Source organism: Vigna angularis, chromosome 1 (genome assembly GCF_016808095.1).
Source record: "Vigna angularis cultivar LongXiaoDou No.4 chromosome 1, ASM1680809v1, whole genome shotgun sequence".
Classification (NCBI taxonomy): domain Eukaryota; kingdom Viridiplantae; phylum Streptophyta; class Magnoliopsida; order Fabales; family Fabaceae; genus Vigna; species Vigna angularis.
In genome coordinates this window covers 33,376,286-33,520,464 of record NC_068970.1, presented here as the reverse complement: position 1 = coordinate 33,520,464, position 144,179 = coordinate 33,376,286, and the positions used below count along the sequence as shown (strand labels likewise).

Below are 144,179 nucleotides of genomic sequence, written 5' to 3'. Positions count from 1 at the left end.
AAGCCAACATATGTTTGATGGCTGATGATGACATCTTTGAAAATCAAATAAGTTCTAAATCCAGGAAGTCCATGTGGTACCTTGATAGTGGTTGTTCAAGGCACATGACATGAGATATAAAGAAATTTACAAACTTCTGAAAGAAAGAACTAGGCTATGTCACATATGGTAACAATAACAAGGGAAAGATCCTCGGAGTAAGAGACATAGGAAGTGCAAATAACTTGATGATTAAAGGTGTATTGTTGTTGAAGGTTTGAAGCACAACCTTCTTAGTATTAGTCAATTATGTGACAAGGGTTTCAAAATAACATTCGAACCCAATTATTGCACTATTCATGAAAAAAATTCTTCTTAAGTTGCTTTGAAAGGTATTAGACATGCAAATATTTATTTAATTGATTTGAAAAATGTTTCAAATAAAAATATTTCATATTTAGTTGTAAAAGAAGAAAATCCATGGTTGTGGCATAAGAGAGCTGCTCATATTCATATACAACAATTGAATAGACTCATATCTAAAGACTTAGTAATTGGTCTACCAAAACTCAATTTTATAAAAGACAAACCATCTGTTGCATGTCAAAAGGGTTAACAAGTTAAATCATCTTTTAATTTGAAAAATATTGTTTTGAGTGTAAAATCCTTAGAACTCTTGCACATGGATTTATTTGGTCCTTCAAGAATAAAAAAGTTTTGAGAAAAATTATTATGCTTTAGTTATTGTTGATGACTATGCAAGATATACATGAACATTCTTTATTACTCAAAAAGGTGAAACTTTCAAAGTTTTCAAAATGTTTGCGAAACAAGTTCAAAATGAAAAGGGTTTGAAAATTAAATTTATTCATAGTGATCATGGAGGAAAATTTCAAAATGAATCATTTGAAAAATTTTGTGAAGAACTTGAAATTTTTCATAACTTTTTTACAGTTCGAACTCCACAACAAAATGAGGTTCTAGAAAGGAAGAATAAATCTTTAGAAAACTTGCAAGAACTTTATTGAATGAATCAAAAATTTCAAAACATTTTTGGACTGACTGCATGTTACGTTTTAAATATAATGCTTATTCGTCCTATTTTAAAATGTATTTATTATGAATTATTTAAAGGAAGAAAGCTAAATATTTTTCATTTAAGAATTTTGGATGCAAATATTTTGTTTTAAATTATGGAAAACAAAAATTTGAAAAAATTTAATTCAAATCCGATGAATATATATTTTTATTGGTTATTCTCTAACTAGATACATGTTTCTTAAAACAATAAATGACACTCTAGAGTTCAGAATATTACAAAATAAAGAACAAAGAAATATTTAATAAACTTTAGTAAAGATATCTTATATTTTAATTGTAATGTTCACTCTAGCTGTATTATTAATATTGTGTTATGTAGAGTTTTGTTGTTATAATTTTATAAATAAAATTAAAAGTATAAACACTGAACCCCAAATTCTAAATTCATTAGTGATTTCCCAGTGAATATGTTTCTCCAATTTCAGCCCCATAGCTAAAGGCTATACACAACTAAACTTAGTTTGTCTACGCTGTTTGCTGTCTGCTGAGGTTCCAACTAAACCCTAATATCCACTGATTAAAGAAGCTACCTATGTTTCTTATAACCCTTTTCAAATGCCATGCCTATGGATGGCCTAATTATATTATTTCATCTCTCCATTTTAGGTCAATATTCTTATTTCGTACATGCCCAAAATAGTCACTTCTTGCCCTTTTAACACAAACCATAATTAAGCCATTTCAGAAGCAACAACTTACAACTACAATGTTTTCTCAATTACTCATTGTCTCACATAATATCCCACATTTGGATACAGGAATCATCCTTAGATATCACTAAATTATATATAGAGTTTATAGACTTAAAATAGAGTTTATAGACTTAAAATTTGTATAGATACATACAAAAGTATATTATATCAATTAATTTATCCATCTTCTTCTGATACCTGCGTTCAGATAGAGGCAAAGAATTTAACTTCCAACAATAGTGTTATTCTCCACTCAGGTGAAAAAAAATATATAAAAAATGACTTGGATATATAGCTTCCTTCATGATTTCCCATAAATTGTTTTCAGAAATTCTCTTTTCGTAATTTTTGTGAATAAATTTGTATTAGTGGCATTCTGGTGGCATGACTTTGAATCTGGGTCTGTCATTGCAGTAAGAGTAAAACATGAGTTTCCTCCTTGCCCAATCCATAGCTGCTACTTGCTGCTGTGATAGCTTAGTAAACTCTGGTCCATTGACTGGGTCTTGGGCAGAAGGGTTGACCTTAGAACATGCAGAAACTGGTGCTGTGGGATCAGATATGCAGCCACTCTGTTTTACTTGTGCAAATGAAGCAACAAATGGTGCATACTTGTAGTTAACTGGGTATTTGCCTCCATGAGTAGCCCATTCTGAACCATCCCATATTGTGGCATACACCGACATTGGTTTTGATGGATAAATAGAAGGATTTGTGTTGCTATGTATGAATTCCCTCACTGGAACATTGTCCACTAAGAACCTACAAAATCCGCAATTGGGTTATTGTGAGTATGTTGCTATTTAGGATACAATTTTTCATTATAGAAAAGGAAGATAAGAAATCAAAGACTAATCATGCAAAGTATTTCCATTGTGATATTCTTTCAATTCCAAGACTGAAACAAGACTTATCTAACTTACACTGTATGATAACTGTTCCACAAGATGCTGTAAAGATGATACTGCTGTGTTGGGTCGAACCAGAAATAGAATTTCTCTTCTCTCCCTGTGCTGACACTTCCATTGGCATAGACATTCGTTTGAATAACCCAGTCATTTCTTTTATCATGACCCAAAATTTCAATGTCTATTTCATCATGGTTGTGAGGGAATTTATCTGCATTAGACAGCTGATGTTTTCTCGAGTTAATTTCTTGACGACATTCATTACCTCAATGGTACATATCAGTAAGAAAAAATTCTCTCAATGAAGTAAGTGTCTGTGTTTGTACTGTGTGCTGTGCAACCATCCATGTATGATAACAGAAGAATCTTAAGCATAGAAGAAGTGAGCTTACATAAAAAGCAACAACAACTCCAGGTGACAAACCAGAGGGCAATTTGATTGCAGCACTGAAGAATCCATAGTAGTATCTTCTTTGTGACACCAAGCCGGAACCTATAGAATAATAGCCTTTGTTATGAAATGATTAAAACAAAACAAGGAACTTGTAAACTTTCAATAACTTGACTAAATGAAGAGGTTGTTCATATTAACCTGAGAGTTTGTCGAGAGCCAGTGTGGCCGTGGACCCATTGCTGAGAAACTGGACATTGGAGGCCCCAAAGGCCTTAGAAAAAGCTTGATCAATTGGGACAGTAGGAAAAGAATCCGTCAAGCGTGTGACAGTTGGAACTGTAAAAGGTCTGTTGTGTGAAGAAACCACAGTGGCTAAGCAAAGGATTAGTAGATATGAGAAGCCTAGCTTTTGTTGCCAAAGTGCCATGTTTTGTGGACATGTGAGGAGAAAACATGTCAGATTGATTGGGTATATATTGGGTGTGGTTTAATGAATGGGGCTCGTAGTTTTTGCTTAGTTGTTTTCTAGCTGGCCAGTGGCTAATTGCCTTTTTCCTTTAGTCATTTCACAGTATCTTTTCTGATAGGTGTCTTGGATCATAAAGGCAAAGATCCAAAGAGTCATGTGGGGGTGATTTGTTTAGGTTTGGCAGGGCTTGTGTTGTGGGGCTGGCCTAATATTGGCAGCATGAAATGGGAATGGAGTTTTAAGTTAATGTTTGATGGGGAACCTCACTCTTCCCTGCATGGCTGTAGCATCTGTTACATGTCTTATTCTTCTAAATTTGTATTTGTAGCTGTGATCCAATTGGGAGCAACTAATTCTCATAAAAACGCGTAAACTTTTATTGGATTTGTCTTCCAATTTGCACAATGATGAAGACCATACATCAACATCAGTACCTACACTTTTCCTTCACTCAAGTATTAGTATTCCATTTACCCTCTTAAATTCAAGCAGTTTATTTTAATCAGCACTAGATTTCTAAGTCCTATCATGTTATCTAATACTTATACTGTTTAACATTACATGATCTAATTTAGAGGCTTTAAATGATAATGCTATTGGAAGAAGAAATAAGATAAAGCGAGGAACGAAACTAGCATAGTTGAGTTGGGTTGAATTGGCATAGAAATTTAGTCTGAGTTCCCAGATCTAGCAATCTCTTAAATGCATGTCTGGTTTCTACTTAAATTGCTAAGCTGAAAATGGTGTGGTGGTAGGTAAAAATCACAGTAAAATGGACTAATCAGGAGAATCAATGAATGTACAAGATTGGATTAGCGTTTAATAAAGGTAATGAAGCTAACTAAAGTATGATATACCGATTGAGCAAATGTGACAGAGGTGACTTAGCTGGCATGCAGAGGAATCTGATGCGACAGAAAAATAACTTAGTACATCTCAGACTACGCACGTTCACGTTGGTTTTTGTAATTTTTCTTTTGTAGTGTAGTAGTAGAATGAAAAGGTTGCAGGGATCGCATTGAAAGAAAAAGGACGTGTGGGTGGTAGTTGTCACACTCAGAGTTATGGCACAGAATTACATTTTCCTGCAGCACTCAATTGCTTACTCAATCTTAAATAGGCGAATGAAAACAAGGTAGAGATTGTGATAGATAGCAATTAGCATGGACAAATATGCAGGTAGGACCAACTTCCGTCCATCTACCCAAAAGGGTTTCAAAATTTATTAATGGATAGAATTCACGCAAACTTTTTCTTCCACTAATTTCCTCATTAATTGACCTCATCTTTGAGATAACGAATCATTCACACAATACCAAACTTGAGTCTACCTCAAGTAAAGGTTTCAAAGTTTTTTTTTTTTAATCTTATTATGTTATTCATCTTTATTTTTTATCCAATGTAAATATTAAAATTTTCAAATAAATTTTATTTAAGTTTTATATAATATAAAGATCTACAAAATAGTATTTTAGAAGTGGTATTTTAGAAAATGGTATTTTAATATTAAAAGGTTTTAATATAAATAATTTCGTTATAGAGTTTCATTATTTTAAAACACATCATCTTTTTAGAAACCACTTTTCTAAAATTCTTTGATTTTTCTTTAGGAGTTCTTGTACTGTGTGAAGATCAAAGACTACCTGAGTGATCACAGCGATGAAAATTTCGAGTCTAACCGATTAGTTTCTTCAATAGAGTAAGTTGACTTTATGTTTCCTTCTTTGGTCGATTTTGTTTACCTTGCATGCTAGCTCTTTTTGTCTTGCATGTGAAGTTTGAGTCTTTTATAAGACTCTTTACTGATCAATGGTCTTAACGGTGTACCCTATTGTGTTTTTGTTATTCGTAGGAACACATAGGAATTTTTGTAAGTTAGAGTTGTTTTAGGCTTTCTAGAGCGATTTGGTCTTCTATCAGGTAAGGGAAGCTAATATTCGCTTTAATTTTCATATGAGAATTGTATGAAGTTTTATTTGATAGCTAGTGGAATTTATGCTTGGTTGAATATCATATTAATTGAAATGATTGTTAAGTGATGTTGTATATTGATGAGTGAATAATTTCCTATTAATGAATATTTCGGTGTATGCTTGGATTTGATAGTGGTGTGAACTTTGGATGCTACTGTTTTGAAGTTCTATAGATACAAATCTGATGTAGAGTTGAAAGTAGGAAATGGAGGGTGTTGTTAGACTGGTTTTTAGTCTAAATTGAGGTTTTGATAGGTGAATTTCTAAAGGAGGAGTTTTAGAGAGATAAATAATGTTTAAGGTATGTTTTTAGATCATTTTAAACTTGTCTAGAACAATAGTTGATCAATATGAAGTTGAAATGAAAAGTTGTAATTAAGTGGAGTTGTAGGCTAGATTTGGTTTAAAATAAGGAGTTTTGATATGTGAATTTTGAGATAAGGGTTAAATTGATAAATTTGAGGTTTATGGTCTGTTTTTAGGCCATTTGGAACTTGTTTGGACTTTTAGTTTACCAAAATATGATTAGAAAGGGATAGACTTGAGTGTTGAGCTTTTAAATGGTGATTTGGATATTGATGAGTCTAATTGATGGGAAAATAGTTTTAGTGATGCTTAAGTTTAATCATAAACATGTTAGTAAGTTATACTTAGGGTATAGATTAGTGGTTTGGTTCATATGTGTATTAGGAGGTACGTTTAAGGTAAGGAAGTTTAAGGTTGGTAGGTTCAAATTCTGGAGAATTATTATTCTGCAATCTCGTTGAGCGAGCATAGTCGCTGGATGAGCATAGTTGTTGGGCAATCAGAACTCATTGTTTCTATATTCGTAGAGCGAGTCAAGGGGGTTGGACGAGTTAGTTTGAGGGAGAAGCTTGTTGTAGCAGTGGATGGGCAAGAGTCCTCACTAAGCAAAAGAGTTCTTTTTTCGTTGGGATAAAACATGCATTGAAAAACCTGTTCAGATCATGTTTTGAGGTTTTCTTTCTTTTGTTTTCTTGTAACGTTGAACTATATTAATTATTTGATATTTGTTTAAAAGTAACTATTGAATTATATGATGGTTTATACATGAGGTTATATATGTATTTAAAGTATAGTTTGAAAAGAGTTTCTAAGGTGAAATTCTTGATGGATGTTTCAAGTAGTGTATGTTTTATTGTAGGAGCTCGGTCTTCGGGGTTATTCTAACTCTCTAATGGTCATCCATTCTCAAGTAGAGAAGGGTGAGTCATGTGGTGAGAGTATTAGGAGGTCCTAGTCTAGGGGCGACAAAGGGCGTTTGAACGAACCAATCTTGTGTGGTAGGTTGGGGTGGGCCAGCTGTTCCACTACTACAAATGTACAACCTAGATGTTATAATATGTTTAGGTATTGTGCTTAGGTTTGAAAGTGAAATATAATGCATGATAGTTTGTGAATTCCATGTTTTGTTCTTTTTATATTAGCTTACCCTTTTGTATTTGTCTATTTGTGTGTGCTTGTTTTCTCTTTTTCCATGATCACCTTATAAAGGGTGTAAGCTTATGGGAACGTCTTTTTAGTTGATCCAACGCGGGATAAAGGTGAAGTAACGACATAGTTAGGTTTTCGTTAACCAGGTGTTTGTTTTCTCGTTAATTATAATATTTGTAACATTTTATTAATAGTTTTATATTATTAAAATGAGATGTTACACCTAAGGTTAACTCAAAGATTTGAAAAACATAAAGCTAAATTAATAAAGAAATATTTTATTTAAAAATTATTTTTCAAGATTTTTTATATAATTATCTATTAAATTGTTGTAATTAATTTATTTAACTTTCTTATTGTTACACTATCCATAGTTTTGTTACATGAGAGATTTTATCTTCATTGCGTAAAAAAACTAAACTTTAACCTAATTAATTAATTTTGTAATTCAATCCAAACAAAAATTTCAACTGCCAAGTAAAAAAAACTTTCAAAATCCATAAATAAAAAATATCGAAAAATAAAATTGGACAGAAAAAATACATTTTTAATTACAAATTCAATAGGTTTAAGGTCTCAATAGGTTTCCATTTTGGTCAGGAATTTCAAATAGGTCCCCTTACTTTTTTTCGTCTCAATTGGGTCATTTTTTGTGTAAAATTTGAGCAATTAAAGACCTGTCAATTGGGTCATTTTTTGTGTAAAATTTGAGCAATTAAAGACCTGTCGTCAAATTGGGAAACGACCGTTTAAATGTTGGTTATGTGTCATGGTTAGAGTTCACGTTAATGAGATGTGGCATTATAAACGAATTTTGTATTAAAAATTATGAATGCATAGTGGTGTAATCAACTTTTTGGAAGGGTAAAGTGGGAATAATAAAAAAACTTTAAGTGCAGCCATCATTGCAACCTCCATGACCGCCACGCAAAGCCTCCCTTGTTCTCGACCTCCCTAATGTCGCAAGCCAAGTTCGCATCTTCGTCATCTCCACCAGAAACATAGATCTGCAGCGCCTCCACGGCAACCACCAGGGAGCGAAATCTTCTCCATCCACCATCACCGGAGCACCGTAAGCTTTCTCCTGTGCGTGCCATCATAAATCTCATCAACACCGAGTCGCGAGTCCTCCATGGCACCCAGCTGAATCGCAAATCGCGCCACTCCTCGCGAGTTCGTCATCTACATCACCGGACTGCAAAGCAAAATCCAGAGAAGAATAGAAATGTCAGTCTCTCGCCAAACCTCCGCAGTGGCGCAACCATTTCCCTCGCGTCTTCATCGTCAACCTGCAAGCAGAAAACCACAAGAGGCGCACCACCAGAAACCAACCCAGAATCTTCTCCACCATCACCAAGCATCATCGTCGTCGCTGTTGAAGCCTAAATCGCCTCGACCACCATTGCACCGCCACTTTCTCCTTCGTCTCCATTAACCTGTGAATAAAAAACACACAGAATCCAATTCATGGCGTAGGCAGGAAGGCCTTCTTCCAACTTCCAACGCTAATTTGTTCCTCACACGAACCCTACCCTCAATTTTTTTCCCAATCTCAATTACATTTGTCAATTAAAGGGGTCTACACTTAAAAGTTTTTATTATTCTCACTTTACCCTTCCAAAAAACTGATTACACCACTATGCATTCATAATTTTTAATACAAAATTCGTTTATAATGCCATGACTCATTAATGTGAACTTTGACCATGCTACATAACCAACATTTAAACGGCCGTTTGCCCAATTTGACAGCAGACCTTTAATTGCTCAAATTTTACACAAAAAAGTACTCAATTGAGACGAAAAAAATGGAAAAGGGACCTATTTGAAATTTCTGACCAAAATGAGGACCTACCGACACATTAAACCAATTCAATAACTAATCATCCTCTTTATCTTAAACAAAAATATAATTTATTGAAATTTTTTTTTATTAAATGTAATTTTTAATATCAATAAAAATTAACATATAATAGTTTTTTTACTGTTTTGTAGACGCGGAGTTGATTTTTATGAGATTTTGCGATACAGCTTTGCTTGGAGGGGAATTAAAAACAGAAAGCTGCTACTGTATTTAAGGTGCTTTATTTGTCAACATGTTGCCACTTTTTTCTCCATTCTCAGAATGGTAGAACAATGCTGCAAGCCACTTTCTATTGATTTTTTTTTATTATTTCACTACAAAAGTGAAGTTTACTCTATTTAGTATTTCACCTGGTAATGAAATGTGTGACATTAACATTTTTCATATGATAAATTATAGTATATATATACAGAAATATCAATGTCACTACTGTATTCATTATGAAGTTGGTTACGAATTTATGGCTAAAAAATTTATTAATCCTGTTACTAATTACTGTTTTTTTGTCAAAAGGTATGAGTTTCTCAGGAAATTTGTACTAATTTACACTTTATTACCATATTTTCCTAATTTGAATTACCTGTCACATTTACATACTGAAAATAAAAGTGGTGTAATGATATTTTGAAGGGGGAAATAGCAACCATTAGGAGAAGAATTTCATGTCTCGTAATTATATATTTGAATACGTTCATTAGATTATGTAGAAAAATAGGGCGTTACACGTCACAATCAAAACACTGTTCATCTACTAAATGGAAATATTAACCTCAGTTGGGAGTAAAAGTAAACAAAGATAATGAAAATATGTAAAAAATGAATTTGAGTACATTAAGTTAAGGAGAGCACAAAATAATTTCAAAGTGAGTAAATTTATTTATTCATTATAATTTTATTTTTTATTACTTTTTAATTGGTTAATGTTATTATAACATATAATATGTAAATATTTTATTAATATTTATCCTATAAACAATTATGTCTAAATTACATAACGCAAACGTACATAAATATTTATATTTATCATATAATACTAATAATAATAATAATAATAATAATAATAATAAAAATAATTCAAAGTAAAATTAACAAAACATTATTAATGTAGTTGCTATTTTTTTTTGTGAGTACAAATAAATGAATACTATTGAAAATTATTCTTACGAGATCATTTTTGTAAAATCACATGACTTTTTGCTGATTTGTGTTAGGATGTCATTGAAAGTCTTCGGTCTTTTATGATAATTCTTAGAAGTTATAGTAGTTCATATTTAAGGATATTTATCTAATTATATTCTTTTTAATAGGTTTTTTCCTTCATGGACCGTTGGAATCTTTAACTTGTTAGAAATAATTATCTTTAATTTTAGTTTGATCATTATTTAATCATAATATATTTTTTTATCAGTTAATCATTATACTTTATTTACACATGTGTTATCATTGGTGAATCTTGATAAATAATTTTGAGGAACCAAATTAATATATTCAAGATTTGTATATATTATCATTGACCAACAATTTTGAAAATCATAAAAGATTCTTTTGCACAGGAATCAATAAAAACTCCAGTATAAAAGATATTGTCATGTGAAACCAATATTTAAGTGAAAAATGAATCGAAACAATGAATATAATAAGCTTTACTTCATTTTTTTTTTCTCAAAAATAGATAAGAAATTAGTAAAAATAATAAATATGCATTACCGTCCCTATAATCATCCATCACTTTATTGTATTATTAATATTGTTGCATTGTTTATTAACGAATTTAATCTTTGATACTTTTAAGATTTTAACTGTGATGGTTAAGACCCTTTCGACATACAAAGTATGTTTTTTATGAATAACACAAATAATTATGTTAAGATTCATAAGATATTAATTCTTCAGGATGATAAAACACTTGAGCCAGAAAAAAGGAAAAGAAAGCTGAGAGGAAAATAGAAAAGAAAGAGAAAGACTAATAGAAAAGAAGACTATATATTACTATTGATATCTAAGTTGGCCAACGAAAAGAGAGAGAACAGAAGCTTCTATACAAAAGGAAAGAATAGAAAACTAATAGAAAAGAGAAAACAGAAACAACTATGCTACGCGACGCTAAGCTAAAGATGCATGCAACATCAAGTTAACCAAAGAGCCAAAAGCAATGAAGACTGAGTTTATCAACCCCCTCAAGCAGGGTGTAGAGATTACGGAGGCCTAGCTTGGAACATAGGTGGTGAAAAGGTTATTGTGACAAAGCTTTGGTGAAAATATCAGCAATATGTGAAGAACTGGATACGAGAAGCAATCTGAAGAGTCTAAAAGCAACTTTTTCATGAACAAGATGACAGTTGATCTTAATATGTTTTGTGTGCTAGTGGAAGACAAAGTTAGAAGAAATTTGGATATTGTTGAAGTATAGAAAGGCTGGTGAAGTGAAAGGAACCTAAAGATCATGGAGGAGAAATGTTAACCATTTCCCGATATTCTTCTTCAGATAAGCTACAAGAAACAGTTTGTTGTTTCTTTGATCTCCAAGAAATAAGTGAATGACTAATATATACACAAAAGCCAGTTATGGTTTACATTTAGCAGGATAAGTTGCCAAATTCGAGACACCAAAACTTTGAGTTGGATGGGTGAGTTGCTATGAAAGAAAAGGCTAAAACCAGGAGAACCTTTAAGGTAATGAAGAATATGGCTAGTAACCTATTGATGGATGTTGGTAGGAGAAGAGAGAAACTGACTAAGATGATGGAAAGTGATATAAGGCCAGGTTGTGGTTAAGTAGATCAGCTAGCCAGTAGTAGCGACTTCATCAAGAGGTTGAAGCGTAATACTGAAGGAGTACTTTGGAACCAAAGGTGTTGGAAATCTAGCATATACATGCTTCAATAGAGATGTATACCAGTTGAATTTCGAGCATCCTCGAGCCCAAGGAAATGCGTTAAATCTCCAAGCTTTTTAATTCAAAACATTGAATGGAGAAGGTCAATAATGCATTATATCTTTGCATCATGATTGCCAATTAGAACGATATAATTAACATAGATGAAAAGAATCGTGATTTTTGATCCATCATGATGCATAAAAAGGGAATGGTCAGCAGATGAACAAGTGTAATTATTGAAATTAAAAATATGTGTGACTTTGCGTACCATTGATGTCTAGAAGGATTTAAATCGTATAAGGAACGTTAGAGAACACGGTTTGAAGAAGTGGTACGTAGACTTGGTGGAAGTTTTATGTAAACTTAAATTTCATGTGGTGATATATTGTAGTGTGTAGTGTAATAAACAAACTGACTCATATGAGTGCATTTATTATGTAATGCAATGGATGACAACGTCTGTGCTCATATTACAACTCGTTAAAATACGGTAATAATTGCATTTAATCACATTTGTAACTTTGTCTTTTTAATAACTAATTGAAATTATTTTCTTTTGTGCAGAAATTCAGAATTCCTACACCAATTACCAAGCAGTCCATAAAGTATAGTAGGATCACTAGTGTAGAATTAGGCTTTAACATCACCCATAGACGTCTGACAACAAAATAATCAACGTAAATTATTAATCGGTGGCATTTTTGTAAATAAGTGGGCATATAGACGTCTGTTAGGAGGGGCCCCGACGTCTATAACATTATAGACGTCGGGGCCCCTCCTAACAGACGTCTATATGCCCACTTATTTACGAAAATGTCACTGATCAATAATTTACTAGTTTACGTCTTAATGTCTGACAGGTAGGTGAAAAGTCATTTTTTTCCGCCTTCAAGACGTCCGATCCCGCCACCCCGATGTCTATATTTAATTATAGACGTCGGTGCCCCTCCTAACGGACGTGTATATGTCTGACAAGTAGATGGAAGATTATTTTTTTCAGTCGTACAGACGTCCGATCACGCTAACAGACATCAAAATGGCATGTGAGAGTTGTTTTGGACGTCATATTAGTGAGGTCCCCGACGTCTAGTTTAGAATAGACGTCGGGGCACCTGGGGAGCCGACGTCTAGTTTGCTGTTAAATGAGACATGAAATCCGCTGTTTCGAGCACTTCATCGTCTTCCTTCTCTCGCCTTTTCTCTCCGCGGCATTGCTTTTCCAGGTGCGTTTTTGTCTCTTTTGAACTGTTTAAACGTACTTTTATTCCGATTATATTAGTCTTTGGTTGATTATCTTTCATTTGAACCGATTAAAATGAGTTTTTGTTGTGTTTTGGTGTAGTTTTTCTCGTGTCTTTGGGTAGCGTTGTACCACATTCTCCCTTTGCTAGTTTCCTCATAAGAAAAGCTTGCGTCTTTTGGATGTCTTATAGCATTTCAACCCAAAACCGAACTTCGGTCCTTGCCTAGTTCTATTGTCACCATTCGTTTTCATTGTCGGTTTTAATGGAACTAGGCAAGGACTCAGATTCGGTTTTCGGTTGAAATGTCATAAGAGATCCAAAAGACACAACCTTTTCTATGACGAAACTAGCAAAGGGAAGAAGGTGCTACACTAGTCTACCTAAAGACACGAGTTGCAGTAGACGTCGGTTAATGCAATGTCCGGCGTCCATGGAGCTCTTTAGACGTCGGGGTAATGCAGTAACTAACGTCTTTGGAGCTCTTTAGACGTCGGTTACTGCATGACCCGACGTCTATAAAGACTTCGGGCATGTTGGTGTCCGACGTTTGATTAATGTCACCCACAAAAACATCGGTTATGGAGCTGATGTTAAAAGGCCAGAATAACAGACGTTAAATGCCCTTTCTGCACTAGTGGATAGCTTGTGCAAAATATATAATACAAATATAAAATAGTATTTAACACATTTACTTGTTGTAATGATAACATATTGTTGTACAATAGTATTCTAGCTTATTCTGAGTGTGATAAATATAATGTATCGTTTATATGGTGATTTTATGGTATTTTGTACATATTTAAATGTAGGAAGAAACAAAAAAAATTATTTAAAAACAGCCAACATTAAGCTTCGATTATATCCAAAATCGAAGTATAAAGGAGGTGTTAGGCTTCGGTTCTAGTGATAATTGAATCCTAATACCCTTTCTGATTTAAAATATTATCTAATTTTAAGGGTATTAGATTTCGAATATGATAATAATCGAAATCTAATATCTTTTCTAATTTCAAATATTATTTAATTTTAAGGATATTAAGTTTTAGGGCAATAATTGAAACTAATACCCTTTTTGATTTAAGATATTATTTAATTGGGTGTTGCTCCCTCCACCACTCCAAGTGCTCCTGCACCTCCCTACTATTTTCTTTTATTCCAAAAATACTCTACACCTCTTCATTATTTTCTTTTATTCCAAAAATACCCTACACCTCCCTACTATCCTCAACAATCTTTCTCTTTTTCTCTCTGCATTAATGGAGCATTCACATGGATCAGATTTAAACTTGTGATATATTGCAAAATGTAAAATTCAGAGGAAACTTCAATATAAATCCTAAAACGAGAAGAAGAAGAAAAATTAAGAAACAGGAGGAAAGAATACGTTATCCTTAAGCTTACGAACGATCTTTAAACGAAGCCTGTCAAAGTCGCCATCGTCCTTCAGTTTTGTGATAACCTCTTCTTTACCGACCACTTCTCCGTCGTTTCCCATCTCACAATCCTCCTTCTGATGCTACCAACTATATTCAATCTTATTTTCGCTGTTCAATATATTTTTTTTCTTCAAATTACTTAATAAATGGTAAAATTTTGTTCTAAATTTCTAGAAAAATGTTTATATATATGTGTGTTTTCTTTTCTTTTTACATTTAATATCAATAATTTTTAACATTATATTATGTTTTAACTTGTCGACTCAAATAACTTGAATAAAGTATTTAATTTATTAGATAAATAATATAAAAATATTATTAAATACTTAAAATATAAAAGAAAAGTTATTTGTTAAAGATTTAGAATTTATTTAGTTCTTTCGTCATTATAAAGTTAGTATATAATAATAATAATAATATATTATTATTTACTATTAATATTATTATGTTTATTATTTTGTATTTGCATCTAACTTTTAAGTTTATAAAATGGAAGTGGTAGAAGCACTAATATTGAAGTTTCCTCTTAATTTTATATTTTGCAATATATCACAAGTTCAAATCTGAGCCATGTGAATGCACCATTAATGCAGAGAGAGAAAGAGAAAGATGGTTGAGGATAATGGGGAGGTGTAGGGTATTTTTGGAATAAAAGAAAATAGTGGGGAGGTGTAGGAGCACTTGGGGTGGTGGAGGGAGCAACACCGTATTTAATTTTAAGGTTATTAGGTTTCAATTTTAAAAATAATCGAAGTCTAATACCCTTAAAATTAAATAATTTTTTTAAATCAAAAGAGTTTAAACTTCGATTACTATGAGAATTGACACAAATCTATATTTTTTATTTTTTATTATTTATTTATGATTTCATGTTTCGATTATGTAACAACCAAAATATAATAGAGACCTTTATAATTCAATTTATGATCGAAATTAAAAATGTCACTTTTTATTTTTTATAAATATCTTTCGATTTAAAACACAATGTGCAAAATATAATCCATGTAAAACATTTTCATGCACAAAAGCACATGCTTACAAAAGGCAATGTAACTTGGACACATGTATTGGGTGGGTAGTTTAAGTCAAAATCTCTTTTAAAACAAATTATAGTTCCAAGAGCCTCCTAAACATAAATACGTCTTATTAAACCAAATCAAATTAATTACTTGTAAGAAAGAAATACTTATTCATATTTGGCTTAATCTCACCAGAAGTCTCTATTTTTGTCCAAAATCTTAAATAGGTCCCTTTTCTTTTTGGCGTATCTATTGGGTCCCTATTATTGTAAATTTGATTGAATTAGAGGTCTGCCGTCAAATTCACCAAACGACCGTTTAATATTTGGTAACGTGGCATGCTCAGTTGAATGAGTAATGACATGTGACACTAAAATTGAGTTTGGTTTAAAAAAATTTGGAGATAGGTGATACCAGATCTAGGGAAGGGCAAAGGTGGAAAAATTAAAAATTTTAAGGGTTGTCTTTCACCTTTAAATTGAGATATGCAACTAAAACGCAAAAAAAAAAATTGGGGGTTCTTTTGATTAGGGTTCGTTTGAAGGGGGAAAATCACACTCTTTGTTCGATTCGAAGAGATGGATAATGAATTGCAGAAGTCACATTCTTGTTCATCTTCGACATGCAATGGGTGGCGGAATGAGAAGTGTAATGTCATTTTTCGTGGTGGTGGAGTATTTACGATTGACGGTGTATCACCCCTTTGCTTGTGTGGAGAGAAAACGGTGGTAAGAACAGCTCGAACTGCTAAGAATAGAGGGAAGCAATTTTGGGGCTGCCCTAAGTACAAGGTAAAAGAACGTTGATGAGTAGTGTTTTGTTTGAGTAGAAAGTCGTTTAAATAGTTTTTTTTTTTACAGAATGGACATGAAGGTGGTTGTAATTTCTTCAAATGGTGTTGTGACGATGGTAGTGAGAAAAACTATACGAATGTGAAGTGGGAAGAAAAAAATGAGTGTCTGTCAAAGACATGAGAAATGGGAGGTGGGACGAAGATGATGAGCGATTTTAATAAATTTGTTAAGGTTGTGGAGAAATGGATGAAGGTGTTGATAGGGCTGGTTTTTTTATTTGTATACTTAATATTATTATTATTTCAATATGGATGTTAAATCCATAATGTAGTAGTGTTGGTCGTTTTGTTAGGATGAAATTAGCAGGGTTTTTCCTTTTGTTAGGATGATACTGATTATGTATTTGACTATGTGAAGGAATGAAGTTGTGTAATATTTGAGCGACAATTTTGTGTACTGTCTTGAACTTGAAGTTGGCACAGTTTCCTTGGTTTGTGGCTTGATAATTTTGTGATACAATTGGAAGTAAAACAATGTTAGAGTGGTTTATAAATTTGCGGTACAATTGTAAACTATTAAAAGAGTTCAAATAATTAATGTATTGAAAAGAGTGCATGTTAAAAGCCTGTTTTGTAGTTATATTTGGATTAAGAAATTGACAGCGAAGAAGATGACGGTGGCGGTGGAAGAAGGTCGCGAGAAGCGTAGTGTCGCGGCGACCATGGAGGTCGCGTTTTGGTGTTGGTGGCGCGACGAGGAAGATGGTGGCCAGAAGATTGATGATGAACTCGCGATTGGTCTCGCGATGATGGCATTTCGCGGTGCTGGCTTGTGGTTGACGGCGATTGTTGTGCGACGACGGCGGCACATGGAGCGGTGGTGGCTGACGAGAAGCTCGCGAGGAAGATGGTGATTGTCCGGTCATGGCAGCGGCGAGGAGGCTCGCGAAGTGATGGCGGCTTTGGGTGGCATTCTGTAGCGGCGTGATGGAGAAGAAGGGTTGTGCGATGATGTAGTGTAAAGCTTGCGTCTATGGAGGAGAGCCGCTGTGGTGGCGGGAGTGGTGGTCGCGGCAGCGGCGGACGTTGACAGTGGTTGTTGTGCGACGGCGGCTGTGCGTGATGACGGCGGCACGACAGTGGCGGCTAGGGTTTGGATGGGGAATTAGGGTTTCCTGTGGAAGATGATGACGTGGCAAAGGGGAATGATGTGGCAGCATGTGGTTGGTCTATTTGGTGTGCAGAGGATTAATGATATGACAACTTCTTGATGGTCAGATGTGTGGGTATTAGATTGCCATGTGGCATGATCTGGTGGAGTCTAGTTTAGGAGGGGTAGGAACAAGAAACTTAGGAGGTGTATTTAGAATAGGGTTACTGTTCGGCTTAGTATTGGGCCTGGTTAAGAGAAGAGGGGTGTATGTAGGGAAATTGGGAGGTGCAAGGGTAAAAGTTTCCTGTTTGGTCCATCTGTACATTATTTTCCAAATAAAACCTGATTTTGGGCCTTGAATTGCCATTTGGACCAATAGAACTTATAATTTCAGCTGCACAAATAAACGTAAGAACATCCAAGAATATTTTATGCGCTAAAACTCACTTTTTACGTCTCTTTAATTCTCAAACCCAACAATTCCAAATATCACAAATTCACTTAAAATCAACCATTTAAGCACAATTATCCCATCAAAAATTTAAACTTTAAGGCATAAATGTGGGCATAAATATGCACTCATCAACAGTGGATGAGTGCAGCACACTTTGGCCATCCAGTTTTGGAATCAACTATTACACTAAATGATCCACTGAATGTGGTGCTTTGGAATCAACTATTACACTTTGACCATCCAGTTTTGGAATCAATTGGTGCTTTGGAATCATGATCCACTGAATGTGGTGTCTAATGTGAATGGAAAAACAATTTTAAAACCTTGGGCAACACACTCTCGTAGGCATTAAGACCAACACACTATCAAACTGATAACATTGAAACTGATAAAATTTTGCAGTATGAAAAATCACATTATCAAACTGATATGAAACTGATAACAATCAAACTGATAACAATCAACACATTAGTCTTTTTTCAATGACAGTAGTCTATCTTCAATGTACTCAAAAAGTACAAACATCCAAAAACATACAGACTTGGCATCACTATCATTCATTAAGTACATAACAAAAAAACCATCAACATTGTTCCTTAGAAGTCAACTATTACATAATAAGATGCTTAAACTTGGTATCATTCTCATTCATACACACTTCTATGTTTGAGCTTCAGGTTGTTGACAAACTTCAGATAATTGTGATGATGGGATGACTGGTTCTTGAGTTACTTTAGGGAAACGACTCCTGTTGTGCCCAACCTCCCTACATAGCTCACATCTCTTGCGCAAACCACCCTTGCTCACTCGAGAATCATCTTTTCTCATCTCCCTCTATTTCAGCCTTCTTTTCCTTTTAGGTCTTCCAGGCATAACTTTTTTTCTAGGAGGCATGACATCTGGATATGGTCCATGGGCCCACATGTTGTTTCCATTGATGGGGTATATGATAGATGCATATGTTTCTTCATAGGTGGACTTGAGAAAGCAAGCCGGAATGAACTGTTGTCCATCAATATTGAAAAACTTCATTGCGGCTAGGGAGTGGCAACATGGAATTCCTGTGATCTGCCATATCCTGCAGGAGCATGAAGACTCGTCTATGTTTACAACAAATTGTTCTCCACTCTAGGAGACGTGTTTGACTTCAAAGAGTTTATTTGCTGACCAGCTATGAAGAAATTATAAAAAAAAATAGAAAAGCTTACCTAGGAATGAAGAAAGTACCAAACACATGTAAGAAGTAGAGAAGAAAGTTACCTAGGGATCCAGTTCTTGGTTTCTTGGGATTCCTTTATAAATCTATTTTGGATCTTTGGACAAATTGATCCTGCGAAATATTGTATCTTACACCTGTTGTTTGCCCATCTTTGCATGATGTAGACCCTAATTTCTTCCAGCATTGTTAGGATTGGTTTAGTCCTGGTGTGAATCAAGACATTGTTGAAAGCCTCACTCATATTGTTGACTAATGTGTCACATTTTGGTGTTGGACTAAATCTGGACCTCGACCAGTATCTACACCATATGATATAAACAAATGTTTAGAGTAATAAGTACATTGTAAACAAATTTCTCCTACTCAATATACTGGTATTAAACCTGCACCTAATATCTACTTCTACATGGTATGATTTCAAAGCTACAGACTTAAATGAATAAGTGGTATAAATTAGAAAGGGAAAATAGAACGATACAAAATACGAACCTTGGAGGGATGGCAATCAAATGCTTGAATGCATCTTCATTTACATCTTTAATGTTTTTCATTTCCCTCTCCCAATTTTCTGGATGAGTGGCAGTAGCTGCCCTCCACATTAGACGTTTGAGATTTTTACCTGGGAATTTTTTCCTGAAGTTTGAATATAAGTGTCTGACACAAAACCTCTGGTCAACACCAGGGAGTAGCTGTTGTATGGCTGGTAGTAGACCCTATGGTATTAAAATAAAAAAGAACAGTTACGACCATATCAAATTAATAATTGAATGTATTAAACAAGAAAATTAAATATGGTTATTACCTTTTGTTGGTCTGAAACAAAAGTTATTGATGAACATACTTCTTCACCACCAAGATCATCAATCAAAAGATTCAAAAACCACGTCCATGAATCTTTGTTTTCTCCTTCTACCACCGCATATGCAATGGGCAACATTTGATCATTTCCATCTCGCCCAACAGCTGTTAAAAGCTCACCACCATACTTCCCTTTCAAAAAGGCTCCATCTAATCCAATTATTGACCTACAACACACAAAGCTGTCTTTACATGCCTTCAGACAACAGTAAAATCTCTTAAAAATAACCTCATCCTGATTATTCTCAACCTCCACCTTAACTGTAGATCCTGGATTTCTTCCCAACACCTCATGCGCATAATCATATATCCTCTTATATTGTTCATTAAAAGACCCATCAATGTCATCACAAGCAATAGCTTTGGCTCTATAAGCCATACACCTAGATATACCAATGTTCAACTTCCTTTGAACTTTTTCACGAATTTCTACACCCTTCATTTTAGGATTTTCCCTTACTGTTTTCAACAACTTTTTGCTCAACCACTTGGCATCAAGTAGCTTCAGGTTGAACTCCCTGCTGCATGTATGAATGTCTGTTTTAGTTCTCAATTGTCATGATTTTACAGCCTCCATGTAACCAAAGTATATGGTCCATGGGCATTCTCCTTTTGCACCAAAGCACTTCAGCCTCAATCTTCTTTTGTCATTTTTTACAAACTTTATATTCTTCCCATTTTCCAATGCATATCCTTTTACAACATCTAAAATATCTTGCTTTTCTGCAAAAAAAGTCCCTACTTCCCATGTAAAGTCTACCATAGTTTTTGGCATAGAAAAAGTACCAAACCTCCATAACCTTCAATTTCATTATCCTCTTCATCACTATCACATCCACTAAGTAATTCCTCAGATTTCCACTCCTTATCTAACAAACATCTATCATCATGATCATCAGTATCAACAGTCACATCATCACTTTCATCAATTTCATCAATACTTTCTACTTGTACTTCTACTTCCGCATTACCATCTACATCACCGTCTATATCACATTCATGACTCACATCTACTAGTCCCTCTAAGCACTCATTATTTCCATGTACATCACCTTCATTAGTAGATGTACTCCAACTACAAAGACTAACTTCATCCTCCACAAATCCTTCACACACATTCAAGTCTTGCTCTTCTTCAACCTGATGCAACTCTTCTACGTGACCATCAACTTCAACCTCTACTTGAACACCATCACCAGCTTCTTGACCCTCATACACCTCTTGTAAGTCACCATCACCTACAACATCAACTTCAACAACATCATCTTTATGTTCTTCATCCTCATGCACCTCTTCTAAGTCATCATCAGCTACACCATTTACTTGAACAACATCACCATCTTCTTGACCCTCATGCACCTCTTCAAAGTCACCATCTACTTCAACACCATCACCACCTTCTTCACCCTCTTTTTCAACTGCTCCTTCATCATTAGTAATATATTGAAGCATATGTATAACTTCCAGATCATAAACAACATGCACAACGTATAAATGAACATCACTGTTAAGCCTACCTAAGTTAGCCATATGCATGACACCAGTGTCATCAATCAATTGTTCCAACCTATTTTCCAACACTGAACCCCCTCCTACGTAGTACCATAAATCTTGAAAATTATCATATCCAAAACTTTTCACTACACTCACAACCACAAAAAAACTCCACCTGTCAGGGTCAAAGGACAAAGTTGTTGTCTCCCCTTCATACTTTACGGTACCATCACTAATGAACTTTCCTCCATGGTGGAAAACACAGACAATATCGTCCTCCATTACGCACAACACAATATAATTATATCTACACACCTATTATGCAAACATATGACGACAAAAAAAATATATATTAAAACAATAAGAACATGCACTAAGACAAAGTCAAATAACTCTAAACATACATGGGGGACCACCGAAATGCAATCAACAACGCAGACCAAACCATACATTAGGGGACCACCACCGAATATTGTAGTTTCCCAACTATAAAAGCAAACACAATAAAGCACAAACATTGACCTTCCTTCAGATTAACCTCCACTCACCAGATGTTTCAGCCTTGCGCTTCCAACAACAGAAGGACCCACACCTCACCTCGTGCTTCAACTTCTTCCACCAACTCGCACATGCACCCTTGCGCTTCGAAGACGATGTTGTTCACCAAGGAACCCTGACACTTGCAATCGAACAAACAACGTGATTTTTCCCCTTCAAACGAACCCTAATAATAACAACCCTAACAAAGAACGCGATTTCCCCCAATTTTTTTCCCCAATTAACGGTGACAGACAACCCTAAAATTTTTAATCTTTCTACCTTTGCCCTTCCCTCAATCTGACATCACCTCTCTCGTTAAAATTTGTTTAAAACAAAACTCAATTTTAATGTCACATGTCATTACTCATTCAATTGAACATGCCACGTTACCAAATATTAAACGTTTGTTTGGTGAATTTGACGGTAGGCCTCTAATTGAATCAAATTTACAATAATAGGGACTCAATAGATATGCCAAAAAGAAAAGGAACCTATTTAAGATTTAGAACAAAAATAGGGACTTCTGGTGAGATTAAGCCTTCATATTTTAATGTTGAAGTAAATAATAATATCTTAATACGTAAAATAAAACTTACACAAATACAATGATATTATACTAATCACAAAATTTCTAATTATCCTTATTTAAATCTAGTAGTTTTTGTATTGCACACTTTACAAACTGAAAACATCTTGATATGATCACACAATGTCACCATGCCTCCCATACTAAGACTACAATCTAAAATACAAAACCGAAAACTTTCAAACGCCTCAAGATGAATGAGCAAGAGATCACGTAGTTTTATACTTACCAAAACATATAATATGACAATAAAAATAATTATCACAATAATTATCTATATTGAATTTTTTTTTAACATGTAAAACATTAACTCAATGAAGAAAAAAAAATTAAAAATTTCGTGCCAAAGCAAAAAGCTTGCAACCCTGCATATGGATGGAGTTATGCATCTAATTAAAAGACCAAACTAAATTTGATCATTTTTGTTCCTCACTTGTTATACCTCATGACTTGAATCTGTAGTACGATGGCTTGAATAATTTGTTTTCCACCTTTACTTTGAAATGGATTCACTTCTCCTTTGTCCATATTATGTATTTTGTTTTTGATTGAGATATCACTACAAAAATAATTAATTTTAGGAGAGGTTATTTTTCGGCGGTTCTAAAAACCCCAAATAATTTCTGGCGGTTTATGACTAAACCGTAGGTAGCGTTTTTTATTATTTTTTTAAACTTTCCACCCAACTCATATCCCCTCCCCCGCTCCTTCAGTCGTTCATCTAATCTAAAAAATGTCTAAACCCTAACCTCCCTCCCCCGCGCCTTCGTCAAAATTTCTCCCAAATCCTTCCCCGCACCACAATCTTCTCATGCTTGTTTCGTGTTCGTCTTCTCCTATTTGGCTTCGTGTTCATCTTCTCCTGCTTGGTTGAGCGTCAAGGTGGAGGCGTCGAGGCATCAAGGCATTTGCGGGTTGAGCGAGGTCGAGGTGCTTTGGTGCGCTCCCGCACTGACCAATCTTAGGTCGAGGTCGAGGTAAGACTGTGTTCGATCTTGGCTCTTCGGTTTTGGCTCTCTCGTTCGTTGTTCGATCTACTGATCCTTGTTTATCTTATTAGTGATAAATATGGAGAGATTTGAGAGGATAATGCGTGGGACGCAGGGCACACTTATCGTTGCTTCGACCCTCCAAATTTTTGTTGGATTCAGTGGACTTTGGCGCAATGTAGTGAGGTTGGTTCCTGTCTAGATCCTTGAATTGTTTTTCCTTCCATCTTGTAGTCACATACATTGGACTTTTTGAGATTATCCATGCAATACTTATACTTTCAAATGTTTAAAGATGTTTCTATTTTTCTTGTTTGGACAGCTAGCTCTAATTCTTTTAGAAATGTACTAATCCCTCCTTCTTTTGATAACTCCCAGTTAGTGATCATGATTAATTCCAATTACACTGATACATAGGATTTTTACCATTCTGCAAGTTATTTTTCTACAAATAATTTTGGTGAGTAATTTGTTTTGCTTTTATAGGTTCTTAAGCCCTCTCTCTCTGCAGTTCCCCTGGTTGCTTTGTCAGGCTTTGGACTTTATGAGTTGGGCTTTATAGTGGTACTGATATTTGCAGCAAGAACTATTTCTTATTTCTTTCCTTCATCTATGAATCTATGAATTATATAACTGGTATGATTTACACTTTCTTAATTATTTCTTCTTGAATTGTAGCTTGCAAAATGTGTGGAGATTGGGCTGCCAGATATTTGAATCATATGATTTGATATATATCAAAGATATAGTAGATATTGCTTTGATTCTAATAATATCAAAGCTCAATTGCCTGTGAAGAAAACTTTGAAAGTAAAAGCTCTATTGCCAGGAGAATTGAATGATGTTCCTTTCTGTGTCTGTAGTCTAAAATATAGATCCTAATAAAGCTCATACTTTTGTTACTCTTATCTAGGTGACTATATATATGGGGAAAGGATGGTTTTATGATTTCAAGCACACACTTTGATCGATTCTCATCCCCTGACTTCTATGCAAGAGTTTATATTCAGATGTCACAGCCAGAGTTTTCAGAGGCACATGAATCGTTTCATGTTGGGGGAAGCCTTGTTGAATGCTTCATTTTTTTGTCTTACATCATTCGTTTTTTTTAACTAAAGGCATAAAGTTTTCAAAATAAATTGCAGGTGAGAACTGATCATATGACTCGTGCCTTGTCCAAGCCTTATAGATCACCGATGGTGGATACGATACAATCTTTGCCACATCATCAGCAGGTAACTTGAAAAATTAATGTGCTATGAACTGTACAGCTAAGGCTATAATGATAAAATGGAACTGAAAATACAATATAGTAGTTGAAACTGGACTATATTCCATTCCATTACTAGTTGAAACTAAGTATAGCAGCAAATGAAAATTAATGCATGATAGCCTATTCTAGGATGCAAAGCTGAATCAGAGATTAAAGTCTAAAACTATAATGCATATGTAAATGTAATATTAACTTCTGTGAATGCAAATTTGAGTAACATGAAAATCTAGCTACTATGTCGAAGAATAAGAACCTACTATATGCACTATGAGTTGAACTAAAAGATAGTTATGACAACCTAAACTTTATAACGAGGATGAACAAAATTCACTACTTTTCTGATTGTGGAATGAGCTTTCTGATTGTGGAAAAAAGGACTTTCAATTAAGCCAAAGATGCAAGTGTTCATAATGATTGTAAGTGTGTATAGCAGCAACTAGAAGAAGCACCAAAGCTATAAAAAGGAACAGTTTTAAGCAAAAATCTGCAGGTAGGTTAGTTTTAAGCAAAAATCTGGAGGTAGTTTAAGCAAAAATTATTCTTGCTGCTATATATATATATATATATATATATATATATATATATATATATATATATATATAGTTGCCATCATTTCTCCTTTTTGAACTTGGTACTACTATATTCTTATTTTTATACACCAAGAATATTCTTTAACTTGATTACTAGATTAACAAGTAAAGATTATGCATTAGACATGATCAAACTCTTAATTAGATGCTTAAAGAAATAGTCTCTGTTTGCATGTCTCTAATAGAGTGCAGATTCAATCTTTTGATAAAGAAAGTAACAAAGAATGTATTGAAATATGTAACATTTCTCTTTTTTATTAGGAACCCTTAAGTGAATAGTTTTTTTATTGGCCATCTGGTTTCTTATGTAGTTAATGAGTTTATAACAACTTATCTTTTTCAAGTTTTAACAGAGATTATTGAGAATGTTGTCTTATACAGAGATTGAGCAGTTGAAGGTTGATTTGCAGAAGCCAGAATTTGTTGTTTCTGAATACAGGGATGAGATCAACAGATTGTCCAGTGATGTGGAAAGCATCCCAAAGGTTGAGGCTGATCTTCTGGAAATGAAAAGGGAAGGGAATCAGTTAGAACAATTCTTAACTGAGAGCAATAACATGTTATAGAAAGTGATGGTATCATTCTTCCTATTGAGCCTACTTTTGATGAACCAATAGAAAAGGTGAAGTCGCTTGCTGATTATCTCAGTGAATGCCAAGATGCCAAGGTGGTTTTTGGTTCTTTTTACTACTCGAAAACAACATTGTATATGTTATTAATAGTTGTTTAATATCTAAAATATGTCTTAAATATATGGATAAGCCATTTTTAGTTGTTTTGCCTATGTTTTCCCGTTTTGATGGGATGGTTTTTTTATGATAAAGGTTCACGTGACGTGTGTGACTTTATTGCAACATGCATTTTCCTCCAAAAAGTAATTATACATAATGCATTACATGACTATAATTATGGCCAACTTTCTATTATATTGTTCTTTAGTTTAACTGTATTTCTTTGTTGAAAGATACACAATCCACTACTGCTGTTGATGTAATGCTATAATGCAGCAGCACTCAGCACAACTCTCAGAACATTCTTAAGCTTTAACAATCATTTTATTTTATTTTTCTAAAATATTGATGATATTCCTGTCTTCTGAGAGCTAGCTGGCTAGTATGATTATCTCCTAAGATAATACTTTTAGAATGTTGACAATATTTAGGAAATGATTAGAAGTGACATGAGTGCATAGTTGTTAGAATGTAAAATCAGAGATGCTTTTAGGTTGAACAACATCTTCCATGTCAATTGACACGTAATATACCTCAGTTTGTGAAACTTCTTTTGCTGATGCTACTTTTATTCATTATATATAACCATATAAAATTTGAATTTATAAGTTCAAATTTTACTTTCTGATAACAAAAACTAGTATACATGAGTGAAGCTTGTTATCTATCTGACTTTCTTAGTACAAATGATTGCAAATAGTGCAGTCTATTTCGTCCAAAAGTTAAGATGCCACTCAATAATGTTTCTATTTTCATTGTTTAAATACACAAATTAATATACACTTGAATTAATGGAGTTCTTCGGCAGTTGTCACTCAGTTTTATTTCAGAACCTCATTTTGAAACCTTGACAATGTATTATTTCTCTCTTACAATAAAAAGCTTGAAAACTTCTTTAGTTTGTCAAAAGATTTTTTTCTCGGCAGTACTCTTCATAAAAATGTTATGCAGTTTTAGCTTTTGCTTTTGACAGTAAAGATTTGAACATTCGACAATGAGATCAGAATTTTGTTAGTTATGTGAACACTCATGTTGTACTTTTGTTAACTATATATGCACTCCACATACGTTTTGTTTTTTGTGGGAAGGTTGGACCTTGGTTATTTTTTGTTTCATGAGAATATATTGACTTCGTATTGTTAATGAGTAGATAATTTCTTACTTTGTAGGGTATTAATTAGGGATCATTTACAAATATATTCATCTTTAACCTGGTATCTAGGGTTAAGAATTGCTCTTGATGTTGCAAAGTGAATTTGGGATGTTAACTAATTACTGTTTTATATTTTAGGTATTTGAAAAAGGAAGCATATCAAATGATGGAAAAAATGAAAGAAGTACCAAATGACGAAGAGAATGAAAAAGTATCAAATGATGAAGACAATTGAAGAAGTACAAAACTATAATTATTATTCATAACATGTTAATTTTAATTTTTAAGAAACATTAATTGTATTTCTAATGTTTACAATTTATATAATAATATTTTGGTTTATATTTAATGTTTAGATTTAATTTTGGTTTCATATTATTTAATTTTGGTTTATTAATGATAATCAAGTCATATGAATAATAATAAAAAAATTAAATTATTACATTTCCGGCGGTTTTGGAAAACCCTCAAAAATACCGGCGGTTTTCATAAACTCTCACAAATTACCGGCGGTTTTGCTTAACCCCGGTTATTTCCGGCGGTTTTAGTAAAACTCCCACTACTACCGGCGGTTTTTCAAAACCCCCGCTAATTGCGGCGGTTTTTCAAAAAACCGCCGGTAATTACTTAGCGACGCAGGTTTTTCCAACGGTTTTCCTAACCGCGGGTAACATATTTTCCGGGGGTTAAAACCGCCGGAAACGGAAAAAATAACCCCCGGTAAAAATCTAATTCTTTGTAGTGTACTATGAGATGTAAAATAAAAATAAACAAATAAATAGAAAAAAATGAAAAAAAAAAAGAAGAGAAGATTAGAAACTAATTTTTATACAAAGTTTTGAAAGTCTCAGTTATTACTTTAGGCAATTTGCATACAATATATTTACTTGTATTTCTATACTTAAGTCCCTTTTTTACTTTTAAATATTTTTTAATGATAAAGAAGAAAAAAAAGATACACTCAACGAACTAGCCGGTTTAGACCCATCATCACTAAATCGTTGTTGGGCAAATTATGTGAATTGGTTAGTTGATTGAATTCTCTAACTCTAAAGTTAGTTTTTCACTCCAGTCATTTTATTATTTCTAATTTTTCACTCAACTCAATTCTATTTACATCTATGAATTTTAAGATCAATTTTTTTAAATAAATAAAAGTTATTGAAAGTTTCACGTCAACTAGACATTGACCAATTTAGAGTATATATGTGGGTACAAATCCCACCTTACAAGTTGGTTTTGTAAAGGTTGAATTAGACTTAAATCCATTCTTTGACAAAATGAACTAATACTATTATAATTTTATTTTAAAATATATTTTAAATCTTCTATAGATATACAGAAATCTTTATTAAATTAATAATTACTTTACTTTAATATATGTCCATTGATAATAAAATCAATTTATTTAAGAAATAATACTATTTGATCATGTTTATTAATTTTATTTTAAAAACATTATCCATGCTAAAACAAGAGAAATTGTGTACTATGTTGCATAACATAGCATGAGTTTACCTTGAATTAATTAGGTCGTGTATCAGCTTCTGTTATTATGATACAGCTTTGTACAAAGTACTTCAATTCATTTCTCTGTAGTTATCAAACAGAACATGTTGCCTTGTAATTCAAAGTAATATTTGACCATGTTCCTCTTTAACATTTTCCAGTCCTTTATATTCTTCAGGATACAAAATATTTTGCTTGAAATGAGTCACTCAGTGCTTTTTCTACTGATCGAATTATACAAATCAAAGCTAGCTTTAGTATGATGTCAATGCTTATAAAATACTTGAATTTGTTACCCTTTGTAACGTGAGTTTTTCCCTTACGTATAAACTCTTGAGGACTTAGAAAGTTTACATTATAAAGAAATATCTAGTGTCTTTTGTAAGCTATATAACACCTGACCTATAGAGGGCCTTTGGCGCTTGAGCCCTATGCAAGACAAAGCTAGCTTTAGTACGATGTCAAATGCTTCAACTGAGTACTTCCCTTTGAGTTTAGGATCAGCAAATTCTGAAATATCACCAACTCTAACAACATCTCTGGCCTGAAAAGCAATTCAGAACTGTTAGCTGGTGATCATGAGTTTGAAGACTTTCTTCCTTATAAGATGCTCAATTTTCTCATCTTTGTATAAAATAGGTTTGGAATCTCATCAAGAAAATATGCACCCTTAAGCTCTTAGAAAATAATTACCCACCATTTTACCCAGAGAAATTGGTCTCTCGAAATCAATGTTGAGGATCCTTTGTCCTGATAGAAGTTGCAACAACATTATTCCAAAGCTGTAGACATCTCCTGAGGCTTTTACATGGTGATTTGCCCTATATTCAGGATCAATATAACCAAATGTTCCTCTTACTTCTGAGCTCACATAGGATTGACCCAAGTCCATAACCCTGGACAACCCAAAGTCTGAAAGCTTTGCTTGGAAGTTAGCATCAATAAGAATGTTTGATGGCTGACAACACATCATGAAAGAGCTTCAGTTTAGTGAATGAGATGAGTACTAGAAAGATAAGAAAGATATTATGTATATATGTATACCTTTATATCACGGTGAACGATGCAGCCATTTGGGTAGGTGTGGAGAAACTCAAGGCCTCTTGCACTATCAATGGCAATCTCTAGTCTTTGAATCCATGAAAGAACTTTACCATTGCCTGTTGTATTATGGTTTTGTGTTCTAAGAACTTTTATATTGAAAAAAGCTTAGCAAATTTTGAATGAATAAAAGAGAAGGGAAGAAGCATACCGAATAGCCATTCTGAGAGGTTTCCATTGTGGCATAACTCATACACTAGAAAACATTCAGCTTCATTTTCACAGTATCCCAGCAAAGCTACTAAATTCTGATGTCTAACATGAGAAAGGCTTCTCACTTCTCTGACAAATGTCTCCATGTAACATTCATTGGTGATATGCTTCACTGCAACAGATTGATTGTTGGAGAGTACACCTTTGTACACTTTTCCTTGAGTCACCCAAAGGAAAAGTTAAAAATTGAATTTCAGTTTATATCTTTCCCATTTTGAATGTACTTCATGCTATCTCATTTTAAATATGAAGCTTCACTTTTCTTCCATGATATAGTTTAGCATTGCTTGGACAAATTAGAGGTAATCTAAGTGAAATTGTGATAAACAGAAAACACAATTCCAGAAGTTAAGTTATAATCTTACCGGCTATGCCTTGGCCTATGAAATTTGAAGCACTGAGATTGTCTGTTGCTACATAAACATCCTTCAAAGTTATCTTCAGTGAAGGTGAATCAGACTCTGGATGATAGACGGTGTTACGTCAGAAAGAGAAATAGACGGTTCATGACCATAAAAATGAACAAAAGCCTTTTTTGTATTGAGTACCATGTTGTACTGATGTAACACTTCTCATTCTTGTGACAAATAATGCTAGTGCGCCAAGAAACACCAATACTGTAACTCCTATTATGCCAAAGGCAATCCAGAGACCTGTTGCAATAATGTTTTTCAACAAAATTGTCAGGTATTGTTTGACAAAATATGAATCATATCTGGAAGCAACCTGAACATATATACATGTACCTGAGTTTATATTAGCATTGCCCCTAGCCTGGACTTCTTCATTAGCTGAAGCTAATCCTAATTCATTGACAATGCCAATTGCAAAATCACTCAGATTATTTTCAAGAATGATTTTTCATGAATGAAAGTTGACACTAACAAGCTCTAAGAAGTAAAACCGGTGGACTGAAAGGAGAAAGTATACTACCAACTGTTGTTGCTGCTAATCAAAATAAAAAATTAAAGTAACTCTAGTTTTAGATCTCACCTCCAGAAAGGGCATGTTCCCCAAGGCATTTATAAACTTCTAGAATTGATTCCTTATCATAAATTCTTGTGCTTGTTAATGAGACAAGCACAGCAAACCTACAAAGATAAGAACTGATATTTGCTAACTCTGATCCTCTTGTAGTGTCTGGTTTTGCACTGATATCCTCCCATGCTTTCAAACATTTAGTACAAGTTTCATTTGGCCTACCATATGTGCTCAAAGGCATGCATTCTTCCTCCAAACTCCTAAGGCTGTCCCCAAGCTGATTAACAACATCTGTGATGGTGTAATCAGAGCAACCACCAGTTCCACTTGTTAGCTTCTCCATTCCAGAACAAGTAAATTTTGTGTCAAAAGCTTCCATTGATGCCATACAGTTTTTTTGCTCTGAGGGATTCAAGAATACTTTTCCAGTTTGGTTTGCCCTCACCCCCAAGGCATAAAGGTAATCACCAAAATACGGTCCACAACAGCCTTTGATAAACCCTCCACAATTGTACAGTTCACAGTTCGAACTAACCAAGGCTGAAGAAGATTGAATATGAAGGACACAATCATAAACAGAAGTTTGAGAAGATCCAACACAAAGGGTGATGGAAAGCAGGAGAAGCAACACTTGAAATTTCATTGAAATAGAACAAGAGAAACATATAACATGCTATTCAACAAATTGTGCACAATGGTTGCAGGTGGTTTTGACACAAATGATTAGTATGGAATGTCACTGCCTCAGCATAACACCACTTTTAGATTTCATTCTGGTCACCAAGTAGAACATTTCAGAAAAAATAAGTAAAGGATGGTTAAATAATGAGAAAGATATTATGTACAATTTGTTTGAAGTTTGACACTTTTGGAGTAGTTTGAAAATCTATTATTTTATTTGGACTCGAATGCAGGGTTCAAACCGGCCATTGTAAAAGGTGACATGCGTGTAATATATCCCTAAGGTTCGGCCATTTGTCTGATACGGCAGAGTGAAAGTACCTTGTTCTTATTGTTTATCTAAAAAACGGAGAAGAATGAGAGAAACTGTATAACAGTCAGATTTCAGCCATATGCTTAAAGCTTATGTTAACTAACTGTATCTTATAAATGTAGAGATACAAAATGCCTCCCTTTTCCTTAGTAATTCTAACATCACAATTACAATAATATTATTTTGCTAAACTATCTTAGTACAAGTGCTTTTTAAAAAATATATCGGTAGATGTAGACTAAAACAACGAAGTAATTACAAATATTGTTTATAATAAAATAATATGTAACAACAATTAATCAAAACATTTAGCAACAAAAAAGCTCAATTGGATGGATCAACCCAACACCAATCCTTTGACGGCCTTTACTTTCTGCACTCCTACAATTTCTTTACGCATCCCATCAAATTTTGAAATGATCACTTTACCTTCTATAGAAGTGATTTTTGGATTATATGTTTTGGAAATTTTCCAGAACAAACTTTCTGAAATTTTTGGAATGAGATCTTCGTAACAGAACTTTCAAAACAAGATTTTTGAAACAAGTTTTTCAGAACAAGATTTTCAAAATAAAATTTTTGAAACAAGTTTTTCAGAATACATATAGTATCTTTCCAAACAAGGTTTTTCGAAATATTATGAAATATATTTAAAACAAAAAATTCCAAAATATATGACACGAAATTTTCCCAGTTTTTTTTTTCATGTTTTCTTTCTCATTTGCAGCGTTCTCTCTCCTATTTTTTTGGCTTAATAGCTTACTTCGTTCCCATGTTAAAGGGTGAATTTCTGTTTAGTACCCGATTTTAAAAATAAAGACATTGGATCCCTATGTTATGAAAAATATATGAATAAGGTCTTGTCCGTTAAGTTGATAGCAAATAGCGTTAACTCCAGCTTTTTCTCTCTCTTCATTAGCTTTTTCTCTCTCCTATCACGCGCCTTCACTTCCACACTTGCTCCTCTCTCTCTCATCCTTTCAACTTCAATCACTCTGACACCCCTTGCAAACCCTCCCTCCTCCGCATACCCAATTCTCGCCTCTTTTCCTTCTCTGACAGCGGCTCAGGCGGAAACGACACTCGTGACTACGGCTGCGGCTCCAACAGTTCGAATTCTGGTGGCTCTGGCTATGAATGTTTATGTGTATAAGAGTTGAGTAATATATTCTCTTTCTTCCTCCTATTCACTCATTTCTAATTCAATCTTTTCTTTCAACAAGGAACCCACCACTGTACCTACTAATACCCAATATAACCTACCAAGGAGATAGAATCCTAACTCTTAAACTCGTGAACCCGTACTCCTATTTTTAAAAGGACACATCACTTCATTAACCATACTCCTCGTGGGGACTCATTCTAAATATCTCAATACAAATTCCTATTATTTCCTAAAGAACCACTTCATAAACCGAAAAGAGAATAAAACATTGTCTCTGCATAAAAGATCTGTGCGCCACTGTTAAAAGGATTTTAAGTCTTCTTTTCCATTCTTGCCATGGGACCCATACCTTATCTTTTATCATTTAAATCTTACATATACACCTCTAAAACCATGCAGAACTTCCCTTAATTCACTTTCTCCTATAACTTCTCCACGCTTACCTACATATATTCCCAAAATCATAAAACAACCATTTTATATCCTCCAGCTTCTCCTCTTTTCTAATTCACTAAACACCCATTTTATATCCTCCAGCTTCTCCTCTTTTCTAATTCACTAAACACCCAACTTCACTTTCTTTTTCTTACAACATAACCCATTCACGGTTCTTTAACCCAACAACTTTCATTGTTTTCTAGTAACAGCACAATCACCCTAAAGTTCTTCTCCTCTAACACCCATTCATCACCAACACTCTCACCACTTTACTCCTTCATTTGAGGCAACTCTGGAGCTGCTCCTCTTCATCAAACTGATATACCTATTTTTTCCACCCAATACTTCACCTTCATCTTTCAACCTTTCCTGCTCTAATATTTCCACCCATCTTCTTAGCTATCCAACTTCATGCAACATCCTATTTCTTCTTTTCTTTCTTAACACCAATAACCCAAACCCAGGGAACCTTCATCTTCTCCCTCAACCCCTCACAGATCCATCACCTTCCTGTATTCCCAATCTAACCCAACCATCTTCTCGCTCAAAACCCCCACACTTCTCTTTTTCCCACTCACATATTTCCTTCATCACCTATACACCCTGATACTCCAAACCTCATCACTCCTCATTCAGCTTACTCCCACGCTGCATTTGGTTTGCATTATCTGTGTTAAATGAGCTTTACCTGTCGCATCCATGAAAAAAGAAGTATGATACTACAATCCAATATATTAGTGCAGGAAATGTAGAGGAGAGAGAAGAAAAAGGGAGGAAGAAGAGCAGAAAAAGCTGAAACATGGCAGGAAATGCAGAGGAGAGAGAAGAAAAAGTACAGATTCGTCAGCTGGAGTTAACTTCATTTATGTGAATTTAACGGAAGGGATCTAATTGATACAATTTATACTACTTTGGGATAAAATAGAAGCATTTTTAAAACCGGGTACTAAACAGAAATTCACCCCTTAACATGGGGACGAAGTAAGCTATTAAGCCTATTTTTTTCTATGCAGGAATAGCATGCGGCGACCTCAATAAAACAATGATAATGTGTTGCACGGATAAAGAGTGTTTGAATATCACAGTTATTAATTATTAGGGTGTAGAAAGCAATAACCTCCTTTAAGGCATTAGGTGAAAAATTAATATGGGTTAAGTTACAAGAGTTAGAATGCTTGTACCCATTTATTTCTTCTTGCACCCCTTTTTTTAAAATCTCCATTCTACCCCTTTACCTAATAATATTTTGACTTTATTTACTTTGGTCATTTGACCTTTTTCACTGTCTTGTTCATTCGTAGTGGTTGTCATCGTTCATCATCTTGTTTGGTCGTTTGTCGCTCTTTATTATCATTGCGTTGAGTTGTGGGACACTGAAGGTTTATAAGTTATGGAACAAAAGCAAGGTGTTTCACCATTCAAGGTAATATTTGCTTTCTTTTTGGTTTGGTATGAATGTGGAGTGTCGATGATGGTGGTAGAGTTTTGTTAGGATTTTTTATTTTTTCAAAATACCTAATTTGGAAGTTTATCCTGAAGTTGGGAAATATGATCTGGAGTTAAAAATTCAGAAATGGTGGTGTAGTATGTTTTCGGAACATGCAATCCATAAGCCAATTATGGATTCGAAAGTATGTTACGGATTAGGTAATCCAAAACATGTTATTATGTTTAGAAATTTACCAATTTGAAATGTGTTACCAAATCCAAAAGAGACTTTTGAAATCTATTTTACAGTAAAAGCAAGTTTGTAATGCATATCTGAATAGGGTGTCTGTAAAGAAAATGTTGTTCTTAGAATGAGTAATCTAGAACATGTTTCCATATCTAAAATTATCTTACGAATTATACATTTTGAAAAAACAAAAATGTATTTCGGAATGTATAATCTAGAAGGTTATTCTGAATTCGAAAACATATTCTAGATTACTCATTCTAAAATTCGTAGTCTGCATAATTATACAGATTACAAAGTTATGAAAAATTGAGTTTCTAAGTTTAAGATTGTGTTTTTGACATTTTGTGGGTGTTGTTGGTTTTATACTATATGGATTTCTATTATTGGAGCACATTATCAGATGAAGTTGATCAAAGTTTGTATGTGGAAGAATGTGAGATGTTTACGAGTGGAGATGAAACACTGGGAGGCAGTTATAGTGGGTCGTTTACCATTGATGATATTTTTGGTACACGGGATGACCTACTTCAATAAGTGTGAGGTGTAGCTTTTGGCCTTAGTTGTTGTTGTCATTCTAAGATCTAACAAAGCTAATGAACATATTGGACGGAAAACATATGTGTTTTTAGGATGTGAAAGAGTTGGTAAGTGATAACAATTGAAAAACTGTTATTTTTATACTTAAAATTGACGTCAATTACAACCTTTATGACTTAGAAATTAGCTTGAACTCATGATTTTGTTGAATTGTTGGAAATAAGAGAGTTGAAGGTGAATTTAATGGTTTTGCGCTAGATTCCCTTGATTTTGTAGGCTAATTGAATGGTTTGAAAGAAGAGTTGAAGTACCGAATGATTGGAATGCAAAAAAGTCAACCAGAAAGTCAATCAGTCAACCAGAAAAGTCAACTAGTCAACCAGAATGCAGAAAAGTCAACTAGAGTGCAGAAAAAGTTACGACTGAGTGGCGCTGAGCGGTAATTTCCGTTGAGCGCCAGTTTTTAGGTGCCGAAATCACCGCTGAGGGGCAAAAACAGCAGTTGAGGGGAAAAACTGAGGTGTCGCACTTGCCGCTGAGCGGTAAAAACCGTTGAGCGACACTTTTCTGGGCTTGGGCCTACTTTTCTGTATTTTTTAGAATAGTATATAAGCTTTAGGACGTTCTAGGGTTTGTATCTTTGGCTGGGACGAAGCAAAAACGCATTGTTTCACCCCTTGGAGGAGGATTTTGGATGCTAAGGATCCTTTCTCAACTTTCTAGGGTTCTGTCCTTCACTTTTCCATTGTATTTCATCTAGTTTCACCATGAATATGGTGAACTAAACTTATTTTGTTGTTGGGGAATCAATGTAAATCCTTAGAAACTCTCTTGTATGGAATTTGTTCTTCAAGATCATTTTTATGATACATGCTTTCTTTCATTAATAGTTAGGGTTTTTCCTCTTTGCTCAAAGCATGCATTGTTTAACTCATTCGATGTCATGATTATTGGTTTTGTCGATATGGACACATACGGGGAAATCTAGATCTGGGGAATCTCTCCCAACAGTATATTACAAACCTAGACATAGGAGTATGATGGTTGGTTGCCTTTAAGCTTCTGTTCATTATAATGCATGATTAATTGCTAGGGAGACAAGACATTGTAAACTAGTGATTATGATTAGGCTTTCTTCGCCGAGACATCGGGTTTTAAGTAATTTAGAAAGTGGCGTTAAAATTAATGAAAAGAATGATAAATTCCTAAATACAAGAGAGTGGATAGGATGAAATTGATAAACCCCAACAACATATTCATCCATATATTTCAATTCACGTGTTTTGTTTCTTCTTGCCCATTGATCATCACATGCATACATATTTACTTTTCAGTCTTTTGCATTTGAAACTTACAACAATTTGTTCACAAGTCTTAATTAATCAACAAAATCACACAACTGTCTAGGTCGTGAGTCCTTTGGGAGAATGATACTTGGTCTTACCAGGTTTATTACTTGATACGATTAGGTTACACTTGCCGAGGGTTAACAAGTTTTTGACTTCGTTTTCGGGGATTGAAGATTTGTTCATCAGTAAGTATAGAAAATACAAACCTCGTTTGCAACCAAGTAAAATTGGTACAAGAAAATGTGATTGTCCCTTTAAATTGCAAGGTAAACTAGTTCTTATTAAAGAAGGGTGACAATTGAAGGTAATATGTGGCACTCATAATCATGATTTATCAAAAACTTAGTTGGTCATCTTAATGCCGGTAGATTAAATCTGCATGATTAATCTATGGTTGTTGACATCACTAAAAGTCTAGTGAAGTTGACAAACATATTGTTAACACTCAAGGGAAACAAGAAAGCAACTGTATAATGCAAGATATTTGTACAAAAGATCTTTGAGAGTGTGCAAAATTGAAATGCAACAACTAATGATGTTGGTAAAGAATGATAAATATGTTCATTTAAGTATATGTATATAGTATTCGATTGTCGTAAGTGGCATCTTTTAGACACACACCCTGTTGTTATTAAATTGTTGAATTCATTTAGTATCATTTTATTGATGGATAACACATACAATACCAACAAATATAGATTGTTGGTTCTTAAGATAGTAGCTGTCACATCAAATGGGTTGAGTTTCTCTATAACTTGTGTTGTTATCTAGTGAATGAAAGAATAACTTCATCTAGGCTCTCGAAAGACTAAGAGGGTTGTTTTTTAGATCTGATGCATTTTCTAAAGTCATTGTAAGTGATAAGGAGTTGACTTTCATTAACATATTTCTTGAATCTTACCAAATTCGTTGTCGCTTCCACCTTTTGCGCAAAGAGCAAAATGTTAGTGGATTATGAGGAGGCGTGGACTGTTGTGATGGATGCATGAGGAACTACGATGGATTGTGCTATTGCAAAGTCATTTGATGGTTGTGTGGATAAATTTAAAATTATTTGTACTCCATGACCTTTATTCTTTGAATATGTGAATAATGCATGAATCATTCCTTAAAAGAAAAGTTTGTGAATGAATGTATAAATCGAGTTATGCATTTGGGAAATAAAATGTTGAATAGGTATGATGATTGTCATTTATAGTTTATATAGGCATAATATTTTGTGTTCATATAATAATATTTTTTTTCCATTTTATTTGCAAGGTTGAGTTTGCCCACTAGCAATTCAAAAGAGTATTGTAAAATAGTATGGAAGACTTTTGCTCATGTTAGTGTGCAATACATAATGTTGTCATTCTCCAACGAGAAAAGTTTACATGTTATGAGTCACGCTTTTAAGGTCACCCAATACAAACTTTGGGTTGTGTATCTAAATATGCTCTACTGATGATTTTTGATGGGTTGCATTGTGTTAGATGTTGTGGGTCTTTTCCTTTCAACAACTATATTGCTTCACCTTGGGTAAGGGCACCTCTAGTCCTTACCATATTCTTATAAGCATAACCATAGTTAAGAAATAAAAAAACAAGAAACAACAAAAAACAATAACATAGTTCAAAATACACATTCAAGAAGCTATTTCCAAATTTGGTAACACCTTCACAAAAAGTATAATCTAGAATATGTTATTACTTTATTCCAAACCGATCCTTCCAGTATGACCTTTCAAAACGATTTAAACTTCATAGGTTTTCCTAGTGAATTCTAGAAATACATTCTAGATTACTCATTCCATAATTCACTAGAAAAACCCGCAAGGTCTCTCTCTCCACCACTTTTAACCTACAATGCAAAAGACCTAAAGTTTTCACCCCACCACCTACCAAACCTAACAAAATTTACCATTAAAAACAAAAAGAAGGTTCAGTGAAGGAGAATCTCAACCAAGTAGGTGCAACAGTAGCAACGTGCACCAATAGTAACAAGAGGAATGGTCCACCTCGGGTGCAAGGGTTTAGCGATTGTGTAGACGAGTGGAGGGGAGCACACCTTCGCTTTGTGAACAAAATCAGGTCCACAATAATATTTGAAAGTAGATCTCCTATCACTAAGGAAACATAATGATACGTTGTCATTGAAGTTATCAAATTAATACTACTTTTTAAGACAACTTCAGTATTGCCAAGTAGTATTCAAGAAAACAGATAGGGTTAAAATAACCCTTAGTCATCTTCCAAATATGTAATTGTTTTTTAATATTTGACTCTTATGAATGTTAAGCAATACTCAAGAATAAAAGTGAGAAATTATGCTAATGAAGTTAATGTTTAAAGAATTTTTGAAGAACAAATAGGAAACTTAGAAACAATTATAATGAAATAGGCCAATTCCATTGCTTTTTCAAAATAGATTCATCATCGGTTATCCACAGATCATTGTTCAATTGATTATTGTTCGGGTTTCAAATTAATTAAAGTACATTCTTAATTAATTTGATGGCAATCATACAATTAACAAAAGTAGATTCTCAATCAAATGCAAGACCTTTCTAGATTATTCACATTGAATTCAACCAAAGTACATTCTCAATCAAATCTTATTGTGTTTAATCATGTTTATTCTTAAATCTCCTAACCAAATTAAAAGTTAATTAATCAAAGTAAATTCTCAATTAATTATAGTAGAAATTCTTATCATCAATCAAAGTACATTCTCAATTAGTAGCAAAAAATCGTTTAATCATATGAAAGTTCCTAAATTCAATCAAAGTAAATTCTCAATCAAACCTACAAACCTTTGAACTCATATGATTAATATGCATGTAGATTCAAACACTTTATCATGCAAAAAAAATTAGTTTTAATATGATTGAGAGATAAAAGACATAGAAGAAGAATAACTCAAATCAATAATCAAAAGAAACAAATTCATTAATTCAACTTAATCTTAGTATCCATAACGAAATTACAGTGGAATAGCTCTAAAATCTTAGCCCTCCATGAGTGTAATGGAATACATGGTAAAATAAAAGTGAGAAAAGTGGTGGATGATTGCTTCCAATCGAGGAGTCTGAGTGAATGAATGAGTTATGTTTTCTGCCTCTCCTAGGTCTCTTTATATAGGTTTAATTGAGCTTGGACTCTGAATAATCTGTTGATAAGATATTTTCTGTTGATATATTTTTAGATTAAATTAATTATCTTAAAATTATCAACTGAATTATCTCTTGAATTTCTTTAATGTCCTTCTTAAGTTTTCAAAATTATAGCAAAACCCTTGAAAATTCCTATAATTGCACTTTTGCCCATTTTAAATTTTCCAAAATTACACCAAAGCCCTTATTTGACCAGCTTTGACTAAGAGGGGGACACGACCAATGAAAGTTTTCCATGTGGCATCCCTCTTCCTTCCCCAATTAGGGTTTCAGATTGCAATTCCCCCTTGCTTTCTCTTATGCCGCCACACGAATTGGAGCTTTGCATCTGCGCCGCGAAGTGGAGTTGGTCACGTTGTTGCTGTAATTTCCATGGAGGCATTAAGATGGCGTTGTTTGCTTCACAAATTCAAAGATGTTTGTGCGAACTGAAAATGATGAGGAAGAAACGACTCTAAACGGCGAACTCGCGCTCAATCACGATTGGAGTTTTGGCTTTAGGTTTGCTATTTTTTGATTGCAGGTTGGCGACATGATTCTCAATTAATTATGGAGGAGAACGTGGTGGCATCGAGGCGCGATGATGGTCTTCGCGATGGAGGCGCGAGGCTTGCGCGATTTTGGGATCGCGATGAGAATGAGTTTCTTCTCTAGTTTTTTCGATTTTGGGGGAAGTTTGTTGTGGTTTTCTGGTTAGAGGTGAATGAAGATGGTGATAGATGATGGGTTTCTGCATTGTACATTGACAACATTGAGGCACGACAAGGTGGTAGATGCACGAAGAGGCTTCGCGATTTGGGTCTGGGTGTTGAGCGTTTTCTGGGTTTGCCTCTTTGCAAGTTTCGGGTGATGATAGTTGGCCATGGGTGGAAGTCGCGTCGAGGTTGTTGGGTGATGGCCTGAGGATTTGCGTGAAGTGAGGTTGGACGAACGTTGTCTGCGTCACAACAGCCATGGAGGGTGAACGGGGTTGCGCGATGGAGACGCACATGGAGATAACGGCGATGGAGACGAACATTTGAGAATTACTTGGTTCAATCTTTTGTGAAAGAATTTTTAGCCTTGTGAGTTTTAAGCCTAATTATGCATGGAAAACCAATGTCATTCCTATTTTTCTTGAGTGACTTGCTCATATTTTGTTTATTCTCTAATATTTAGCTTGATTCTTTTGTTTTGCAACTTAGGTAGATATGTATTATTTGATATGATTGAGCATTTCTTGTTTTTAGCTACTTGGCCAAATAAATCCACCCTAATATTAATCCATTGATAGCCCTTGTGAGCCTTTAATTTATTTTTTCTTAAACCCCATTGCAAAACCTTGAAAAGAAAAAACAAATCATATTATCCCTTATCATAGGATGAAAGAAGGACCTAATGGATTGTGTTACGAATGAGTCATGAATAAAGTGTTGGAGATTGGATGATCCTCATGAGCACCTTAGTTCTTAAGCTATAAACGTTGTTCTTATAGATGCATTTATGGTCTAAGTATTTAGCTTATTTCAATAGTGTTTAGGAGAAGCAACTCTTAGAGAAAGAGGTGTCTGTTAACATGCATGCATGTTAAGGATTGCTTTTCGCACAAGAGAATGTTTGTAAATCTAAAGCATAACACAGACATTTTATACTGGTTCACTCAACTAAGCTACATTCAATTCTCCTTAGAGGGTTTCACTAGATTTTCAATGAAGTACATGTGAGTATTCTTACCACTCTTGGTTTCTCTAGTCAAACTCAATAACCCACATTATTGTGACTAGTACTGAGTATCACCCACTTCTGGTTACGCAGTATTGTTCACCATTCCTAGTATCCCTAAACACTCCTGGTATGTTCTAGATACAATGTGTAGTTGAGTTTAACCCAATCCTGGTTGTAGTAGTCAACTATGTAACCCTTGTTATTGTGACCTTGACTGAGTTTCACTCACTCCTGGTTGTGCAATATTCTTCACCACTTCTGATATCCGTAGACACTCTTGGTATCCTCCATATACATTTCTCTAGTTGAGTTTAACCTATTACTAGTTGTTGTAGTCAACCTAATAACCCCTCTTATTGTGACCCTGACTGAGTTTCAGCCCCTCCTGGTTGTGCAGTATTCTTCACCACTCCTGGTATCCCCAAACAATTCAGATATCTTCCTGATATGTTGTCTAGTTGAGTTTCACTCACTCCTAGTTTCTACTACACAAACCTGTCTAGCTACCGTTTAACTCCACCAAGTTAAACGTCAAAGTTTCGTCCAGTCCTAGTTTCCACTAGACACATCTATCTAGTTAGTGTTTAACTCCTCAAATTTAGAGGTAAAATGTTTTAATTCCCTTCAGAATTTACAATCAAAAGATTGATTACAAGTCCTTAGACAATAACTCTCACAGAGAGGATATGTGTTCAATACATTTGAATCTAATAGACTCACTGAATTTTTCTCTCTTTTCTCTTCTTACAACAGTAAGCTTATATATTAATGTAGCTTGAGAGTGTTTCTTTTCTTTATTTCAAGTCTCTCTCTCTCTCTCTCTCTCTCTCTCTCTCTCTCTCTCTCTCTCTCTCTCTCTCTCTCTCTCTCTCTCTCTCTCTCTCTCTCTCTCTCTCTCTCTCTCTCTCTCTCTCTCTCTTTCTTCTTATAAAAGAATATTTGACTCTCAATAGCTTTGAGAGAATTCTTGATCTTTCCATGAGGATGATTTTTCATGTCAATCTTTAAGTGCCCATCCTTTCTTTCTTCTTCTTCAAAAATCTTCTATTTATAATCCTTTTAAAAATGTAGCCATTAGATGATGCTTGTCCACAAGATTCGACTCTTCGTAGGTTTTGTCATAGGAGGCTCTTTTAGGTTGATGTCTAATTTTCATAGTAGACTTACTTTTTCAGTTCTTTACCAAAAGTAGATCGTACAATCTCTTTGGTGCGACTTTTAATGAGAAGATCGTTCCACTAATGTCTTCTTGTCTCAAACGTCCATTTCTAACTTGTATTTGAAGAACATGTGGACGTTTGTCATAGGCAATTTGCACAAAGTAGAGTAGATATGCATGTAGCAAATATGTTTATTCTCTTACCATTTTTGTTGTTTTTAAAGGTTGATCATTTAATGACATTTAATGTATGTTCAGAACAATAAACTATTTTTACGTTTTCTATCGTTCAGGTAGGATTTGATCGTTTAAGCTTTTCACTAAGATACCAAACAGTTGATGAAGATTTCTCCATTGGATGAAGTAGATCGTTTGACACATGGTATTTCGTCTTCTTATGAGAGGATTCTCCTAACAGCACTTTATTTAGTATATACTCGTTGAGTTCAAGAGCGCAGTTAGTAAGACATCTTTTATCATGTGTTTTTGGAACAAGGTTTGTCCTTTTAGTGCGTTTACCAAAGACATCATTTTATAGTAAGAGTTAGTCTAGCTTGTTTAGCTAGGTATATCACAAATGCATTTAGCAAGACTCTCATTTGGTATGAGTTTTTGGTTATGTTTAAACAACTTTTATCTATCAAGACATATTGAGAGTTTGTTTGATATCGCCTAGCAATGTTTAGTACTAGTTGGTTTAAGTAAAACAAGCATTGACGCATTAAATAAAGAAATCGTTTAATGATGCGTTTTACAAAGGTTTTTTCTTTAGCGATTCTCTTAAACCTCATTTTCCTATTTGTATTGTGGATTTCAAAAGAATGATAATTTGTCGGCCATCTTTTGTGAGTGTTGTTCGTTAGTCCATAAGATGTGTGAAGTCACTAAACAATCTTGGTCTTTCCCTTAACAACCTTTCTTACTTCCTACATTGATGTTTAGTTATGTGACTCTTTTTGTATTATTCTCAAGAGTAAATTCTTACGTTTTACATATAGGATTCTTCAGATATTGTACGTAGTTGCGCTTAGTGTTTTGTCAGTTTTGCGTGAATATTTCTTGTACTTGTTATGTGCTTTAACTCTATTGTGTGAACTTCTGTTATGCTCCTATGTTGTTTCATCTTATTTAAAATCTTATGTAGCTTTAGACATAACTTTTGATTAGGCTTATTATGGAGATGCTTCTAATCTAGACTTTGTGTTCCTATGTTTCTTCTTCTCAATCATTGTAATTTATTCTTTGTGTTTATACTCTTTTACATATTTGATGACCCAAGACTGTTTCGTTTAATGTTGTTTGTTAAACTTCAAAACCAGAGATTCCGTAGACGATCCTAATCTCTCTCTCTCAGATGATCTTATCTTAACAATTTCTCCTTTTTTTTATGTTTAACAAGTATAGTTTTCCTATTCATTGTTTCAGAAGGTACTTTAGATGTACTTGTTAACACTTCGGCAAGTGTACCGAATCATATCACGTAATAATAAATGGTAAGACCAATTATCGTTTCCCAAGAGACTCAAGGCCTAAACAGTTATGTGATTTCTTGATTAAATAAGACATGTAAACGAAATTGTTGTGTTTATATTACGGAAAAGTAAACATGAATGCAAGTGTTGATCAATTGGATTGAAAGATGCAAAAGTGATTGATGTAAAATATGGAATGATTATGTTGTTGGGGTTTCCGACTTATCCTATCCACTCTCATGTATTTATGAATTCATCTTTCTTCATTAATGTTAATGCTACTTTCTAATTTACCTTAAACCCGATGTCTCGGTGCAAAAAGCCTAATCCTAATTACTAGTTCACAATGTCTTGTCTCCCTAGCAATTGATAATGCATTACATTCTCACATAAGCTTAAAGGCAACTGATCCTCCTATTCCTATGTCTAGGTAATATTGCTTTCGGGAGAATTTCCCCAGTTCTACATTTTGTCATATGTGTCCATAGTGACAAAATCAATAATCATGCAATTGAATGAGTTAAACAAAGCATGCATAGAGTATAGAGGAAAAACCCTAACAATTAATGAAGTAAAGCATATATAATCAAGAATCAATTCAATACATGAGAATTTCAAAGGACTACATCGTTTCCCCAAAAACAAAGGAGGTTTAGTTCACCATAGACATGGTGAAACTAGATGAAAATAATGAAAAGAATGAAAGATAGAACCCTAAAACTTGAAGATCGGAACTTCCGCATCCAAAATTCGCCTCCGAGGGGTGAAAGGAGTGTAATTTCTCCTCTTTCTGTCCAAAGATATGAACCCTAGGTCAACTAAACCCTTATATAGTTTACTAAAAATACAAAAAATTGGCCCAAGCCCAAGTTAACAGCGCTCAGTGGTAGGAATTGCACTCAGCGGTAAGTATGACACTTCAGAATGACACTCACCGACGACACCCAAACGTGAGACAATGTACTCAACAGCAGACTCTGGCGCTCAGCGGTAGAAATGCCACTCACCGATGACTGTGATACTTGAATTAGCCCTCAACGATGGCGCTTAAGCGTGAGACAGTGCACTTAACAGCAAGCTTGGCGCTCAGCGGTGAAATGGCGCTGAGCGGTGGCTACGATTCTTCTTTTGTGCACTTTTCCTTCCTTCCCTGAGTCTAACTCCTTGCTACTTCAACTTCTTTCATCCAATTCCTCTAAATTCCTGCCAAAACAAGGAAAACCAAGCATAAAACTCATCCAACTCTCTTGTTTCCATAACTTAAGCAAAAGCACGATTTCAAGCTAGTTTCTAAGTCATAAAGGGTGTTTTTGATGTCAAAATTAAGTATAAAAATAACGGCTTTTCAGCCGTTATCAGTACTTCTCCCCCTAATTTGGATGTTCTATTTTGTCTATTATTTGCTTGGTATTTTGTCCTATTCATATTCTTTTTAGCATATTTCTCTCCCCTTTATTTAAGAAAGATCGAAAAGGGTGTTGGAGGATGTTTAGCATATTGCTTCATATTCAGGTATGTGTTTGGAATTGCTAAGGATGAATGAATTTGTAGTTCATCAACTTCAATGTCTTTTCTGTTTTCTCCTAGGTGTAGGCTTCCCTTGCTTTGTAACACCCCCTAAGTTGTTTTAGGGTTATGAATTGTTTATCTTATGATTAACTAGGATCATATAAGTCTTTAATTTTATTTTCTTTCAATGTACCTTGTGTTTTATCATGGCATTTAGTATTTTATTAAAGTTGAGGTGTTTGTTTATAGATTCTAAATTTACTCTTTAGATAGTCATAGACTGGAGTTTTAAACTAATCTACATTTTTGTGTTGTTGAGATATACCATACAAGAATGATTTCTTCTTATTCTAAAGGTTTGAAGATTTTCCCTATTTTCCTAATTATCAAGCTAGCTTGCTTTGTATACATTTGAGTTCTTATTTTTTTTTTTGTCTTCAATTATCAACTAGCTAACTATTATCAAACGACTTACTATTAACCATATGAAAGAGTAATCTATAATTTATGAAATTCATAATTTTCATAAGATAATGTAAATTATTGCAATCAAATAAGTTTCACAAAACAGTTAAATGAATTTATAGCAAATTAAAGTAAAAGAAATTTTATAAGATAAATTTGCTATGATTGTTTGGTTCTTAAAATGCTTATAAAATATTTGTCCCATTGAAATGATTATAAAAGACTAACCTCATTAAAAAAGTTTTAAGAGACCTCATTGAACTTGTTCATTCTTGAAATGGTTGTCCATCTTCTTACTTAAAAATCATTATATGGATTTTTTATTTGAGGACTTATACTTACACAATTTGTATTTGTATTAACATATATGTTGATTATTACATCAATTAAATATATGTTGTAACATCCCATTTAAATAGTCTTAACAGTATAAATGAAATATCACACATTCAATAAACAAGATCAAATAACAAAACATAAGGTATATAAAATTGCCTTTACAGTTTTCCAAAGCATAACTATAAGTACAATTTTATATACACACCTCTAACTAAAAAAAAAATCTACTTATGAACAAAAGGTTTCTTACATTCCAACTGAAAAAAAAGCAATACTAATTATACTAGTCAAACTAAACATTTGCTCCTTCACTTCCGAGAGTCTGCTCCAAGGAAACATCATCTCTCTTTGTTCACACCCATTAGATGATCATTTTAAAGCATACAATAAGCATAGACAAACACAACATAAGGAGGGTAAGCTAATATTATAAAAGAAATCAATTCATGCAATTATAAAACATAATACAATATAATTCATTTCCAAATAAAATCAAATCTCAACATACATATGATTTCTAGACTCAATCAATCTGAATATTTGTATTGATGTCAGACTATGGCAAGTTGTACACTTCTAGTGGTGAAACAGCTATCACCCCCCTGCAAAGCTACCATACAAGATTAATTTGTTAACAACTTATGGACAAAGAGCACCAGAGCATAGACTAGGACCTCCTCCTACTCTTCACCACATAACCCCTTTCTTTATTTGAGATTGAGCGATTACTGGAGCGTTAGGATAACTTCCAAGGCTAAGTCCCTACATCAATACATCACTCAACTTGAAACCACCATCAAGAATTTCACCTTATAAACTATTTTCAAACCACACTTCAGTACATACACAACCTCATTCATAAACCATCCAAACATTCAATATTTATTGTAACATCCCAAAATATAACATAAAACTATAAAATAGTCAACACATGTTTAATATAAAAGATCAATTAAAGGAAGGATCATAAAGTATAATTTACAATCATCCAAAATAACCATAAATTTAAAATTTTATATATAATATAGTTGTATCGAAACTATACACATGATTGGTGATCTCAACCACAAAATAAAACTAAAACTAAACAGATGAAGCTATTACTACTGCAACGGAGCATCAAAAACAACATCTTTACCAAGGGCCTGCTCAACTGAAATATCATCACCCTCTGCTCACACCCACCAAATGATCACAACCCAACCAAATCAAGGAAACATAACAACAAACACAAATAAAAGGGTAAACTAGATTCAAAGACAATTCTTATAAACCTAACACATTTCATACAAGAATCAATCATAATATAATCAAAAATCAAAACATCTTAATCATATAATGACCTAGACTAGACTATTGGGACCTAGAATGAATGTTGAGCTATGACGAGTTATACACTTGTAGTGGCCACTATTTCTTTGCAAAACCCTTGCCAATTGGGTTTCACCCTACCACACATAAGAATATTAGTCTGTACCGCGTCATATTGGAAGCACCTAAACTAAGACCTCCTACTACTCTCACCACATGCAAACTTCTCTATCTGAGAATGTATGACAATTACAGTGTGAGGAAACACCTCAATTCTAAGCTACTTACATTCATTCTAACACACTTGAACCACACTAAGAAGTTCCACCTTGGAACCAACCTTCCAAACCTTGAAATCATTTGAAACCATATACATATGTCCATACACTTTCACATTTGAATACCAACATATATCATCACTGATCATGCATCAGAGTACCATAAATAACCCATTAAATTATCATAAAACATTTAAAACATAAGTATAGAACCAACCAGGGTGGCGCTCAGGCGCCCAGAAGCTGGTGCTCAGCGTTGGCGCCCTAGCCTCTGTTTTCAGTCGCTCAGCGTTGGCACCCATGGAATGGTGGCTCTCAACGCCGTGTTTAGGCGCTCAGGCAATATCACCACAACTTTTCACTTTTTGGATCACCACACTCATCTACCCCCACAACTTGGAATGGTTCCTAGGACCTTTTAAACATTGAAAAACCGTTGGAATCACCACTCTAACTCAAATTGACCCCTTGAAACCAAAATCACTTCTCTAAGATATCAAAACTCTATTCTACACCTCCTAACTTCCATATCAGTTTCCAAACTGCATAACCAAGTTCAAACACACCATATAGCACACTACAACACCGCAAATTACTCACAACTTGCCCATTTCAAGTTTTCACCATGTAAAACCCCAAATTTGAACTAAAAGCGCCTAACAACTCACCCTAAGATGACCCTAACCATTCTAAACCATATTTTTCTCATTTAACAGCTTAAACAAGTCCTAATAGGTCTAATAACATACGTCTAACCTCCCGAAACAATTTATACTCATTGCTTCAAAATCTCACCACTCAAAACCCCCTTTTTACACTAAAAACACTTCAAAACTTCCACTATGAACTACCTTTTAATTACATTTCAGATTTCAAAAACAAAATACTTCTAACAAGTCTTAAATTACCTCATGATAACACCTCGACAATAGTTTTATCATATCAACCCCAAATTCTGAAACTCACCTATCAAAACCCCCTTTCTAGCCTTAAAACCTCAAGTTCAAACACATAATATAACACACTACAACACCCCAAACTACTCAAAGCTTTCCCATTTCAAGTTTCCAGCTTGCAAAACCCAAAATTTGAACTTAAAACTCCTAATAACTCACCCTAAGATGACCCCAACCATTCTAAACCAAAATTTTCTCATTTAACAACTTAAACAAGTCCTAATGGGTCTAATAGAAAACGTCTAACTTTCCAAAATAGTTTATACTCATTGCTTCATAATCTCACCACTTAAAACCCCTTTTTTACAATGAAAATACCTCAAAACTTCCACTATGAACTACCTTTTCATTACATATCAGATTTCAATCACAAAATACTTCCAACAAGTCTTAAATTACCTCATGATAGCACCTAGACAATAGTTTTCTCACATCAGTTTCAAATTCTTAAACTCACCTATCAAAACCCCCTTACTAACCTTAAAACCTCAAGTATAAATGATTCTTCTTCAATTCAACACTTTTCATGTCATTTCAAACCATTATACATCTTCATCAAAGATAATCAAAACAATACCAACACGTTAATTACTCTATACCAAACATTCAACATTCATCAAATCAATTATCATCATAAAAAGACAAATTGTATTAACATCAACTTAGATATTTTCACTCAAATTAATTGATCATTTAAATGGAAAATGATTTTCACACCACAAACATAATCTAACACGGTCTAACTTCCCTTACCTCATAAGAAACTGCCTGACTCTCAAAAGATCATGTCGATTGCTTGAAACACAAGGAATTTTTAGATGAACCTACGAAACAACAAATTGGAAGCAGTTATGACTTTAGATTAACCAAGAACGAGTAGAAGAAGCAAGATCACACATGCAATGACACTTAATTCTTCTAAAAACAGGTTAGGAACAAAAGAGGAAAAAGGAGTTGAAATTTACTTGCTCTATGACAGAAATCGATCGGCTAGATGTGGAGATAACTTAGTTGTGATCTCCTAATAACTTTTTGATCATCAAGCAAATGATTAAGGGATGAGAAATCTTAGAGAGATGTGAGAGGAAACAAAGAGAAAGAGTTTTTGATAGATAGAAAATTTTATTTATATTATTCAATTGTTTTAAAATAAAATAATCAGTCTCATTATTTTAAAACATCTACCAACTCTAATACTTTATTTTCTAGGTTATTACATTTTCCCAAACAACCAAAATTTTCAACCTCGAAAATTAGACTTACCAAAGAACAGGTGAGGATAACTCTCTCATGACGCCCTCTAACTCCCATGTATAGTCACATGTCCTTTTATCCTAAGCAAATTTGACTAGACTAATGGTCTTTCCTCTATGTTGTTTATCTAGCTCTCCACAATCCTGACAGGCTAAACTTCCACTTAAAAGTAATCTCTAACATGCACATCCTCCACTTCTAATACATGAAAGGAGTAAGGCACATACTTCCTAAGTTGTGAGACATGAAACACTAGATGTAGATTCGACAGTTGAGGAGGCATAACTATCTCATAAGCCACTAACTCTACTCGTCTCAAGATCTGATAAGGAGCAATGAACCTATGAAACAATTTCCTAGAACGAATGACTCTGCCTACACTTGTGGTAGGAGTCACTCTAAGGAAGATATGATCCCTAACTGCAAACTACACCATCATAGGACTTTTGCCTACTCTAGGACGCCTTCATCCTCTCATGTATAAGCTTCACTTTCTTAGTGGTATAATGAATCAACTCAGGCCCAACTAACACTAACTCTCCCTTCTGAAACCAACACAAAGGGGTTCGACATCTTCTACCATACAGTGCTTCAAACGGTGTCATACCAATGTTGAACTGATAACTGATGTTATAGGTGAATTCCACCAACGACAACACCTCATCCCAAACTCCCAAGTGATCCAATACACACGTCCTTAGTAAATCCTCTAGTGATTGGATCGTTCTCTCAAACTAATCATCCGTCTAGGGATGATATGCAGAACTCATATGTAATATGTTGCCTAGCTCACTTTGTAGAGACTGCTAAAACTTGGATGTAAATCTCGGATCTCTATCTGACATTATGCTCAATGGTACCCCATGCAACCTCACTATCTCTTTGAAGTACAAATGTACAAGCTTCACCATAGACATGCTCAAATTCACCATCAAGAAATGAGCACTCTTGGTTAACTTGTCCATTATAACCCAAATAGCATCAAGACCTCTAACTGTCCATGGCAAATGGGTAACAAGTCCATGTCTATGTTATCCCATATCCACTCAGGGACCTCCAACTTCTGAACAAACCACTAGGTCATTGATGCTCCACCTTAGCTCTCTGACAGGTCAAACATGAAGATATAAATCATGCCACATGTCCCTTCATCCCAAATCACTAAAAAGACTCCTTGAGGTCCTAATACACTTTAGTCATGCCAAGATGCATGCTAAAATTACTCTAATGACTTTCTCAAGGTTCAATCTCTTCATCTCAACATCATTAGGAACACAAACTCTACCTTTGAACCTCAAGATACCATCAGCCCCTAAAGTAAACTCTCTGCCTTGCTCTATACCCAACAAACTCACTGACCTCTGTAGCTCAATGTTTGATAATTGTTTCTCTCTGATACGACCCAGCAGATCACTCGACACCACCCCATTATTGTACTTAATACAATCTGTCTACAACTCCACTTGTAGTCTAAAATCTCTAAACTTCTCCATTAGCTCCAACTCTCTGACCATCAAAGCAGATACATGAACCGTCTTCCTACTCAGCGCGTCTGCTACTACATTCGTCTTCCCTGGATGGTAAAGAAGATCAAAATCATAATCTTTCAAGAACTTCATCCATCTCCTCTGTCTCATGTTCAATTTTTTTTATCAAAATGATACTTCAAGCTCTTATGATTACTAAAAACTTGGAACTATGGACCATATAGATAGTGCCTCCAAATCTTCAAGGCAAACACAATCATGGTCAACTTCAAGTCATGAGTAGGATAATTCTTTTCATGAACCTTAAGTTGCCTTGAAGCATAATCAACCACCTTCCTTTCCTGCATCAACACACAACTCAGTCCCTGGTAAGAGGCATCATAGTAAACCTCAAAAGGTATACCTGTGTCAGGGATCACCGACACCAGAGTACTCGTCAACCTTTGCTTTAGCTCTTGAAAGCTAGACTCATACATATCCGTCCAAGCAAAAGGTTGATCCTTCCTAGTCAGCTGTGTCAACTTCGCCACTATTTTAGATAATGCCTCTATGAACCTACGATAGTAGTTCGCTAACCCCACAAAACTTCTTATCTCTGTGGCAGACTTGGGTCTCTGCCACTGAAACATCACATGCACCTTCGTTGGATCCATTGAGATACCATTAGACGAGATCACATGCCCTAGAAACTACACTTCCTCCATCCAAAAATCACACTTGGACAACTTGGCATACAACTTCTTCTCTCTAAACACCCCAAGCATTGTCCTAAGATAATCAGCATTCTCCTCACGAGCATGGAGATAGATAAGAATGTTGTCTATGAAGACTACGACAAACTTTTCTAAGAACAATCTGAAGATTCTATTCATATAGTCCATGAATATGGTTGAAGCGTTAGACACACCAAAAGGCAATACTCATAATGACCATATCTGGACCTTAAGTTAGTCTTTTGCACATGACCTGCCTTAATGAGGTTAATATAATGATAAAGTGACCGTAAGTCTATCTTAGAGTTCACTGTAGCTCCATGCAGCTGATTCATCAAGTCATCTAATTTGGGGAAATGATACTTGTTCTTGATGGTCAACTTATTCAGGTGTTTATAATCCATACATAACTTGGACCTATCATCCTTCTTCTTTACTAACAACACTGACGCACCCCATGACGAGAAACTCGGCCTGATAAACTATTTTTCAAGCAACTCTTTTATTTGTTTCTTCAACTCCACAAACTCAGTCGGAGCCATCCTATAAGGAGCTATTGATACTAGTCATGCACCTGGCACCAGATCAACAAAGAACTCAACCTTCTTATGAGAAGGCAACCTCGACACTTCCTTAGGAAACACATCCAGAAAATCACTCACAACTGAGTGATCTAAGTTCCTTCCATTCTGCTCAACCTTCATATGCGTTAACACAAGAAAGCAACACGACCCTTCGCTCAACTCTTGCCACATCTGTCCTAGAGACAACATAAACGACTCTTCCAACTCAAGAAACAACAACTTCTTCTCACCGTAGTCTATGAGAATGTGATTGGCAGATAACCAATCCATCCCTAAGATCACCTCCAAGCCTTGTAGAGGTAAGCAAATTAGATTAACTCTGAATTTATGCCCTTCTACCACCACTAAACATCTAGCACACACGGTATATGTCCTAACCAAACCAAAAGCTAGAGTATACACTATCGGATCATATTATAAATTAGTCACTGATAACCCCAACTCAAGCACGCAAGCCTTTGACACAAAGGAGTGTGTCGTTTCATAATCAAACACACAACAACTTCTACATGCAACAAACAACTACTGATGATAAGGTTCCCTGAACTACACTAGTACAAAAACAGTGTATTACATCGGTTATTTTTGGCTTTTAACGATGAATTCGAGACCGACATCATATTTGGTGACGTAAATTTTACGTCGAAAATTACTAGGCGACGTTTCTCGAACAATTTGACGTCGAATGGATAGAGAATTGACGTAACCTTAACGTCAATTTTGTACAACGACGTGACGTTACGTCGATTAGTAAAGAGCGGACGTCCAATATTTGAATAAATATTTATATTTATAGTAAGATTTGTTGTCTCATGTACGGGGGAAGTGACGTAAAGTTGACATCGCTGTGGAAGATATTTGACGTAATTTTCACGTCGAAGTTCAAAGTGGACGTCAATTTTTTAGTAATATTTGAATAAATATATATATTTAAAGGAATATTTAACGCGAATGGATAGAGAATGGACGTAATCTTAACGTCGATTTTGTACAACGATTTGATGTTACATCACTAGTAAAGAGTAGGACATCCAATATTTGAATACATATTTATATTTAAAGGAATATTTGACGTCATGTATAAGGGGAAAGGACGCAAGGTTAACGTCGAACTTGTCGATATGTGACGTTACTATCGTTATCCATTCCATTATATGAACATCATTCAGTGCATCGTTGAATGTTAAGATACATATATGAACGTCGAACATTGTATAATACGACGTTACCGTCAGTGTTCTTTTTTTAAAATTGATTCGTTTTAGCTTATTTAACCAAACCAGAAATACAGAAACTAGTTTTCCAATTCATATATATTCACATAATTAATTAATTTAAACCATGTTATCATCAATTCATCAATTCCAATTAAATAGTAAAACTAAAAGACGTTAATGCTATCATCAAAACTTAAAAGAACCCAGTTTTCCATTCATCTATTCACAGTATTAATCTATTCAAAATAATTTATTCATAGTTTAAAAGCTGCACAAGTAAGAAAATGCTACTATCATGAAAGGAAAAATCTAAAGCTATAGCTATTTAAAATGTTTATTCAAATATCCTGCCCAATCCTATCTTATCGTCTTTATTACTGCATTGGACAATGAAGATGTAGTGTTGAACCGCTACAAAATCAAGGAAACTTTAATATTCATTTTAATGTCAAAAGTTTATTGATATTTGTAAGAATTTCAAATGTAAATTTCTACCTCGGTCAATTCCCCTATGATTTCTGCTTGGATGATTGCCTTCATCAATGACATGATGTCGTAGCCACATGCCTAGGAATCATTCTGCTTATTACACTAAACATGTGAAAGAACTTAGTCAAATGTAATTAATGGTTTAAATTTGACTACGAAAATTAAAGGTTTAAGATCAATGAATTCCAACCTTAGGATATATAATTTCAAGTTGTTGTCCTCTGGTCCTAGTCACAACTCTAAACAAATTTGAAACATTAGAAACATTAGAAACATAAGTTAATATATTAATATCATGATGAATTGATAAGAATGAATGTAATACTTATGTTTGTATCAAAGACTTCAACTCCGATTTCATCTTCCTACGAAGAGAACAAAACCATACAACTTGTGCTTTTTTTGGAATGATCACCATGAGTTGCCAATGGCCCCTATCATGTACCAACAACTAGTGAGTTTGTTGATTAAAATTTGATAAAAGTTGACAATATTGGGAAACAGATACGCATCAATGTATAATGCGATATATATATCTCTGTTAGACTTAGTCGTCCATGTTTGAATATATGATTTTCTTGAATCTAATGTGTTTCCAGATGGTTGAATGGTCTGAGGTTCAAGAAAGCCATAAACTGACATCTGACCTGATTCCACTATGACGGTGTACCTATAAGAATTCAAATAGAACGTCCAACTTTATATGGGAAAACGCAGTTGGTTGGGCTTGATAAATGCTGTGTTAGAAACGAAGAAATCCACGTCATATACTGACACCACTCGACGTCCAGGTATATGGAAAAGACTATTGACAGGACATGATAAATGCTACGTTAAAACGAAGATTGTAATTGAACATTTTAATGTTACATCATTACATTGAATATACCATTGCACTCTTTTTGTTTTTTTTCTTTTAGAACACCAATAGTACGTCGATTAGTAAAGCTACTCGACGTAATATTAATAGAAAAAGTTTTGAAACGAAGAGGTTAACGTCATTCTTCAGACTTTGATGTATTATTGTCAGCTAGATTACTCCCTTTTTATTTCTTTTTCCTTTAAACCAACAATAAACATCCAATTTCTTGGGCATATGACGTATTATTCGTTAACCAAACTCAAAGGTCGCTCCCTTTTTTATTTATCCTTTTTAAATTCAAATAGAACGTCCAAATTTATATGGGAAAATGCAGTTGGTTGGGCCTGATAAATGTTGTGTTAGAAACGAAGAGATCCACGTCCTATACTGACACAACTCGACGTCCAGGTATATGGGAAGAGATTGTTGGCAGGACATGATAAATGCTACGTTAAAACAAAGAGATACACGTCAATATTGACACCATTCGATGTCCACATTATTTGGGAAATACATAGGGACGTCATTTTCCTTCAGTATTCAACGTAAAATTATTTGAAGGAATTCTAAAAGAAATCCATTATTACGTAGGTTCATAAATAGAAACGACACAAAGGAAAAACATAATAACACTAAACATAGCAAAAAAATGAAAATCAAAGGACGAAAAGATCCGTAGAATTGTTAAAATGTAGAAGGATTTTTGTGAATGGAGGTTGTAGCATTTTGGAAGGGTGCAAAATCCAAATCTTTCAACCTTTTTCTTTGTTTTTCTATCACTCTTTCAAGCTCTTCGCCATGACGCACTCTTTAAAGCTCTTCGCTATGACAAAGAATCAAACCACAAGGAAATTACTCGCTTTGGTGAACTTGAAAAAGATGATAGAGAAACAGAGAAGAAAGTTAACAGATTGTTACAAGATATTTGGTGAATGGAGGTTGTAGCGTTTTGAAAGGGTGCGAAATCCAAATCTCTCAACCTTTTTCTTTGGATTTCTATGACTTTTTCAAGCTTTTCAACAGGACAAACAATCAAAACCACAAAGAAATGACTCGTTTTTGTCACCTTGAAAGAGCAGATTCATGTCAATTATTAACAAAATTGGACGTCCACTATAGAGTTTGTTTTAAATTCATAAGTGTTAACATTTTCCTCTGGTTTTCTACCATGCCTTCATCGTTAACAAAGAAATGTCTTTGTTTAGTAGAGGAATCGATAGCAAACCAAAGGAAAAAGTTAACATGAATTTGTTTACGGAAGTTCTTTAGTTTAGTGAAGGAGGAGTAGTGATGACAAATTTATGAACACCGAAAACGGCGCCACAAACTTGTTTAACAATCGGCAAGTGTGACCGAATCGTATCAAGTAATAAAACTAGGTAAGACCAAGTATCATTTTCCCAAAGGACTCACAGCCTAGTTAGTTATCTAATTTGTTGATTATTTAAGACTTGTGAACAATTGATTGTAGGTTTTTAATGCAAAAGACAATAATTAAACATGTATGCATGAGTTTGATCAATGGCAAAAAGAGTAAAACAAACACGTAATGAATGATATGGATGAGTATGTTGTTGGGGTTATCAATTTCATCTTATCCACTCTCATATACTTTAGGAATTCATCAATCTTTTCATCAATGTTAATGCCACTCTCTAAATTACCTTGTCAAGAAGGCCTATCCTTAATTACGAGTTCATACAATTCCTAGCATTCCTAGTAATTAATTCTGAAGTGCAGAAGCTTAAAGGCAACCAATATGCTATTGGGAGAAATTCCCCGGATCTAGATTTCCTCGTATGTTCCCATATCGACAAAATCAATAATCATGGCAATGAATGAGTTAAACAAAGCAAGCATTAAGCAAAGAGGAAAAACCCTAACTAATGATGAAAGAAAGCATAAGTCGTAAAGTAAGATGTTAAAACAAATTCCATATATGAGAGTTTCACAAGACTACATTGATTCCCCAACAACAATACAAGGTTTAGTTCACCATATTCATGGTGAAACTAGATGAACAATAATGAAAGAATGAAAGATAAAACCCTAGAAAGGTGAAGAGGTAGCCTGAGCATCCAAGATCTTCCTTCAAGGGGTGGAAAAGAGAGTGTTTGCTTCGTCCCAGCCAAAGATCCAAACCCTAGGAACACCTAAAGCTTATATATTATTCGTAAAATTACAGAAAATTAGGCCCAAGCCCAAAATAGTGCCGCTCAGCGGTAAGTGCGTGAGTTGTTTTCCTCCCCTCAGCGGCCTTTTCACCCCTCAGCGGAGCCAACGTGAGTTTCTGAGTGCCGCTCAGCGGTAAACTGCCGCTGAGCGGTAGTTGCGACTTCTCCTTTTGCACTTTTTGATGTCTTTTCTGATTCCATCTCTATCCTTCTTCACTTCTTTCACCAAATTCACCTTAAAACCTGCATAAAACACTGAAATCAAGCATAAACCTATCCAACTCTCTTATTTCTAAAAATATAACCAAAAGCATGATTTCAAGCTAGTTTCTAAGTGTTAAAGGTTGCTTTTAGTATCAATTTTAAGCATGCAAATAAAAGTTTTTCAACTGTTATCACAACCCCAAACTTAGAACTTTGCTTGTCCTCAAGCAAACAAAATGTAACTCAATCTTCTACCAATTTGTACAACGGTTCACTCATTCAAAAATCCTCTTTTCAAGATAAGTAAAAACTTCAATTAAACTCATGACAACGATTTCAATCAAGACATGCACATGCTTTGGGTGTTCACAAAATCACTTAATATCCAACAAATGCTATTTTTCATGAATGATCAATCAACTAAGCAAAGATAAATGGGGTGTCGGACGAAGCAAAGAAGCATTTTGTTGCTGCATCACTATCATGCAAGACTTCATCATCCTCATAAGATTAGGAGCATCGGGATTTGTAGGTGGGGAGGATGAGGCCTAGGTGCCATCTTCTGCTCCCATAGAAAAAAGCCATGAGTCCAACTCAAAGAAACAAGGATATTAACTAGACATAACTATGAGTACATAACATAAGCATAGTAACATCCCAAAATATAGCATCAAACTATATATATAATAATCATCACATGTTTAATATAAAAGATCAGTTAGAGGAAGGACCATAAAGTATAATTTACAGTCATCCAAAATAACCATAAATTTAAAACTTTATATACAATATAGTTGTATCAAAACTATACACGGGATTGGTGATCTCAACCACAAAATAAAACATAAACTAAACAAATGAAGCTACTACTACTACAATGGAGCATTAGAAACATCTATCAGATGATCATCACCCTCTGCTCACATTTATCAGATGATCATAGCCTAACCAACCAAGGAAACACAACAACAAACACAAACAAAAGGGTAAGCTAGATTCAAAGACAATTCATATAAATCTAACACATTTCATACAAGAATCAATCATAATATAATAAAAAATCAAAACATCTTAATCATACAATGACCTAGACTGGATTGTCCAGACCTAGAATGAATGCTGAGCTATGGTGAGTTATGCACTTGTGGTGGCCACTACTGCTTTGCAAAGCCCTTGCCAATTGGGTTTCACCCTACCATACATCACAAGGTTAGTTTGTATCGCGTCATAGGCCATACTAGAAGCAGCTAGACTAAGATCTCCTATTGCTCTCACCACATGCGTCCAACTTCTCTATGTGAGAATGTATGACCATTAGAGTGTTAGGAAAACCCCCAATACTGAGCTACCTGCATTCATTCTAACACACTTGAACCATACCAAGAAGTTCCACCTTGGAACCAACCTTCCAAATCTTGAAATCATTTGAAACCATATACATATGTCCATACACTTTCACATTTGAATACCAACATATATCATCACTGATCATGCATCAGAGTAACATAAATAACCCATTAAATTATCATAAAACATTTAAAACATAAGTATAGAACCAACCAGGATGACGCTTAGGCGTCCAGAAGCTGGTGCTCAGCGTTGGCACCCTAGCTTCTGTTTTCTAGCGCTCAGCGTTGGCACCCATGGAATGGTGGCGCTCAACGCCGTGTTTGGGTGCTCAGGCGCTATCAGTACAACTTTGCACTTTTTGGATCACCATACTCACTTACCCCCATAACTTTGAATGGTTCCTAGGACCTTTTAAACATTGAAAAACCGCTGGAATCACCACTCTAACTCAAATTGACCCCTTGAAACCAAAATCACTTCTCTCAGCTATCCAAACTCAATTCTACACCTCCTAACTTCCATATCAGTTTCCAAACTGCATAACCAAGTTCAAACACGCCATATAGCACACTACAACACCGCAAATTACTCACAACTTGCCCATTTCAAGTTTTCACCATGTAAAACCCCAAATTTGAACTAAAAGCGCCTAACAACTCACCCTAAGATGACCCTAACCATTCTAAACCAGATTTTTCTCATTTAACAGCTTAAACAAGTCCTAATAGGTCTAATAACATACGTCTAACCTCCCGAAACAATTTATACTCATTGCTTCAAAATCTCACCACTCAAAACCCCCTTTTTACACTAAAAACACTTCAAAACTTCCACTATGAACTACCTTTTAATTACATTTTAGATTTCAATAACAAAATACTTCTAACAAGTCTTAAATTACCTCATGATAACACCTAGACAATAGTTTTATCATATCAACCCCAAATTCTGAAACTCACCTATCAAAACCCCCTTTCTAGCCTTAAAGCCTCAAGTAAAAATGATTATTCTTCAATTCAACACTTTGCCTTTCATTTCAAACCATTATACATCTTCATCAAAGATAATCAAAACAATAGCAACATGTTAATTACTCTATACCAAACATTCAACATTCATCAAATCAATTATCATCATAAAAAGACAAATTGTATTAACATCAACTTAGATATTTTCACTCAAATTAATTGATCATTCAAATAAATAATCAATTTCACATCACAAACATAATCTAACAAGGTCTAGCTTCCCTTACCTCACAAGAAACTGTCTGACTCTAAAAACGTACCGCTGATTGCTTGAAACACAAGGGATTTTTAGACGAACCTACAGAACACCAAATTAGATGCGAACAAAGTCCTTAGGACTTTAGATTAACCAAGAACGAGTAGAAGAAGCAAGATCACACATGTAACGACACTTGATTCTTATAAAACACAGGTTAGGAACAAAAGAGGAAAAAAGAGTTGAAACTTTAGTTGCTCTATGATAGAAATTGATTGGCTAGGTGTGAAGATAACTCAGCTATGATCTCCTAGGAACTTCCTGATCATCAAACAAATGATCAAGGGATGAGAAATCTTAGAGAGATGTGAGAGGAAACAAAGAGAAAAAGTTTTAAAGAGATAACCGGTGTTTTAAGTAATGAAACGAGTTTAGAAAATTCTATTTATATTTTTCAATTATTATAAAATAAAATAATCGTCTCATTATTTTAAAACACGTACCAACTTTAATACTCTATTTTATTGTTTATTACATTTATCACCAAACAAACATTTTAGTATCAATATATCACTCTTTCATAAGAAAATAAAAGAAAAGAAGCATAAACTCAACATATTAATTGGGTGACCAACGCTAAAACACTGACGCTTAACGCTTAAACTCACCACTCAACTCCCTAAAATCAGAGAGCTCACCGATTTCGTGGCGCTCAGCGCCAAAAGCGACGATCAGCATTCTAGAGCCTAGAGGCTCTCGGGTTTGACAACATCGAGCGTCACACCAAATTCCCGTCTATAAATCATCCATTAACCAAAACCAATACATGTTATCAATTACTCATCAAATTAAACATCAAATTCACTACATTTCAACCATTAATACGAACTAAAAGATCTCTAGATAAAAAATAAAAAATAATAGTTAGTTTCCCTTACGTAGTAAAAAAGCTTATACAACTCTAAAAAGTAACTACCCTTGACTTAGCTAAAACCACTCTATCTATACCTACAAACCATAAAATAATGATCAGGATTGATCTTTAAGGCCATTGATCGACAAAGAACTAGAAAAAGAGATTGAGTGGCACATGCGTTCAATCTATTTGCATGTGTGTTAAATTGAAAATCAAAAGAGAAAAATGAGTAGAAATTGACTTACTCTATATGAAAAATTGATTAGATAAAGGAGAATAACTCATTATAATGATCGTCTAGGTACCTCTAATTGTCAAAGAGATGACTTAAGAGTTAAAAATCTTAGAGAAAATGAAGAGAAAACTCAGAGAATGAGTTTTAGAAAAATGATAAATATTTTAGATAATAAAACGTGTTTATAAAATTCTATTTATATTATTTAATTATTTATATTTAAATAATTGATCTTATTATTTATAAACTCTTATATTTTTTTTATATGTTCTTAGATATATTTTTTTAGTTAAAGAAACAAACACTTATATAATTATTAATATCAAATTAAATATTTTCTCAATTCTTCTATACTCGTTATTATTATTATTATTATTATTCTTTTAAACCAGTGAACTAAGTAATTAAAAAACTAATTTTCCTTATATCTTATCATAATGACTCTTCTTATGTTAAAAGAAATAAAATTTATTATTATTATTAGATTTCATTCATTAAATTAAAATTTTATTTTATTTTGTATATTTGTTTATATTTTTATTACATTAAAATAGTAAAATTTTATGAAGAAAATAATTTTAAGAGAATAATAATTATTTTTAAACAAGTAAGCTATGTTAATATTTTGTGATATAGAAATTGTATAACTATTTTTTTTATTAGAATAATTATTGGTTTTTATTACATAATAGAATTATTTAATTTAAAAGTAACAATATAAAAATTAGTTTAATAGATACATTATCAAAGTGAAGAACGTATAAAATAATTTGCCAGACAGACGGGAGGCAGAAGAGAGGAAGAGCTAACCCACAAGTGGTGGCGCGCCACTCACTGCCACCAATTCCATCTTCTATTTCCGCCCTGAACAATTTACAAGTAAGGTAACAGTTAACAAACAGTTTCACTCACTCTCCTCAAATGCATGGAGGAGGAACGACAACAACCGCAGGTTCCTCTTTCCATTGACTGGGACCAACAATTTCAACACGACTCGCCGCCGCGGGAGGTCATCATCGTGCCGTCCTCCTCCATGGCCTCTGATCAGGACGACCTCAGCGCTCTTCCTGATCACAAACTGAAGGAGTCGATTCAGAGCATGAAGAGAACACTCGACGTTACTGGCAAGAATTTGCCCGACAATGGCGCCAAGCTTCGCGCTACCATCGACCGCTACCAGAAGGAACTTAGTCGCCGGGAATTGATGCGTCTTCGCCAGGTTCTGCTTTCTCGGTTTTTGTCATGTGGTGTTTGATTGAACTATTTATTTTCTAGGGTTTTTCCAATAATTTGTTTGTCTAATTTGTGTTATTTGTTTTTTTTCTTTTCGTTGCGTTTAGTTTGATTACTTATGTTTTGTTTGTGTTTTGGTTTTCCTTTGTAGAACAGGAAGTTGATGGGGACCAGAAGCCGCAGCCCGAACAAACTACAAGCTCAAGTGCTGTTACCAAGGGTAGGTTTTTTCCCCCTTTTGTATTGCGATTTCTGCGATGATTCAACGCTGGAGTATGTAGGATTGTATTTTTTTACATGGCAATGGTAGTTAAATGGAACGCATAATATGGTTGAAACTTGAAAGTCAAGCTTGGTGTTGGTGGGGAATCTAATGATATTTTCTGACAACTCCAACAAAGTGACTATTGAGACTGATGTATATGTGTATTTTAGTGCAATGATCTTCTGGTATGCAATGGCAATGGCGTAGTATTTGAGTCCTGCTATTATTGATTCTATGGTAAAAAGATGGGAAAAATATCTTGTTTTAAGTCTACCAAGTGTCATTTTTGTTCATTCTTGGAAAAAGAAGAAATTGTTGTCCTTATGAGATTACAAATATCAACATTGGAAACCTGATGTTTTGGCATTTATACCTGTAATGGTTTTTAATTGTGTGCTATAGTGGGATTGCGTCGCAGATATGCTTTTGGGCAATTTGGAATTCAAATGGCGTTTTGGTTTTGAGTAGTAGAGAAATCACGGTATCCGGTGGCTGGAGCAGTTGCAACTCTGTCTAGCAGCAAAAGCTCTAGTTCAGCTGGGTAGTTGTGATATCAAGGTAGGGCTTTTTAGGGAGTAATTTTGTGAATTTTCCATGGCCCCATATTTTTTAGTCAAGTAGAGGTTTCAAATGAAACCATACTTTTCCCGCTCTTGTCCGCATTCTGTCATAAACACTCATCCTTCTTGGGTAACTCTTTAGCCATCCTTGACTTCCATGGCATTCTAGCTCTATTTTGAATGTCTGTTCTCAATAGTTTCCATCCATTGCTGACCTGTGTAACCACATTTAGGCATTCCTTGTTTGTATTCTCTAGCGTCTCTTACACTGTGCTTTAACTTGTATCTAAACTTGAGCCCAATGTAAGTAAAATAGTGGAAGGAGCTCATTAAAATCATGTAAGACAGCATGAAGCTGTCTAAGATAAGCAAACAAGACCATCAAGATGTCGTGGAGCAAGAAGCATTAAGAGATCTTGGCACACAACATACAAACGTTGTGTGGTGCCATTGGTATAAAGGACACAAACCTCAATCCAAATTTATGCACGTCTCGTGGGGACAAAAATTAGGTTTGAGTGAGGTGTGAATAGTGGATTTAATAATACTATGGAGTTGAACATCGATCTTTATCCATTGTTCTCAATTTTCTGTTGGAACGGATTCAACAGTTGTATTGAGATGTGATTTGTCATCAAACCCACTTAACCATAACCCGGTTTTGGAAGCCCAAGTGGGATAGTTAGACTTGTTCATCTTCTCAATACTAACAATATGATTAGAAAAGATGGGAGAATATGTTCTAGAGGTTGATGTGATATTCGGAGACATTTTTTTTCTACAAAGCTGAAAATAATAATAGTAAACAGTATGAGAACTTAATGTCTATATAAGGACTTGTGAAGTTGATGGTTATAAGACTTTCTGAGTAACAGAACTTGGAGGTTGCTCCATGTAAACTTCTTTATTAAGATTGAAGTGCAAGAAATGATTTTTAATATTCAATTGGTAGAGATTAATGGCGAATGACAACCATGGAGAATAGTATGATAAAAACAATTTTACCGACTAGAAAGAAAATATCAATATAGTCTTGCCCATACATATGGGTGTAACCTTTTGCCACTGGATAACCGTGAAATGATCAATGTTTCCCTTACTACCAACTTTAGGGGTGTAAAATCAATCACGCCCAAAAGCAAACATGCCTTGGGAAAGAAGAGCCAAATCCCATCTGCCACTACTTTGGGGTGCCCATGTCTTGTTAATCATTGTTTACTTCCATTTTGGATGAGATATGCTTCACTTGAAGAGTTAGGGGTAGACATAGAAGACTAAGAAGAGGGGAGAGTATGATAATGCAAAGAAGAAAGACAATAGCTAAGACTAACATAGTGAGGAAGTGCGTTGCAAGTGGAACAAATATCTTTTCGTGGAGCCATGCACGCATCAATGTTTGGTGGTAGGCTTAGATTTAGTAAAGAAGATGGAAATGGTGACATGTATGGAATGACCTTTGCTATGTTTCCACAAATTGTCATAGAGGATGGTGTAATATTACTAACAGGTTGTTGCTGATGTTGATATGTTTGAAGGGGTCTCATAATTGGGGGAACATCATGGTGAACCTCAAACTCATCATGAGAAACAAAAGAAAGTGAGGGCAAGAGTGGGGTACTAACTCCACATGTCAAAGAAGAGTGAGCAGACTCGTAATAAGGGTAGCATATATTAATTGAAATGAAATACCTTTTGAAGGGTAGGAGAGAAACACTAATAACCTTTATATGATCATATATCTTAAGAAGGTATATTTGATAGATCACATTGAAGCTTTGTCAAGGCCTAGATTCAGATTATGAACAAAGCAAGTGGAGTCAAAGACATGATGAGGAAGTGTATGAAGAGGTGAATAAGGAAATGGGACATAATGAGGAACTTGTCATTTAGGACAAAGAATGACATGTGATTGATGAGGTAGAAGACTGAAAGTACAATGTTTCCCAAAAAATAGGGGGTAGCATAATCGTGGATGGGAAGAGTCAAAAAATGGTTTGGAGAGATGCCTATTTTCCCCCCTTAATCAGACCCTTTTTGTTGAGGTGTGTGGGCATAAGATATTTGATGAATGCCCTTTGGCACTGTAAATTGTTGAGGTAAAATTCATGTGCATTATCATTTTGATGAAAGCATTGGTATACCACATACAGGTAAAGCTAATGGGGTAAATAATTCAAGTTATTACATTACATGGTGGTTGCGAGCGGTATAAACTTATTTATATTAGCTATTCACAAATATAGGATATCTAAGTCAAAAGATTATATGCCTTTAAGCCACTATTGTTTCCATAAATATAGAATTAATGATTTTGAACGATTAAAATACCTGACTTTTATATTCTAAGAAATGATTGTTTTTGTAGGTGTGTCTAATGACTTGAGAGAAGAGACTTTGTCATCTCAAGTTCAACCACTATCCATTTTTACATCTTACTTTGTTAAAAAAATGGAAAATAGTGTAAGGTCCTTTGCATAATTTGTAAATTACTCAATTTTTTTCCTTCTAACTCACTGGAGATTACATTACCTGACTTTAATTTGTTAAGCAGACTAGTTGTACAGCTTCCGATGCATTTAAAAAAGAGATATCACATTTCAAACTTTGTGAGAACCAGAAAATGCAAGAAAATGCAGCTTCTGATGCATTTGGAAAAGAGACGTCACATTTCAATCATTCTGACAACCGGAAAATACCAGACCGTGGAACCTCTAGAAGAAGAAAGAGACATCGTTCATCATCAAGACAATTGCCGTTTCAGTGTCCTAGTAAACTTTCTAAACATGATACTTTTAGTGATGATAAAACTTGTAGAGCAGCTTCCACTTTTTCTCTGCGGAATATTGGGAGAAATCTGTCAAGATGCTACCCAAAAGTGTAAGTAAAAACATCTTGTGGTTTTTCATTCCAGTGCTTTTTGGAATGGTAACATTAATTGTTTTGCCATCGTTATTTTTCTTGAAATGTATTTTTTGTGGTTCATAAAACTTATGTTGTGCATTTTAGACTGTATGCCTATTAGATATATGCCTTGGGGTGTATCCATTGGTTTATGAGGTTGTGTATGCTTTTAAATTTGGTTTGGTATCTATGGAATTTGAGGATGCACAATAAAGGCTAGTCCATTTCATCCATATGCACAAATGGTATTTTTCATTCTCTCCATGTGATTCCAATGAATTTTCAATGGTACTTTGATCAGGGATTTGAATTTTAATCCTTTATTTGTTATAAATTCTTAGGGGCTGAGAGGAATTCTGCCATGCTATTCCAAGTATTCCATAGTGTTCAAGTGTCACTTTGGATAGCTAGAGGATGGTTTATTAATATCTATCTGAGCTATTTTTATGTCACAGGAACGGATTAGTGTAACTTATGATCTTTCATACTTAAATTAGTGCATTTATGATATTTACTACAAAATATGAATGTTAACTGCGCTGTGTATTGCAATTATGTTTCACTCCTGTTGTGTACAAAGTTTTTGTTCAAAGGTCATCACATCATCATCATTTACTGCAGAAAATTATTCATATGATTTCCTCTTCCGCACCCTTTTCTATTTATGTTGAAGATGATGGTGATATGGCTTGTTAGTTTTGCCTCTAACTAGGTTTTCTGAATGAATTCATAATGTTGGATCCTTATTTACTCGTTACCCACATGCTAGGAAGGACGTTTCTCAGGCAATTCAATTAGATGGCTCAAGGTCCAAGAAGGTGTGTCTATTTTTTCTTATATATCCATTCAAATTATAGTTAGCTCAGTACACGTGGCTGTTGTAGTTGTTGGTTACAAAAAGTGCTAAATCCCAATTTAATCAGTAGTTTGTTGATGATTTGACACGTCTTTAGCTTTACCAGTATTTACATTTTTTAAACAGGGTCAGCCCATTGTTCTTGATGTTGATGATGATGACGATGAGGCTCATATTGTGGAGAAAACTGAAAACCAATTTCCTGAATAGTAAGTGAATATAGTTTGCTTTAATTTTTTGTTTATTTGTTTCATCTTCTGCGAAATTCCCACAAAATTCTTTGTATTATTTGATTCCTGTCCATTTCTTTTCAGCCTGAAAGACGCTAAGATCTATTTTCCATCAAGGTACTTCTAAAGAATAATACAATAAAATGGTCATTCAACTATAATTTTTTCTTATTTGCTTTGCATGACCTGTCGAATTTTCTTGTGATGGTTCAGAGATGATCCAGAGTGTGTAGAAATTTGTTACAAAGACACAGATTGCCTTGCCCCCGAAGGCTATTTAACATCAACAATAATGAACTTCTACATTCAGTAAGTCTAGTTGTTAGCCTTCTCTAGTTTCTCATTTGCTTGTCCTTCTAAAAGAGTTTCATTTTGTGATGAAGAGATAGCTGCATAATCATGTTATCTTCTTTCTTTTATTACCCTGAACTCTTTGTATTTAATTTTAAATTGATGGAAAAAAACATAAATCAATGCATGCTTGATTGATAGAGCATTGAAGAAGAGGATTGAACATTTTTGGTTCTTAAATAAATTATAGGGGATTGTCTATGCTTATTTTTAAATTTCTGCTGGAGTTATTTAGTCTCTTCATGTTTTGTTGAATACAGTAAAAACTATGTATGAGATTAATCTCTCTTGTATTGAATATACGCATATAATAAAAGAAATACGGGTTAAGCCCAAAGTACAAATAAAAAATAATAACAAACTAACTAAAGATAAAAGATAAATATAAAATAAAGATAATATATCTAACACTCCCCCTCAAGCTAGTGCATACAAATTGTATGTACCAAACTTGTTACTAATATAATCGATAAAGACTTAGTGAAAATATCTCCTTTTGCACTCGAGTGACATCAAATTGCTAATGATTTGTAAGATAAATCTGGGAGGTTGCTCCATGTAAATCTTTTCTTGCAAATCGCTGTTGAGGAATGCATTGTTGACATCCAGTGGATAAAGAGGTCATTGTTGGAGAGCCACCACAACTATAAATAAACTAACAAAAGCCATCTTTTCCATGGGAGAAAAAGCATATATGGACGGGTCAAACGCAATGGCGATAAAAGGGAGGTTAGAAGAGACGACAATGGAAGAAGCCATGGATGAACAAGAGAGAGAAACCATAAAAATCCAAGATTCACCAATCAAGGCACCTCATAAAGGAAAAAGAGAAACCTTGATGCTTTGAATAGTTGCCTGAGAGGAGATGGGACGATAATGCACGATGAACCTGAAAGAGGAAAACGACGCTCTGAATTGCTACTAGCTAGCCACCATGCACGACGGAAAAGAGAGCAAATCCACAACATAAAAAGGTGCTGAGAGCGTGTAGGAGCTTCGATGAAGGCGTCGTTGATGGCATGGTGGTCGCTTGACCAAGACAATCAAAAGCCGAAACTAGAACTTCGGTAATGACAGTGATAGACGATGGTGCCGTTGGTAGCAGTAGATGGTGCCGCTTCCAGAAGCGGCGGGTGTAGTGACAACAAAATTTTTTTTTCCTCAAAAGAACCAAGCTCTGATACCATGTAAAATGTAGTAAAATCTATGTATGAGATTAATCTCCCTTGTGTTGAATATTCACACAGGGTCCTCTATTTATAATAGAAGAAATATGGGCTAAGTCCAAAATACAAATAAGAAATAATAACAAACTAACTAAAGATAAAAGATAAATATAAAATAAAGATAATATATCAAACAATTTTAATTTTGACAAACGCTTACTGAGAACCTCTAATGAGATAAGAAACTTCACATTGCTCATTTATTGATTAAATTGGTCCTTTGATGATTAATGACACAAGTTTTGTCCTTCAAAGACCAATGTGACGAGATTTCAAGGCCCGTTTGAATGGTGAAAACATCAAATTACACATTTCATAGATTTTAAGGCCCATTTGAATACTCTTAAATTTCAATTGTGTGTAAATACAAATACAACACACACATACATATACATATGCATATGCATATACATATACATATGCATATGCATATGCATATGCATATACATATGCATATGCATATACATATGCATATACATATACATATGCATATACATACACACACACACACACACATATATATATATATATATATATGTATATATGTATGTATATATGTATGTATGTATGTATATTTGTTGTTGTTGGTAGGATGTTAAGTGCATTACTAGAAGTTGTTAAAAGATTGTAGAGATCTATTTGTAATTACTACTTTAGGGTTAGAGTTTTCTATATATATAGAGGTTGATGTACTATTTCATATTAATCAATTAAATAAGAATCTTCATTCTTTCAGATTAATCCTTTCAAGTTGGAATTAGAGCTCCCGATCTTGGGAGCCCTGCATCTGCTAATGTGATGTATGTCAAATTGCAAGGCACCATCGTGCCCATATCCTTCTAGTAATACAAAGAGTGTTCATCCTTTTTATTTGGTTCATTCTTACATTTGGGGGCCTACATCAAACTCTAGTATTTGGTGCTAAATAGTTTGTTACTTTTATTGATGATTGTACCCTTGTTATATGAATTTTTCTCATGAAAGAAAAATCTGAAGTGTTACCTTATTTGTTAGATTCTTCCGTATGCTAAAAACACAATCAAACTCTAGTGTATTTGGTGGTAAATAGTTTGTTATATTTATTGATGATTGTACTCGTATGAAAGAAAAATCTGAAGTGTTACCTTATTTGTTAGATTCTTTCGTATGCTAAAAACACAATTTGGAAAGAATGTTTGGATTTTGATAATGGAAGGGAATGTAAATCATGCCATGTCTAAATTCCTTTCCGAGAATGGTGTTGTTTATGAATTCATATGTGTGGACACACCACCACAAAGTGACATTCTGAAAGAAAAAATAGGCATCTTTTTGAAGTGACAAGGGCACTTCTTTTCCAAATCTGTGTCCCTAAATCTAATTGGGGAGAGGCTATCCTCACTGTTGCCTATCTTATTAAATGACTACCCTCTTGGGTTCTAGATGGCTTAAGTCCCATTGAGTCTGTGTCCTCCTTCTTTCCATCTATTCCCTTTCTCTCTAGTTTTCATAGTCGAGTGTTTGAGTGTATGTACTTGTCCATATCCATAGTCAATTCCGTGAAAAGTTAGATTCTGAAGTTGTTAAATGCATATTCATTGGTTATGCATATAATAAAAAGGGATATTGTTGTTACCATTCTCTAAGTCGAAAGTCTTTTTACTTCCGTGGATGTTATTTTTGATGAAACTAAATCCTTTCACATGTGTCCTCAGCTTCAAGGGGAAATTTCTTTTGAAGCTAAGTATTTTGAATCTCTTGCTTTTTTAAATTGTTATATTTTTAGCTTTTTTTAAAATCTGTCATCTTCAATTATGTTCTCCAATTCTGTTTTACAATTTTCTTTATGCAGTTTTTTGCATATGTTATTTTGTCTGCCATACATTGGTTATATGCCCCCAACAACACCATCCTCCATATTTATATGGTGGAATTTTTGGCTGTCTGCCGACTCGCCATAGTCCAACATCCACCATCGATCGCACTTCACCCTTCCCATAATGCATGAAGAAATGAAATGAAGTGGATGGAAATAGGTTAGAAAAATAGAGCAGAGAGAAATAAATAGGAAATAGGGTGGAATTGAGTTATTTGATTCAAGAGAAATTGGAAAAAAAAACTATTGTAAGGTTGTTGCGTGATATCGGAGAGGAGAAAAATTAGATTATGTATAAAAATTCCATTTTACCCCTTACACGCACACAAGTAATGGACAAGCCATTTAATTGATTATGCAATGATGACATTGCATATCAATGGGCAACAGAGTGTATTTAATATATTACTATTCTCATATAATTGATTACATACATTTCCTGGATGACAATTGCGTATCTAGGGACAGCACCTGTCTTGATAAGCACCGTACTCTTCTTCCTTATCATTTCAGAAATATAGCCAAGCCAAGGCAAAGCCAAAAGAGTCATTATCTATTACTTAAAACTTTAGTGTTGATGTTTTGACCATCCAGCAAAGCAGAATGGAGCAGCCAATTGAAAAAGTAAGGGTAGTTTAGGAAAGTGAAGACATGTTGCCAATTTCTGGGTTTTTTCTCCGCACTTTAACAAGCAAATAACACAGTGGGGCCCTCCAACTACCAAACAACACAGTTTATCCGCATCCTATTTCCGCTCTCCACTCAATTTTTAGCCTATTTGTATGCAACTAATTAAACGCAGTGACAGAGAGAGGAAACTGTTCAGGAGTTTTTATTGTAAAGTTTGCTAATTTGTTCCGTTGTTTAATGAACCTAAAGCCAAGCTAGAGGTTGGTTGTTTAGTATACCTTAAGGAATAAAGTATTCGTAAGCTTTAAATGCCAAGTTTGTAAACTTGTGAATTCCTCGTCTGTTTAATTAAGCTTAAAGCAAAGCTTGAGGCTGGTTGTTTAGTAATACCAATGAGTTTGACTAAACATTTATCTACAGATTGAAGATTGAATATTTAGGAATAGATTAAGTCATTACTACTGTGTTATTACCTATTAAACTGACTATGTTTATATGTTATGATTGCTTTTTTTTCTCTATTTAGGTTTAATTATGGTGAACACATGAGTTATGTACTGCAGCGCAATAATAGTCCTTGGGACACATTTTCTCTGTTTAGTTTCTGAATTCTCTACTTATGGCATTTTCAATTGGATATAGATATTTGCAGCAGCAAGTATTGTTGACAACTGACTACCATTTTTTCAATACATATTTCTACAAGAAGCTCAAAGAAGCCGTTTCATACAAGGTGATTAATTATCTTTTAATTCATTGCTGTATCTGCATGAACAGATTATTTTTCTTCAGGAAGTAGACTCTTAAGCATTATTATATAATGCATAATTGATTTCAAAACATTACAAAATGTTTGCTGCATGACTAGTTTAAGTATCGGTTAATCAGATCTTGGTATTTTTGGTTGAGTTATTAAATTTCGGTTTTTCTTGATAGTTTTGAATGTATAAATCTGGGATTTAGCTAATGTCAGCAATGCATAAAATGTGAGTTGCTGACCCGATAACCTTCAACAACAAAACTAGTGACTTATACATTTTGTAGTTTTCTAGAAACTTACTTCATGTTGCTTTTTTGTGCCATAGGCAAGATTGTCGGACTCATTGGTTCTTTGTCAAGTTGTGGAATGCATGTAGCCTTGACTTGACTTGTAAACTTACAAGAGTTTGGCTCGTACAGAAATATCATAATCATAGTATTTGAACATCAATATAGTGCCAGAACTATAGTTAAAATCTAAATTTTACACATAAAATCGTAAGATCTTACAATTTTGCATAGTATTTCCGATTCAAATCTTCGAATCATGTGGATGGTCGTTTTTGTGTTGTCTGCTCCACCAACCGTTTACCTTTTTGGGTGTATGAGCTCAGTTCAAGTAAAACCTAAACCTAATTAAAAGTTAATGCAATTAAAAATTCACCTTGTTATGTGTGTTGTTAGCTGGCACCACTGCCCATTAAAAACTAATGCAATTAAAATTCACATTTTCTTTTGCAGCCGTAGCACTGGTTCACTTTCTTGGTGAATGGGGGTTTTAATTAAAACAAAATCCGAACCCAATTAAAAATTAAGGGTGTTTTGAGTTGCGGTGTTCACCTTCTTGACTTAATGGGTTTCAATTGAAATAAAAGCCAATTAAGGCACTTGTAAATTACAAACATCTCTCTTTATCACGTAACTTGCATTGGGTGCAAGTGCATTTCTCCACCGAAATACAATTAAATGTATACTTAATAAATTTGTAAAATCTACAATGTGTGTCATGATTTACAATTTTGTAAACCCTTCTGAATGCTAACCATACTTGATTTTAACTACCTTGGTACTATAAAATAATGAATATATGTGATTGTTATCGTCTAATTGGTACCTTTTTCACATACACCATATGGGAGGTTTCCAAACCCAACATATTGTTCAAATTGCTCAATATATTCCCCTATAGGTCCAATTTGACGCAAGCCAACCAAAACTTCAAATGGGTTCTGCAACCTTGTTGGCTGAAATCTTCTAACCATCGCATCTTTGAAGGCTTCCCATGTTGGATGCGGATGGCAGGTTTCCCACCATTGAAACCAATTCAAAGCTTTCCCCTCCAATGCCGCCATAACAACCTTCATTCGCTCCTCCTCACTAACCCCTTTCAAACGGAAATATTGCACTAATCTATTGGTCCACCCATAAGCCTCGTCCCCTGCAAACACAGGAATGTCCAACTTCCTCCATGTGGCAGAAATCCCAACAAAACTTCCTTCTTCATTACCCCATTATCCTCATGGCTATCCATGGCAACAAAATCTTGGGCCTCTTGATGCTTACTAGAGGATGCCAGGCATTAAACCACCCCTGTCAGTCCTTGAAACATCTCTTCTAACCACTGGATGCGACAATTATTCTCGTGTTCTTGTTCGTGGACGATCTTCTCCAACCCATCTCATCTTGCCTCCATTAACCTTCAGTATGCCCCCACTTCACCAGGAATGAGGCTTTGAATACCAAATGGTAGGTATTACAGACCTATACGAAACAACCTTAAAACATACACTAAGTTTCTTCCAAATGGAGAAATTGAAACAAACATACAACTTCTGGTTATTCGAGAGAACCAGACTCTCCACTTCCCTAGATTTACAGAACTTCCAAAAAACTAGATAAATATTGCTAAAAAACTGCCCATGCAGACTTTATAAAAGTTTGAAACAACTAAACTACCCCTTAGACAGTTAAATTGTCTGTCAGTTTTTATTCCTTCTAGTATAAACCTTCCCCTTGAACCTATCAGATCTACATGATAGTCATTGGAAAGTTGTAATGCAAATCCTTCTATACACAGAAAGCACACCATGTTGTAAACTAATATATGAATATGAAGGTAATTCCAAATCATTGGTTACTTTGGTGTGAATTGGACAAGATGACAGAAGTCCAACTTTGGATATTGTGTTCTTATTGGAGGAAACTTGATCTCTTGGAGGAGCAAATAGATACTAAATTCGTATACATGATGTCAAATCCACTCTTCTATTAGCAACCCAATCACATAAAGATTGTTTGTCACTTTATGAGAGAGAAAGTGCTCTCAAGAGATATCATCACTAACATTATTAGCTTCGATGACCATCACAATCTTGTTCCCTAAATCCCTCAAGGGCTCTCTTATTGACAACATATGTAACAAGGTTGGCTCTTATGACATATATTATCCACATCATGAGGTGGAGTTTTAAAGATATGGTTTGATTAGTGTTAGAATATTTATCCTATTTATCATCATATTGTGTCAAGGGTTACCCTATTTATCATGATTATATTGTGTCTAGGATTACCCTATTTATCATGATTAGATTGTCTAGGGTTACCCTAATTATCATGTAATTTTGTATCAATTTCTTTTTATAAATAGAAGATTAAGAGAAGGATCAATTAAGCCCTCGAGAATTATTTTACAGCTTCAATCTCAAGTTGGTATCAAAGTAGGTTGTTTAAGTCTCTTCTTACTCTGTCTTTTCTGTTGTCGGTGGCTCGTGGCCGCCGCTATAGCGGCCTTAAAAGTTTCATCTTTTCTGAAATACCTCAATGAGCAGTCCCACTCTAGTTTCTATCTATTCTCCAAACCCTAGTTGCTATCCGCAACTGTCTGACATCGTTTTCCATTGTCCGGTATCGTTTGCCACTGTTTGGCACCGTTTGCCGCTGTCCACCATCGTCTGACACTGTTTTGCCACTGTGAGGAGTTGTCCATTGAAGTTTGTCATCATCAACCTTTGTTCCCTGCCATTCTGACGCTGTCCGCCACTAGCCACCGTCATAGTTTAGTTCGGCGACCAATGGATCTGGACCGTCTCCTTGAGCAACGGCCAACCCCGCCGATGTCGAGGTCTAGTTCTCATCCATGCGCCGCCACACGCTCCACATCTGTCCGACGTTCGCCTCTACCGCTGTCGCGTTTTCTCTAGAAAAGTTAGGGATTTTGTGTGCCTCGAGGAGCGCGACCCATCTCTGGTGGTCGTTGCCTCATTCTCCTCCACATGTGTCGTCACCCGGCTTCTCTCCGATTAGCTTCCGACGTGTGTTTGTCACACGCCACCTTCCCGGTGTTGGAATCACATTGCGCCACTGTCGTTCGTCTTGTCAGACCTCCTTCTCTCTGTTCTGAACCTCTAGGTGTGCCAGCCACAGATTCCACCCATCAATCTCGTGTTTCCACTGTGCCGCATTGGCGAGGGAGTAGTGGCAGCAACCAAGCAAGCCGTGTTGCTATTGTTCGTGCCTCTTCTGAAGGGCTTTTTGCACCAAGCCATGTTGCTATTGCTCGTGCCTCTTCTGAAGGGCTTTATGCATCACCAATGGTTTCTAGTGGTGTTTTGGTTTCTGCCATTACCACGTTCTTTCTTCTCTTTTCTTATGTGCCACAATTATTAAAAGAAAAAAAAGTGCCTTTGCTTCCGCACTGTTTCTTGATTATTTTTGTTCGATTTGTTCTAGCTCTTTGTTGATGGTAACTAGCCCGCTCTAATGACCTTAGTCTCCTTCAATGATGTGTGTTTAGCATTGTATGTTGTAGTAGTTGTGATGCTCTTGTTGGGTGTCATTTATTTACAAGTCTCCAAGGACAGTCGGTGGTTAATATCAAGGAATTTCAACATCAAAGTCATGGGTTGAAGGTTGCATGAGGAGTCTATTTCTGGCGAGATTCAAAATCTTAGTCAACAATTTCACAGCCCTTTGTTAGATCTGTTTTTGGGTCCTTTGATGAATAAAGGAGACCATTATGTTCTTCCACCTTCACGATTTGTCATCGACGCGTCATCATTTCCGCCGTTTGTCGTGAGGGGGAGTATGTTTCCAGCCACTGCACTTTTGTCCTTTCAGCAACTGCAGGCCCCATCACCCCATTAGTTAGTGATGACAGTCCTTGTAATTTTTTCGCTTTCAGCCACCGCAGACCCCATCCTTACTTGATGGCAATCCCGTCCTTGCAGTTTGTCATTGTTGTCATTCTACTTGAAGTTTCATGGTGCTAGTTGAAGTTTTGCAGTTGTCCACCACGGGTCCAATCCATAAGCTGCTGTTAGTTCCATAAGCTGCTGTTAGTTGTTCGTCGACTCGTGATTGCACATCTGTTTGCTGCACACTCTTCAAGACAAATCATATATGTCAAATTGAGTTTATCTATTCCAAGCTTGGTAATACAATTTGTATGTTCCAGCTTGAGGAGGAGTGTTAGAATATTTACCCTATTTATCATTATATTGTAAGGGTTACCCTATTTATCATGATTATATTGTGTCTAGGGTTGTCCTATTTATCATGATCATATTGTCTAGGGTTACTCTAATTATCATGTAATCTTATATCAATTTATTCTTATAAATAGAAGATTATGAGAGGGATCAATTAAGCCCTCGAGAATTATTTTACAGCCTAAATCTCAAGTATTACATTAAAATGAAAAATATCTTAGTTGTTTCGGAGTGTAGGATTGAGGTCAACGTCCAATGTCTAGGAAGTAGTCCAAGAGATCCCTAAGTTGTCTTATGCTCCAAGTCTCTTGTAGTTGTTTGTCCAAGCTGTTTGGAGGACACCTGCAGAAGGTACTTCGATGCCAAAGTCAATTTAGCGTTTGACAGTTCAGATGTTAATGATGTTAATAGTACAATAAATGCAATCACCTACCTCCTAACCTCAAACTTATGTATGTTTATAGATTTTGGAGTGAGCTTTTGATTAGCAAAGACCTAATTACGACCTAATTGGTGGTAATCACACTTTATCTTAAGTTGTTCAACATTAGAGTTAATTGTCCTGCCAACTGACCGATCGGTCGAACTCTACAATTGTTCGATCTTGATGGTAATTCGTTCAGGCGTCTGACTACTAGTTGACTATTCGGTCTGCGGCTAACTGGACAGTCATACGGTATAGTAGTTAGTCCTCATTATTGTTATTAATTAATTAATTGATTTTGTTCCCTATAATTGTATCTTTTGTATTATAAATAAGAGTACTTGTGTGTACATGACAAAGTTGCAACAATCCTTTCTATAAATAGAAAATGGATGGAGCTGTGAGATTGAAATTGTTTCTTATAACACTTTATTCCTTAAAGGAAAAATTATCTCTGTTCCCTTGACTAATTTGAGGATTTTTATATTTATCCCTACTAGCGGGACTTTGGATGTTGATAATTAGGTCCCTGAACTTTTAAATATTTTTTCATTGTGGTCATATAGCATATTTGCATCTGGATTCCGTACTTCCATTAAGTACATGCATCTCATTGAAAATGTTCACGGACCAAGTCAGTAGTTTAATTAATTATTGGTCCTCTAACTTTTCAATTTTTTTTAACAAGGTTCCGATACATAATAGAATCCTAATGGAAATGGGCCTGGGACCGAATTGAAATTTATTTTTAAGTTTATGGATCTAATTACAAACATCTAAAGTATAAGACTTATTTTTATAAAAAAGTCCTCAAATAATTCAGAAGCCGGCAAACTTAACTAATTTAAATGTAAAATAATGAAGGTTTGAATAGAGAAGAGAGTAGAGTATTTTGGGTCAGAAAATAATGAGAATTTGTAAGTTTGATTCTCTATTTGTTGCAAAGATGCTTTTAATTAACTTCTATCTTTACATTCCTTAAATTCCTTTCAATTTGTACTTTTTTCTATATATCTTCTAATTTATTATTTATTGTTAAATATCTAGCAAAGTGATAGGGATGTGATCTTTGCAAAGTTCAGAAGATGGTGGAAGGGTGTAAATATTTTTCAGAAGGCGTATGTTTTGATTCCGATACACGAGGAGTAAGTTTTCTTCATTATCATTGAACTTTTGTTTGTAAATGATGATCTTGTGAATGTTTATAAGTTCTTTTTGTACTTTTATAAGTTTCGTAAAGGCCTTATTTTATATTTTTACTTTTACTAAAATTTGATAAAAAAAACATTGGGTTCCATTAAATTAAATAATGAATTTATTTGCGAATAAGTGACTCTTATTCGCAAAAATCTCAAAAATCGCAAAAGACCTCGTCAATCTCTCGCCAGACTTGGGCACCAACCCTGGAAACAACGTTCCCCAGGCAAGTGTGGTGGAGGGGCCCACCACTACCACCGGACACTCAGCAGGAGCTGGGCCTGGTGGTATTAAGTCCCCCTCTGTTGGGTCTTTCGAGGAGGAGGTTCCCTGTGGGTTACACAAACACCAATAACATCTTAGCCAACTATATAAGGGATCGACACCACTCTTTACCCAAAACCTTAAGGCTAGGGGTTAATGGGTCTTTCATCTTTATATACTGCTATACTTTCTCATTTCTATCCAATGTGGGACTTGGACTCACTTGGATTCCCAACAATCTCCCCGTCAAGGGTGAGTCCCTTCCACATAGGTACACTCCCCCTCCAGCGGATATCAGATAGGGGGCAAGGTAATAAGATATATCAGAGTTAAGTACCAAAATTATTTGATAGACCTGAAAGGAATAAGGGGAAGTGGATAGTGTACGAGAGAAGGAAGAGGCACAACTGATGCGATTAACTAACTAACGGTCTGGAACTTAACTGCCTTTAGCAGTTAAGTGAGGAGGGAAACCATTATAAATAGGAGAGTTAGTGTAGGAGGGGGGACTTTTGGTTAATTGTTTGTTAAACAGGTTCTGTCCTGGGGAGAGGGTTAGGCCTCTATTGTTCATTGTATAGAGATATTCTTTTGTGAATAAAAGAGATCTTTCTTCATTACCTGGTGTTTTTGGTGTGAGTTTGGAGTATTGATTAGGTTCGTTGTGGAGGATTCTATCAAATTGGTCCGACCTGCCGGATCCATTGATAGCCAAACGTGATGGAGGGAAGAGTGGTGACGGGTGCGGAACAGATGGAAGCGGTGGAGGTGGCGTTGGCAGAAACGAAAGCGGAAACGGTGTACCTGCGGCATGAAACCGGGACGCTGAGGCAGAACTGTGAGATGATGCGCCAAGATATCCAAGCGATTTTGACGATCTTGAAAGACCGCAAGACCGACATTAGAGGGGTGCGACGGGATGGGAGTGAATCGTCTGTCAATGATAACGCCGGAGGATCAGGAGACGATGGGGGCCAAACCGGAGCAGGACGTACGAGGGCGATGATCAATTGGCGGAAGCGGGTGGACTTGCCCGTGTTTGAAGGTGGCGAACCCTGGAATTGGATGAGTCGGGCGGAAAAATTTTTCGAGGTACAAAAAGTGGAAGAAGAGGAGAGGATGCAACTGGCGTTTATCAGCATGGAAGGGTACGCCGGAAGCTGGTTCCGATTCTGGCGGGAGAAGACTAAGAACTACTCGTGGGAGGGGTTGAAAAGAGCATTGGTAATTCGCTTCGGAGGAGGAACTCGGGGAACCGTCTATGAGAAGCTATCGGCGATCAGACAGACGGGGCCGGTGGAAGACTACGCCAGGGATTTTGAGGTGTTAGTGGGTCAGACGACTCAAATTCCAGAGGAGCAAATCCTGGGTTATTTTATGGCGGGTCTCAGGGAAGAGGTGAGCGACCAGGTGAGACCGCATGATCCGCCAGACCTTATGACCGCGATGCGGGTCGCGAGGGACGTTGAAAAATTTTGTGCGCCGTTGAAGACGGGAGGAGGATCGGGGTACAAAAATCTAAGTTCGTGGGGGCGGTCGGCGGGAACAGTCGCGCGGGTGGACCCACCGAGAGAAACGCAGAATCGAGGGGGAACCATCGAGAGTGTCGGGTTGGTTAAGAGGGAGACGACCCAAGGAGGAGGCGTTGCCAGAACCACCGGTGACGGGAGAGATCGAGGCCCGCGAAACCTACCGTATGCGGAGTACTTGAAAAGGAGAGAGGAGGGCAAATGTTTCCGCTGCGGAGGGCCGTTTGGTCCGGGTCATTGGTGCCCGGAACGGGGACTTCGCATGTTGATTGTGGTGGATGAGGAGGAGGAAGACAACGGCGAGACGGAAACAGAAGTGAACATCGCTCAAATGGAACTGTCGGCTTTGTCAGCAGGGGGGTTGTCGTCCCCCAAAACGATGAAGTTGTGGGGGCGGATAGGTCGGCGAGAGGTCTTGGTGCTGATCGACAGTGGCGCGAGCCACAATTTCATTAGTCGCAGAGTAGTGGAGGAGCTGGGGTTGAAGGTGGAGGATACCCAGCCGTATCTCGTGTGCTTGGGGGATGGTCAACGGAAGAAGATTAGGGGGTGTTGTGAACAGGTGGCCGTAAAGGTCGGAGAAGCTGATATCGTTGAACGATTTTATTTGTTCGAGTTAGGAGGGGTAGAGTTAATTCTGGGGATAGACTGGTTGAGGAAATTGGAGAAGGTGACGGTGGACTGGGGAACCTTAAGCATGATTTACCGACAGGGAGAAGAGGAGATCACCATTAAAGGTGACCCCACATTAGAAAGAAAGATCGTGGGACCCAGAACTTTATCAAAAGTAGATGACGTGGAAGTTTGCTTACTGATTTGGGAGTTGGGCTTGCTGGAGGCCCAGAACGTGAATCAGAATGGTAAGGACCTTTTTGAAGGACAGAGGGAGGAACTGGGAGAATTATTGGGCCGGTATCACAAGGTGTTCGCAGAGCCCACTAGTCTTCCACCTGAAAGAGAGAGGGTGCACCAGATAAAGCTGAAGGAGGGAATGGACCCAGTGAACGTCCGGCCATATCGGTATCCGCATGTCATGAAGGGAGAGATCGAACGGCAAGTTGCGGAAATGCTTCGAACTGGGGTGATCCGGCCGAGCCACAGCCCGTATTCAAGCCCAGTCATTTTGGTAAAGAAGAAGGACGGGAGCTGGCGGTTTTGCGTCGACTACAGGGCGCTCAATCGGGCCACCGTACCAGACAAATTTCCGATTCCCGTGATTGAAGAATTGTTGGATGAGCTGAAAGGAGCGTGTTACTTTTCAAAGATAGATTTGAGAGCGGGATATCACCAAATTCGCATGGACAAGGGGGATATAGAGAAGACAGCATTCCGGACGCATCAAGGGCACTACGAATTTGTGGTGATGCCCTTCGAACTCACTAACGCGCCGGCGACTTTTCAAAGTTCGATGAACAGTCTCTTCCAACCCTTTTTGAGAAGGTTCGTCCTCGTCTTTTTCGACGATATCTTAGTTTACAGCCGATCATGGGGGGAGCATCTGAAGCATGTGGAGACGGTGTTGTCCGTCCTGGAGCGTGATGGCTGGGTGGCAAATAAGGGGAAGTGTGAGTTTGGGCAGACTAAAGTAAGGTACTTGGGCCATGTGATTTCGCAAAAAGGGGTCGAAATGGATGCGGAAAAGGTATCGGCAGTAAAGGAGTGGAAGAGACCGAAAACTCTGAAGGGGCTGAGAGGGTTCTTGGGGCTAACGGGGTATTACCGGAAGTTCGTAAAAGACTACGGCAAGATTGCCAACCCGTTAACGGAGTTGTTAAAAAAAGGGGGATTCGTTTGGAACGATAAGGAAGAGGAGGCATGGGAAAATCTGAAGGAAGCAATGACGACGGCGCCCGTATTATCCTTGCCAGATTTTCGGCAGCCGTTCCATATTGAATGTGATGCATCTGGTCGAGGAGTCGGAGCGGTGCTGATGCAGAATAAGAAACCTATCGCCTACTTCAGCAAGGCGTTGTCGGAGCGGACGCTAAGTAAGTCAATTTACGAGAAGGAATTAATGGCGCTGGTGATGGCCATTCAACACTGGAGGCCATATCTTCTGGGTCAGCGATTTGTGGTTCACACCGATCAGAAAAGTCTAAGACACTTGCTTGAACAGCGCATCACTACCCAAAACCAACAAAATTGGATTGCGAAGCTGATGGGGTACGATTTTGAGATCGTATATAAGGCGGGTACGTTGAATCAGGTAGCTGATGCTTTGTCGAGAAAAAAAGAAGAGGAAGGCACGGAGGAGGGGGAACTCAGGGTGGTGGCTAGACCATACTGGCAAGATTTTGAAGAAGTAACCAGGGAAGTGGCAGCGGATCCGATTTTGCAGAAAGTGGTGGAAGAAATCAAAGCAGACCCGAACACACATCCTGCGTATTCTCTGGAGAATGAAAGGCTTCATTACAAGGGCCGGCTGGTGTTGTCAGCCAAGTCTTCGTGGATTGCCACATTAATAGCAGAATTTCACGTAACGCAGGCAGGGGGCCATTCCGGAGTTTATCGAACCTACCGGAGAATCGCTCAATCCCTATTTTGGAGGGGGATAAAGAAGGACGTGACCGAGTTCGTAGCACGATGCAGTGTATGTCAGCAACACAAATATCTGTCTTCTTCTCCTCAGGGGTTATTGCAGCCATTGCCGATTCCAAACGCGGTGTGGGAAGATTTGAGCTTAGATTTCATTGTAAGGCTACCCAAATCCAGAGGGCATGATGCGATATTAGTTGTGGTGGATCGTTTGAGTAAGTACGCCCATTTTCTGCCCTTAAAACATCCTTACACAGCCCGAACGGTTGCTGAGGTTTTCACGCGGGAGATTGTTCGGTTACATGGGATTCCTCAGTCGGTGGTAAGTGACCGAGACCCCTTGTTTCTTAGTCTTTTCTGGAAAGAACTCTTTAAGGGATTGGGGACGAAGCTGAAAATGAGTACGGCTTACCATCCCGAGACGGACGACCAAACTGAAGTCGTGAACAGGGTGCTAGAAGGATACCTCCGATGTTTTTGTTCGGAGCAACCTACAGGATGGATGGCGGTCTTACCTTGGGCTGAGTATTGGTATAATACTAGCTATCAAGGAGCTATAAAGTGCACCCCATTTGAGACAGTCTATGGGAGGCAACCTCCCTCGTTGCATAGATACATTCCGGGAGAAACTTTAGTTGAGGCAGTGAGTCAAGAGCTTTTGACCCGTGATGAGGCTTTGAGACAGTTGAAATTTCATTTGGAGAAGGCACAAGAACAGATGATAAGGCAAGCGAACAAGAAAAGGAAACCAGCGAATTTTGAAGTGGGAGATTGGGTTTATCTAAGGATAAGACCCCATAGGCAGACTTCAATGCCAACTAGGCTGCACCCAAAATTGTCGGCGAGGTACTTTGGGCCGTTCCAGATCAGTCAGAGAGTAGGGGAGGTAGCTTACAAGTTGCAGTTACCAGATACAGCGCGGATCCATCCCGTTTTTCACGTATCCCAATTAAAAAAGGCTATAGAGGAGCGAAGGGTAGAAAAGGAATTACCGCGAGAATTGCAAGTAGAAGGGCCGTCTTTCTGGCCAGTGGGAGTTTTGGGGAGAAGGCAAGCTCAACAGGGAAAGAAGACAGTGCCACAATTGCTGATTGAGTGGCAGGAAGGAGGTTCGGATGGGGCAACTTGGGAGGATGAGGCAACTATCAGAGAACAATATCCTGACTTCAACCTTGGGGACAAGGTTGAATTTCAGGCGGAGGGTATTGATAGACCTGAAAGGAATAAGGGGAAGTGGATAGTGTACGAGAGAAGGAAGAGGCACAACTGATGCGATTAACTAACTAACGGTCTGGCACTTAACTGCCTTTAGCAGTTAAGTGAGGAGGGAAACCATTATAAATAGGAGAGTTAGTGTAGGAGGGGGGACTTTTGGTTAATTGTTTGTTAAACAGGTTCTGTCCTGGGGAGAGGGTTAGGCCTCTATTGTTCATTGTATAGAGATATTCTTTTGTGAATAAAAGAGATCTTTCTTCATTACCTGGTGTTTTTGGTGTGAGTTTGGAGTATTGATTAGGTTCGTTGTGGAGGATTCTATCATTATTGCTCTTCAGGAGAATGGTAACCTAAATCTCATTCTCATTCAAATATTTTATTCTAATTTATTTTGGATTTTCTTTTTCTTGTATGTTGGTTTCCCATTTTGGATGCTCCAGCAATTTTTATGCTTTGTTGGTTTTCTTTGGTATAACTTTTCTAAGCATCTCTTCTTCTGCCTTAACATTATTTTCATATGATTAACTAACACTGGCTACTGTTATATCATTTGTCTATGCTTTATTCTATTATGCCCTTCCTGCCAAAATTTTGTAGTTGACAAGAGCATATTGTCATATCTTTATCTTACCTTCTCCCTTTACTCAGTTCTCGGTTTGTTACTCATGATGTTTGATATATCCAGCCTTCACTGGAGCTTGATCATTATTTGTATCCCAGACAAAGAAGATGAATCGGGGCCAATCATACTTCATTTGGATTCTTTGGGTCTTCACTCTAGTAAATCAGTTTTTGATAATATTAAAAGGTGAGATTAAAGTATTTATTGTTGTATCTCATGTTGTGACATTAACATTTCATCGATACAAATGATGATTTGCTCAAACACACATCTTGCCACTTCCACTCTGCTATAACTTTTAAGGTGCTTGTGAAGTTGGCATGATATATATATATGTTTTTTTTATTAAATTATGATGATGTTTTCTTGTAGTCAGCAAATATGATTATCTGATCAAGGTTTTGTAAGCTACATACATGATGTCTTATTTTAAAAAAAGTCACGTGTTTTGATTCACCATTTTCATGGAAGCATTGGAATAGATATCAGTATATTATTTGCTAATGGAAATGAATGCTTTTGCAACAACCCAAATTCTATTTCAATTTCACTTCTATGCATTTGTAAACTTTTAGCTAGCAATTTTGTTTTTCTCAACACAACTTTTATGCATCTAAATATCTTCGGACTTCAGAATCTTAACTGGAATTCTTTTGATGACTTTTTTACTTTATATTCTATATGCATTCCCAGCTGCAACGAAATGTGGTCACTTATGCTTTAGTTATGTGGCTTTGTAACGTTGTTGTAAGGACTGTTTCTGAGAAAGTGGCTGACCTAGTCACTTAGTCGGCACCTTTAAAGTGTATGATAATTTTCTCCCAGACCTAGTGACCTCAATAAAATTGATGGTTTGAACGGTGCAAACCAATTCTGTATATGCTATAAGCATTTATCTTAATTCAAACATCAAGACTTAATAATGTGAAATTATGTATTGTAGCTATTTGATTGAAGAAAAGAACTATATGGATCGGGAAGATGTGTCTTCAAATGTTTCAATTGCAGACAGAATATGGAAGTGCCTTCCTCGTAGAATTGAATGTCAGATCATTGCGGTAAATTTGCAAGCTGTACATCTAGAGTAATGTGCTAACTTAGGTCTTGTTCTTTTGAGTGGATTTGAGGGAGTGGATTTGAGAGGATTTGAAGATAAATTTTTTTGTCGTTTATTTGAGTGAATTTGGAGGTAAATGAGAATGAATTTGGAAATAAATTTTTTTAATTTGTCACGTCAATACCATTCTATACTAATTCTCATAAATTTTATTTCCAAATTCACTCAAATAAACGACAAAAAAATTTATCTTCAAATCTCCTCAAATCCACTCAAAAGAACAAGGTCTTAGTGATACTATTTATGATAATTTGAAGTTGAAGATAAGCATATCTTTCACCATTTTTTCTTGGTGAAATGAATGTTTGACGTCTAATTTAGAATAGGTGTCGGAGTTCTTGAGAGTTTTTCTTAGTGATTACATTCAAAGGAATGAGGTTCGTCTTCAGAACCTCCCAAGAAAACTATGTTTCTTATTAGGTTTAGCCTTCACGTGAAAAGAGATTGAAAATTGTTTCAAAACTTTAATTGGATGCTGCAGGTCCAGCTTAATGAAGTTAGATTCTTAAAATTGATGATGAAAAGGAAAACAGCAAAACTATTTTGCAGTTGTTTCAACAATTATAGTCATTATTTTTTTTTTTGCCTGAAAATTTTCATCGTGTTGCATTTACACATTGCACCAGGTTCCCCAACAGAAGAATGAGTATGACTGTGGTCTTTTTGTATTGTACTTCATTGAGCGTTTCATGGAGGTGGCACCTGAGAGACTGAAAAAGAAAGATTTGGCAATGGTAATAGCTACGCTTCTTTACAAATATAAGTTTATTTCAAAAAATTGGTTTGCTGTTGACTTGTACTTATCAACTTACAGTTTGGAAAACGATGGTTCAAACCCGAAGAGGCTTCCAATTTGAGAGTGAAAATCCGTAAATTGCTTGTAGAAAAATTAGAGAATTCAATGAGGGATAATTGTGACCTAGAATCTTCTCCTTCATCATCTGGTGGCCCTGCAACTGAGTGTGTTGAGTCCGCCAAGGATTCTATGGCGTAACATGCAATCATGAATTGCAATTCTCATTTCCTTGAACCAACAATCTTTTGATATTTTCATATTGTTGGCGCCAATGGCTTTTTTTGTTTGTACAGACATCAGCCATTGAGCTGATAATTTTTGGATAATTTCCTACGACCTGGTTACTGCAGCAGTCGTTAATACAAGAAAGGATGGCTGACCCTTTGGTATGAACAAATAACAATCAACCATTTCTTGTGGGTTAGGTCATCTTTCCAAATGTATAGCAGGAAACGGCACAAAGCTGTCTATTAGAGTTAATAGCTTTCGTATCCACCCCTTTATTTATACTTAATTAATTTCATTTTATAATTTCGATGCAAGTTATCCAAGCTTTGCTTTCGTATCCTCATTCATTTATCTGTGACCTAAGATTGAAAGAAACGTCTGAAGATGTACAGTGATATGGAATTTAAAGTATTACATGTTTTAGGTAAGGGAGCCATTGTGTTGATGCAGTGGTTAATTTAGGCTTGGTAAATGAAAAACAATTTAAATGGTATATTTTTATGCTCCTAATATTAGTTTTTGTGAGAAATAGAGAAGATTGGGAGAAAATATCCTTTGTGTGTTTAACCTACACATAGGGTAGTTTATTTATATTGTAAGATATGGGTCAATGTCCTTAATACAGAATAGACTAAGTCCAAATAACAGAAAAAAACATCTTAACATCTAACACTCCCCCTCAAGCTGGAGCATATAAATCATATGTTCCAAGCTTGTTACAAAGATAATCAATTCTAGGTCCTCGTAAGGACTTAGTGAATATGTCTGCCAACTTAGTGAATATCCAGAAGTAGACCTCCTATTAGAAGGGGAACCAGCCCAATCAGCATCTGAATAGCAAACGATTTTTGTATCGTTGTTAGGGCCATATAGCAAATCTTTTCCAGGTGATCTTTTAATATACTTCAGTATACGAACAACTGCATCCCAATGGTCTTCACATGGGGAGTTTAGAAATTGACTCACCACACTAACTGCGAAGGAAATGTCAGGACGCGTAACAGTAAGATAATTTAATTTACAACCTAGTCTTCTGTACCGTTCAGGATCTGAGAAAGGCTCCCCCTAATTTGGTAGGAGTTTGATGTTAGGGTCCATAGGTGTCTCAACAAATTTACAGTTCATTAACCCTGTTTCCTCCAAGATGTCTAACGCATACTTCCTCTGAGATATGACAATACCATCATTGGATTGTGCTACTTCAATACCCAAAAAGTACCGGAGTTTGTCAAGATCTTTGGTTTGAAAATGACGACAAAAGGTGTTGTTTCATCTGAGAGATGCCAAGATAGTCGCTTCCTGTGAGAACAATATCATTGACATACACTATTAAGTAGATACATCCAGCACTCGAGTGGCGATAGAACACTGAATGATCCGCTTCACTGCGAGACATACCAAATTGTTGAACAACACAACTGAATTTACCAAACCAGGCCCGAGGAGACTGTTTTAGGCCATATAAGGATTTGCGAAGACGACATACCAATCCAGATAACTCCCCCTGAGCAACAAAGCCAGGTAGTTGCTCCATATAAATTTCTTCCTGCAAATCACCATTGAGGAAAGCATTTTTGACATCAAGCTAGTAAAGAGGCCATTGTCGAAGAGCGGTCATGGCAATGAAAAGGCGAACAGAGGTCATTTTTGCCACTGGAGAAAAAGTATCACCATAATCCAAACCAAAAATCTGTGTGTAGCCTTTGACAACCAGTCGAGCTTTAAGACGATGAATTGTGCCATCAGGACCAACCTTGATAGCATACACCCACCTGCAACCAACAACAGACTTTCCAGATGGTAATTGGACAAGCTCCCAAGTTTCACTTTCCTGTAAAGCACTTAATTCATCCATCATAGCTTGACGCCAACCAGGATGAGTTAAGGCATCACCAACAGATTTGGGAATTGACACAGAAGAAATGGATGAGAGACAAGTATAAAAAGATGGAGATAATCTGTGGTAATTAAGAACAGTATAATGAGGGGGAGGGTTACGGGTAGAGCGTATACCTTTACGGAGGGCAATAGGCAAGTCAGACTCAGTTGCTGGAGCCGGAGGAGACATAGGAGGCGACACCGGAAGTGAGTCATGAGGGAGACAATTACGGCGACTATAAACCTAAAGGGGTGGAGGTGAAGGATGATCCTGTGGTGAATGAGAGTCTAAAGAAGGAGAAGACAAAATGGGTGGAGCATCACCAAGAGGATCACAGATAAGAGGAATATCAACAATAACAGGGAGAGGTACAAAACTAGAAGATAGATGTGAAAAGTAAAAAGAAGACTCATCAAAAGTGACATCAGCAGAGATAAAATGACGATTGAGGGAAGGGGAAAAACACTTATAGCCCTTTTGTGACCGTGGAAATCCTAAGAAGACACATTTGTGAGACCTAGGAGATAACTTATCAAGACCAGGACTAAAATCATGAACAAAACATGTAGACCCAAAAACTCGAAGAGGTAATGGATGCAGAGGGTCTTGAGGAAATAAGATAGAATGAGGGATTTTGTTATCTAGGACGGAAGATGGCATGCGGTTGATAAGATAACATGCTGTGAGAACTGCATCACCCCAAAAACGTGAGGGTACTTGACCATGAATCAGAAGTGTACGAGTTGTTTCAATAAGGTGTCTATTCTTGCGCTCAGCCACCCCATTTTGTTGAGGGGTATAAGCACATGAGGTTTGGTGAAGAATGCCATGAGAAGCCATAAACTGTTTAAACGGTTGAGAAAGGTATTCACGGCCATTATCACTACGTAAATTTCGAATAGACACCCCAAACTGTGTTTTTATTTCATTGAAAAAAGATTGAAAAATAGAAAACAACTCAGAACGATTCTTCATTAAAAACAACCAAGTACATCTGGAATAGTCATCAATAAAGGTAACAAAATATTGAAAACCTAAAATGGACTTAACACGACTAGGTCCCCAAATGTCAGAATGAACCAATGAAAAGGGGGACGACGCCCGTTGTGAGACACTACGAGGAAAGTAACTACGAGTATGCTTCCCTAACTGACAAGACTCACACGACAAACTTGATAATATGGACAACCTCGGGACAAGTTGTTGTAGTTTGGCAAGACTAGGATGACCGAACTGAGCATGAAGAAGGGATGGTGACTCCATGACTACGCCAACATGTGGAGAAGGGCGGAGATGATAAAGGCCATGAGACTCACATCCTGTGCCAATCATGTGTTTCGAACTCTGGTCATGCAACCAAACAGAATCTTTGGTAAAGGAAATAACACAATTAAGAGTACGAGTTAAACGACTAATGGACAATAAGTTGAAGGGAGACCCAGGGACATAAAGTACATGATCAATGGATATGGATGGAAAAATATTAACAGTACCAATACCATGAGATGAGACTCTAGACCCATCAGCCATTGTTACCGAGGGTAAATTAGCCGGACATGACAAGGAAGAAAACAAGGACTTATTACCAGTGATATGATTGGTGGCGCCTGAGTCAAGGACCCAAGGTCCAAGGGAGTGAGTTAGACCAACAAAAGGTGTACCTGTACATGCAACAGATGCAGATGTAGTGGAACCAGAGTGCTGATGATCCTCATACCATCTGAGAAATTCGTTAAAGATTGCAGGTTTGTCTACGATATTAGATGAAGTAGGATGGTCTGCAGACGGTGATCGGGGAGATGGATCAGAATTTGCCATTGCTACAGGTCGAGGAGGACGTCCATGGAGAGCATAACATCTATCAATCTTGTGGCCTAACTTGCCACAATGGTCACATTTTGGACGTCCTTTACTTGGCTTGCGAGACCGACTTCGATCATCACGTTGAGCAGCCATAACAGAGGAATCATCAGTATGAGGGGATGTCTCAGTGACGGGTTTGCTCGGTATACGCAAAAGAGCAGAACAAGTAGAAGTAAAGTTGGGTATGACAGGAGAACCCAAAATCTGATCACGGACATGAGAAACATCATCAGAGAGTCCGTATAATGCCAACAACATGAAGAACTTTGATCGTTGTTCCAATTCTTCAGCAGGAGTGGAAGCAGGAGGTAATATATCATTAAAGTCATGAAGAAGGGCATGAATTTTACCCAAATATTCTGCCATGGGACTAGGATTGCGCGGACCAATAACAGTTAATAGGTCCTGACAAACACCATAAAGACGCTGAGTGTCATTTGTGTATAACAACTTCGCTTGTGCCCATACTTCTGAACATGTTTCATAGGATCGAAACATTTGTTTCAGTGAGGAGTGAATGGTGGACTTTATAACAATGCATAATTGAGCATCAATTTTCATCCAGCGGGAAGTGTCATCTATGGGAGCAGTAGTCACATTTTGAGTAAGATGATCTAAGTACCCCTGACTCTTCAATCAAAGTTTGATGTCGGACGCCCAGGTTGCATAATTTGTGCCATCTAACTTGTCAATGGACAAGTGTACATTCACATAATTGGTATATATTGAGGGATCAGAAGATGAGCCACCAATAGAGGTGTTTGTAGACGAGGAAGACGCCATGGAGAGGGAGAAACCCTAAAAATTCAAAGTGCTTCGATTGACGCAACGATCACAGATCCAGAAAGAGGGCGAGGAGGCGATCACGGCGGTGCTGATCGGCGGCAGAAAGCTCCAGCGACGCGCCGACACGCGCGGTGGCGGCGGCGGCAGCAGTGACTCTTGCGGCGGCGCGTGGAGGCGCGTGGGTGGTCCGTTCGCCGCGATCTTCGTACCACGGTGGTCGCCCGGCCGAGACGATTCCGATGGTGTGGTCGCCGGTCGATTCTGGAACTCCGGCGGCGGCGGCAGTGGCTGAGGCGACGGTAGCGACAGCGGCAGTGATAGGTGCCGGAGACCGTGGAGTTGACTGGAACTATTCCTGTGCTCTAGATACCATGTGAGAAATAGAGAAGATTGGGAGAAAATATCCCTTGTGCGTTTAGCCTACACATAGGGTAGTTTATTTATATTGTAAGATATGGGCCAATGCCCTTAATACAGAATAGACTAGCCTACACATAGGGTAGTTTCTTAGGATTTATTATTCTGTTTTATTTTATCTTTTAACACTATATTTTAAGTGATGATAAATAATAGATGGGCTTGTGAACATAATTTAGATATTATAGTATAATGATATTTAATATGCATTTTTTTTATTAAAAAAGCTACCTAATTCATTTATAGGGACGACATGGATAGAAAAATTTATCTGTTATTAGTTGAATACTTGTGAATATTTGTAAAAGATATTTTATAAACTTTTAAAATTAAATCTAAATAAAAGTATAAAAAACATTTATATAAAATTTAAAGAGTAGTAATGTGTTCCATATATTTTTTATAATGTGTCAAGAATTTCAAGAAGGGTATTTTTTTATGTAGAGAGAAAGCCTTCACGTTCTTATCGGTCCATTGCTGGACCAAGCCGAAATGATGTAATCAACAATCTTATAAATTTCATTTTAGCACTCACATTTTCCTTCTACAATTTTATAAATACAAAATTTTCATATTCACTCTTAAAACTGACTTTTGGATGGTGTAATTCAGAAAAAAGCTTTTAGATTGCACAATTTAGAAGTCGTTTTCTATTATCAAATAAAATAAATGTCCACTCCAACTCCTCTTCCCTCATTTCCAGCCTCACCGGTGTCGTTCAAGTCAGGTGGGTTGTGAGTGAGTTTGGAGAAAGAAGAAAAGAGGTTCATGGGAACAGGTGGAAGACAATAAAAGGATAGTATGAGAGGTAATAGTGATAATGAAAATAACCAAAGGAAAGCATGGTCTTCGACTTTACGATTCTGGATTCACCTTTTCGGAATATTTTTTTTAATACTATTACTGCCAAAAGACAGAAATTTGATTGCGTAGAACATCCAAAAGTGAGTGTGATATGTCTTTTCCTTCCTTTCCATAGTCTTTTATGTTAATACTTTTTTCATTCCTTTCCATTAGCTTAGAAAATCCTCATTAATTAACTGATGTTATTAACTGTCCCGTCTTTCTTACACGATTCTTTCCATATATTTAAAGAGGTTACCACTTAAATAACATTAAACCTATTAATTATATCGATATTTGTCCTACTAATTTAGTTGGCTTTAACTTATTATCACACAACTTTCTTAGTCTTAGTCTAAAATATAAGGCTAAAAAGGCTCTATTTTCAAAAGTGACATACTTAACTAATCTTATTCCAAAACTGTTAGTATTTGTCCTACTGATCTAATTAGTCTTAACCCATCACCACACAACTCCTTAGCCTTAGCCCTCAGATTTAATGCTATCATAACCACTTGTCTTTTACAAAATATGAAACAAACATTACTGTAAAAATGAAACATTACATCTTTCCAGCACACATATTGGCAAACGCCATATCCCCTGACTATCATGTCACGTGACAATTAAGTAAATAAAATGCTTTATTTATTAACATAAGAAAATGTTTTAGTTTTCCACTAAAAACTTCATTTATCATACCAGAAACCTTTAGCATGCTTCCCTTACATCTTCAACATGCATAACCACTACGATGCCTTTCTTCTGCATCACGTTTTCCATGTACTCTGATGGAGGAAGCCTTTGGGAATGACCTCCAAATAGCACACAAGGTTGGAAGAACACCTTAAAGGTTGCTCATGTTCCCGTAAAAAAAAAGCACAACGGAAGAACATAAAGTAAAACCCTAAACTTTCCCAAGTTCCAATTGGAACTGGGAGGACTAACATGGGAGCAAGCCCTAGTTGAACTTCAAAATTAAACATTGAGACAACCAAAAAGTAAAATCTATGTCATTTAAATTTATCCAAATACAAGGCTAAACTCTCTCCATATAGCCTATGAGCCACTCATGCACACAACAAACTAACCAATGTAGGACTAAGGGCTAAAACTTCAGTTGTCGCATCTACAAGAGGAACAAGTCCTATATAGGCCGAAATAATCTTTTCTCAAGTGTTTATAAGCCAAAACTCTCCAGGAAAGACCAAAGCTACGTCACGTGTTAACGTGAGTTGTTGATGTGAGGTGCTCAAAGTTTGAAATGATATGTTGTCTTTTTGCACTTTTGCACCCGTTGAGATAGGGTCCCACATCGGACATAATTAGATTAAGAAGTTACTTTACCATTTGAACTACTAGAACCTGGACGTGAAGAATCATTATTATTAGATCAAGAAGTTACTTTACTTAAGACTCCTTTTCCTTAGATTTAGGAATGATTGAAGCAATTTCCTCTTTCTTAAATTTCTCCTTATCCTTGGATGAGTGGATAACTTCTTGTAAAATTTTTTTTTCTTGATTTGTTGTTCCACTTTGGCGGCTTGGTGAATAAGATCCTCCAAAGTCTCATAACGGTGCATTTCCACCACATCTTGAATCTCCTTATTTAATCCATTCAAGAATCTAGCCATTGTATCCATAGGTGTTTCTTCTACATAAGCTTTCATCAAGGTGACCTCTATCTCTTGGACATACTCTTCAACACTCCTATTTCCTTGTGTAAGTCTTTATTGTTTGTTGAAAATCTCCTTTTTATAATAAGGAGACACAAATTTTTCCTTCATGGATACTTTTAATTGCTCCCATGTAGAGATTAACATCCTTCTCCTTCTAGCTATGTCCATGGTAATTTGATTCCACCAATCAATAGCATAACCTTCAAACTCCAAGGATTCCATAAGAACCTTATCATCATCCTTATAATGATAAAAGTTGAAGATTTGGTTAAGTTTCATTTCTCATGCCAAGTAGGTTTCCAGGTCATTAGCTTCATTAAATTTAGGGATTATAATCCTCCTCAACATCTTATCTCTTCTAGACATGTGGTTCCCAAACTATTCTCGTCTTTGGCCTCACCTAAGTCTAAAATCATGTTTCTCTTCATCATTATCCCTCCCAAGCATGTGGTTCCTAAACTCCTCTCGTCTTTGGACCCTTATTGGTCTAAAAACATGTTCATCTTCATTATTATTAGGATAATAGTCTGAATTATCATGTCTCATTCTCCTTTTCTCCACTCCCTCCAATCTCACACTCACATCTTCATTGAACTTTTGGAGCCTTTCAAACTGTAGTTGAGTGTGTTGTTGCATTTAAGCCATTTGTAAGTTGAGTTTTTCAACTGCAACCATAATTGTCGCAGTCTTAAGTGATGGAAGATCACTATTTTAGGAAAAAACCATGTCCTTCAAGATAAATAATAATAATAATAATAATAATAATAATAATATATTTAGGACCTCATCACTTTTTTAAGTGTTTCATTCAAATTTCACTCGTATACACTTCTAGACTCTTTTTTTTAAAGTAATCTCTTGCCTCTTTCTACTCAAATTTCCTTTAATGTTTGACAAAAACCTCTAGTATCTTAAGCAAAGAGTGACAAATCAATATGAAAAATCTTGTGAGATCTAATTTTTTACTCAAGAGGTCAAAGAAGATACGAAACTCTAGACAGAATTTTAAGAAAATTTACAAAATATAAAACAATAAAAAAATAAAATTATAGGACTATGAAAAAGAGTTAAATGAGACAACGTAAGACCTGGATAAAATAAAAATACTTTTCATTTTTATTTTAATATTCTCTATTAATAATATTTAGTTATGGTATGATATTGGGTATAAAATTGTTTAGAAATGAATAAGAATTTAGTAGTTTGAGATTTATTTTAAATTTTTGAACTTTGGTTGAAGTAAGGATTATATATTGATGTTTGTGTTAAAATGTGAAAAAATGAGCTTGAGCAAGTGGTCTGTGCATTGTGTTGTTGTGGGAGACACTCCCCTTGTTCTCTAGTAGACTGATAACTCAAATGAAGATTTGCCACAAAGATGTTAATCTTTGACAAGAATCAGAGTTATAATCCAAGAATCAAGAGAATTCTCTCTTAAATAATACAAATGCATATAATATGACTCAAAAGTGTCTACATATGTATTTGGTGCTCCTATATATAGGCACAAATGCTTAAGACACCTAAGAAACCCTAAAAGAAAGCCCAAATACATCAGACCCAAAAATAACTTGAAAACTTAAAAATATAAACAATGTTTGTAATTAAAAGAAATTACCAACATTTTTAATTACCTAAACTATTGTATAATTATGCTTCAAGCCATGATCTTCATGTCCCTTACATTCCAATATTCATGGAGTATCATGAGTCGAGGAGATTTGTTCCTCCAACTATTTGCTCCTTGACCTTTGAATTGTAATGACTCTTCCTCAAGTTCTTCTTCTATAGGATTAAGGGATAATCCTCTATCACTCCATGGTTACTAGTGGATGAGTGTGTGGATCCCCACATACTTGAATTAGTTTGACATTTCCTTGGTGCATATCACCGACGAGTGAGGATTGGAAATAGCCTCACCCCGTTTTTAATCATGTTGGAACCTAGTCCCACATCGACTGATTCATGGCTTGCTCAAATGTTTATATGCATCGATTCACACAAGCTTGTCAAATGCATTCCATGGATGACGGCTCACGTCTCTCACATTCTGGTCAGTCACACTAATCTTGTTTGAGATGTTGGGATGTCCTTTCCCAATAAAGAAGGTTTTACCCAACCAAAGTTGACACTGAAGGTGACACTGAAGGCAACTTGGGTGCACCGAGAAATGTATAAATAGATTTAAAAGAAGATTAACATAGGTAAAAAATACAAGAAAAACATATACAATTATACTTTTATTTAAGTATTTAAAATCAAAGAAAGGTAAATGGACCTAGGCACTGCCCATGTTGCAAGCCTCTAGGGTGACTTCCATCACACTCAAAGATTCTTCCTTTACCTTACTTGCCTTGATAATGGATTACTTCATGCTATATGCCTAGGCTAAACTAGATATTCTCAAAGAAACTTTCAAAGACACCTTTGCTCATAGGATTAACGTGTTTCGCCTTACCCAAGCTTTAAGAAAATATGTCCATGAAAACTAAGTAGTCATTGATCCTTTTAAACTAGAGAAACCCATGTGTAAAAATCAAGAAAATAAAGAAACTTTTTTCTACATATATGAAGTAGTGATTTTGAAATTAGAGTTACGTTTTCCTCCTAGCACATTAGAGAAAGATATTCTAACAATAATGATCATAACCCCTATCCAGTTGCACTATTGTAAGTGAGGCCCAAATCTTAAGTCACGAAGAAAGGCCCAAAGCCTTTTCAAACCAAAACCCAAATGCTGAAAAAGCCACGGAGATAAAATATCTCTTCCAGAAGCATCCAGTCTTCTTCAGCCTTGATGGTGAATAGAGAAAGGAGCATAGCAGAGCTTTAGGTTCGCAGCAGAGAGAGAAGCTATGGAAGGCACACCAGAAGACCTCCGTTGCAGATACAGTAAGAGAAAAGATAGATCGAAATAGGAGAAAAGGTAAGAAAAGCTTCAACTTTAATATCTATGAAAATGCTAAAATTACAGTATTGTGTTTTGTGTGTTTTATATTTATATCTATTGAGGGGAAAACCTAACCTTTTAAAGGTTAGGAAAGGGGAACGGGAAAAGACACTAAAAGTCTAACAACCCTAACAGAAAACTAACTTCAATATGCACCAAAACAATTGGGCCTTCGTTAGGGTTTTTCAAATTATGTGTACCTATTTTACTATCAACATTTCTGAAAATGTATTCTTTTATTTTTTTCAAGTTTAGAAATTGTTTTCGATCTCATTGCATTTTGTTGTCCATGTGAACCTATCATTTTTTTCTTCAAACACTAGTAGTAAGGGAAGCCGCCATCACCATTAAGAAACAAGATATCGTTGCTATCAACCTCATTAGCTGTTGGACTTCTTTTACTAAAGTTAGGCCCCGCATATGTAAAATGGTTGAATACTTATTTGGGTTTGCCTTAATTCCTCGTTCAATCAGCATAAAACCCAAAATATGACTTACCTTGACACCAAAATCACACTTTTCAGGGTTTAACTTAGATTGAAATGATTTACCATGGTGAAAAATTCTTCCAGGTCCTTGACATTATTTTTAGCATTCTTTTACTTAGCGTCCATATCATCAACATACGTCTTGACATTTTACCTAAGCATCTCTTTTACGATATATTACATTAACCTCTGATACATTGGCCCTACATTTTTTAATCTAAAGGGCACAACTCGAAAACAAAAGTTTTTGGCATTGTCAATGAAAGTTGTTTTTTCCTTATGCCCTATATGCTTAGGCACATAGTTTTATTAGATACACAACTCTAATACTCTTAAGTGGAAAGTTGCTCTCTAAGAATTGTGGAGAATACTATTTATAGTCCAAGGTTCGAGTTGGGTCAGAAACTGAAAAAAATATCTCCCAACTGCTAGTAATAATTGATTATTTTTGGCCATTATAAGGTTTTTGAAATAGTGATAATTGATTATTGTCGAACCTTGAACAATCATAACTTTCGGTGTTAATTGATTATCCTGAGAGATAATCGATTATTGCCAATTTGAAGTATTTTCTCGTTTTACGCATGATAATTGGTTATCCTTCATGGTAATCGATTATTCCCGTAACAAAACTATACTAAAAAGCAATCTACAAGTCTTTTATGATATACAATTGAAAGCAAAAGTCTAATACAAGGTTTTCTATAAAAATTGTTTAACAACGTATGTAAATAAATCTTCAAGACTTCAAGTGCATTATCATCAAAATCTCTTCAAAGCATCAATGCTTCCATTGGTAACACTTTGCGTCTCTAACAATTAAATTTTGAAAAATTGAATCAGTTAATTGTTCAAATTTTAGATGAATTTTTTTAAAAAAATTATGATAAGAAAATATATGAATTTTGAATTTGTTAATTAATCTTTGATTTTTTAATCTTTTTGCATTTTCTAATGTGTTTCATTTTTGTTTGCAATTTCAATTTCTAAATTTTTAAATTTAACCTGAAAAAAAAATACTAAAAAATAATATAATATATAAACTTTACAAAAAGAATTAAATACTTTAACTTCATAACAACTTTAAAAATTAATTATTAGCGTGAAAAAGATTCACATTAATAATATTAATATTTTTGTACTACTTATTTTTGCAATTATTTTTTAGCAATGAAGAGGCAGTCCATGATTAGTATCTACTCCAAGTCTACGTTTCCTTTACAAAAGTAAAATAAAATAATGATAATTACATAAAGAACAAGTAGTAAGAAATCAATGTATTTTGTTGTTAATGTGTACCGTATCATACGAAAATCTCATGGTATAATAAATAAATAAAATTATTTATGTATTTATTTAAATTTTAAAATATAATTAAAGGTGTCCGGACCCTTAAATTCAGCAGCAGAGTGGAATCCAGATGGGTGCATCGGATTGGACCGAGTGGATTTTTTTGATGGTAGGATATAATTAGCTTTTTCAAAAACCTCGAGTCATTCCTGCATGCACTTTTTTCTCCAAATGTTTCTGAATTTCAGTTTTCTCCTCCTTCTCTCTAAACTTCTTCTTCTTCTCTCTGCAAATTCTTATCTTTTCTTCTTTCAATCATCAATTAGGCAACGCCTGAGTCTTCCTAGTGTCAAGGACTTCATTTTTGCATCAATCAAGTTGTTGGTATGAGCTGGTAAGTTCATTCTCTTCTTAGAATGACTGTTTTCTGTCACATGCAAGGTAGTCTAATGGTTGCATGTGTTCTTCAAACTTCTTTTCCCCTTTCTAACTTCATTTTTGGTCTATTGGGTCGTCTTTCCTCCCCAATTAGGCAAATATAGGTATTCTTGGGATTTTTCTGGGGAGGAAGCAAAGTCTGGAAAACAATAATCGTTGTTCGGTCTGGTCAAGAGGTAAGGGAAGCTAGCTAACTTAATTACTTAGTTTTGCTGTATGAAACTGTTGTTTGATGATGTTGCATGTATGTGAAATTGAATTATTTGATGTTCGGTGATTTTGGGTGTGGACTGTTATATGCAATATTCTGGGTTTGAATGAAATCTGTGAAGTAGTTGAGAAGTTTTGCAAGTTTTGTAGAAAATTGAGCGATCAGTATAGAATGCTCGGTCTGGTCATATATTTGGGCTTAGCGGTATTAGGCTTCGTAGTGATAATTTGGTTATGTGTTGTTCGGTTTAATAGTGACGTACGGTTTAAAAGTATTCATTTTCAAACGTGGCACTCTTAGGATGTGTATTACCGGTTGTTATTAGTTGTACTAGGTTTAGCGTTCTTTATTAATAGTACTATGTATTAGCGCTCGATCTTAACTGAGTTCTACTTTTGTGGATCCTTAGTTAATGACTGATCGGTCTTGTATGGATATCCAGGTGAATATAGTAGTCGGTCTAAGCATATCATTTGGTTTTAAACATCGTTCATTCTATCATAGGTTTTAACTATTATTGACCGCTCGGTCATGTACTGTCTTGGTAGTGCTCAATCTTGTACTAGCGCTCGTTCTTGGTAACTGATTGGTCTTGGACCACCACTTATTCGATATAATGCTCGGTTTTGTACTAGTATTTATGATTGTGTTAGCGATCGGTATTATTGAGTTGTGTGGTCTCTTATGAGCCCTCATTCTTATACTAGTGCTCAATATCGTACTTGCACTAAGTTATTAGTGTTCGGTCTAAGCCAATATTATTCGTTCTAAATCATAAGTTCTTGATATAAGTCCAAGTGTTCGAATCTTGCTTGAGTCTTATTCTCTAAATGACCGTTCGGTCATGTTCTCATATTAGGAGTGCTCTCCCGTTCCGTCATGTTCGGCATAAGGAAATAATATCTTGTTCGGTCATGTTCACTATAGGGAAATAATATCTCGTTTGGTCATGTTTACCATAGGGAAACAATATCCCGTTCGGTCATTGTTCACCATAGGGAAACTATATCCCGTGCGGTCATGTTCGCAGATAGCAGGTGTTCTACTGTCAGGTTTTGTTCATATTAAGTGTTGATATCTCCGAGTCAATTGTGCTCAATGGTGATGTTTGTGTTACTGTTCGGTTTGAAGTTATTTAAAGGTGTTATATATGAGAAAATATGTTGTTAATGAAGTATGATATTTAAAATGTGATATGAATGGAATAATATGGATATGAAGAAGTATGATGGCATTACAGTATGATGTGAATGTATTATATGGATATTAGCGAGTGTTCCAAGGAGGAATATCTCAGAAATGGTTATGAAATTGTAAAGTATGAATATGGTCAGACTAAGTTGTCGTTCATCCTGACATTCTAATGGTCACCGAGTCTCAAGTAGAGAATGGTGGCGCATGCGGTGAGAATAGCAGGAGGCCTGGTTGCGTATAGCTTGGGGTTCAAGCTATCGGACTAAACTCATGTGTAGAGTTGGGTTTCCAGCTACAGTGAGGGATGAAGGGCTAACCTCGTGTGGGGGCTTGAGTTTCCAACTTTGGTAATTCTTATGATTTTCCATATTACCTTTCCACAAGTGCAAGAACGTCGTAGCTACATAATTCATACAGTCCGGACAGTCAGAGTAAAAGTGGTTGGTTATAAGAAGTTTATATGAATTTGGTAGATGTATGATTGTTTATATGTTGGTATGAATTGTATGCTTACATAGTTAATTAAATTACACTAGCTTACTCTTATTTTCCTATCTTGTCATGTGGTATGTTCAGTCGTCCTTTTCCTTGCAATGATCACCCTTTTGGTTGTGAGCAGTGTGTGTAGTAGATATTCTGGATCAGTAGCTGGCAGGAGAGAAGGGTTTCCACTAAGAGTAAGACCGTTCGGTCTTGAAGTTTGTGTTGTATTCAGAATAGGACCGTTCAGTTAATACATTTCTTGTATGACTGATCGATATGCTCTTTTGGGTTGTTTTAGTATAGGTTTCTGTAAGGTTTTTAATTTATGGTTATTTTAGGATAATTGTAAGTTAGCTTTATTGCTTGTAATTGTTCTATTTTAATGTAAATGTAAGGACCCTTAAGTATAATTTAAAGCTATATTTTTGGGATGTTACATTAATGGTAGCAGAGCATTTTGTTCTTAGGATAACCTACGGGTTATGGGTTGTCGTGCCTTTCCTATGGAAAGTTGAGCCTAAATGGTATGTTCTACCATTTCATCCAAGTTTAGATGGTACAATTTTAGATATAACTAGAAGTTTTGAGAACAGAGAATGTCTTGATAGAAGTAATGAGCGAGCACACTCATGACTTTTACCAGAGATGATTTTCTTTCCCAATTCTGATTGGAATTTAGACCCTTCTTTTTATGGTATTTGACCGCTCGGTTTCATATTGACCGTTCGGTTTCATACTAGCCTTCTTGTGACCAAATGTTCTATTATTTATTACCGTTCGGTCATGTAATGTCTGTTTTCGTTATTTGCTTGGCTATGCTGATTTGGCTTTTGGCTGTAGTCAACGTTCGGTTTAGATAGTATCCTTGTTTCCTTGAGTTAGACTGATGGTTCTTTCTCCCTGTATAATTGGAACATGGCATCTAGGTCTCCTCCTCCCTCACCTGCTGATATGGATGCACCTAACTCCACGACATTGATGGAATCAGTAATCAAGGCCATGCAGCAACAAAATGTCGCATTAGTCCACCAGAGTGTAGTGGCTCTTCAACATTTGGAGACCACTCAGATTTCAGTAGAGACGTCTCAGCAGCAGTATATGGATTTGATGTTGAAGGATAGGAATACAGTTAGGTCGGCTACTTCTTCTACTCTTCATCAGCAAGAATGGAGCTTAGAGAGTTTCCTACAACATCATCCAACTAAGTTTAGTGGGAAGTGCAGTCCAGATGAGGCCGACCAGTGGTTCAAAGACATGGAGAGGTTTTTCAATGCTAAGAAGTGTTCGGATGAGAGCAGGTTGAATTATTCAGAGTATTTGCTGATTGGGGAAGCAAGTCATTGGTGGAGTAACATGAGGATGTTGTTGGAAGGAAACGGTACACTTATCTCCTGGGAAGTATTCAAGCAAAAGTTTTATGTAGAGTATTTTCCCAACAACGTTCGGTTTGCAAAGAAAGTGGAGTTTTTGGAATTGGTTCAAGGGAGTATGATTGTGTCTGAGTATGCCGATCGGTTTAAGCATCTTCTAAGGTTTTATACATTGGCAACAAATGAAGAACGACAGTCCAGAAAGTTTGAGAACGGGTTGAGGGGCGACATTAAATTGTGGATGAAGTGTTTGTGCATTCAGGAGTTGCCAGTTTTTATTGAGAGAGCAATAGTATTTGAAAAGACGAAGAAGGAAGTAGAAAGTCAGCAAAATCAGCAAAAGAGGATGGATGGACCGAACGTATCTAGAGGTAATTCTGATTCTAGAAGAACTCCTTATCTTCGGCCTTCTTATTTTTCTTTTGGATCCAAAGGTTCTTCTGCAAAGTCATCTGGTGCTTGTGGTCAATATGGGCAGCAAAGGCCAATAAGTTGCTATAACTATGGAGGGCCTCATTTGAAGTCAGTTTGTCCTCAATTAAGAGGAAACAAGAGATGTTATAGGTACAGGAGTGAAGGTCATTTGGTGGAAGACTGTCCTTTGGATAGGAGAGCATTTACTCAAAATCGTTCGATAGGAAGGTTTCAGCCGAGCAGAGGTACCAGACCTTAGGCTACAAGAAGAGTTTATGTTTTGTTCGGTGTAGAAGCGATTGGTACAGGTAATAGTAATTGTTGCTTTTCGTTAAAATCGAGTGTTGTTTTATGTGTTTGTGAGAAGGGCGTTGTTTGATCTGGTGGTGTAAACACTAGCAGTTGGTTTAGTTTGGACATCTAACATGTGAGATAGATGTTCATTAGTAGGTTAGTGAGAGTGTGATTTCTGGAATTGACTAATTTGGAAGTTACTCCAAGTGAATAGTGTGTAGACTGCTTGGTATCTATTGATGTAGATCGTTCGGTATTAAGAGGGGTATCCGAACGGTAATGAGAAACGTTTGGGGATGTTAAGTTCTTCTGAAGAAGTGCCTAGGTTATCTACTCAGAATGAAGTTGAGTCTCTTGTGCACTAATGCCAAGTGTTGGATCAGTATCAATAACTTCTTATAGAGTAGCTTCAGCAGAGTCGATGGAACTCAAGAATCAGTTTATCTGAATCAACCATTTATCAGGGAGTACGTCTGTTTTGCTGACAAAGAAGAAGAATGAATCAGAATGATGCTTGAGGAACGTCTAAGAGTAAGGTTTGGTGTGTTAAAGAAAAGGAGTTGTATGCTGAGGTTGTTCAATTTTGAATTCTATATGATTGAAGTGCAAATTCTAGGGCATGTGTAGGTAATGATAATCCGAGAGTCGGGTTTGTTTGAGAGTTCGACTTAAGATTACATGTGAGGTTAAAACCAAACGGTATTAGATGCATCAATTGGAGGTAGAAAGTGAATCGTTTGGTAAGACCTGAGTTAAGCAGTCAACAAAGGCGGAGTATTAGATTTTCAGAGAGTTAATCGGTAGTGATCCAAGGAAAGATTTTGCGTTAGGAACGGTCGGTACTTTGAAAATTCAGCCAAAGGATTGGTGTTCCTGATAATAGAGCAATTAAGAGATTCAATCTTGAGAAAGGACATCATAATCATTTTATTATAAGGATCTCAAGAAAATGAATTTTGGTAGTCTGGTACGAAAGCAGACGTCGTTCGGTTTATGGGTAGCATGTCAAAAGGTGAAGGTAGAGCTTTAGAGATCGAACGACAATGGGATAGAATTACCACGAACTTAGCCAATCAATCACCTTTATCGTTCGGTCATAAGGCCATAATGTTATTTGAATTGTTAAGGACGGTTTGATCGAGAGTATTTACATTATGCTCATCAGTTGAGAAGTCAATGTCAAAGATTGGTTCCACTCTACAGCAAGGAAGTGGTTCGGTTGCTAGGAGTGTCGTGGTGTAGCAATTCAGACGGGGATCCTCACTTCACCTCTCAATTTCGCCAACCATTGCAGAGAGAATTGGACAACTAGTTGAAGATTTGTTCAGCTTACCATCCTAGACGAACGACCGACGGATAGGACAATCCAGACATTTGAAGATCTATACGGAAGTGTGTATTGGATTATTTAGGAGTCATAGATGAAGTACTACCTTTAGTATAAATAAAGAAGAGAATACTAGTAGATGATCTCTAGGAAGCCTCATTTTCTCCACTGACCAAGAAATCCAGTCTTTACCTTAAACCTAAAATATCTGATACTCTCCTTCGAACCACTCATCAATTATTTATACTCCCTCTTTCCTAAGCAGTTAACAATTTTTTTTCTATCTCTCCTGACAATACTTGTGACTCTTCCTAAAAATATCTTTTTACTGTTCGGTATTTACGTTACCGTTCGGTTCACCTTTCAGAGTCACGACCTCTTTATTTCAAAGTTACCATTTGATTCCTAACTTCAGAGTTTCTGTTCGATTTCCTCTTTTTCCATTTCCATTCAGCTCCTTACTCCAACATAACCGTTCGATCGAGATGCAGGCGGTCAACTTAGTGGGGAATCTATTTTAGAGGAAAATTCATCAGTCTAGTTTAGGTTATTCAGAATAGGAGAACAAGTGACTATACCTGGAAGTTGGAGGATGTTATGAGGGAATTGATCTCCCATCTTTTCTCTGGTAAGTCTAATTTTCGAGGACGAAAATTTTTGTAGTTACGGAGAATGTCAGGACCCTTAAATTCAGCAGCAAAATGGAATCCAGATGGGTGCATCGGATTGGACCGAGTGGATTTTGACAGTAGGATATAATTAGCTTTTTCAAAAACCTCGAGCCATTCCTGCATGCACTTTCTTCTCCAAATGTTTCTGAATTTCATTTTTCTCCTCCTTCTCTCTAAACTTCTTCTTCTTCTCTCTGCAAATTCTTATCTTTTCTTCTTTTGATCATCAATCAGGCAATGTCGGAGTCTTCCTAGTGTCAAGGACTTCATTTTTGCACTGATCAAGTTGTTGGTCTGAGTTGGTAAGTTCATTCTCTTCTTAGAATGGATGTTTTCTGTCACATGCAAGGTAGTCTAATGGTTGCATGTGTTCTTCAAACTTCTTTTCCCCTTTCTAACTCCATTTTTGGTCTATTGGGTGGTCTTTCCTCAACAATCGGGGAAATATAGGTGTTCTTGGGATTTTTCTGGGGAGGAAGCAAAGTTTGGAAAACAATAATCGTTGTTCGGTCTGGTCAAGAGGTAAGGGAAGCTAGCTAACTTAATTACTTAGTTTTGCTGTATGAAATTGTTGTTTGATGATGTTGCATGTATGTGAAATTGAATTATTTGATGTTCGGTGATTTTGGGTGTGGACTGTTATATGCAATATTCTGGGTTTGAATGAAATCTGTGAAGTGGTTGAGAAGTTCTGCAAGTTTTGTAGAAAATCGAGCGATCGGTATAGAATGCTCGGTCTGGTCATATATTTGGGCTTAGCGGTATTAGGCTTCGTAGTGATAATTTGGTTATGTGTTATTCGGTTTAATAGTAATGTTCGGTTTAAAAGTATTCATTTTCAAACTCGACACTCTTAGGATGGGTATTACCGGTTGTTAATAGTTGTACTAGGTTTAGCGTTCTTTATTAATAGTACTATGTATTAGCGCTCGGTCTTAACTTAGTTCTACTTTTGCGGATCCTTAGTTAATGACCGATCGGTCTTGTATGGATATCCAGGTGAATATAGTAGTCGGTCTAAGCATATCATTTGGTTTTAAATAGCGTTCGATCTATCATAGGTTTTAACTATTATTGACCGCTCGGTCATGTACTGTCTTGGTAGTGCTCAGTCTTGTACTAGCGCTTGTTCTTGGTAAGTGTTTGGTTTTGGACTAGCGCTCGTTCGATATAATGCTCGGTTTTGTACTAGTATTTATGATAGTGTTAGGGATCGGTATTATTGAGTTGTGTGGTCTCTTATGAGCGCTCATTCTTATACTAGTGCTCAATATCGTACTTGTACTAAGTTAATAGTGTTCGGTCTAAGCCAATATTGTTCGTTCTAAATCATAAGTGCTTGATATAAGTCCAAGTGTTCGACTCCTGCTTGAGTCTTATTCTCTAAATGACCGTTCGGTCATGTTCTCATATTGGGAGTGTTCTCCCGTTCGGTCATGTTCACCATAGGGAAATAATATCCTGTTTGGTCATGTTCACTATAGGGAAATAATATCCTGTTCGGTCATATTTACCATAGGGAAACAATATCCCGTTCGGTCATTGTTCACCATAGGGAAACCATATCTCGTACGGTCATGTTCGCAGATAGGAGGTGTTCTACCGTCAGGTTTTGTTCATATTAAGTGTTGATATCTCCGAGTCAGTTGTGCTCAATGGTAATGTTTGTGTTACTGTTCGGTTTGAAGTTATTTAAAGGTGTTATAGATGAGGAAATATGTTGTTAATGAAGTATGTTATTTAAAATGTGATATGAATGGAATAATATGGATATGAAGAAGTATGATGGCATTACAGTATGATGTGAATGTATTATATGGATATTAACGAGTGTTACAAGGAGGAATATCTCAGAAATGGTTATGAAATTATAAAGTATGAATATATAAAGTATGAATATGGTCAGACCAAGTTGTCGTTCATCCTGACATTCTAATGGTCGCCGAGTCTCAAGTAGAGAATGGTGGCGCATGTGGTGAGAATAGCTGGAGGCCTAGTTGCGTATAGGTTGGGGTTCTAGCTATCGGACTAAACTCATGTGTAGACTTGGGTTTCCAACTATAGTGAGGGATGAAGGGCGAACCTTGAGTGGCGGCTTGGGTTTCCAGCTACGGAAATTCTGATGATTTTCCAGATTACTTTTCCACGAGTGCAAGAACGTCGTAGCTACATAATTCATACAGTCCGGACAGTCAGAGTAAAAGTGGTCGGTTATAAGATGTTTATATGAATTTGGTAGATGTATGATTGTTTATATGTTGGTATGAATTGTTTGCTTACATAGTTAATTAAATTATACTAGCTTACCCTTATTTTCCTGTCTTGTCATGTGGTCTGTTCGGTCGTCCTTGTCCTTGCAATGATTACTCTTTTGAGTGTGAGCAATGTGTGTAGTAGATATTCTGGAGCAGAAGATGGCAGAGGAGGGTTTCCGCTAAGAGTAAGACCGTTCGGTCTTGAAGTTTGTGTTATATTCGAAATAGGACCGTTAAGTTAATACATTTCTTGTATGACCAATCGATATGCTTTTTTGGATTGTTTTAGTATAGGTTTCTGTAAAGTTTTAATTTATGGTTATTTTAAGATAAATGTAAGTTAGCTTTATTGCTTGTAACTGTTCTATTTTATTGTAAATGTAAGGACCCTTAAACATAATTTAAAGCTATATTTTTGAGATGTTACAAAAGGTAATTAGAAAATCTCGGTATATCTTGTTATAAATAATGTCATGTTGAATATATTTTGATGTTGAACTAATTTCTTTAACTCCATGACTTACAAAACTAAAAATTGAAAATACTAAAGAACTTCAATTAGAGTTTAACTTTTATAAATTATTAACGTAACAAATTACACAATGTGAACTAATTTGAATCAAAATGGCTATAACTTTTAAAGTTACAAAAGAGAAAATAATCCTATTATGCATAAAATTATAAATCTTTAAAAGCATAATTTATAATCAAATAATAATTTAAAATGTTTATAATGTAGTATTTAAAGCCTTTAAATTGCATGTTAGTAGTAATTTAAGAAAAATACATACCATTAAATACTAACTATATTTATTTTCTACATTGTTATATATATATCTCTTATTTCTATCTCTTTTTATTATTATATCCTATGTTTAGTAAGAATTAGGATATTTCACATTTATAAAAATAATATCAATTAACTGTAAAATGGGAATATGCAATATGGAGAGAGACACCCCCGTTGTTTAGCTCTTTGTCTTTGCATGCTCAGTATGAAGTCACCATATATAGCTACCACCACCACAAGGATCCTAAAGAATTCTTTGTTAACAGTATCTGTAAGATCAATTCGCAACAGAACCTCGACAATGAATCAAGATGAACCTCCAATTTCCATTTGAAATTGCTGTGGTACACGAAGCAATGGAGCTTGAATGGTGCCAGGCTTACCCAATTGACCGCAGGCAGCCATTTGATCATCACCTCTACTAAGTCTTAAAAGGACTGTCAATCCTGCCCTAGCAATTGTATTACGGAATTCAATCATTCTTTCCTCTTTGGTTGGTCTGAAGAATGATCCACTGTGAGGATTGAATGAGATTAGATTAATCTTGCAAGGAATGCCCTTCACAAGCTCGATAAGCCTCTCTGCATCTCCATCACTGCCGTAAAATATGTACATTAGCCAACCAAATTACTTTTAACATATATAATAAAGGTATACAGTGGGGAAACCAGAAAAGTTAAATGTGAACCAAGACTTCAACCATGGCAGTTTATTTTAATGATTCATTACGAAAATGAACAGCTACAAAGAAAAAAGGAACAAGGAGATGGAGCGTATCAAACAATCACAATAGGGGAATTTAAAGGGGAAGGAACTTCAATAAAAATTAATGAATGCAATGATTATATTAATAACACTATATATGCATGGTCTGCTTGATGAGGGCAGTGAATGCAGAGGATGAAAGGGCAAATGTTACCCTGAATCAGGATCAAAACGCAAAGGAAACTGCGGACGTCTCAAAAATACAATTTTAAGATTTCTCTACCAATAAAGTAGTACAGAGCATCGTGCAATCTAACATTCATTACAACATTCTAACTCAAACTCCTATCATCGTCAACGCAATTCATACACAAAATATGTGCATACGACAAGACGCATTGCTAATATACAGGTATGCATATGATCCATTTCATGACAGTCCACTGTCGTAAATTTTATTTGAAAAAACAAGCTAACCTGTCATTAATTCCTTCAAGCATCACATACTCAAACAGGACTTTGTAGTTCTTTTTGAGATGAAGCTCCTCTCGAAGTGTCTGAAGAAGCAAGTCCAGCTTATACTTTCGATTTATAGGCATGATCCAGTTTCTTACCTGACATTAGATTCAAATATGACCATACATTCCTCTATCGTATTGCTGTACTTGCATTTTCATATCTAATTTTAAGGGTGCAATAGCAGCAAAGTATTAAGAAATTCACCTCATCAGTAGTTGCATTCAAACTAACAGCTAATGCACAGTTAGATTCATGGAGGAAACGTTTGAGCTGTGGAACAAGCCCACTGGTTGAAACAGTGACCTTGCGAGGACTGAACTGAAGCCCTTGCTCATCCACCATTATATCTGCAGCTTTAATGACATTATCAATGTTATGAAGTGGTTCCCCCATGCCCTAAAATATGTATAGCAGTTATTAGCATCCTCTCAATAATAAGACACAGGATCAGGAGTTCTATTTAGAATATTCTTCCCCTTCCCATCTCTACAATCCACAACACAACATTTGTAAACATCAACAGAATTTATAGGGGTGTGCTAGAAGTACATATCCATAATGACAACTTTTAAAGCAAAAAAAAAAACTTCATTTTTCACAATGGTAAATGGTTACAGAAATAGACTGACGGGGAGCTTTGGTTTCCATTTGGCTAAACAAAGAGCAAGACTGAGGGATAATTGTTAGCAATAATGACCAAATTTCCGAAGGGTATTATAGGAAGAAAAGGAAGATAACAGATCCAACAGACTCATGAGGTCAGTTATATTGGTAGTTAAATCGGTCACTCATGCAATTAGAGGTTCGTTTGCAACAAATAGACATGCAGATGAGACAGTCAGTGTTTTTGGAAATTCATAGAGATAGAAAGTGCATAGACTCTTCAAATCTCAATAAGGTCAATGCAGAATAGTAGCTTATTTCTCTTTCTCTCTGTAACTCTGGGATCTGCGTGTACAGTACCCCCAGTTGCAAACTGGTACTAGAGCATTCCATTTATCTCTTAGCTCCAAAAGAACAGCATAGGTGGTGACTTCAAAATTGCAATGTTCACTGCAGACTAGTGCACATCCAGCCTGCATGGGTACCAAGGGTGCAACGTGTGGTGCATGTTAATATCCAATTGCTAGGTGTGAGAATTTTGTCTTGTATTGGAAGTATAGAATTTCAGTGTGGAGTTCATAAGGTCTTGGGTTCTCCAACCAGTCTTGCCAGCTTTAGTTGTGTGGTACACCCAAGGCTCTTATCAATACTTCAGAAGCAATTTCTGGAAACTCATTACAGTGTTGAGTGCTGAGACTCCAAATCTCAATATGCCAATACAGAAATTCTCTTTCTATCTCTACCTCTCTGCATACTGTGTGAATTCTCATATTTTCTAGGTACCAGTTTCATAAAGAATCTGAAGAAGGGTATCCAGACTTTTAACTAGAAGCTTAGAATAGTACAGCTAATAGCATGTTTGGTTATCCAAACTTTTAAATCCATGTTTAACACCAGAAACAAATTCTTACCTCTCCATTTCACGTAGTGGACGTATGAACATCCATTTACAATAATAATACAAACAGGTTCACTAACATGCTCTAAATTGCTGACACATAAGAAACCATACACAGAAGTATTTTGGAAACCATTTGGAAAAGTGAAGGCATAACTCTACAACATTTTATGGAAACGCAAAGACAGTTAAAAAAGAAAGGAGCACATTGCTTGCACTATAACATTGATATATAAAAAAAGTACACTTGCACATTGAAATAGAAACAATGCTTTAATTTCAAGGATAAGAGATATAGCTACTATACTGACTTGTCAGCATGGCAATGAACAAAATGAACATTAAATGCGGTCAAAGATCTGACACACCTACCATAAAGACAACATTTGTGATGGAGCCAACTTCATTTGTGAGCAAGCGTCTAGCAGAAACAGCCTGCTCTGCTATTTCTGCAGCAGTAAGATGTCTCCTAAGACCCATTCTGCAAAAATAATAAAGCATAATAAAGTTGCATAAAAAGTAAAACATAGCCATCAAATTGCCATCTTCAGGGAAAAATAAGACTTACCTTCCTGTATAACAAAACTGACAATTCATAGCACATCCAACTTGACTTGAAACACATACAGTAGTCCTACCTCGGTCACAAGGTATGACGACTGTTTCTATGACCAGCCCATCATCCAATGTGAATAAAATCTGCAATATCCTGTGAGTTTAAAGTCAACAAGAATATTCCACTGAAACACACAATCAAATATAAGCAAGGTATGCAAGTAATTATGAAACTATAAACATAATCATAAATAGCATCCAGGTTTCATATCATTTTGTAGCTAGATGGATTGAATGATTAAAAAATATGAAAATAAAACAGAGAAAGATCAATTTAACCTTTCTTGTTCCATCAGATGCTGTGCGAATTTCTTTCAGAGTAAGTGCCTCGAACTCAGCATTTTCATTCAACATTTTCTTGAAATCTTTATTCAATCCTGAATAAGATATATACATATAAACTTACTAGAATTACTAATCAATTCAAATTATTCAGCTCAAAAGTCATAAGCAAAACCAGGAGGGTCTGAGGAACTATGCTTACAAACATTATTGTATGACGTATCAATTATGAAATTATAAAACAATAGTTTTTAACCCCCTCCCAAATACATACAGCATTAAATGAAGAAGAAATAACCTTCCAACTCATCAACATGTTGGGCCCAAATGTTGTTTCCATACATTCGCTTCCATAACATCATGGCTTGCCCAGGCCTGTATCCATGTGAGTAAACCCATTTCTGTGCAATGATAAAACCATTAGCCCTAAAATTTGGAGTCACAAGCGGAAAGTTTTTGTTCATGAGCTATTCAGAATGAAACTGATAAACCAAAAAATAGGGAATCCGACAAGCGAACTAAAACAAGTTCCAATCCTGGTGACTTCCGTAAGAAATAACTAATTGGGGGTGTATCAAGTTAGAGCGTGAAAAGTAAGAGTTAATCTTGATCATATATGAATGATTAAACATTATTTCAATTAAATATTGCATAGCAAATATTTTCTCCGCTTCCACTCTCATCTCTAACCTAATACACCCATAATAAATATCATATTTGTCACATTTTATTCAGATGTTAAAAAGCACAAACATTTTTCAACGTGTAGCATAGACATAATGTAGAATTTTGAAAAATATTTAGTAAAACGTATTCAATGTTACCAAACATAAGAAAAACCAAAAATAAAATAACTTAAATCCTCCAAAATAAAGTACACTTTGACAGATAAAAGCTAAACCTTGAAGATTAATTAGAAAATTGACTGCTGGAATTTTATCAACATCATGATTTATTAACTATTATATACATACATGTATTGTATTATAATATTAAATGTAAACAATCATTTTAGTATGTAATTTAACATCACTTGGGTAGCTGAGAGTACTAAAAATTAAAGTGCTTTCAGGAAGTGTAATTTGTGAGTCACTTTAGTCTTGCCGCTGGAAAATCTTCCTTAACGTTAATATGTATGTCTACATCACATACTTTTTTATTACTTTGATCCTTGAATTTAAGGACTTACTGTTATTTTAGTCTCTGAACTCAACAACTTACTTCCAGATATGTTAGTCTTCAGAAATACCTCTGAATTTTTAATTAAGTCACTCGAATGACAGTTGGAACTAGAGACTAATGACAAATTAAAATGAATGTAAAAGATTAAGTTTAGGAACCAAAAGATAACAAAAGTGTGATGCAGACACAGAGGTAAATAACATACTAAATTACATTTTAAAGTTCATTAGCATTGATGGTGACAGTAAATTACCTCTTCAATACTACAGTGAGTGTTTACGCTATAAACATACACAAATTTTTAAATAGATGAAAAAAACATACTTCAAGATCCGGGTAAGTCATCCCTTTGAGAAGCGTCTTCGACCCTTGGCTTGAAATTCCAACGCCATCACCATCTCCTGCATCAAACACACATAATAATGAACTAAAGAGAAAAAAAATACACAAAGCAACAGAAGGATCTATGCATTTATTTAAAATTGGGGAAAGAGTATTGACCGAAATCACGGAGGTTGTGGTGGTCGGCGCTTAGAGAAGAAACAGAAAGGAAGCGGCGTAGGCGAGGAGAGAGAAGAGAAAGAAACGGCGACGTTTTGGTGAGGGAGAAGGAGAGGTGATTGGGTTTAGAAGATAGGAGAAGAGTGGAATTTGCAACTGCTCCTATAGCCATCACGCGCCTCACGCTCAAACTCCTCCAATGCAATCTTTCCCTCTTAATTGTTCGTTCTTTGAGTCCTATTTTACTGAAAATTATTCTGAAATCTTTTTTAAAATTAAAATCAAAAATATGTTTTTTAAAAAAAAATTGGTTCAGACCAAATTTATATTATTAGTTTAGCTAATTTCAATTTTTTTACCTGGGAGTTATTTAAATTGCATAAGATAAAATTATAATTTTGCTGGTAATAAAATTATTATGAAAATATAAGACTTTCGCAAGGGCTCATAAATATAAGAAATTCAAAATATTAACGTGATAACTAATGGAAATATAAGTGCTCTTGCATATATGTTTTGGATTGATTTTAAATGATTATAATAAAAGACTATTAGAAAACAGTTAGGATAAATTTAAAAACAAAATTATGTTCATCACATCAAAATTGGTATCTTGTTTATATTATACATGGGAATTGATTAATGATGTTGTGTAAGAACCTAAAAAATAGAGTATTAGAGTAGGTAGGTGTATTAAAATAATGAAATTGAGTACTTTATTATAAAATATTCTTATAATATAAATAGAATTTTCAAAAATCGTATCATTATTTAAAATATCTTCTATCTCTCTAAAACACTATCTCAATTCTCTCAAACCTTTCTCACTATTGGATTATCTGTTCGACGATCAAGAAGTATCTAGACAATCATTGCGTCAAGGGCTACCAATCTAACCGATCAATTGGTTGAATCGAGCAGGTAATTGGTAAACTCATTTTCTTAATATTTAGGTTTCTTGATTGTGTAAAATGGTTCTGTTTTGCATGAATCAAGAGTCCATCTTCCTTGAATCTTAGTTCATTTGTGGTTCTAAGGTGGGTTTTCAATCGCCAATTGGTGATTTGTAAGTGTTTCTAGAGTTTCCTTACGGTGTAAGCAACGGTCAGGGTTTCTTTGATAATTGTGCAAATTTCTTTGAGGTAAGGGAAGCTAGAATTGCTTTAATTTGTAATTAAGTGTGTATGTGAGATGATTTTATGTGTATTGTGTTGACTGAACTGAGTTTAGATTTTAGGGTAGATGTATCATATGCAACTTAACTGTTTTGAATGTGGATTAATGAACTGTGATTATGAACTGAATTGAATGATGTTTGGACTATTATTAGATGTGTTATACATTATAAATTTGTGGTACGAAGGTTTGGTGATGAGTAGGCATAGTTTATCTTTGATTTGAGCTAGTTTTAAGGAAGTGGAGTAGTGAAATTTTGAATTGGAAATTAGATACTCAATTGGTCACTTGTGTTAGTTTTTTGGGACTTGTTGAAGTCCCTAAGCTGCTTGAAAATGTGCAAAAAGTGGGGTAGAATGCAATTTGGGTTCATAGGTTGAGTTCAGTAGATTTTGAAGTTTAATGTGGTTAGTAAACACGATCTAGGTTAAGTATAATTATGTATATAACACGATCTAGGAGGATTATAAGTTGGGAAAAATATTTCAAAGTGGTAAATTTAATTTTCGTTCATAATTATGCAGTTTCGTGCTGCAAAATTACGTAGTCTCTCTGAGCGAGTGGCGTCGCTGATAACAGTTGAAAAACTGTTATTTTCATGCTTAAAATTGATATTAAAAGCAACCTTTAGACTTAGAAACTAGCTTGAAATCAATGCTTTTATCTATATTTTCAGAAATAAGAGAGCTGGACAGGTTTATGCTTGATTTGAGTGTTTTTGTGCAGGTTTTGAGGTGAATTTAGTGAAAGAAGTAAAGAAGAAGAGAAGTGGAATCATAAAAGGAAGCAAAGAGTGCAAAAAGAGAAGTCGAAGGCACCGCTCAGCGGCATTTTACCGCTGAGCGGCACTCAGGAGGTCACGGGAGGTCCGTTGAGGGGCAAACTGGCCGCTAAGGGGAAGAAAAGTGAAGCGAGGTCACCGCTGAGCGGTATTTACCGCTGAGCGGCACTTTTTGGGCTTGGGCTTTTGTAATCTTTTGTAACTCTAGAATAGTATATAAGGACTTGCACGTCCTAGGGTTAGACGTCTTTGGTAGAAACGAGGCAAACACTCTCTCTTCCACCCCTTTGAAGGAAGATCTTGGATGCTCAGGCTACCTCTTCTCCTTTTTAGGGTTTATTCTTTCATACTTTCATTGTAATTCATCTAGGTTCACCATGAATATGGTGAACTAAACTTTGTATGTTTGTTGGGGAATCAATGTAATCTCTTGAAGCTCTCATATATGGAATTTATGCTTGCATCTTAATCTAAGATTTATGCTTTCTTTCATCATTAGTTAGGGTTTTTCCTCTTTGCTCAATGCTTGCATTGTTTAACTCATTCTATTGCATGATTATTGGTTTTGTCGATACGGACACGTACGGGGAAGTCTAGATCCGGGGAATTTCTCCCAATGTTATATTGGTTGTCGTTAAGCTCCTGCACTTATGAACTAATCATTAGGAATGCTAGGAATTGTATGAACTATTTGATTAGGGAGAAGCCATCTAGAATGGTACTTTAGAGAGTGGCATTAACAATGATGATTTGAATGTTGAATTCCTAAAATGTATGAGAGTGGATGAGATGAAATTGACCCCCAACAACATATTCATTCATATATTTCATTGAAAGTGTTTATCTTTTGTCTTTGCCATTGATCAAATTTCATGCATACATGTTTATTTTCGTCTTTTGCATAATATAATCCAAATATTTCGTTTGTAAGTCTTAGTTAATCAAAAAACCACACAACTAAACTAGGCCGTGAGTCCTTTGGGAAGAACGATACTTGGTCTTACCAAGTTTATTACTTGAACGATTCGGTCATACTTGCCGATTGTGAAACAAGTTTGTGACATCATATTTTGGTGCTTACAAATTTGTCCATCAGTCGCTCAGCGAGTGGCTGTAGAGTCTGGACCACTGTCTCTTCTTTCGCACAATAAGTTGGGTCGTTGAGCGAGAGGTTAGGGTTTAGGACTATTGTGAGTTTTATTCGCACAGCGAGCTAAGTCGCTGAGCGAGTGGTTTGGGGTCTGGGAGTATTGTCTGTGTATTCGCACAACGAGTTGGGTCGTTGTGCGAGAGAAATCGGTGGTCGCTCAACGAGTGTATGCATGTTAATCTCTTTGGCAAGTGCACCAAATCGTTCAAGTAATAAACCGTGGTAAGACCAGGTATCGTTTTCCCAAGAGACTCGTAATACTAGAAAATTGTGCGATTAACAACTCATCTAGACCCAAGAACAACTCATCATTTAAGAATATGTGCAAAAACATAAATTCACAAGTAATTACAAGGTTGGACTTTGGTATTGAAGGCACTTGGAAATGGAAAAGACTAGAAATGGTATGAAATGACATTGTTAAGGTTAGTTTTCACCAATGCACTCTTGTGTATAACCAATTTCATCTCCTCTCTATCAATTTACTAAAGTCAATCCACTAAAACACTCTAGCCCTAATCCCTTAGGTGAAAGAGCCTAGGTTTTCCTTATCAAACTCCAATCCCTTGGACAATCTAACAAGCAAACCCGCATTAAGAACTAGGATCTAAGACAACATGTGAATCATATCCCATCCCTGGCTCAATGACCCACAAGGACTCTTGTTTCAGTTCAAGATTTCATATCCCATCCCTGGCTCAATGAAACCCTAAAATCAAGTCATGAACGTCCTCATTACATGCAAGCTTTAAGATCGGAAACAAGAATACTAGTAATAGATAGAAAAGGCATTTATAAATACGAAACAATCATTCATTACACAAGAGTTCATAGGCTACATCTAACCTTAACAAGATGAATCTGGTTCTCCATTTCCATGGAGAACCCTAAAGCTTACAAACATGGAAGATGGAAGAAGAAGGAGACCCAAAGGAAGAGGAGGAGATGTTCCCACAAGCTCCTCGCGCCCTCCATGAGCTCCAGACGTGAAGTCGCACCTCCAAAGAACCAAAGACCATTTTTATTTCTGCCTCGTGAGTATATATACTGCCCGAATTCTCGCTTAAGCTAAATTATTCTCGCTTAAGCGAGAATTCTTCTTGGAGAAGATAGTCATTCTCGCTTAAGCTAAATTATTCTCGCTTAAGCGAAAATGACTGTTAAATCAATGACTTCTTGGATCATCGAGGCTCTTCAATGTAATGGAGGATCTTCCTAACATCAAAATAGATCAAAGAAAACAAGGGATTAGAGTATTATTTACGTAATGTAGCCCAAAATATAGATAAATACTAAAACTAAATAAAAGAGAGGATTTAAGCAAGTAATAAGCTAAAGAAGAGTTGATTTTGCTACTAAAATGATGCTTAGATAATGGTAAGAATTAGCATTATCAATGCACTAAGCGACTGGGTCCATGGTGGTTTGTATCTTAGATTTTAATGAAATTCTTTGGTAACTTTGAACCTTGTTTGAAACTGTTGAATGTTATGAGTGTACTTATGGTTTATTATGATGAGTAATTCCTGTGATTTGGTATTTTTATACCTTTGAAGTATGTTCAGTGGACGTAATTCCATGATTTAGGGCACTAGTACAAAAATCGCGTACAACATCAAATATTTTGGGCTTTTAATAGCGAATTCGCGAACGACGTCATATCAGAAGAAGTTAAATTGATGTCGAATTTAAAAAATTTGACGTTAATTTAACGTTGAATTTTGTCAATATACGACGTTAACTTAACGTCGAATTTTGTTAATATATGACATTAATCAATTTTTTTTTTTGTTTTTTAATTAATTGTGATCCTTTTTTATAGCTCTACGAGACCTGAAAAGCAGAAAAACAACAAATTTCAGTTTTTGGTATTTTATAAAGCAAGAACTATGAACGTAGTATCAACAACAAACAACAATAACCAACAACAAACAAGTTCAATCAAACAACAACAACAAACAAGTTCGACCAAACAACAACAAACAAGTTCAACAAAAAAAAACAACAAACAAGTTCAACAAATAAGTTATTCAAAACGAAAACGAAAACTAACCTTCAAAAGTTAGGTTCGTTGGAATAAAGTGTCATCACCGATGACAAAGAAAGCAGAATGCACCTATGAAGAACAAAAGCACGAAAATAATCAGTCAAAACAAATGAAAAACATACATAAAATGCATTTGTATCAAATGAAAGAAAGATTACATGTGATGGTCGTCAAACTTCGTTTGAGAAAAGTTTGAGAAGAAAAGAGGGTGTCGTGCGCTAAGATAAAGTGAATGAATTTTCAATCTCCCGTTCAAATTTTGATTGAATTCACTAACCTTTTGACATCTAAGGCTGGGACATTCGACGTTTTATATCTTTTTATGTCGAATTACAATTCTAAACGACATTTAATAATTGCATTTATTTATAAAAATGTCACCGGTCATTTTTAACGTTGGTTATTCAGTGGTTGGACGTTAAACACATGACATTATACGTTGTTTTTGTACTAGTAGGGTGAGATTTCATGGTAATTCTTTGTTGATGTTGTTGTTGTTGTATGAATGTATGGAGCTTTGAAATGGTGGTCTATTCCGACACTCTAATGATCATTGATTCTCAAGTAGAGAGGAATGATGCATGTGGTAAGAGTAGCAGGATGTTCTTGTCTATAGGCTTTTGAATCTAGCCCTAGGCAACTGAAATGGACTAACCTTGTATGGTGTTGGAGAGTGTCAGTTGTACCATACAAGTGCACAGACTATCAATAGTTCGACATTCATACCTAATCTGGATGAGTCTTATTGAGTTATGGGATGTATGAAATGATCCGTGTGTATTGTACCCTCTTGAATTGAGGTTTGAATATTTTATATATTTCTATAAATATGAAACTTTCTTGTTTATCTAGCTTACCCTTTTGTTTGTTGTTTTGTTTGTATGTTCTTGTACTCTTTTCTCGACTATGATCATCCGGTGAGTGTGTATGCTATGACTAAATCAGAGGCGATGGGATTAGGTAATCTTATTATCGATAGTTGTTTGTTGTATGGAAAAGTATGTTGTGTTTTATTTGATTTGGGAGTGAGACATTCTTTTGTGTTTGAGGCATGTGTGGTTGAGTTGGGGTTGCTGATTTGAGAGCTGCAGTTGAGCTGGTGGTGTCTACACCAGCATCTAGTTTGGTCAGGACATCCATAGTGTGTGCTAGATGTCCAGTGGTGGTTGAAGGGCGTCAGTTCAGAGTTAATCTTATATGTTTACCTCTACCAAGGCTGGAGGTGATCTTAGGGAATGGATTGACTATCTGTTAATCGTATTCTTATAGATTGTGGGGAGAAGAAGTTGTTGTTTCTAGAAGTGGAAGAGTCAAAGTTGTTTTCTTCAGGACCAGTGTGGTAAGAGTTGAGTAGGGCTTCTTGTTGCTTTCTTGTGTTAATACACATGGAGGTAGAGTAGTATGTCAAGAATTTGGATAACTCTGTTGTGAGTGATTTTCTTGATGTGTTTCCTGAGGATGTGTCAAGTTTGCCTCCTCATAGGGAAGTTGAATTTTCTATTGATCCGGTGCCAGGTACAGGACCAATATCAATCGTTCCTTATAGAATGGCCCCAACTAAATTGACAGAGTTGAAGAAGCAGATTGAAGAATTATTAGAGAAGTAGTTTATAAGGTCGATCATTTCACCGTGGGGTGCACCAATGTTACTGGTAAAGAAGAAGGATGATAGCTCCAGGTTGTGTGTGGATTATAGGCTATTGAACAAGTTAACCATAAAAAATAAGTATTTGTTGCCAAGAATTGATGACTTGATGGATCAGCTATATGGAGCTACAATGTTCTCCAAGATCGATCTAAGGTCGGGCTATCATCAGATTCTGGTTAAGGCAAGTGATGTTCAGAAGACTGCCTTCAGGTCCAGATATGGACACTATGAGTATGTAGTTATGCCTTTTGGTGTGACTAACGCTCCAGTCATATTCATGGACTACATGAACATAATCTTCAGGCCGTTTTTAGATAAGTTTGTTCTAGTCTTTATAGAAGACATACTTATCTATTTCAAGACTCGTGAGAAGCATGTGGATCATCCTAGGACAGTGCTTGGGGTGTTGAGAGAGAAGAAGTTGTATGCCAAGCTGTCCAAGTACGAGTTTTGGATGGGAGAAGTGCAGTTCTTGGGACACGTGATCTCAGTTGGTGGGATTTCTGTGGATCCAACAAATGTGCAAGCGGTACTTCAATGGGAGAGACCCAAGTCTGCCATTGAGATTAGGAGCTTTGTGGGTTTTGCGGGCTACTATCGTTGTTTCATCGTGGGATTTTCTAAGATTATAACGTCATTAACTTAGTTGATGAGGAAAGATCATCCTTTTGCTTGGACAGACCGGTGTGAGTCTAACTTTCAAGAGCTGAAGCAAAGGTTGACTAGTGCTCCAGTGTTGGTGATTCTTGATACAGGTAAACCTTTTGAGGTTTTTTGTGATGCTTCCTATCGGGGACTAGGTTGTGGTTGATGCAGGAAAGGAAAGTGGTTGCTTATGCTTCAAGGAAACTCAAGATTCATGAGAAGAATTATCCCACTCATGATTTGGAGTTGGCAATAGTTGTGTTTACCTTGAAGATTTGGAGGCACTATCTTTATGGTGCATAGTTCCAAGTGTTCAATGATCATAAGAGTTTGAAGTATCTCTTTGATTAGAAGGAGCTGAACATGAGGTAGAGGAGGTAGATGGAGTTTATGAAGGATTATGAGTTTGATCTCCTTTATCATCCAAAAGGCGAATGTGGTAGTAGATGCACTAAGTAGGAAGACGATACATGTTTCTGCTTTGATGGTCAGGGAGTTGAAATTGGTGGAGAGCTTTAGAGATTTGAGGCTGCAGGTGGAGTTAGAGTCAGATTGTATCAGATGCAACAGTTTGGTAGTGTCAAGTGATTTGTTGGGCCGTATTAGAGAGAAACAGTTGTCAGACGTTGAACTGCAAAGAACAGTGGGTTTGTTGGACACAAAGCAAGGCAGAGAGTTTGCTTTGGGGGCTGATGGCATACTGAGGCAGAGTTTGTGTTCCTGATGATGTGGAGCTGAAACGATTGATCCTTGAGGAAGGTCATCAGAGTCGTTTTAGCATGCATCCTGGCATAACTAAAATGTATCAGGATCTCAAGGAGTCTTTATAGTGGTCTGGGATGAAGGGAGATGTAGCTCGACTTGTTGCTTCTATTTTGACTTGTTAGAGAGCTAAGGTGGACCATCAGGGACCTGGTGGTTTGTTGCACCAGTTGGCAATTCGTGAGTGGAAATGGGATAACATAGTTATGGATTTTGTTACCCATTTGCCACAGACGGTTAGAGGTCATGATGTAATTTGGGTTATTGTTGACAAGTTAACAAAGAGTGTTCATTTCCTAGCTGTGAATTTGAGGATGTCGATGGCGAAGCTTGCTCAGCTGTATATCAGAGAGGTGGTGAGACTGCATGGAGTACCTTCTAGCATTGTTTCAAATAGAGATCATCGGTTCACTTTGAGATTATGGTAGTCATTGTAGAGTGAGTTGGGCACTAGAGTACAAACGATTTCAGCTTATCATCCCCATAAAGATGACCAGTCTAAGAGAATGATCCAATCACTTGAGGATTTGTTGAGATTGGGTGTATTGCATCACTTGGGAGTCTGGGATGAGGTGTTGTCGTTGGTGAAGTTCAACTACAACAATAATTATCAGGCCAACATTGGTATGGCACCGTTTAAAGCACTGTATGAAAGAAGATGTCGAACGCCTCTATGTTGGTATTAGGAGGGAGAGTCGGTGTTGACTGGGTCAGAATTGATTTAGCAGAAAACAGAGAAGGTGAAGCTAATTCAGGAGAGGATGAGAGCAGCTTAAAGTAGGTAGAAGTCCTATGCTGATCAGACGCGGAGACCGTTGGAGTTTGCAGTTGGGGATCATGTTTTCTTTGAGTGACTCCTACTAATGGTGTGGGAAGATATATTCACTCTAGGAAGTTATCTCCTAAGTTCATTGGTCCTTATCAGATCTTGAGGCAGGTAGGGCCAGTTGCTTATGAGATAGTCATGCCTCCCCAGTTGGCGAATCTTCATTCAGTATTCCATGTCTCACAGCTTAGGAAGTACGTGCTTGACCCCTCTCATGTGTTAGAAGTGGAGGATGTGCAAGTTATAGAGGATCTTTCAATGGAGATGCAACCTGTTAGGATTATGGAGAGCCAAACGAAACAACTTAGAGAAAAGATCATTAGTCTAGTCAGAGTTGTCTGGGATAGTAGAACAGGTGACTCTACCCGGGAGTTAGAGGAAGTCATGATAAAGTCATATCCTCACATGTTCTTTTGTAAGTCTAATTTTCGAGGTCGAAAATTTTTGTTATTGGGGAAAATGTAAGAACCTAGAAAATAGAGTATTATAGTAGATAGGTGTATTAAAATAATGAGACCGAGTACTTTATTATATAATAATCTTATAATATAAATAGAATTTTATAAACTCGTCTCATTATCTAAAATACCTTTTATCTCTCTAACCTTTCTCACTATTGGATCATTTGTTCGACGATCAAGAAGTATCTAGACGATCATTGCATCAAGGGCTACTAATCTGACCGATCAATTGCTTGAATCGAGCAGGTAAGTGGTAAACCCCTTTTCTTAGTATTTAGGGTTCTTGATTGTGTAAAATGGTTCTGTTTTGCATGAATAAAGAGTCCATCTTCCTTGAATCTTAGTTCATTTGTGATTGTAAGGTGGATTTTCAATCTGCAATTGGTGATTTGTAAGTGTTTTTAGAGTTTCCTTGCCACCGGTCGGGGTTTCTTTGATAACTGTGCATATTTCTTTGAGGTAAGGAAAGCTAGAGTTGCTTTAATTTGTAATTAAGTGTGTATGAGAGATGATTCTATGTGCATTGTGTTGATTGAACTGAGTTTAGATTTTAAGGTAGACGTATCATATGCAACTTAACTGTTTTGAGTGTGGATTGATGAACTGGATTGAATGATGTTTGGATTGTTATGGGATGTGTTATATGTTAGAAATCTATGGTAAGAAGGTTTGGTGATGAGTAGGCATAATTTATCTTTGATTTGGGCTAGTTTTAAGGAAATGAAGTAGTGAAATTTTGAGTTGGGAGTTAGATACTCAATTGGTCACTTGTGTTAGTCTTGGTATGTCTTTTGGGACTTGTTGGAGTCCTTAAGCTGCTTGAAAATGTGCCAAAAGTGGTAGAATGCAATTTGGGTTCATAGGTTGAGTTTCGATAGATTTTGAAGTTTAATTTGGTTAGTACACACTTTAGATGTTAGGATGGTTTAAACACCATTGGTTAAGTATAATTATGTATATAATACAATCTAGGAGAATTAGAAGTTGGAAAAAATATTTCAAATTGGTAAATTTAGTGTACATTCATAATTATGCAGTTTGGTGCTGCATAATTATGTAGACTCGTTGAGCGAGTGGCGTCACTCAACGAGTGGTTGTAGAGTCTTGACCACTGTCTCTTCTTTCGCACAGTAAGTTGGGTCGCTAAGCAAGAAGTTGGGGTATGGGACCACTATGAGTTTTATTCGCACAATGAGTTGGATCGTTGAGCGAGAGGTTGGCGTCTGGGACTATTGTGAGTTTTATTCGCACAACGAGCTAAGTCGTTGAGTGAGTGATTTGGGGTCTGGGGGTATTGTTTGTGTATTCGCATAGCGAGCTGGGTTGCTATGCGAGATAACTCGGTGGTCGCTCAGCGAGTCTATGCGCTAAGTGACTAGGTCCATGGTGGTTTGTATCTTAAATTTTAATGTAATTCTTTGGTAACTTTGAATCTTGTTTGAAATTGTTGAATGTGTTGATTGTACTTATGGTTTATTATGATGAGTAATTCCTGTGATTTGGTATTTCTATAGCTTTGAAGTATGTTCAGTGGACGTAATTTCATGACTCAGGGTGATATTTCATGGTAATGCTTGGTTGATGTTGTTGTTGTATGAATGTATGAAGCTTTGAAATGGTGGTCTATTCCGACACTCTAATGATCATTGATTCTCAAGTAGAGAGGAATGATGCATGTGGTAAGAGTAGCGAGAGGTTCTTGTCTATAGGCTTTTGAATCTAGCCATAGGCAACTGAAATTGACTAACCTTGTATGGTGTTGGGGAGTGTCAGCTGTACCATACAAGTGCACAGACTACCAATAGTTCGACATTTATACCTAATCCGGATGAGTCTTGTTGAGTTATGGGATGTATGAAATGATCTGTGTGTATTGTACCCTCTTGAATTGAGGTTTGAATTGTTTATATATTTCTATAAATATGAAACTTTCTTGTTTATCTAGTTTACCCTTTTGTTTGTTGTTTTTTTTGTATGTTCGTGTACTCTTTTCTCGGCTATGATCATCTGGTAGGTGTGAGCAAAGGACGAAGAGATGTCTGTAGAGCAAGCCTTAGAGGAGGAACCCGCAAGTGTGTAGTTCTTTAGCTAGTTAGGTTTATATAGTTCGGTTTAGAGTATGGACTATTTAAAAAATTTCTATTATGGTTATCTTGATGACTGTATTAACTTTATACTTCTTGTTTATAGATGATTTTGGGTTATTGATTTTGTAATAACTCTATATTATAATGTTTTATACTATATTTGGATGTTACATATAGACTATTATACTTGTGCAATTGCGTATAAATGTAGCTGATTCATTTAGATTATGTATAGCAAAAGTTGATTACAAGTTATTAAATGTAGGTTTAGGAATATCAGTCGCAAATAGAATTGTGGGATTTGCGTTAGATAGAAAGATTGAAAGAGAAGTAATTAAATAGTTAAAATGGACAATCCTAAAACAATTTAAATTTTGATTTATTGTTAATAAGTGAATTTTAAAACTAAAAAATGAACCATTTTTAGAGAGTGGCATCAAAGTATTATAACCTTCTCCATTGAACAAAACGGCTTATACGTGATTAATTAATAGGATAACCTTGAAAAATAAGACTAATTTAAAAGCTCAAATTTTTAATTTCGATAAATATTTGTAATATGTTGTGAATTTCGAAAATAATTCGTAAACAAATGTATATAATTTTGAAAATAATTGAAATAAAATTAAATTTTAAAGTATTAATGCAAATAAGTTTAGTTTTTCTACATAAATAACCTTAAAGAGTTAGACAAACTATAAGTTTGAAAAATTAATCTTTCTAAAAATAACTAAATTCAAATTTCATAGGTCAATTTTAATTTTATCACTTAATTTTAAATAAAATTACTCAAATAAAATTTATTAACAATAATTAGCATATAATTAATATTTTCAAGTTGGATTATGTAATATATTCTCATTCCACAACCAAATAACTAATTAAATATTTATAGATATTATTCATAAATGTTTATTACAGATAATCTTCTAACAAGTAATTAAACATTTATAGGTATTATTTATGAATGTTTATTAAAGATAATCTTCTAACAATTATTCCAGATCTTATTCACAAACATTCGTAACCTTTTTGTTATCCTGAATTATACATGTAAATAAAGGTAAATATGTAATAAAAAATTATGCATTGAAAAAATATCAATAGAAGTAGCATTAGTGTAAAAATTACATTTAATTATGTTAAGACAATATTGTTTAAATGTTACCTGATAAGAAAAAATAGTCAAAACATTACGTGTTAAGATAGGATTTAATTATGTTAAGACAATATTGTTTAAATGTTACCTGATAAGAAAAAATAGTCAAAACATTACGTGTTAAGATAGGATTGTTTAAGTAAAACTAAGTTTAAAATTTAGCAGAGCATTTAAACGAAATAACGTCTTATAAGGTGAATTGTCTAGGACAATAAACGCTAAATGCTATATATTAAAAATCATAAACGCTATAAATTACTCAAATAGATAGTGCCTAAAAGATTGTATATGTATATAATGCCTAAATGAGTAGGATCGTCTAACGCTTTATTACATTTACGTTGTAGTACATTTTTATCTGTTGTATTGTACTCTCCTTTTCTATGTAAATCATATCAGTATAGTACCTTTATTCAAAAATTTTGTATCAAAATCAGAAAAAACGTTTATATGTTTCCTTCACTCTTTTTATGTGTCTCTTTTGTACACATCACAATTGTTTCTACAAAAGGCTATACCCCTACGTGAAAGTCAAAAGCTCTGAGTAACGGATCTTTTTCAAAGAAGCTTATATAAAAAGGATTGCATGAAGAGAAGAAGATCTAAGAATCAAGAATTAGTTGTGTGTTAAGATGTCGGCAAGTGTACTGAATCGTATCAAGTAATAATAAATGGTAAGACCAAATATCATTTCCCAAGAGACTAACGACACTAAACAATTGTGTAATTACTTAACTAATTAAGATAGAAAAGATATTTTGTTGGTTTTCAAATGCAAATGCAATAAAAGTAAATATGAATGCAAATTGATCAATTGAGGCTAAACAAAAGTAAATGAATGGATGAAGTTGATAACATGAGATGATAATGTTGTTGGGGTTTAGATTTCACCTAATCACTCTCATGCATATAAAAATTCTTCTTCTTTATTAAATGTCAATGTCACTTTCTAAATTACTTAGAACCCGATGTCTCGACGAAATAAGCCTATCCTCAATTACTAGACCACAATGTCTTGCATCCCTAATAATTAATTTTGCATTACGAACGGAAGCTTAAGGCAACCAAGCGTTCTATCCCTATGTCTAGGCAATAGTTCCATTGGGAGAAATTCCCCAGATCATGAATTATAAGATATCTGTCGATACTCAGACAAATCAAATATCATGTCGTGAATGAGTTAAACATAACAAGCATTGAGCAAAGAAGAATAACCCTAACAATTAATGAAAGAAGCATATATAAATAAGAATCAATTCAAATACATGAGAGTTTAGAGGTTACATCTTCCCCAACAAAAAATTGAGTTTAGTTCTCCATTGTCATGAAGAAACTAGGTGTACAATGGAATGAAAGAGATAGAAAAACCCTAGAAACTGAAGAGAAGAGCTCCCACATCCCCAAATCTTCCTCCAAAGGGGAAAATCGTGTGTTTCTATGCTCAAGCCATCAAGAGATACCAACCCTAGGTCGTGCAAGTCCTTAAATAGATCAAAATTAGATCATGGGCCAACGTCGCTGGCACTCAGCGTCCTAAGTAGGGGCAAGCAGGCGAAACTGCGAGAAAACTGGCGCTCAACACCCCTAGAAGAGCGCCCAGGCTTTGTGCGATACATGAAACTAGCGCTCAGGGCCCTTGAGGGGGCCCTTAGCTTCAACTTGACTTTCTTGCACTGCGTCTTTTTCTCTTTTACTGCATTCCAACTCTTCCTTCAAATCATTCCAATAACCTACAAAATCAAGGGAATTTAATGATAAAATCATTAAGTATACCCTCTACTCACTTATTCACAAAACTAAACTAAAAACATGAGTTTAAGCAAACTTCTAAGTAAAAAAGGGTTGATTTAGTATCAAAATATCATATCAGATAACGGTATTTTCAAACGTTATCATTGTGCATTCTTTCTTGTGGTTTTTTTCAAAAGCTTACATCATCTAATGCTTGCTCTTTGAAAAAGAAAAACTTTTTACAAGTTTTCATAATCTCTTTGTATTGTTTTCAAATCCTCTCTACAAGAATTACATATTCTATATTTTAATCTGTAAAACACTTTGTTGTTTTCTTTCATAAATGAAGTAAAATTGTAAGTTTAGCTTAGTGTAGTTAAACCATTTAGCCAGTTAAACTAGTTCATGCCAAGAGTAATTATACTCGTCTTAACGAGTTGGGTTAGTTATACACCAGAAGTGATTCAACTTGTTGTAATCCTTTGTAATTAGTGGAACTCTTTAAGAGTGTTTAAGGGAGAACTGGACATAGCTAAGTTTGGATCAAACCAGTATAAAAATAAGCATGCCTTATTAATTTTATTTTTCAAAAGTTTTTCCTAAATGTGTTTTAAATTCTTAAGTGTTTAATAACTATTGCAAATATCTTCAAAAGCTTTGCAAAATCTTTGGTTTTCTTGAAATCAATAAAACAACAATGATGAATCAATAATAAAAGAGAAAGGATAGAGAAAGATTAACTTACACACACGACTCTCTCCCCTGGCACACTTGCACAGGAACACAATCCACAGATTGGAAATGATGAAACTTATCTTCTAAGTGCACTCCAGTAGTGCAGATTTAATCATAACAATTCAGCTCGTTTTCTTGATAGAATCTTGATGTGTTTGGAACCCAAATTGATCATTGATTCTTCAAGATAGTTCTTGGACGCTCTTGTAATCAAAACTCAATAAAGATGTTTGTAATGAAATTGAATGCTATTGAATTATTTTGAAACAGCACGCAAGACAATTATTTATAGGATTTTCTCAATCCTAAGGCAATATAATCGATTACGAAATTTATGTAATCTGTTAAGCTTTTCCTTCTGCTTTAACAGATTTGCTTCTATTTGGATTTAACAGATTATACAACGCATACAATCGATTATACAATCCTTACAAGCCAACAATAAATTCATTTGACCGATAGAAATAGTTCACGCTTTAAATGAAATTGATTTTGACAAAAGAAACATATTTAACCTATTATGAAACTTGTGTAATCGGTTATGTTCAACACTTAAATCATTTTCAAAACAATTTCCAGTATAAACATATCAATACACAAATCAAACACATATTGACATAAAATCGTGTTTTAATTGATTATACGACTTATGTAATTGATTACTACACAATTGTTTGCCCCTGTTAAGCATATAATGATATATGTTAAGCATATAATGATATCTAGAGAAAGCTAACACCTTAACCAATTATTTATATTAGAAATGAAATGTTCAATTTGTTTAACTCATGATTCATTTACATATAATTATTCCTATATTAAGTACAAACACAATAAAGATAAAGTAATTGTTATGTCATTTGTTATGCAAGAAACATAAAACCATTCTTTTGTTCATCATAAAAAACATAGATATATAGGGTAGGTATAGCTCCCCCTATCAACATAGATGCACAACAAGAAACATGTTTTCCAATTACTCTCCCCCTTTGGGCATTAGCAAAAAATGATAAAACAAGTAACATGGAAATAACATGTGCTAAAGAACATAAAAAAATTTCAGATCATTTAAAATATGATGCTCTCCCTATCATAAAGAGATGTAGCACTTATAAAAAATTGTGAGTAGTATATGATTGACCATCAGAGTGTGTCTTAGAGCTCAGTTTATAGATTTGAAAGAGTATACCAAATATATGATAAATACATATCAGAGCATTTATACTTAATTCAAATGAATATATAACATATGATATCATGTGAATTTCCTAATACTCAAGATAATGTATGCAATGGTGATAAGACATAGAATATTATTGCAGTAATGATATTAAGATATCAGTTATAATACAACAGAATATATAATAAATGTGTTAGCACATATGCACAAAGTTATTATCTAATAATAATGCATATATGATGGATTTCAAAACAAATTTGAGCTAAATGCAACATATGATATGTGTCTTATGCTAAACATGCATATAATAATATTTAAAACTTGTTTAGCAACTAAGAAAATAAGTTATAAGCATATAAGTCCAAAGTTAGTAACAGAACCGATTATGTTACTAATGTAATAGATTATAAAACATAAAACTACAGTTCAAATTATTTAATAGATTATGAAACTGTTTAATTTGTTAAATTTCAAAGATATGATCAGAATCACATTGTTTGATCATTTAACCTATTGTGATCATTTTGTAACCTGGAAACACAACTTTCTCAACATTATAACATGTTAGTATCATAATAAACATGATATTAGCAGTAATTGTATATCAATGTGCATGATCAATGAATGATATGAATAATGAAGCACAATACCAAGTGATATTCCAGTTTTATCATTCAGAACGTAATCATTCAATGTATTCATTCAAATCACAAGTGCTAAGTATTATCTTAGCTATTCCACAACAACCAGTAAGTCACTCATGATAAGAATTATTAAACTTAGTTACCATAATTTTCAAGCAAGAAACATACATGTATACAATCATCCAATCAGATTTAGACAGTATTATGATTTTCATTTGTATACTAGTATGCAATGCGGAAATGCTTTTGTTAGCTATGCTGCACAGTTTAGATAAAAAAAGCTTAATTTATTTCTATTTGTATAAAACCTTTCTTTTGATAGAGGTTTTAAAAAAAAAAATTGCTCATTGATGTAGTGTACCTACAAATTCAATTTTGTAAACACATTTATACATTCAATACTAATGACAGATATAATATTCCAAGTTCAAGCTCAAATTAATAAAATGATGTTAAAAATCACTATGTAGTAGTGTTCTAGTAATTATTAACCAATTAATCTAACAACAAAACTATACATTAGAGTTACACTTTCAAAATTTATGTTCTTGTTAGTTAATCTGATTTCAAAAACTCAAGAAGTCATATAATATGCAATGAATTCAAAAACATATTTCTATTCTACTATTTCAATGAATTTTATTCAATCAGATACCAGCTAATAGAAGAAATTTATTTCACTCAGATTTAAACATGTAGAATCATTTTCTAGATATCACATGATACTAGTAGAATGCTATAATTCAAAGTTCAAAAGTAAAAAATCTAAGCTTATGTGAAATATTAACTCCAAAATATTTAATGATAATGAACATGGAATCACTACCATTAATTAAGATACGAGGGAAAATTTATTTGAAATTGAAAAACTCTCTCTGGAGCAGATTTAACCGATTATGTTTTTAACATAATAGATTATATCAGTTGCAGAATCCAATTTCAATAAAACAAAGAGGATAACCTAATCGATTAAACACTTTATATAACAGATTAAATTTTGTAGAAACTGTTATTTTGCATATTTTCACTCAATCTCTTCATGTCAAGCAACAAACATACATCACATACATCAAAATGTTTATGCTGAATAAGAATTATGCATGTTTTACCAATACCAAGGCTTATTACCAAGTTTGATGTCCCCAAGGTATTATGAGCACTTTGAATTGTGAGATTTGCTTCAGCTTTGTGCATCACATTGAGTCTATTCTTTTTCCATTTCTATCAATCTCCTGTAAAACAATTAAAGGGTTTGGATGCAGGTGTCCATTTGAATTTTGGTCCTTTCATGTTAGAAGATTTCAATGATTCCTTAGGAATCCATTTAAACTTTCCTTTAGGAACACCAAAAATTTTGTAATAACATGAGTTTGATGCATGGCCTAACTGTTTGCAATAAAAACAGACAATTGAAGAAGGTTTGCTTATGTCAATAAACCTTCTGGTTCTCAACCGATTATTTTTAACAACATACCATATTCCTTTTTTATTCAACACACTCATTTTTGAACCAAGAAGAGCATCAAGATTTGAACTGCCTAATGTAAACTTAGAAGAGGTAATCATAAGATATTTGATTCTTTCCTCTTGTCTTTGATAGTTTTCACAATTTTGATCACATTTTTTGTTCACATGCAAGGAGTTTTTGCAAATATTCTCTAGAAATTCTAGTTTTGATTTCAAACTTTCATTTTCCTTACCTAGACCCTCTATTCTATTTTCCAGCCTCTTGTTTTTCACTTTTAAACTTATTGTTTAAGTGTTGGAGTTTTATAGCTTCATCATACAATTCATGAAAAGCATCAAATAGTTGATAGTGCCTATTTTCGATGCTTTCAGATTCAAAATTACTCACATTACTTTCAGATGATGTAGATCGTGCCATCAAGCAAAAATAAGTTTCCTCTTGCTCTCCTTCTTTTTTCTTCGCTACCATCATCTCCATTATCTTCTCCCTTAACCTCAACATCTGCTGCTACTATTTCATCACCCATATTTTGATTCCCTGTTATCTTCTGGAGAGTAGCAATCTCTTGGTCCAGTTTGTCAAGCATGAAGGTGTAGGTGGAATGATGGTTAACCAATGTTTGCATTTGCTTTACCATATCAATCTTTGGTCTATAGGGAGGTGCTGCAGTAGACATTTCCACATTTACTAGGTCAACATCTTCTTTAGTGGGCTAATGTTTATCTCTGCCTTCATTTTCTTCTTACAGATCTTGCTCTAAATTGAGTTCTCCTTTTCTTTCACATTCAGTATTGGAAGAAGCAGCACATTCATCTTGCTTTATAGAGTTCTTTTTATTCCCTGCACAATTAAAGTTATCTTTCCTTTTTGCATATTAAAAATTTAGAAAATCTTTTTGCCATCAGATCTGTTTCTTCATTCTCTGAACTTTCTACAGATTCTGTAGCATTTCAGCAGCAAACTTCAAGATGTTGATGTATCTTTATCCTTTTGATTTTGCTTTCTTCATATATAGGACTCTTTGACTTTAACCTTCTCAACCTTGCCTTGATTGGCTCAAGGGGACTGTTGATGACAACATCCATACATGTTTGCCTATTGAATTCAAGAAACCACTAATTTCATCATCAATTACACCTTTGCTCATGCTCTGAGATATGTTGGTCATCAGGAACGATTTAACCGATTAAACAGAAAACCTAACCAATTAAAATTCGAAAATTTTTGAATTTCTAGCTCTGGTGCAAATTGTTAGAAATGTGATGCCTTGTATCTCAAGTCAAGAGGGGTGAATTGGATTTTGCCTTAAAAAATTAATCTTTTCAAAAGCTTTGCAAAATCTTTGATTTTCTTGAAATCAATAAAACAATAATGATGAATGAACAACAAAAGACAAAGGATAGAGAAAGATTAACTCATACAATTTATATTGGTTCGGCCAAGTCTACATCTAGTCTTCCTTCAACAACCTGATTTGAAGGGATTCCACTATAATGATAGAGTTACAACTTAAAGCCATTATAGCAAACAAGATGTGAACACCCTCACAATCTTACCAAACAGAGAACAATCAAAACTCTCTTATCGTTGTGTTGTGCTTATTAGGCCATGTGCGTGCTCAGTATTCATGAGTGCTCTAGGAATCATGTCAAAATCTCATGCAAGCGGCCCCATTCGACACTCATATATGTGATTTCATCAAGTGTATGCTACAAATCATACACCACTGATAAGGGATATGAAAATCATTAAAAGCTTTATTTAATCTAAAATTCTTGCACCATATAGAATTTTAATGACAAGGTTTAATCTCTCATAATGCAGTCTCTAACACTTTCACACACATCATGAATAGATATAATTGATTAAAATCAATTTAGTGTTATTAGAACTAACGAGTGACTTGTTTTTACCCATATAAACCTTATTCATAGGATCTTCAATCACAAAGGTTGGGTTATTATCACTTTTTTGTTTGCAAGTAGCTCAAGTCTCATTCTCCTCGATGTTTCTAATATCATTTGTCTTCCTAGGGTTTTTGTTAGAGAATCTGTTAGATTTCGTTCTTACTTCACATAATCAATGAAAATAGTTCCACTCTTTAGTAGTTGCTTTACCAATTGTGTCTCAATTGTATATGTTTATTTTTTCCGTTGTAATTCTATTTTTTAGTTATGGCTATTGTCGAGTGGCAATCACAATGTGTTGATACCGATGAGGTTGGTTTCATTTCTAATGGAATGTTTGCTAAGAAGTTTTTCAACCACTCAACCTCACTACTAGCCATCTCAAGAGCGACAAACTCATTCCATTGTTGATCTTGCAATAATTGTTTGTTTGGTTGATCTCCATATAATCGCACCACCCCTAAGTGTGAATACATAATTACTAGTGGATTTTGTCTCATCTGAATCAAAAATCTAATTAGCATCATTGTACCCTTTTAGTACAACGAGAAATTCGTTATATTCAATGACATAATCTATTAAACATCTTAAGTATCTCATAAGCCTAACAAGTGCATTCTAATGTTTCTGATTTGGACATTAAGTGTACCTACTCAGTCTATCTACTACATAAGCAATAACAGGTTTAAAAAAACTTATCAAGTACACTAAACATCCAATTATCTAAGCATACTGAAACTCTAAGAAATAAATTCTTCTTTATTTTTCGTTAATTTAGAATAGCACAATAAATATATTAACCACTATCTTTTCTTTAAAATTTTCTCTCTGAGACTCTAACTAATATTATAACATTAATAAGACATTAATCTCCAAGAAAATAAATTCAAAAGAATATATAAATTGTAATAAATAACATTATTTTAACATGCTATACTTTTTAACAAATTTAAAAACAATCATTAAAGTAAATAAAGAGAGGAAATAAATTATATCTTCCTTTCACATTGTTTTAATATTTTATAAAACTTTTTTCTTCTCATTCTTCTTTTCCCAAACGATGTACTATTAAATAGACACAGAAAATACAATGTAAATCCTAAAATCCAAGAAAATAAACTTCTAAGAGTGATGATATTTTGATACCCGCAAATAAAAAAAAAAGTCCTTAATAATTCAAAATAATAATATTTTAATTATATTTATTTTAATTTTTAACTTGAAATTTTAATATATATGATTATATTATTAAAATGGGTTGTGAATTTATTTGTTTAGAGGAATGTAACCGTATTAATTTTAAAGTTTTAATGATTGAAGTTGGACGCCAGGTGGAAAACACTCGCAATCATATAAATAAATTGATAACGGTTGATTGACAGCCATCACAATACATGTTTTTTTTTCTAAATAAATAACACTTTGGCTTGTACTCGGAAGCCATATAACTTACCGTTACAAACAAACACAAGCTCCTAAGTGATTATTGATTAATTATTAAATAGAAACTTGATGACTTTGGGTTACAGCCTTTCATTTCATATGCATTTCCCACCGCTGCTAACTAACACAACTTTCGCCAATCACTCAGCAATGGTCCAAGTCATGTCATTCTCAAAGATCCAGTGACACACTTCAATCTCACCCGGACCCGACCCAAGAGCCACGAATGCACCGTGGGTGGGGCTCCATGCACTGGTGTCCAAGTGACATATAGCAACACCGTGGTTAATCTTCGCCTTGCTTTCCGGATCCAAGAGATCCGCCTCGTACACCCGAACCTTAGGAACAGAGTGACAGTAGTAAAGCAGATACGGGAATAAGCTCTGGTGACAGGACACGGATTTAGTTACCTTGCCACCATTCATTCCTTTGACCCGACCCACCATTACATTCTTACTGAACCCGTTTACGTTTTCAGTGGTCCAAACCCCGACACTGCGGCCCAAAACAGAGGTTGCAAAATCAATCATATCCTCGACAGACCCCACACAACGTTTGATCTCTCCGACGCTGGGTGCTCTCTCGCACTCACCCAAAGACTCCATCATCATCTTCTCCATGGAGGAGTTATCAGACACCTTGAACACGCTCTTCAGCTCCTCAATCTTTGAAGAAGAGAAAGGCAATTTCACCAGAATAGAGCGGGGCAAAAATGATCTTTGGGGCATTTTATCTCTTATGTCTGGCATGGCCATCACGGTTCCTTCCTTCAGCATGCTCTCTCGAAAGAATTTACCCGGTTCCACCCACCTTTTCACCAAACTGCCACCGACAGTTGAAGAAGAAGAAGAGGTGTTGTAAGAAGCGAAGGAAACACCCTCTTTGGCGTAATCCTTAAAGGTAGTGTTCGTGTTAACGCCGTAGCCGGTGAAGCCAACCTTGTGATCCCCTTCTGCTCCTTTGGCGTAGCCTTTGAAAGTGTCGGAACCTGGGTTGGCGGAGTTGCCGTAGTTTTTGAAATCCACTTGGGTCCCTTCTTTGGTGTTCTTAGCATAAGATTGGAAGGAGTCGTCACCAACGTTGGACTGGTCCCTGTAGTTGGCAAAACTCTCACTGCCACCGTGCGTTCCGTCTGCATAACTCTTGAAGGTTATTTCAGGGACGTTCATATCCACGCCATAGTTGGTGAAGGTGTCGTTGGGAATGACGCCTCCCTTGCCGTAGTTCGTGAAACCAGACGTGGCAACGTTGGAGTTTGTTCCGTAGCCAGTAAAATCGTTCCCAGCACCGGCGGAATTCTTGCCATAGCTCTGGAATGTCTGCCCGCCTGAGTTTCCGTCTTCGCTGTATCTAGAGAACGACTGTGTCCTCCCAGCGGTGAAGTCGGAGTAGGTGGTGAATCGCAAGTTGGGGACGTTTGAATTGCTGGAGTAATTTTTGAACTCGCCGGAGCCTCCGGCCGTGTTGGTGCCGTACGTGCTGAAGCTCTGGTCAGCGACGTTTGTGTCGCTGGCGTAGCCGGTGAAGGTTTCTTGGTGACCAGCGGCTCCGCGGCTGTATCGGCGGAAATCGTTGACCGGAGTGCTGAAGAGACCGTTGGAGTAGTTTTTGAACGTGTCGATTCCACCTGCTCTATTCGTTCCGTAGTTAGTGAAATTCTGGCCGTCGTCGTAGGTTTGAAAATTCTCGTCTTCGGTGTGTTTCTGGAGGCTTGGACGGACCTCCGGGAAGCAGAGTAGGTGCGCAGCGGAGCAGAACTCTGGCAAGCGAGTAGAGAGAGTGTTGGTGGCGGCGAGGTTGGTGAAGGAGGCAGTGTCGGCGGCGGTGAGTGGAGAGGCTTTGGAAAGAAGGAAGGATGGTTTTGGGAAGGTGTTACGGACGAGTCTGTCCCAGTAACGTGAGACGTAAGCCTTTGGCGTGAAGGGGTTTTGATCTTGTGAGTTCCCCCCACCGTAAGCAACCTGCATTGGCCATGTTAGACCTAAGAATGAAGATGATGATTATGATGATTGGATGAAGCAGTGAGAGTGAAGGAGAAGTATTATAGATTTATGCTTACAGTGAGCGTTAAAAGGAGGATGAAGAGAAATAGTGTACTCATTTCTTCCCTCTCCTTCTTCTTCACAATCCCAACAGTTGAATGAAGAAGGAACAAAGATGTCCAGATTAATGCTATCACATTCACACCTGACCAAGGTGTCGTCGATGCTTGCTTCTGCATGAACAAAGCGGTTTTCTTTACGATTTATAGGCTCTGAAAACTGTCTTTTATTATTTTGAATGGGCCCATAAAACTAGGAGCGCCCAACGGCCCAGCCCATCCTACCTTTATTGATAAGAGCTATAACGGGAACGTGGAGAATAATTCCTTTTTCATAAAATATTACCTTTATTGATTTATTGTAAGAATTTTTTGGTGAGATTTGGTCTTTAAAAGTGATTTTATATTTAAGTCACTTAAATTACATAGCCAACTTTACTGAGCACAATAGGATTTTGTGTTGGTGTTTTAAGAATATTTGGATAACCTTAATTATTTAGGTGAAGTTTCTTAAACTCTGTGGGGCTACAGCGATAGATGACATAATGCAAACGTTATTCCCTTTCACGTTCAATTGAATGTGGATAACTGAAACATTTCGTTCGACACGGTTAATCCTGAGAATCCAAATTGTCATCAATGGACAAAAAACAGCAAAATAATTATAGTAAAACTATATTAGTATTATTAAGGATTTTAATCATAATAACCTTAATCTAACTTATAATTTATTAAGATATTAATCATCTGCGAAAATAATAAAAGACAACTGATAATTTTTTTTTTAAATATTCAATACATATTTTAACCATTTTGGATCCTGTTAATATGAATCTATTCAAAATAAAGAAGCTTAAAAATTAACTTAGACGTCTTGTTTTTTATTTTTAGCAAAGAAGTACCTCTTTTATTAGAAAATAGAATTAGTTATTTTGTTATATAAATTTAGTTCGATAAGTTTCTTTTACTATAAATTTTTGTTTAAGGTTAAATGATTGATTGAAGAAAAATATACAACCTTTTAATTTTTCACCAATAGAATGATATTAGATTAATTTCTCTATATTTTTTCTTCTACCTTTCATTCATGGTTGAGGATCACAACCTCACTCTGTTTCTATTATCTTTCTTGTTATCTTTATCCTGGGAAAATTTAGGGGTTGTTTTTGTGTCTTCAGCTCTTATCAAAACTAAAATAAAACTATAAAACATTATTTATCTTTCAATATATATATATATATATATATATATATATTGTCATTCTTAAATTAAGATTTTAATAATATTTATTATTATTATTATTAAGTTTTCATGTATAAAACAAAACTGATAAGTATTTTAGGTTTTTTTTATTTTTTTTAAAGTTAAAATAATATATTATTTAATATTTACTGACTGAGTTGTTTTCTTTCGGGTTTTGATTGGTTTTCGATTTTTGTTTTTGACAGATTCTTCTCTAAACTACTTTTCATATAAATCAGTCACTTTACTGATTCAATGATTCGTTGAGTATGGTTTTCAAGATATAAGCTTGTATGAATTTTGACACTAAATAAACTTTATATCCAAGAGAGAGTAGAATGCCATAGAGAAAAAAAAGAAGATACCTGCATTCCAAAAAAAAGTGAGAGAAAAGCAGACATTCCATTCATCCCAGAGATCGACACCTATTGATTATGTGGGAGTGAAGTAGGTCAGATTGAAGAAATTAGGTGAGTCCTTACGTACAAGTATCACTTATTATCATTTTCATGATCTACTTAATTATAGAATATATGAAAATGTATTAAAAAGATATACTTTCATACGTATTTAAATAAATAAAAATGTTGTAGTGTACCTTAAATTTGACCTAATTAAAAGCATGGCAGGAGTGCAAGGTCCCCAATATGCTTTGGAGCAGAAAATTATTCGCATGCGTAGGGCATAAGGAGAACGTACTCTCACCAGATAAGCACAATAAATATCCGTATCATAATAAAATTGAATTCATTACATAAATGGAAGGTCCCCAGTTAGCTTAGAAACAACAACCTTAAATATGAGTATCTTGATGGAATTGAGGTCACAAAATGTTCTCCACTGATATTATGTATAATTTCCTCGGCAGTTTCTGCTACGTACGTTCTCTTCAATTATGACATTTTCATTATGAAATTATGACGATGAATGCATCCAGCAAAAAACTTGGGGTAAGTTGGATCAGTTAATTCATATAAAATAAAGTTGGCATCCAGATGAATGTGTTTGTTCTCCACTGATTTATGTATGTATGTGTGTTTGTTGGTGTCTTCAAAAAACAACCTTTTACGAATTTTCCTGATGAAAGAAAAGATGAAGGTTTATGCAACTTACCTCCTCCAGTTTAGAGTAGAAAACCCCACGAGAAAGAAAACTTTGTTTTTTCATAAGACAATGGCAAAGGATTTTGCATGATGGAAGTGGCCTTTTCTGCGTTGGACCACATAACATGGCTGCATAGCATAGAGTGATGAATTTAGTTTCCTAACTAATGATCGATTAGTGGAAACAATAGGGATACTCTTTGGAAGGATTGCTTGTTTTCTAACCTTTCTTGGTCTTTTCTTTTCGCTATGATGAACAGATCAAATTTCTTGGCCACCATTTGCAGTACGTCTTCATCTGCTGCACATGCATATGTTCTTCTTTCGGTTAAAATTAAACATAACCAGTTTCTATCAACTTTACTGTCATTCCATCTGCATTAACACTTTTATTAATATAAATATCATCTTATAAATTATTTTCTAGAGTTAAAGTTATTACCAACCAAGCAAATTTGCAAATGGAAAAAAAATAAACAAGTTTCCTTGCCTGTTATAGACTTGGAATTTTGTGTGAAGTTGACAGGGCGAACAAAAGGAAGAATATAAATAAAAAATTATTAAAATAATAATATTTTGATATATACAAATTTTTCACTTTTTTTTAATTTTTATTTCTTTTTTAAAAATATAAAAAAATATTTTTTTATGACTATTTTATCTTTATAATATCTTTATAACATGTATAATATCTTTATAATATGTGATGTATGTAAATATGTATTATTAGACCATTACTCAAAATCATCGGATTCCAGGTTTTTTATATGAAAAGTAACTTGGATGTTATATACTTTTAACTACAGATCAAGTATCCAGTTATTTCTTTCACATTATTTATCACTCCTTTTATGTTTTCAGTGAAGGGGAGAAATTGAATTATGACATCAGAGAAAAATAAATTCAAATAATCATTTTATCGAATGAAAAGGAAATAATGTACGGAGTTGTGGGACACTCGATTCTCAATATTCAAGGGTCTCTGTTATTTTTTTTTCCACAACACACTAATTTTAATATAATAAATTTTTGTAATGTATTTTGTAGTATAAGAATCAGTGTATTTGAAAAACAGATCTATAAAAAAAATTGAACCAAAAATATAAAGTTTTGAAATTCCTGAAAATTGCAGAACAAGCCAGTAAAGAAACCAAATATCTCAATGTAATGATTGATAAATAAGAAAGAGATAAATTAAAAAAACGAATGAGAAAATAAAGATAAAAAGAAATTACTTGATTAAAAAGAAATAAAGTAAAATTATTTTATCTAAAATTATCTATCTTTAAGAGTTATTATTAATTGTTATTAACATTATTAATTAATTTATTAGTGTTACTATTGTTATTGCTTTTAAGATCTTTTAATTTATAAAATACTTTTTTATTAAAGATTTATTTTATTAAGGTTAATATAAGTATTAATTTTTTATTGTGAGGGCGAACACAAAGGGGAGTTGAATGCTGTCCTTAATCGATTATCTTCCTTGTAATGGGATTAAGACAGAATTGTGAGTTATTTTCTTGCAAATTATTTATGAAATTTCTACTGGATCTTAATTTTACTTTTAAAAAAAAATAAAAGAATAGACACATATAGTTCCTTTAGAATAAGTGACTGAACAGAATAAATAAATAAAAACAGAAGAAAATAAAAAATAAATTTATAAACGTGGGTGTTGCATATATTTTTATCTAAAGAAAGTATATAATCTACCAGTAAACAAAAAGGAATTATTTGAAGATAATTTCGATATTTGCTAAATAGATAAATGCTACACATTTAAAAAAAAATAATTAAAAAGAGTACAAAATTATAGGAAAATTTGACTAAAAACCTATGAGAACAAACTATAGAAATCATTAAAAAGATCCTATTTAATATAACTAGACAAGTGGTTTAATCAAAACAAGATATCATCTAAAAGAGTTGCTAACTTATTAAAGTTTGATGAGACGTTTTAAAAATATATAAAAACAATAATAATAAAATGACATATATTTACATTAGAAGAACAAAATAATTATATTTTTTTATATTTTTAATAAAAAGGAATAAAAAATTATTAATTAAATATAAAAAATTTGTGTATCAAATATAATTTAAAAAAAACTACTACAGAAATGAGAGAAAGAGAGCATGTTTCCAAGTAACTTCAAGGTTAATTTTTAAAGGCCTTAATCATTTATAGGGAGTCACATTGTATTCTATCCATAGACGATATTTATCTGCTAGGGAAATAACTTGAATAATTTCTTCGATATCAGCATCACTGATACTATTTACATAAAATTCCACCACATGTCACACTTACTTCTAAGTGTTGTATATCACTAATATAACAGTTGCAGATCTTATTTTAGTTAATACTTTTTTTTATTTTTAAGATTTATTTAATGATAAAATTAAAAAAAAAAAAAAGACTGTAAATTTAATTTTTCCAGTAACTGCTAAAAATTATAAAATTGATTTTGTAAATTTTGAAAAAAGTATGGTAAAAATGATAGATTTAATTCTCCTACAAACAAAATATTAACTACTAATATCGATAAAATAAAAAAACAAAAAAACTCTACCTAACATTTTATACTTTTAATTTTTTTTCTTTTTCGGTTTCTATCTTACAAGCATAGAGGAACAGTAGTTAGTAGTGTGTTGCACTTAAAAAAGGGTGTAAGAATAATGGATTCTTTAAACATGATTTTGATTTGTTTTTAGCACAACATAATCTTGAAAATGCTAGCCCTAGAAAAGTATATAGACCACAAAAGCTTCTTTTGTCTTGATTTAGTAGGTGTAGACATTTGAGGCCAAATCTCCCAAGGTTCCACCCTTATTATAACCACTTTTCATCATCTATATGCCCAAAAGTATTTATAAGATTAATGTGAGTCTTATAATACCTTTTTATTGGAATATATTAACATAAATAAAAGAAATCAAAGTCAGATCATGAAAATAAAAAAATATTTTTTATCTTAAAAATATATATTTCTGCCAATAATTAAATAAAATATTAATGACGTGGGTATTACAAAATTCTTGTATCGATTAAATGTTCCAAAAGAAAATCTTAAAGATGAAGTCACACAATATAACTTACAAAAGTTAAATTAAATTATTGTGACTGCTACCATGAACATTAAAAAAGAAAAACTGCTTTATTTTAGATATTGAAATTATTGTTAGTGCTTTTTAGTTAGAGTTCTTTTTCACATATTGGTTTAATAATTAAATATTCAATTAATATTTTTAGTGATTTATAATTAATTAACTTCATTAGAGTTTTCCTCCAACTAAACACTTCCTAACTATATATCTTTGTCCCCTTATAACACAAAAAGAAAAAGAAACAGTTTTTGCTTAGCAAGTTCATCCCTTCAACCTACACTACATGGAACACACCACAAAAGCCATATTCAGAGAGGAAAACATCACTTTCTCCATCAATTC

At 35.2% G+C, this 144,179-nt stretch overlaps 7 protein-coding genes across 13 annotated transcripts in view; 2 read left to right on the top strand and 5 right to left on the bottom strand.

The window, feature by feature from the left end:
• Window positions 1–113, top strand: part of LOC108321408 (uncharacterized) — a 540-nt gene extending 427 nt beyond the window's left edge. The window contains exon 1 of the mRNA XM_017553153.1: window positions 1–113. This exon is cut by the window's left edge and continues 427 nt beyond it. Within this exon, the coding sequence (XP_017408642.1) occupies window positions 1–113 (113 nt within the window).
• A 1,802-nt stretch (window positions 114–1,915) lies between these two features.
• On the bottom strand, window positions 1,916–3,759 carry LOC108321414 (probable xyloglucan endotransglucosylase/hydrolase protein 33). The gene is made up of 4 exons (XM_017553160.2): window positions 3,273–3,759; window positions 3,073–3,173; window positions 2,696–2,904; window positions 1,916–2,534 (listed from the first exon to the last, which is right to left on the bottom strand). The coding sequence occupies exons 1-4, from the start codon at window positions 3,499–3,501 to the stop codon at window positions 2,138–2,140; spliced, it is 936 nt and encodes a 311-aa protein (XP_017408649.1). The 5' UTR covers window positions 3,502–3,759; the 3' UTR covers window positions 1,916–2,137.
• Window positions 3,760–18,646: 14,887 nt separating this feature from the next.
• LOC108321409 (uncharacterized) lies at window positions 18,647–20,331 on the bottom strand. The gene is made up of 3 exons (XM_017553154.1): window positions 19,834–20,331; window positions 19,521–19,744; window positions 18,647–18,890 (listed from the first exon to the last, which is right to left on the bottom strand). Exons 1-3 carry the CDS (start codon window positions 20,329–20,331, stop codon window positions 18,647–18,649), a joined length of 966 nt encoding a protein of 321 aa, XP_017408643.1.
• An 8,778-nt stretch (window positions 20,332–29,109) lies between these two features.
• On the bottom strand, window positions 29,110–31,692 carry LOC108321410 (probable receptor-like serine/threonine-protein kinase At4g34500). Its single transcript, XM_017553155.1, has 8 exons — window positions 31,062–31,692; window positions 30,815–30,871; window positions 30,617–30,721; window positions 30,434–30,529; window positions 30,007–30,225; window positions 29,799–29,914; window positions 29,452–29,712; window positions 29,110–29,298 (listed from the first exon to the last, which is right to left on the bottom strand). The coding sequence occupies exons 1-8, from the start codon at window positions 31,690–31,692 to the stop codon at window positions 29,110–29,112; spliced, it is 1,674 nt and encodes a 557-aa protein (XP_017408644.1).
• Window positions 31,693–63,027: 31,335 nt separating this feature from the next.
• Window positions 63,028–87,829, top strand: LOC108321448 (ubiquitin-like-specific protease 1D). Of its 4 annotated transcripts, none has more exons than XM_017553195.2 (14): window positions 63,028–63,482; window positions 63,653–63,716; window positions 66,687–66,781; window positions 66,873–67,198; window positions 67,992–68,040; window positions 68,205–68,287; window positions 68,393–68,425; window positions 68,522–68,617; window positions 73,013–73,103; window positions 79,088–79,185; window positions 85,466–85,588; window positions 86,346–86,460; window positions 87,146–87,253; window positions 87,334–87,829. In XM_017553195.2, the coding sequence occupies exons 1-14, from the start codon at window positions 63,189–63,191 to the stop codon at window positions 87,511–87,513; spliced, it is 1,755 nt and encodes a 584-aa protein (XP_017408684.1). In that variant the 5' UTR covers window positions 63,028–63,188; the 3' UTR covers window positions 87,514–87,829. The 4 variants fall into 4 exon arrangements, with proteins under 4 accessions (XP_017408684.1, XP_052730778.1, XP_052730783.1 ...); XM_052874818.1 differs by having other exon boundaries at window positions 66,870–67,198; XM_052874823.1 differs by having other exon boundaries at window positions 66,870–67,198; window positions 87,362–87,522.
• A 21,454-nt stretch (window positions 87,830–109,283) lies between these two features.
• Window positions 109,284–114,713, bottom strand: LOC108321374 (uncharacterized). Of its 3 annotated transcripts, none has more exons than XM_052871535.1 (9): window positions 114,491–114,713; window positions 114,314–114,390; window positions 113,106–113,208; window positions 112,805–112,902; window positions 112,479–112,609; window positions 112,279–112,391; window positions 110,614–110,762; window positions 110,368–110,504; window positions 109,284–109,780 (listed from the first exon to the last, which is right to left on the bottom strand). In XM_052871535.1, the coding sequence occupies exons 1-9, from the start codon at window positions 114,660–114,662 to the stop codon at window positions 109,492–109,494; spliced, it is 1,269 nt and encodes a 422-aa protein (XP_052727495.1). In that variant the 5' UTR covers window positions 114,663–114,713; the 3' UTR covers window positions 109,284–109,491. The 3 variants fall into 3 exon arrangements, with proteins under 3 accessions (XP_052727495.1, XP_052727496.1, XP_017408607.1); XM_052871536.1 differs by having other exon boundaries at window positions 110,614–110,756; XM_017553118.2 differs by having other exon boundaries at window positions 110,614–110,805; window positions 112,283–112,391.
• Window positions 114,714–136,250: 21,537 nt separating this feature from the next.
• On the bottom strand, window positions 136,251–138,591 carry LOC108321369 (polygalacturonase 1 beta-like protein 3). 2 transcript variants are annotated; one of them, XM_017553109.2, is made up of 2 exons: window positions 138,400–138,591; window positions 136,251–138,301 (listed from the first exon to the last, which is right to left on the bottom strand). In XM_017553109.2, exons 1-2 carry the CDS (start codon window positions 138,559–138,561, stop codon window positions 136,481–136,483), a joined length of 1,983 nt encoding a protein of 660 aa, XP_017408598.1. In that variant the 5' UTR covers window positions 138,562–138,591; the 3' UTR covers window positions 136,251–136,480. The 2 variants fall into 2 exon arrangements, with proteins under 2 accessions (XP_017408598.1, XP_052727521.1); XM_052871561.1 differs by having other exon boundaries at window positions 136,251–138,321; window positions 138,400–138,531.
• Window positions 138,592–144,179: the final 5,588 nt, after the last annotated feature.

What these genes read in the sequence shown, in the direction of transcription:
- LOC108321414 (XM_017553160.2), bottom strand. Translation starts at nt 3,501, where the DNA reads ATGGCACTTTGGCAACAAAAGCTAGGCTTCTCATATCTACTAATCCTT. An exon ending in GAGTTGTTGTTGCTTTTTAT is followed by an intron (nt 2,905 to 3,072) that starts GTAAGCTCACTT and finishes AGAAAACATCAG; the next exon opens with CTGTCTAATGCAGATAAATT. An exon ending in TGGAACAGTTATCATACAGT is followed by an intron (nt 2,535 to 2,695) that starts GTAAGTTAGATA and finishes CGGATTTTGTAG; the next exon opens with GTTCTTAGTGGACAATGTTC.
- LOC108321409 (XM_017553154.1), bottom strand. Translation starts at nt 20,331, where the DNA reads ATGAAGGGTGTAGAAATTCGTGAAAAAGTTCAAAGGAAGTTGAACATT. An exon ending in TTGTTTCAGACCAACAAAAG is followed by an intron (nt 19,745 to 19,833) that starts GTAATAACCATA and finishes TTAATACCATAG; the next exon opens with GGTCTACTACCAGCCATACA. An exon ending in TTGATTGCCATCCCTCCAAG is followed by an intron (nt 18,891 to 19,520) that starts GTTCGTATTTTG and finishes ATGCTCCTGCAG; the next exon opens with GATATGGCAGATCACAGGAA.
- LOC108321410 (XM_017553155.1), bottom strand. Translation starts at nt 31,692, where the DNA reads ATGAAATTTCAAGTGTTGCTTCTCCTGCTTTCCATCACCCTTTGTGTT. An exon ending in GGAACATGCCCTTTCTGGAG is followed by an intron (nt 30,872 to 31,061) that starts GTGAGATCTAAA and finishes TCAATGAATTAG; the next exon opens with GATTAGCTTCAGCTAATGAA. An exon ending in CCTCTCAGAATGGCTATTCG is followed by an intron (nt 29,915 to 30,006) that starts GTATGCTTCTTC and finishes ATAATACAACAG; the next exon opens with GCAATGGTAAAGTTCTTTCA.
- LOC108321448 (XM_052874818.1), top strand. Translation starts at nt 63,189, where the DNA reads ATGGAGGAGGAACGACAACAACCGCAGGTTCCTCTTTCCATTGACTGG. An exon ending in AATTGATGCGTCTTCGCCAG is followed by an intron (nt 63,483 to 63,652) that starts GTTCTGCTTTCT and finishes TTTGTAGAACAG; the next exon opens with GAAGTTGATGGGGACCAGAA. An exon ending in AAGATCTATTTTCCATCAAG is followed by an intron (nt 68,426 to 68,521) that starts GTACTTCTAAAG and finishes GTGATGGTTCAG; the next exon opens with AGATGATCCAGAGTGTGTAG.
- LOC108321374 (XM_017553118.2), bottom strand. Translation starts at nt 114,662, where the DNA reads ATGGCTATAGGAGCAGTTGCAAATTCCACTCTTCTCCTATCTTCTAAA. An exon ending in CCACAACCTCCGTGATTTCG is followed by an intron (nt 114,391 to 114,490) that starts GTCAATACTCTT and finishes TGTTTGATGCAG; the next exon opens with GAGATGGTGATGGCGTTGGA. An exon ending in CAGTTTTGTTATACAGGAAG is followed by an intron (nt 112,392 to 112,478) that starts GTAAGTCTTATT and finishes TTATTTTTGCAG; the next exon opens with AATGGGTCTTAGGAGACATC.
- LOC108321369 (XM_017553109.2), bottom strand. Translation starts at nt 138,561, where the DNA reads ATGCAGAAGCAAGCATCGACGACACCTTGGTCAGGTGTGAATGTGATA. An exon ending in TCCTCCTTTTAACGCTCACT is followed by an intron (nt 138,302 to 138,399) that starts GTAAGCATAAAT and finishes TGGCCAATGCAG; the next exon opens with GTTGCTTACGGTGGGGGGAA.